Source organism: Pithys albifrons, chromosome 7 (genome assembly GCF_047495875.1).
Source record: "Pithys albifrons albifrons isolate INPA30051 chromosome 7, PitAlb_v1, whole genome shotgun sequence".
NCBI classification, from domain to species: Eukaryota; Metazoa; Chordata; class Aves; order Passeriformes; family Thamnophilidae; genus Pithys; species Pithys albifrons.
The window spans coordinates 12539256-12683434 of record NC_092464.1 but is presented as its reverse complement, the minus strand read 5'-3'; the positions used below and the strand labels follow the sequence as shown (position 1 = coordinate 12683434).

The 144179-nt window shown below is 37.6% G+C and overlaps 2 protein-coding genes across 4 annotated transcripts; one reads left to right on the top strand and one right to left on the bottom strand.

Moving 5' to 3' along the window:
• The first annotated feature begins 43038 nt into the window (after positions 1-43038).
• Positions 43039-70587, top strand: PITRM1 (pitrilysin metallopeptidase 1). Its single transcript, XM_071559862.1, has 27 exons — positions 43039-43180; positions 43353-43455; positions 44262-44368; positions 44875-45026; positions 45442-45556; positions 45660-45756; positions 46160-46320; positions 47565-47691; positions 48449-48537; positions 49096-49224; positions 50994-51107; positions 51518-51614; positions 55637-55771; positions 57726-57864; positions 59111-59227; positions 60245-60377; positions 61064-61184; positions 61981-62057; positions 62356-62521; positions 62635-62735; positions 63680-63800; positions 64574-64645; positions 65713-65825; positions 66341-66466; positions 67700-67845; positions 69496-69598; positions 70094-70587. The coding sequence occupies exons 1-27, from the start codon at positions 43143-43145 to the stop codon at positions 70185-70187; spliced, it is 3093 nt and encodes a 1030-aa protein (XP_071415963.1). The 5' UTR covers positions 43039-43142; the 3' UTR covers positions 70188-70587.
• Positions 70588-71265: 678 nt separating this feature from the next.
• PFKP (phosphofructokinase, platelet) lies at positions 71266-113880 on the bottom strand. Of its 3 annotated transcripts, XM_071559865.1 has the most exons (23): positions 113506-113880; positions 105732-105805; positions 98976-99053; positions 96534-96723; positions 93904-94069; positions 93189-93233; positions 92980-93088; positions 92443-92538; positions 90964-91056; positions 90490-90615; positions 89863-89927; positions 89140-89209; positions 87868-88014; positions 86938-87008; positions 86327-86414; positions 85231-85383; positions 79731-79883; positions 76032-76196; positions 74884-74945; positions 73761-73872; positions 73021-73120; positions 72293-72398; positions 71266-71795 (listed from the first exon to the last, which is right to left on the bottom strand). In XM_071559865.1, exons 1-23 carry the CDS (start codon positions 113588-113590, stop codon positions 71645-71647), a joined length of 2505 nt encoding a protein of 834 aa, XP_071415966.1. In that variant the 5' UTR covers positions 113591-113880; the 3' UTR covers positions 71266-71644. The 3 variants fall into 3 exon arrangements, with proteins under 3 accessions (XP_071415966.1, XP_071415964.1, XP_071415965.1); XM_071559863.1 differs by lacking the exon at positions 79731-79883; XM_071559864.1 differs by lacking the exon at positions 85231-85383.
• Between the last annotated feature and the right edge of the window lie 30299 nt (positions 113881-144179).

The following is a 144179-nucleotide window of genomic DNA, read 5'->3' as shown; positions in this document are numbered from 1 at the left end:
TCAAACCTTGAAGTCAATAGAATTATATACATGAGAACATCAGGCAGCATATAGTGTTAGTGAGGCAGAGGAATATAATCTGACCAGTATCTTCCCTCTTAACAGTCAGGATTTATGTTTTATTTAAATAGAAAAATCAGCACAGGATGATCTCTAAACTAAAGAACTGCCTTGGCCTTTAGGAATTCAAAGTCCAAATATTCTTATTTCATATGAACTCTCTCAAAAGTTGTATAAAGGGTAAGTATTTTAAGAAGTATTAGTCAGCTAATGCTAAACCAGGTATCTCATTAATTTTTAAAGTCTCTCCCCTGTTAAATTTTGTCAAAGTACCTGCTCTGCTGGAGTAGGTCTTTTCTGTCTTAGGTTACATTTAAAACAAGGATTACGAAATTTATGGGAAACAGTTTATTAACAAGAATATTAACTGAAAGAGGCTCTCAAAGTTCACAGATTAAAAAATTTAGGAGAAATTTATATAGGCTTCCACTGCTGCCTATTTTTTGATATGATTTTCCTAGTTTTTCTCTCCAAAAAACCAGTCTTGATGAGGAGTGGTTGCCTCACATGCATATTTTTCACTCTCATATTCACTGCAAGATTCAGTCAACCACTTGGCAAATGCATTGACTGATGCAATAGCAGATTAAGACCATTAATAAAATCTGCTACACAACCAACTGTCCAATGATAGTGTGCCCTGTGGTAATGGGGAAACTGTCAGTAGTAACTAAAAAGGAACAGCAAATCTACAAAAGGAAACTCATAACCATCTAACCTATCTAGCCTGCAGTAATGACCTAACTAAAATGATTTAACTAAATAATACAATATTTAACTTTCCTTAGTGAGAAGAGGAAAGCAGAAAGTAGACATGCTAAGAATTTCATTTTAGGAAGCTTGCTCAAGAGAATATGAATGTTTGTTATTGCTGTTTATTCTATATTCATAGAATTACCTGTGGGATGGGTAACTTTGTCTTTAACACTTTTACCATATCACACATCAAGCTATTTTATTTGGAGAGGGAAACAAATAAATATGGAATAGGAATATAGACCTCCTTATTTTTCTATTTGTTTACTAACAGCATAGTCCTTTCATGCTGTGTACACAGCCAGAACTGATATTTCACTTTCTATCAGGCAAATGGGAATGGAAAGATGGAACCCATGTGACAATAGTTTCTGTCAGGGGACATTTAATGGACATCAGGCAAAGAAAAGTTTTAAAGAGAGATTTGAAAGAAGAAAGGAGATTGAACTAGTGAGGAGGAAGCACAAAGGTTTATTTGCCATACAGCCCTTATTACATTAGCAGTGGAAAGCCTGGACCACAAAAGCTTGAACAACCAAAATAAAATCAATGGGACCATTTGTATGAATTAAGCTTACATTACACTGCATGGCTACTGTACACAGCTGTACATTCTTCATGTAAGTAATCTACCTTGGTTTAAATTAATGTCTGAGGGATAAGGGATACTCAATCAGTAGTAAAACAGAGATCAACTCAGTGGCTATTACCATGAAATACCAGGACATGTAGTAGGAAAAAAAGGAAAAGGTGATGGGACAAAACATTCTTTTAGATCCCAGTTTTAAGCCATTAGACAACAGTGTTTTCCCATTGGCCTTAGCAAGCACCAAATCAGGCCGAGGTGTGACTGAAGAGTAAGAAGGGATGGGGAGGGGTAAGTGGGCCTCTTTCTCAAAATAATGTTGATTTCTGTACCTGGGGTTTTTTACCATCATTATTGTACCTGAGTCGGGCAAAGTGAAAGGACATAGGTAAAACAAGCATTTTTTCACAATAATACTCTATCTCCAGTTTCCTGTGATGGACAGCTCTGTGACATGAAGAAAGTTCCCTGCACAGAAGGTGCTAACCTTTTGCAGTGACCCAAAATGGGGAAATGACTAAGAAAGACAACAGATCTTCTCAGAAATTATTAATGTCACTCTGTAAGGCACACAAAGAATCTCTTTATTTACTTTATTCTGCCTTTCATGATCCATTTTAGCAGCGGGTGATACTGAATTTTTTGAAAAGCAAAGGACTGCAAGCAGAGAGATGTAACAGTAAGAAAAATGGCAGATAAAGCTGTGAGTCACATTTTCTGTTGATTTAAATCACTGTCGTTCCAGCTGCCTTCATCAGAGATTCCCTGATTTACACAGGCTGAGGACTTTGCCCTGTATTTTCAGGAATTAACAGACAGTGGATGATTCAAAAATTTATATTATAGTTCTTATGTTGTAACTCGATTGTGTTTTCCTAGGAGCAGGACTATGGCTTTATGTACAGTCTGTATGTTGATACATGGTTATCATTAATCGTCTTTTGGTACATGATACCTCTCATTAAAAGATGAACTTCCCAGCTGTAAATGTCAAGATAAATTGATTGACCAGCTGGTACTTTGGAGATATGGTATTTCTCTAAAGTATCCAAAGCTTGAAGTGGGGGAAGGGAATCATCTTGTTTTAACCAGGATTTAACATTTCTTCATACAAACAGGACTGAGAACAAATCTGATTAACACATCTAGGTTATGAAGAAAAAAAAACATTTTCCTTTAATTGTAGATTTTGACATGCAAAACATTTCCTCTCCTCCTCCCCCCTCAGCACACACACAGTAGATGTACCTTTGGTTTACTTTCCCATATTTGATGAAAAATGCATGATGTGGAGCAGCAGCGGGCAGCTGCCATCTGCCGGCTGCTGCCCCGTGTGGAACCTGCGCCTGCCAAGGCAATTCCTGGACTGGGAGAAGGGGCTGTGTGCTGAAACTGATCCAGGCATTTCAGAGATTACTACTGCAAATCAAAGTACATTTAGAAAAACAGAACAATAAATCAAAATTATCAGAATCTAATCTGGATACAGGCTTTAGGATACACCCCTATTCACACTGCAATTCCCTGTCAGACTGACTGTAGTCTCAGTGATCCTGATCAAAGAACTTTGGTTAGGCACAGGAAAACAGAACTGAACCTGACACCATGTGCTCCAAGCAGGAATCCTTCTAAAACGGTTTCTTGTTATTTAAAAGCTGGGAGGAGAAGTAATGGGGGAAGGAGAGAGGCTGGATTTCTGAAATTCTTTCTTTGTGAATCAGCAGATAGCGCTTCTGAAGCTGGGAATGTTTCCTCTTGGACTGACTCCATCTCCTTTTTTGGTCTGCAAACCCTTGAGGTTAATGGTTGGGGTTGAAGAAGTTGAAGCACATGGTAGTGCTTTGAATATGAAAAGAGGATTTTGCACAATATGGGTGCATTAGTCATTTGCAGTTCACTAATTATCTGTTTTATGTTAATGCTAATGCTCTGTGTAAGTAAAGTAAATTAACACGATAACATAAGAGAAGCAATTAATGGAATATATAACATTTGTAGCTTTAATAAAACCGATTTCATTTTACACATAGAGAAAGTGGCTATTTAGGTCTCTGAAATACATGAAGAGCTTGCTGAAACCTTGCTGCTCTAAGTAACACCAAGGACAGACTCACATGACATAATATTGTTGCCATAGTAACAGGGATGTGCACCAGCGGAATCATGCCCATATATCATTAATTTAGTGCTCTGCTAAACACAAAATAATACCTCTCCTAATTATATTGTGCCTTTGATTCCTATGAATGTAACACCACTATTACCTAGAGTCAACAGTATGAAATTTGAGGCATGATGGTTATCAGAACATATATCTTAACCAGAACATATGGCTTGTTGTACACTTTCTTGGATACATAAAAAAAAAGGAAAAAGAAAAAACCCATAAGGATCCACATCTACAAGTCTCCCATATCCACAAGTCTCCCCTAATTCTCCTGTATATGCCACAGAGGAAGATAATTGGATGTGTGCCATTTGGCAACATCCTTCTTTACAGTCTTCCTGAGGCTCTGTGATATCAGCCACTTCCCAAAGCCTGGAGGCTCAGCTTGATTTAGAAGCGCATCTGGTGCTTTTGGGAAGCATGCTTGATATCAGCAATCACACTGCACACACACAACTTCCCGAATATCGCATCCATACCCAGAATACTCATATCAGAAGCCAAAAAAGGGGAAGAAAAAAAACCAGCATAAAAAGCAGTGACTAAATTTACTGATGAAAAAATGCTGATGTTGGTGAAGCCACAGGATGATTTGAAACATTAGTAATGTCATTAAGTCACCTTAGAGGAAATCACCCTGCACACTAATGTAAAGAAAGGCTGTTTTATGACACTGAGTATTTCATTCAGGTGATGAATAGTTTCCAGAGGATCCACAAGCTTCAGGAGGTTGCAGAATCTCAGGCTCCTTTCAGTCCTGTTACTTTACTTCTGTCACTCACTCTAATTCAGTCAGGTATTTCAGTGCATATAGTGGAAACACACCATGTGGTCTTGCTGAAGGCAAGAGCACAACTCATCTCCATCAACATGTCAGTGTGAAAATGCTTTCCATATTTGGAATCACAGTGTTTTATTTTCCTATACCTTGATCCTCAAGCACATCACATTGCTTCCTCCTAACTGGGTTTGCATGATCAGCTTGCTCATTTTGAATCTCAGCTTCCTTCTGATTTGAAGAAGAAGGCAGGAGAACTGTGTTGAATGACTGACTAATTTCACATCTCCTTTCACTGTATGGAAGGGAAGTCTCCGAGAATCTGCATCTCCCCAGTAGGCTTTCTTACTCTTCTGTCTGGCTGACCCATGTTGCAGGACAGCAGTAGGCTGTATCTCTCCTGTAGCCATTTTCTGATATTCCTCAAGAAACATGTATTTACATTTTGTGTAATTTTCTTCTTCCACCATGAAAGGTGGAAGGATTTTCCTCTCACACTCCACCTTAATTTCAAACATCTTACCCATCAAAAATTTAAATTAAAAAAGAAAGGAAATACTTGGGGTGTGGGGGCCGGGAGGTGTTAATATTTTTTTCTGATATTAATTCAGTTCTTAACCCCAGTTAACTGCCTGGTTCTCTTGAGGTGAGGACATAATAAACACTGTGTTCCTTGTATGTATTCAACTTCTATTTTTAGCACATCTTAAACTCATAGGGGATTTTTTTTTTCCTGAAAAGACAATGTAATTTCTTTGCAGTTTTCTAGTGATTATACTGGGGGTCATTTTTCTTCACATGATGATTACAGTCGGAACAAGTTTCAATACCTCCCATCATTTCACAGCACGGATTCCGAGGACCATACTGTCACCTAGTGGAACACTGCTGCAGCCAGCCCAGTACCTATTAAAGGGGCTCCCCCGGAGCTCAAGTCTCTGCTGCTCTGCTGTGGTCTGTATAAGCAAAAACCTCCAAATATATGTATAAATGAATGAATGAATAAATAAATAAATAAATAAATACATAGATAGATAAATAAATAACACAGACAAGCTGAAGAAAGCCAGGAGGCAAAGTCTGGGACTATCTGTTGCTGTTGTTATCTCTAAGCAACCAAAAGCATAATTTCTACAGTTTTGTTTGGAAAAATATGTTCTCTTACACAGAGACTCATGTCACTCCCAGCACTGTAAATAAGAGCTATATGCATGAATGGGTAGGAGTCTATCTCTACATCACTAAATGAAAATCCACTGCAGGCAAATGTTAAATAATATTTAATGACATGTACTTCTACTTTCAATGCCTGCTTCCATTGTATATGGTATAGAAACAGCATGTGACAGAGGTAAGGAACAAGCTTTGCTTTCATCCTATTTTAAATCTTATTACTCCAGCTTTTATGTTACTGAGGCATAGCAGGAACCTGATTTATAATATGATATTTAAAAGGAAATTGCTCCTACCAGGAGTTTTAAGTAGCACTTACTTCTAGCCTCTGCTTCTTCCAGACAGGAGCCTTCTGACAGATCTGGGATTACAAGATGGATTTGCCTAAAATAACCTCTGATTTAATTAATCAGCAACAAGAAAATCAGCAGCAAGATGAGGACTCTGTGCTTTGGACCAGACTGTCCAATATCTGTCTAGATCCAGTGCTGTCAGTGGTTCCTTTGTCTAAGGATCTGGTTGCATATTTCTTGAGATGGATCTTGGTAACTTTTGGCAAGGGGGGAGCCTGCAACTTTATTTCAACTGCCCAAATGCAGGGGTTGTACAAGAGTCTGCCCAGCTATTAAGAGAAGACAGATGTACTATCTTTAATGCCCAAAGGCCACAGAACAGTTGCATTATTCAGTGTTCATCAGTGTTACTGAAACACCCTAAAATTTCCACAAAGTGGTCAACCAGGCTGTAAAGACTTCTTGTGGCCAACCTCTCATAAAGTATCCTCTGGGGACCACTTTTGTCTTCCTTAAAACCCTTTTATACCTTAAGGATGGCACAGAAAAGCACTGTTATGACTGGTTATCTGTCCTTTGTCAGCCTATGCTGAGGTCCACCCACTTAAGGTGACCTGAGCCCTGGGTCACTTGTGTTTTCTGGAGTCTGGTATGTGCAATTCCCCTACAGCAAATAAGAAATTCAGACACTGATGAAGGACAAAATATTGTAAACAGAACTAAGCAGAATTTTATGCACTCTTTTTCACATTTGAGCATTGTTTTATAGAGTAGTGATTAATAATGGTGTTTATTGCAATTGTTTAGATAAAGGTGACAGAACTAAGCTCTTAGAAACAGCTCATCCATAGCATGGAGCAGTTAAAGATGTTATTTTTCTGGAAGAATGAAACTACATAAAATTAAGGGATACAAAGTGACACATTCCATAAGCTTGAATATTTTCAAATTATGCCATCTTGCACAAATTTCACCTTGGTCTGTGTAATAGCCAAAGTTTTCCTCTCTTTCAGTATGCAGCAAGACCCTAACCAGGGGTCACTAGGTAAAGACACCTTTTATTTTAGAGTCCAAAATAGCTTCCACATCCTATGTACCAGAATACAAAAATGAAAAGAAGTAAGGAGTTAGAGGTGGCTTTTTGCCACCTCCTTGTAACATGATCATCTAGGATCGGCAGTTGTAGTAGGGGAATGGAGAGTGTGTGTCCCTGACCATTTTGTCACTGGGCAGAAACCAAGTGTTATCATCTGCACTGCTGCTAACTAGGTAACATTTCCATTCAGGGAACCCCCAGACAAAGCCTGGAAGCACCTGGAACAGAGATTCACCAAGTGAACTTCAGAGCAGACACTGGAGGACATCATCATCTTCCACTTGCAAATATTTCTGTCAACAGAAAGAAAAGCTCTATTTTTCAAATTGCATACCCTCTACAAATTACTCCCTCAACTGTAATTAGGAACATGCCCCCAAGTATAAATAAAGCATACTGTAAAAAGAATTTCACTCTGACATTTGACAGGGGCACTTTGTGAGAGGCTGATTATGTTTCTTTGTGCTTTAACTAAAAATTTGGATCCACACTAATACTGACTCACTGTAGCAAATTAGCCATTGAGACCTGAAGGTTTCCTATCATAACTAGCTGAATTACACCATCATATGCATGTGCATAATTCCATATGAAAATTAATTGTGCATCTCACACAACTTAGAGGAGATAATTTTATTTCATTCTACCTTTATCCCACCTACAGAAAAATATTCTTTAGTTGCCATTAAAAACTGAGTATCACTGTCTCAGGACTGATAGTGCATCTCTCATGCATTGTGAAACAAGATGGTGCTGCATGAATGCCTTGTAATGGCTGTGGTTCTCAAATATTCTTTTTAGGCCAGTTCCAGCACCCTGTAAAATCAATGGAAGTACTTCCTCTGATTTCAGTGGGAGTTGGAGGAAATCTGTAATTTATAAATTACAAAAGCAGCTGGAATTTGAGACAAGCCCTTGGATTCAAATCTACAGACGTCTGGGATAACTTAGAACTACAGTATCTGAGGGAGGGTAACATGGGAATTTTTGCATAGCATGTCCCCTAGGAACTTACAGTGAATTACTGAAATAAGACATATGGTTTTGAACAGTGATACATTCAGCATTTCATATTCTGAACATTTCTGGGTTTCAAATAAAACAGTGTGACATTAAACAGACATGATATTTTTTATCAAAGGGTCTTACAATGCTTTAGAAGCAACAATTAAGCTGGCAAGGTATTTAAGTGGTGCTACAGATGGTCACTAAGGCACAAAGACATTTCCAAGGTCACTCAATAAATCAGTGACAGCAATAGAGCTAAACCCCAGGCATCTCTCTTTCTCCACTACAGCCACATGCAGGGCCAGCCTGTGCCTCTGCTCCGTGGCCTCACTGTCCCACACTTTTTTTTCAATTTCTTGGAGGTTTTTATGAATGTTGGATGTTTGGTTATCTGAATCAGGCAAGCTGATCTGCTGATGTAAATTGGCTTGATTTGATTGACTCCTGTGCACTGTATCATGTGCAAGAGCAGCATTTGCATTTCACTTTGATACAGAATGATGTGAAGTATGACAGTTTGATGCAGTTGGTCACTGTCATCCTTGGGTCCTGCAGGTCAGATTTAAAAGACATTGTCATTGACTTCATCAGAGCTATGACAGTTGAAACCAGCTGAAGATCTGACCCAGAAATCTGTTAAAACCTTTGAAAATTACAGAAGACAGAATTTGATACAACAGGAATGACTGATATATCAAAAATCATAGTTGGGCTCTTTATACATTCAACAGGCTGTTTAACTATTTAATTGCAGCTTAAGATTTGGTATGCAAATACAAAAAATTGCTGCTGCCTTTAATTTGATGTAAATATATGAATAAACAGAAATTGAGATTCATTGACCTCAAAGAAACCAGGAGTAAATGGCTATTTGATACTAAATATTCCCTTTTGAACTGTGAAAGAACACTGAAACCTGCACAATGTCCTGCTATCAGACAATTTTCATTATCCATAAAAAAGGCTTAGTTTAGATGAGTAGAGAATATTTGCAAGGAGGAAACTGAGTCTAAGTGTTGACAACCTTGCTTCTGGCCACCAAGCAGGTCAGCAGCAGAGCAGATTTAGGACTTTAACATTCCTCAAAGCCCCATCCCATATTCATTCCTCCCGAGCTCAGGCTCCTAATTTAGGAGGCATGTATTTAGCGACACACTGTCAAAACAAGTCATCATTTTTCAGGAAGAGATGTGCATGTCTGTGTCTGTGTGCGCGTGTGTGTGCGTGCGCGCGCGTGTGTGTGTGTGTGTGTGTGTGTGGCTCAACTTCGCGAGCGAAGATTTGGGAAGGGCTCTCCCCACGTGGGTGGGCCCTTCCAGCCTGCGCAGTGGATTTTTTAGGTGAGGCACAGCGTGCGCAGAACTGGCCCCACCGTTTAAGTCCTGAGGTTCATCTGCCATGGCCGAGCAAGCTTGGACGGTGACAGTGAAGTCCTCAGGACTAGAACCTACAGCACTTGGCATTTCCCAGGAGGTCTCCCATCCAAGTACTAATCCGGGGCTGACCCTGCTTAGCTTCCGAGATCTGACAGGATCGGATGTCAGGGAGTCATAATGTGACCAGAATTTACAAGAACCAGAACCTCTGCCATGTTTGAGTATCATCATAAAACTCTGTCTGTCTCCTACTGCCAGATTTCCTCAAACTTGAAACTTTTCCACTAAGTATGCTCACACTTACCCAGCAAGTCACCATTTCCTAGGTCAGCTCCTCTGAGACACTGACTAACCCTCACGCATCTTCCATTAACAAAGAAGAAAGGGAATGTCTTTCTGAGGTTTTTTTACAAACAGTACCCAGACATACAAGTTTGCCTTTAAAATCAAACTAAAAACTATATAGATTGCTGTTACAAAGAGAACTATTGTGTAAAGATTATGGCCTTTCACAGAAGCTATAAAAATACCTTTTGTTTCTGACTCATGACCAGTATACAACATTTGGCCATATTCTGAAGGGTAAGAGAATGTCTGGATGACAACTAAATATTATCTCATTCTCTGACTATTTTAAAACATTCATCAATGTGAACCCAAGCTTGTAAATTTGAATAATTATTTTAGTACCTTTATCATCACTTATAGCATAGCAATTGCATGCTAATGATCAAGAAATAGCCTTATTGCTGTAAAATATATGAGGAAAACTACGGTAAGTTGGAACTGACTCATTTCAATGAAATCATGTAAGGCAGACTGGAATAAATCAGCAGCCATGTGATAGTTATGTAAAAACCACTCCCTTGTTGAAGATTTATATTCTGTTAAAGTCGTAGTTATGTTCTTAGCATCTCATTCAGACGAAAAAGGGTAAGTTCTTCCACTCCAAAGCTCCTTGATCTCATTAAGATAGGATTTTTTTTTATGTTAGAAAAATCATAAATATCTGCTGCTAAGTACGTCCGAGCTTCTAGCATCTATATCTGTAAGGCAGTAGACTGCAACTAAATCCAGGAGTATGTGTAGGGTTAAAAATGAAGAGGTCATTCACTGGAATAGAATTATTCTTATGATTATTATCATTTTAGTTGAAATGCATTGGCACATTTGTAGACATGGTATGTTTTCCCAGGTTAGACGTTTTCTGAAACCAAACGCCCCTTTTAATTTTTACTTTTAATTCAGATTGTTGATTCTAGATGCTGTGGGAAAGGAATTCTTGCAGCAATTTAAGCAAACACCCAGCACCCATGTAAACATTTATTCTCTTATAAAGTCTGATGCAATTTTTTTACCAAACATTTCTATCTCTTTTATGTTCCTTGGTGCCAGGTTATTCAGTCCCATATGATTTTTCGCATTTCCTTTCAGGCTGCAGTCACTTTTTTTTTTGCAGTCAGCAGTTTCATTTGATTTGTAGGACAAATGCTCTTAGCATTTGGGGTATCATTCTTGGATTTAGATTTCACAGAATATACAGTGAAGCAGGCTTATTTCATTGTCTCTGGCACAGAATTTCCCACAGTCTTAAAGGACATAATGTATTGGAGCCCCAAAACTCCAGACTTGAAATTCTCTCTGGAGAATTGATCTGTAAGAACTGGTTAAACAACAATTTTTTTGAATAATTAAGGAAAGTTCTCCACTTAACTCCCAGAAACTGAACTGAGAGGCTCAGAAAGGATTCTGCATATGCTTAGGATTCTGCATATTATCATGGCAGAAATGAAAGGTTTGAAGACTAATTTTGTTATTTGTAAGATACATGTTCTTCTATAGGATGACCATCACTTTAAAAGGGAAGAAGGTTTTTGCTAGGTTCTCAAGTTTTATTTTTGAATTGTGTCTTTTTGATAGACATCAATGGCTTTTCAAAATCAAGGGAAGTTGAGAAAAATCCTGAACACGGAGGACAGAAGAAAAGTTTTAAATAATAATTTTTCTGTGTATAATGTCAGGCCTGACCTTGTTTGCTTTCAGGTTAGTCAAACAAGGGAGTAATAAATGACAACTAATCCATACCTGTAATGTGAACCGTGACCAACTATGTCTGAAGTACCTCACTATATACAACTTGATACCAGGGATTTTTCACTATGTCATGCCAAATGTGATGCTTGTTTACCATGCCCGCTCCCTTTCACTCTATATTGACTTCACTCCACTGGAAGAAAACTTTGCATCTGGCAGATGGATAATAATGAATGGTCATTAAACCTTAATTATCATCTGAATCTTAATTATCGTCTGTTTACAATAAACACTTTGGGACAAGACAGTGCCTACAGATCAGGATGTGCCAATATTTCAACTCTGAAGACTTGGCTAGGGTGAACAAGTGGTGCTATGTACTGCTTAGGAAATCACTACAACAAAGTGAGTTGTAATCCTTTATAAAGCACAAGTGGGGAGGAAAAGGGCAGGGGCAGGAGGCAGGGGGCAGGACAGGGAAAGGGAAAGGGAAAGGGAAAGGGAAAGGGAAAGGGAAAGGGAAAGGGAAAGGGAAAGGGAAAGGGAAAGGGAAAGGGAAAGGGAAAGGGAAAAGGAAAGGGAAAGGGAAAGGGGGAAGAAGAAAAGAAAAAGGAAAAACATTTTGGAAGGCAAATTTGTATTTCAGTATTTAGTAAAGAGGAAGGGACAAAGAGGAAGATACCACAGTGTGGAGAAGAGACATATTAGAAGTGATTCATGAGGTACTTTGTCTATTGTTCAAAAGCTTAAAGAAATTTCAGAGCAATAAGGCAAGAAAATGCTTTGATGTGTTTCATTGCCCTAAGCAAAAGTTGTGAATGACTGGTTTGGGAATGGTGCTTGTTCCTAGGGGAGAATTAGGAGACAATGAGCACTTGACAAAAATGTGTGTCGAAAAGGCAGAGTACAAGAGCAGTGTCTGACTGAGGACTAGGCCTTACGTCTTCACTCATCAATATCCATACTCTTTATGTCCAATGTAGATCTAGTTATATAAATTCCATCCAAGGTGCTGTATATGAGGCCCCAACACAGCAGTCAGTCAAGTGCCTAGAGGCAAGGGGAATGCTGCCATGGCTGGAATAGTATAAACTGTCCATTTATATGTCATCTAAGTCTTAGTGCTGATAATTAAAATTAATAGGATCTGACTAATCCATCTGTATTTCTTTGCAATTCCAAGCCTCAACTTCCTCCCACTGTTAAATGCTTATAGTTTTATAAATCTATAAATCATGTTCCTTGATTTTTACATATATATATATTAACACTGAGGCTGGATTTTTTAACTTGGTCCTACCCCAGTTGTTGCTTTATATTTGTCTTGGGTTGAGCTGGCAAAACACCAACTGTCCAAGACAGAGAGAAAGTGTTCCTCCCTCCCCGCAACCAGCCAAGGGACAAAGAAGAGGGAGAGAGGAAAAAACCCTTCGAACTAGGTTTATGCTGAAACTAGCTACATGTATTTATAGAGAAAAGAGAAAATTAAGAGAAAACTACAATATAACACACACTTACACAAGTTATGTGTATATATAACAAGAAATAACTTCCCACTCCCCAATTAATACAAAGTCTATCACTCTAAATCTATAAGTATTCTAAAAGACACCTAGCAAGAAACAGAAAGAGTAACAACAAAAATGTTTCTACTTCCCTGAATTCAAACAAACTGCAAGCAGAGGCAGCAGGGGCAGAGCAAGGCCTACTCCAAGACAGAATCTGGATCACGTCCGGCTTGTACCTCAACCATGGCAGAACTGACCAAGCCCCCCCACACACACTGAATTTTACACCCTTTGAGATGATGTAGTATGGTATGGAATACAATATTATTGGCTAGAAGAAGTCAGCTGTTAGCTAGCTCAGCCCAGCTCAAGTTAGCTGACAATTTCAGGCCTAGTCTGAACTTTAAAACCTAAATTTAGGCCCACTTGGTCAAACCCGTAACAACATTTCATTCTTGCTCCTTCAAAGATGACCAAGTAAATCTATGCTTCTCCTGCCCACAAGTCTCCAAGCTCTCAGCTGCACCACAGGGCTCATGATCATGAGTCGGGTTATATCTTCTAGGATCACCTCCCTGGAAAAAGGGACAAGTGAAGGCTCAGCTCTTGAAGGTTCTACTTCACTGCCCACCCAGCTCCTCGGTGATGAGGAACAAGCATTGGGAGTAGAGGGTCTCAGCCAATGAGTTCTTTACACAGTTCTGTTTAAAACTTTACATTTCTATACTAAATCCTCTAAGGAATACAAGTAACCTGAATATCAATACTATAAGACCACTTCTTCTTGTAGGAGCATAAGCCTTACTTGCAGCTCTTTCCCAGGGAATCACTGAAAGTAGGTGATCACATAACATCCAAGAAACATGATGCCTGCCAGGCAGAGTCCACAGCTACAAAGGTTGTAACAAACCTGTCACATGAAGCTTATTAAATCTTTCAGAATTTATATTATCATTCAATATTGTAGGTAGGGATATTCTTGGGAACTCTATAAATATCCACCTACCTTTTAATCTTACTAAGTCTTCTGCATCAACAGCATTCTTTGCAAGAAGTTTTAATATTTACCTGCTCTGTGCAACAATGTATTTCTTTTTATCTGTTTTGATTTTACCATCTTTTAATTTCATAAAAGTCCCCATGTTCTTGTGTTATGAGACAGGGAGAACAGATGCTCCTGATCTACCTCTTCTACACTTTTTATTATTCTGCATTTTTTATCGCATTCCCTTATTCATCTTTTTTTATTTCAGTGCTTTCAATTTCTGTTATGAGTTTCTCCACTGCTCTATTCATTGTATGAACAAAGATGCAAAAAGAAACAATTTTAAAATACTTAAATCAGATAAAATGGACAAAGCTTACAAAAATATAAAATGATAAATATTTGTGTTTGTGAATTTTTTAAAAACAACCTCTCCAATGAGCCTGAGGATAGACAATATTAGTAACAAAATATTTTGTTTGAGGCAAAGGCTTTAGAAAATAAAATTAATAGCTTAAAAATTAATATTGTTGTTATTAAAATATGAATACAGATGACTATACAAACCCACTCACTCACATACAGAGATCTAAATATATAAATGTACACATGCCCATACAATATGTTTGACTTTCATGGGGGTATTATGAGTTTATGGCTCTGGGTCAATGAAATGGTTGAATTATAATTGTGGGTACAAAGATTTGACAGTCCATGATACACCTCAGCATGTTCTGGACACTGGAATATATTCGCCAGATGGTTTTAATAGAATATATTAATACAACAGAATTAAATTTAAAATACAATGTTCATGGTGTTCTAGAGCAAGGAACACAGTGCCTGTAGACCTGTACTGTTAATAGAAAAATTAAGGATGTGTCTTACACCGGCTGCTGAACCCCATCTTGCAAATAACGCAAATAAGTAACTTTACTCAAATGCATTTATCTTGGCTATGTTAGCTTTCTCATCTTTAATCCAGGCCCCAGCTTCATTTGATTTATTGCAATCATTTCCCTCTTAAATCACAGCCAGAGACACCTTTTCGAGCTGAAATAGATAAATATTCTGCTTTCTTACAAGTAATCTCATATATTTATTTATTTTCTTATTCTGCAGTTGCCCTTTTGCATTATAAATGACAATGAATGCACCATATTTGAACAGTAAAACTGTAATTCAGTCCAGAATTTCAGCTTCCATATGAAACATGGATTATAATATGGTTTACAGCACAATTCTTGGCCACATTAGTGTCTTAAATCACCACCAGCTCCCATCTGTCTGTATTTGATCAACACACACAGAAAATGAGAGCTGAGATATAACAAGCTTTTGCTGAAAGTTTTTATGAACATGTCCAGTTTATTTTACACTTCAAATAGATAGAATAAAAATCAGGAGTGAGAAACACAATCTCACGTGATGTAATCTCAGTTCCCATCACCATTCAGCAGCACACTTTGTCAGACTGCATCAGGTTCGTATTTGCTGAAGCAGAAATGAGCTCAGGAACCACTGTGAATACACAGCCTAGCATTGATCCTGGTCGTTCCACACAACCCTGTGTGAATTCAGGAGGAGGAAAGTTCCCTTAAAGGAGACAAGAGAAGGCCATATTTACATTTACTCACCATGTTGTCTAAATCAAAGGATACATCAATGGCTTCTGCTGTCCCTTCTCCCTTATGAGTCATTTGGGCATGCCCCCCTTGACCTGGGCATCAATACTTATGGAACCTGCTGAAGTCAGGGCATCAGTTGCCAGAGAAGGAAAAATCTTTTCTCTCCTGCTTTGTTCACCTGTACCACAGTCAGCACAGCTGGATTAGTATCTATCCAGCATCTGCACTACAATAGCTTGGACTGGGAAAAGACAAACATAATCTTTTCATGCCAATGGCAGTGGGGACAAGACCAATTACTTAAAACTGCTAACAAAGAACAGTGGAAAAGTCACAATTTTCTGCACTGCAGTGGCACGTCCTTGACATATATTGTCCTGCTTTCAGCTGGTTTAATGTAATGCATACTGAGTTTCACTTCATTATTATAAAATAGCTAAAAAGCAATAATATATGAATTCTGAAGATTTCCGAATGAGACCTGAACATTTTTCTTTCTATGACAGAACATAAAGCAAAATTTCGGCAATTTTTCAGTCAAGCAGCTGCATAAATTTCATTCTCCACTTAAACAACTGAAAACAGTTTGTTTTATTTTGTTTTATAAATATTATAATAGGATGTTTTTATTTTTGAATTTTTTTCAAAATAGAATATACCCTAAAAGTGAATTCTTCTGCAGTTTCAGTTTTCATTTTTTTAAAAATATTGAAAAAATCAAGTCTTGTTCTGGAGATGGGCAGTCTGATTTATTCCTTAGAGACAATGGTCATGTTACCAAAATCAAGTGCTGTGTTTCAAGTATACCTTTGCATCATGTCAACTTTAATAGACTTGAATTCTTGAAATTACAGGTCAAGCCTATATTTATCATATCCACTGTTCTTGTAAGGCCAACGGCTTCTGCTTGTGCAAGGAAACAGCGTATGCACATCCTGCAAAGATCAGTTTTCTTTCAAAGCCAAGTTCTGTCAAGAAGTGTTTGGACAATACTCTCTGGCATTTGGTGTGACTTTTGGGGGTGGTCCTGTGAAAGGCTGAGTGTTGGACTCAATGATCCTTATGGGTCCCTTTCAGCTCAGCCTGTTCTGTGATGCTGTGATTCCGTGATTCTATGAATATACTTCAGTACAGGTGAAGTTGAAGATAGGCAGAAGTGTCCTTGCTTGCAGATTTCGGAACTGAAAATTCAAGTCCTGTTTGGATCCACTGACAAGGGTCTTTCCAGCTGTAACAGAACAGCAAGAAAGCATTCTTTTTTTGCACACATGATATAACAAAGAAAGTTTGACTATAAAGAGCCAGTACTTGTGTAGCCATTGCAGATGATTTTTAATTTCACATGAACAACCTGCAGTGAAATTCCCCCATAGCAAGGAGTTAATTCTAATTTAACTAATCCACTCCCTTTTACAGATGCTCAGCAGAAGGGATAACTGAATGTCTGCTGGAAGCTCAGTATCTGAGCCAAAACCCACTAAAATCAGGAGGCTGCTGCCCCAAAAAAGAATGAATCACCTATTCTGCAGCATTTTCACAATAAGAGTTTGCTCAGTTGGTATCAACAGATCAAGGCAAGGTATCCAAATATTTATCAAACGTAACTTTACCCAGCCTGACCACCTGGTCACATAATGTGCCTGTGTTACATAAACAAAATACTAAAGCCTGAGAAGATACTCAAATTCAGGTTTCTGCTAACTCTGAGCTAAAACTGCTGGCAACTGTGGTTTTACACAAAGACCTGTACAAATTCAAGAAAACAAATATTGATACCACACGTTTATGAGGTAGCAATGAAGACTGACTTGATAATTAAAAGAAATTCTTCAACTGAACAAATTATATCACTTTGAGCTTCATTCTCAGCTGTTAAAATTCCTTTGAGGGACATTTTCATCCATGAATTTTAGCGTTTTCTGTAAGTAGCACAGCTGGGTACACAGGAGGCCAACACAAGAGATATCAGAGCTGGCTGCTTCTCATGTCCTGCTCCCTCTTGACCAGGCAGACAGATGACCATTAGGGACGAATGGCTCCATGCCTATCCCACTCCTGGTCTCTCTGTCTGCTGACATTGCCAGAGGGTCGTTTTCAGATGGAGACAAGAGTGCATTACAAATGCATAAACATGTCAAAACGAGACTGTTTAAAACTCTGTTTTATTACATTGGAGCTTGCAGCAGTGATCAGGAATGAGTGATGAGTCTGGGTTTTGGGTTTGAGGATGGCCAAGTTTTCATTAAGTTACATCATTTTTGGCCTTGACCATTCACTTTTATGTTTTTTAACTTTTTTGCTGGCACAGACCTTATTGATCCCCATCCAGCTATGCATCTTAAAATAGGTTTACCTCACGCTTTTCAAGAGAGGTTTTATTAGCATAGTCTAGTGGTGTGAGGAAAGCTCAAAGAGCCCAGTTTAGCTTTTTGTCAGAAAATGCCATGACACTGATGTATTAAAAACACTGCAGTAAGTCAATAGAACAAAAATGGGAGGAAAATAAGAAATAATAGTGATAAAAATAAGAAATGAAAGAGTAGATTCTTCCATTATTAATAGAATGTGGAGCTCTTCACTATCAATATAAATTCAGGTCAGCTACCTTTGTGTTCTGGACCTTCTTATTCTGCACATGTAACTGTTTTTCATTATTAGCTGTTCCATCAAGTCCTTATATAAATGTTTTCTGTCATGGACCCATCTTACTCTGTATCCTATATGAAACATTTGATCATTCTAGGTGCTGAATGGATAATGAAGTCATCCATTACAGGCTTCTGGTCTACTCTGTCATAGAGTTACTCAGTTTATTTAGCAGATAAGTGGCTCACAGATACATGCACGGTCTTGCAGTCCTTCCAGCAGCAGATACAATCCTGGCTGACTATATGTTTGATGATAAACTCCACTGTAGGTGCCTTTGCATGCTGCCTCCAGGCTGCACCTGCTACCTCCCAGCTCAGGCAAAGAATTGCACAGGCACTCCAGGAATCACTTCCCAGTGCAGAAACCTGTGTATTTCCCCAGGCTGGATGGCAGTGCTTCCCAGAGAGTTTGGAATTAATGGTTCTACTCTGCCAATCTCTTTGCAAGGTATTTTTCCAGAGTGCTATGCCCCTAACGCTTTCCCTTCCCCTGCTCCTTGCCTGAATCCTACTTAAGCAAATAGCTGGAAATTCTGTCTTGTAATAGGGAAGAGCCTTTGACTCTCCAGAGTCCTTAAAAATTACATATTCTATATTACATATCCAGACAGAGATTCCAGCTATGGAGGGAATTCCTATAAAATACTCACCCTGCTTTGGTAGATGCAGTTTAATGCTTAACATCAAAACAAATCTGAAGGGACCTATTTTCACATGGAAATGTCAAAAATGTCTATTTAGAAGCTTTTTATTTTGTGGAAAGTTTTAACTACAATAATGACCAAAAATTCAGATTAAAAAAAAAAAAAAGATTGGAATGAAAGAGCTTCTCAAAAGAAGGAAGATCCAGTTATCATTTTGTTCCAATTTCAAAATTCACAATTAAATCCTAAGTGATTCCTATCTGGCATAAAAATCTCCACACTGTCTTAGTGCAGGATGATGTATCATTGTTTTTTGACTAGTTACAAGCATTTAGAATAGTTGACAAATTCAAAGAGCTTCATAACAGAAACAGTTTCTATCACTGTAAGTTGAGCGGATGATTGAAGAGAGCAAGCAAATGCATTTAGAATTTCAATTCATGTTCAGAAAAACACTTAAGTACGTGCTTAGCTTTCAGCAGGGCCAAGCATGAGTGTTAAGTTAAATGTGGTTAATATGCTTTCCTGAGCAGAGATAATTTTCTGCATCAGGTTGTTAATGAACAAATGGTAAGTGAGACTTTTTTTTCCCCACACGTACAAATGTATCACAGTAATTTCTGACCAGCAAGTAATAAAACTATATTGTGAGGAATACCTTGCTAAGAAAATCTACTATGAAATGTTATATAAAAATAACAGATTGTTCTGCATTTGATTTCTCCAAATGATCTCATTTAAATGTAAATTTTAACTAAGTTATGCTTCCCTTGGTGGTATTACTGTTTAAACTAATTGCTGGCTGTTAGAACTCAAAATCGTGTGTATGCAGCTGTGAATAATAAATTTTCTATCATCTCACTAAAGAGCTCAGGTTTTTCTCTCTTGATATCTCTTTGTCTTCACGGTATTATCAGAACTAGTTTTTACACCAAATGAAGCTCAAGAAAAGTAACATAAGAAATCTTAAAATAGAGTTTTTAAGAAATAGGTAGACCTCTTCTGAGAGAAACATCTGTAAGCTGCAACAATTTTACCTAGCAGTCACAGTAAGATCATTCACATCCCTCAGCACAAAATGACCTCCTGCAAATCTTTTCTGCCTTGTTTTTAGTTTCCATATATTTTGGTTTTTTCCTCTCATTGGAGCAATTTGATTTTTGGCAAAATTTACAGTATAAGGCGTAGAATTATCTGGACAGATTATTAAGAAATGGTATTACTATGTTATTTCTCATTACAGCTTTGTTGGGTTTTTGGGTTTTGCTTTTTTTTTTTTTCTTTTTTTTTCCCAGCAGATTCTCTTCAATTAATTTCTGGTTGGGAATGCTGAACACCTACGGCCTTAGTTGGATCCACAGGTTTGTTTGTGCCTTACAAGGGGTGATCATATGCAAAGACCAAGATTTGCCCCAGACAAATACAGATGCAAACACACTCCCTTTTGAGGCTTTGCAGAACTGTACCCAGTGCTTACTTTGCTCTCCCAAGCAACACAGCAGTTAGTGGCTGCCATTTGTGCCTCCTCTCCTCTCTCCTTCCTTAATCATCTATATGGTCAGGTGAGCACATCACCTGAGTCATCTGGGTCACACCAGAGTCACACATATCAATGCATCAGATCAGCTGGATGCCCAGTGTGCTGCAAAAGGGGAAAGCATGAACACACATGGTGCAAAATGTTTCCTGCAGGCAGTCTCAATGGATTGGGCAGAGATGGGGCTAAGTATGCTGAAGAAACTGGAGAATAGCACACTGATTTGTTCCCAAAAGATAGTAGTATCTACTACCAGCATGAAGAGTTGACTAGACAGAGTGTATATTTGTAACAGCAGTTTGGATCTACTCTTGCCATCCAAAGTTCAGGCCTTCAGCCCATACTCATCCTTCTGTATGCCAAAAGCACACTGCTAATTAAGTGGACCTTGGAAGCTCTCCTGAGCATATGAGTTGTTTCCCCATTGTCTGACTTCTCGTCCTTCCCTTTTTACTGTGCATCTGAAACTTGCCTTGATCTTCAAGTTCTCCAAGCTTATGAAGTTTGCCAGTGATCTTTGCCTCTCTGCCCTCTGTTCTCTCTTCTGCTTTTAAGTAATAGAGCAGAAAAGAGAAGCTGTTGGTTCATCACTAATTTCTAAAAGGTTTTTAATGTTGGAGAGGGGGAAAAATAATCACAACCTATAAATGGTTTAGTCTAGTAATGACATATTCAAGAAATGACAGGTGACATAATATTTTTCAAATTTGTATTTCTCCAAGGGTGACTGACCTTGGAGAATTTTCATTCTGTATTGTGATAATGTATTTGCAAAATTCTGAAAAAACCCTAATATGAATGCTTTAAGTGCAAAATCAAATCTTGTGAGGTGCTTAGGTAGTACGGTCACAAAAACCCAAACCAAATGAAACCAAATGCAACCACCAAAAAATCCCCAAAAACTAAAGCTCAAACAGATAAACAAAAAAAAAATCAGAAAAAAAAGTAGATAAATAAAACTTCAATGAGAGTACAAACAGAAGACAAAGAAGTGTGAATTCCAGCTACTTCAGAGAAATAGGAGATATTCCAAAAAACCCTTGTTACTTGAAAAATGAGGTGACCTGACTGGAACCTGATGTATACTTTACATGCACTACGTAAAACCCAAAGTACCAGTCTTCTTTTATGAATCTCTTGCCAGCAAAGATGAAATATTTTACTTTGCCCAGTTTTCATTTTTCTGCCAATGCTACAAAGCAAATCAATTCACTCATCCTGCTGTCACTTTGTTTTAAATTAAATTTCCAAATATCCATTTAACTTAAAATATGAGCTGAAGATGATAAGTTTTGCCCTGAGGTGGGAGTTTTAACGATTTAGGAAACCAGCAATTGAGCAGAATCTTTCAATTCTGATTACTGGTTGAACCTAATCAAGGTATAACCTCTCAGGGGCTGGCTATAAAATTCATTGACACCTTGCACCTCATTCCTTGAGAAGGAAAACCACTTTGTAACTCACACTTACTAGGTAACTTGTTGGCAATCAAAGCACAAGTTAAACTTTAAGAGGTTTGGAAATTGAATCTTTTTCCAAGTGTTGAAGAGTGTGCAAGGTCCTTCCGCTGCTGTAGGTGATGGGGTGGGCTCTTGAGCTGGAATTGCTGGGACTCCTTCCACTTCTCACATGGGTTTAAGTTCATAAATCAAAGCCTAACTTTAACTTTTCTTGACACTTGCTCTGGGACTCCTAGCAACAATAATGGCATTACTTTCTTTTTGTAGCTCATTAGCTGGTGTTGGGTGTGTTTCAAGGTTCCTGCACGCAGTGCCAGGAAAACATTAACGTGTCATAAAGAAATGGATCCTCTGTCCAATAGTATAAGCTTTATGGTTGCCAAACTTAACACATCCAATACTTAACACACCATAAACTGTTAAATTACACCATAATACTTACCAAGTCAACAAATAGCATCAAAAAATTTAAAGTATTGCACCCCTTTTTATATAAGTTCATGATCCCTCACATTTAGAGAAAAAAAGGATAGGGTTTTACATCAGCATTCCTGAAATGTTCATTTCTCATAGTTGCCACTGGAACATAAACTGTGATCACTGTAGTCAATAAAGTTACATTTTATTTAAAGAATGATTCTATGCTCAAAATAAATTGGAACACTTCAATAACCATACATTTTGCTCTGCTTCTAGTCTCCTAAAACAAATGGGAATTACATGAAAGTATATCCCAAAGATAGAATGATTGTTTGGAAATGAATCAGAGAACACAAAACTATGGTTGTGACAACAGCCATTATATTTTCCACATTGCACAATGTAGTTGCCACATAACTTATTTTACTCACTTTAAATCAGGGTTAAGGCAGCTTAGACTGAAATTCTATTAATGTTAACTTAAAAGGTACCTAGAAAATCTTCAGTAGGCTTGGGATAAACCTAAAAGAGATTTTTGTTTTATTTGCTCTTGTTCTTTGGAAGTAAAATTAGAGAATTATGAGAAGAAATATAGACTTTGTCAAAGGAGACAGATAGCATTTTTCACTTTGTAATATTGTCTTCATCAAATCAAATTTATCAGGAGAGTCAGCAATTTTTATATTATAAAATCAGAAAAAAGAATGTAGAAAATTTCAACACCATAAAGCAGGATCTGCAGTGTGGAAACAGTAAACCTCAGCCCTCCTTTTGGAGAGTTGCTTGAACACTCTCCATAAATTCTAGCTGAATATCATATTATTTGCTTTCATGGATTGCCTATGCAGCTATGGAACATTAGTCAAATTGAACCAATATAGATATATCATTTTGTACTATTGAAGGCAATTTTCTTTAATTAGAATAATAAGAAGAAAATTACATATCTTAGTAAGGGCCACTTGTGTCATTTCCCTGTGTATACAGGTCTTTTCAACTGATTGTTTTCAATCAACCCAGAAGGCAGTGTGAGCAAAGCTGCTGGAGTGCAGCAGCGTCACTTCCAACATAATTCATTTCATACATGACATTTGCTAACATGTTTTCAGAGATCTAGACCACATGAAAGGATTTCTTTTGACTGTTTCAAAAAGTTTGCGGTCTATCTGTTCGCTTACAGTCATCATGGAAAGACTTACTCGATGACTGCATGTTTTTAGTGGTTTGGAGTTTTTTCCCCCTTTTCCGTCTTGTGAGAGAAGATGAAAGAAGAACCTAATTACTCTAGGATTAAACTTCTTTATATGAAGGACACTTTGCTGTGACTTTGAACATTAATATCGCTGGAAAACACAGAGACAGTAATTCTCATTTACCATGCAGGTTCAGATGATGCAATGTACTGAAAGAAAGGATGTAAAACTATAATTATATATACATATATGGCTTGTCAGAAAGTAAAAGGAATGTTATAATAGCTGCTAATTAACTTTTACAGCATGAGTAAAGTTGGTTAGGTACTTTGAATTATGAGAAGGTGAAAAGCCATATTGCTTCTGAACTATGAAAAGCAGTGATATGAGCGCTTTTGCCCCCCAAGAAAGCTCCCTAAAAAAACGAGATAAATTTGTATTTGAAACCTGGCATGTCAGTAATGACTAGTGATCCTGTTCTTTGATGCACTGTAAAAGATTTGGTTGTCAGATAACACAGGTCAAAGAGCAGTGAAGGTATAGCTCTGAACTTTTCAAAATATATTTTCATATGTGCACATTAAAAGTAAGTCTAAGGATCTGTCTCTGAAAATGTCGTGTAGAATTATTGCTTTTCATTTATCATGGAGGTTTTCTCATTTTCAACAGAAAACTTACTTTTTGTTGAACATAAGAAAGGGAACAATTTAAAAAAAATAAAATATTCCAGATATTATAGAAATTTAAGGTTTTGCTGATATTTTATGATTAGACTATATAAAAAAGGCAAAGTGACTTTTTTCATTTCAGAGTTTATTTTTGTGTAGATGAAAATGTTACTTTTCTTAAACAATATAGTAGAAAACAAAGGAATTTCTGACATATACTTTTAATATATATATATGTGCAGCCATGACTCACAAACTTGTAACAGTAGAAAACTAGGACATGCACACTAGTGCAAGGAGCTAAACTCCAGCTAAATGTTCTCATGTAGATAAGTCCTAATTACTCACCTAGAGCTGGTCTGATAACTTTATCTATAGTGACCAACACCCAGCTCCACCAGGAATCTGACAGACACTGGAGGAATGCTGACTGAAAAGAAAATTATGAAAATCTGTCTTGCAATATGAATTCAATCAAAACCTGTGTGTACCACAGCCTGCATTCCTTTTGAGAAATCTAAATTAGAAAAAAACTGAAGTCCTATCCATGTCACAAAGTATTGCCCAGTGCTTGTGAGCAAAATGCAGTTTTATTTTAAAATAGCCTTTCTGTAAAAAGCCAGACTGCCATAAAAAACCAAAGAAAACAAAACCACCAGTGAATATTCCATTTGCAAAGAAATTTTGCAGTTGAAGTTTTCTTCTATTCAAGCCAAATTTTCAAATCTCCCCATCCCTTTTTGATTTTTAGATGCTTCCTGGTTTCACATGAAGGACATCACTCATGGACAGTGGGAACATCTAGTTTTCCACATTTCAAGCAAATCATTTTTCTTTTTGGCACAAAGCATGAAGGATTATTGCAGCTTTGCCCAATACCAAAGCAGTCATGCCATGAAGCCCAGTGTTCCATGTGTCACTCACACTGCTTATGTGCCTGCAATCCTGAGGTATGTTTACAGGCACTTCACAAGCCTTTGAGCCAAAACTTTCTGACATTCATTACCTGGCTTTCCATTCTCTCCAGTGCATGTTCAAGAATGTAGTATTTGAGGAAACATGCTACTTGCTTTCTATAATAATCAACATCCCGTCCAGACTGCATCCTTCTCAAGTAAGAGACTTACAAGGAACAATTAAATATGACTTTTTGCTCCATTAATTAGCATTTCTTTTGCAATGACCAAAGGCAAGGGCATAGGGAGTTGGAAAGAAGATGGTATTGTAAACTTATACAAATTTAGTGTTCATGCTTCTCTGAGAAAATCAAGCCCAAACTGCTTTTTACCTAGAATTTCAAAATGTGAATTACTCACAAAAAGCTTCTCTGGCTTTGATTCTCCATTTGGATTACCTGCAATTGCTTGCAAGCACTTAGATGCAAATAAGCACCATTTCCTTTCAAGATCAAAGACTTGTTGGATGTCAGATTTTATCTCTGACAATCACAACTCTATATGCATAAGCCTAATGCTGTATGTTCGTACAGTCAGAGTCCCACGTTCACTGTGTTAAACAGAAAGTAGGTCATTGCCACATAGTAAGTGAATGAGCATAACAGTGTAAGAAATCTATAATTCTCTCTTGAGGGTTCAATAAGGGAAGTAGGGAAAGAGATTGGATTAATTCTACTGAAACAGTGTGGTTGGTCATTATTCTTTATGTGGATCAATATGAATTGAGTCTGAGCTATTCTAAAACGTACTGTAACTTTCCAGAAGGCAGGGTGCTATTTTGGTGATGTGTTCAAACCATAATAGTTACATTTGTCAGATTATCCATTACACCTCACATCTCCATAGAAATTGTCAGTGCTCTGATGTGCTGATGGAATCATCTTGGGTACTTCTACTCAGAGGTGAGATAATATAGCTGGGGCTATTTTAGGCAATTTTTTAATCATCTTTATTATCTTCATGATTCTTTAAAAAAATACTGAGGACAATTTGGTTGTAATTATTCCTAGCCATCTTGGCTATTTTAAAAATTCATTTACTGTCTAATCTGAGAACATCAAAATATGACAGGATTAGACCTTCAAATATCAGATGCCACCTTAATATTAGTAACAAAGTAGTTACTGCTCAGGTTTTACTGCCTCTTTGAATTATGCTTGCTTTCTTAGCACCAGAATTATGACAGATGCCCAAGATGTATGAAATCGCAGCTGTGCCTTGGGAATATATTTTGTGGTCCTGTTGATGTTTGCTCATGTGATCCTGTAACAAATGAACAACTTCTGGATTGTTAAATTCTTTCTTCTAAGGACGAGGATTATTGCTGGGCTAAACTGTTACTGAAACAAGGACAAATACTACAATGGATCTACAAGAATTTAAATCAGCTAATATTTTGCCACAACGTTTATGATTTCAGAAGGAGTTGCAGCCTTTCAACACAACATTGCAGGATGAAGCCCTGAGGAATAAAAGTTAAAAATCCCCTTACAACCTCTATCATAGGGACTATGTGCTCAGAATGTAAATCCAAGAAAGTGTTTAGAGCTGCATAATAAATGCAGTGCAAATGCCCTTCCTCCTTTTGACATTGACACAGATTGCCTCAACTTGCCACAGAATTCTTCCCACTTATAGCTACCTTCTTTTTTTCCTTTATTATCTTCACTGTATCTAAAGGTAGTGGGTGCAATCTGCAGTCACTTGGACCAAAGCAGTGTTCTCACATGCATTCCCAGTGAATGGGAATGAAACAAGTATGTCCAGGAGCAAAGAAGGACTGCATGGAGCATCTTGAGGGCAGTGAAAAGTCAGGTTTTTGCAGGGAATACATAAGGAGATTATTGTAATCATCTTTATATTAAGATAAAGCACTTGACCTTTATTTTCACTGCAGATTTAAAGTATGGGTGAAGTGTTTTAGTTTTTAATTCAGAAGACAAATTCAAATATGTAAAAAGCACTCATTTTCAGTGTTAGCTACATAAAAAAGTAAAACCTATTTTCTCATATAGTGTTTACTAGACACTGCTGCTCAGTAGATGTCACTCAAAATGAGTGAAAAGAGTTATGAACAGTGGCTAAAAATCCTTTCTTCTCTTATTTGTTCAGATTTCAGTCTCTTTGATCCTGAGATGTCATAATTTCATTGTATCTCCAGTTACTATAGAGTTTTTCAGGATGGACAAGAGCTGAAAGCACATTAAAGAAGAACAAATGAGTAAGCAAACAGAAGAAAAAATTCTTTTTTCTTTTTCAAGATTACTAATAAATGAGATTTTTGTTCCTGAGATAATAAATACAGTGGATTGAATTAAAGCAAAGCTGACATTGTGACTTGAAAATGCAAGGGGCATTATTCACTTATTACATCTCACTGAGTCATAGAATTTAGAGAATGCTCAGTATTTCATAGTGTATTATTTAAGGTCCTTGATCTTGCTAACATGCACTTTAAACGTGGAAGTAATTTCATGTGATTTTAGTAGAAAAATTAGCTTGCTTAAAGTGAAGAAGCAGCATATGTCTTTATGGAATGGAGACACCCAAAGCAGCTGATATGAGTAAAGATATTAATCCAAAATTCTGCATATTAGCTATGGAGAAATAAATATTAAGTTTACTTCTGCTGGAAATTATAGCTTAATTTTACCTTGTGGATATCACTACACCGTAGGAATACATGGAGATTAAAACAATATATTAAATTAGACAACTGAACCCCTTTAAAGTATAGAAATTCCAGGAACAGTGTTGCCTAGATGTAATATCACATACTTCCTCAACATATTTGGTTTAAATAAACAGGGAGTCCATCATGCAAAACCCCTAGGAACTAGGTCAGTGAGGCAAGTGACTGAATGTGAATTTGGGATTAGAATTTTCAAACAAGTTAAATCCCTCCTCTGCAACACTGTCTTCACAGCTAAGTGACTAAATTATTTAAATGCCTGAATCTTATTGTCCTTTCTTTATATCTCCTGAAAGTCTCAGCCTAGCACTGAAATGCAGGTCCCATTAAAGTTCATAGCAAACCATTCACTTGATTTCAACAATGTCAGGGTTTCACCCGGAATGTCTGACTTCACCCACTCTGGAACAAGCACTCTCTAGGAGCTTATTTCCTTGCCCAGTAATGACTTCATTTAGCACTAGACAGAGCCTGAGTAGATTACCTTGACTTCAATCCAACTTGAGGTGAACAATCTTTAAGGAAAACAATCATATGGTGGCAATAAGGCATGAACAAAATAGCCCCCCCAAAAAAATCACAAATTTCTGAACAGAGGACATGGGGACTTATTATTCTTTCAATGGGCAGAAGGCATTATTGTTGATCTGTGCTGCCACCCTGTGTCATTCTGCACTCTGCCTTGCAATTTCAGTTGCTAACATAAGGAGCATTTTCTGTGCAGTCCAAAATCCCTTGAAATATTGGCCCCTTTTCCATTTCCTTTCTATTGAACTTCGCCCACATAAAACACCCCACACTAGAATCCATCAGTGAGTGGGATGTATATTCCAGTTGGACATATTTGGTAACAGCCTAGTTCCAAAAATGTGAGTACATGAACATTGAAAAAATAAAAGCTTTCATCATGCCAAAGTCAAATTGATATTTATTTACCACTGGGGACAGACATCATTGCATGCTAACTGTCAAATAGGTTATGCCCTGATTTAAAAGGAAAACTGCAATTGAAAGTGATGAATAATGTTTTCATTACATTTTTTTCAAGGCATTGTTTAATCATAGTTCATGATGGGGAAATATTTTAATTGGGTTTCCCTCAGCCAGTCTAGGGACAAAAACTGTCCTTTATTTTCATATGAAGTCCTTTAAGCAAGAAGATTTTGATCTTTAATCATGGCCATTAAATACAACTAAAATTAATAAATACATAATTTACATACATATACCTATTTAGCTGTAAATTATAACTTTTAATTCTGTGCAGATGTGTAACAGCTTGAGTGGCCATGGGAAAACCTAGCTGGCTGTTTCCTCATGAACAATTAGTGTTTCCCTCTGTTCAAGAGTGCAAAGGGCATTCCTTTCAACCACAGTCTTCCAGTTCTTCAAGAAAATATTGTAGGATAAAGAATCCTACAATCTATTCGTTAAAGTTAGCTGCCAGCAAAACCACACAGTGCCCTCTTCCTTGGCAGACAGGAAGACTTTTAATTAAGGAATGATGTTTTGCAGTATTCATTGATCAGTGAGTGTCCAAACTTTGTTTTCTTACATGTGAGGTTGAGAGGCCTCCGCTCTTTTCTTGTTTGTCATTCCCTTTGGAGCTGTAACAGCCAGGAAGTTTTACAGAGCCTCTTGCAGTCTTGGCTTTAACTCTTCAGGTTGTTTCTTCTTCTTCAGTTATCTTCCTTCTGGATTACCTCTTGCCTAGACTGATGAGTAGGGGAATTTTCATAGGTCCTGTCTCCTTTAGAGAAATATTCATTAGATACCAATCTTTGCATTTTATTTCACAAACCTGAGGTAAGAGCCTTTATCTGGTATACAAAATCAAACATACAGAAAATATAAGACTGAAGATTGTTAACTAATTGGTAATTAATGAATCCTGTCTTTGATCACACACTATTTTTTCCACAGTGTTATTTAGTGCCAAGAATAGATAGTACACTGTAAACTGATATTCCTGATAATCCTTGGGACAGAAAGCACTGAGATTTTATTTACTGGATGCTATTTAAAGCCATAAGTGCACATAGGATGCTTCATCTCTTCATAGCCTTTGCATGCTGTACTCAAAGCTCCTTTTTTCACAGGAATTCATTAGGTATGTTCACACCGAGCAGTGGAGAGTTAGACAGGCTAGTCACAAAACTGAATACATTATAAATGCATCAGTGTCACACTGAACCTTGTCTTAAGGAAATGCTTATGTCATAGTAGGAGAATCACACTGTTTCTGTAACTCAGACAAGTATCTCTGCATGGGATTGTGCTTTGCTTTTTAGCCATACCAAACAACTTGAAGTTAGCAGAGGGATCTGGAATACAGTGTTGTCTTGTATCACACAAACATGGCCTCATCTTCACCATGCTGTAAAAAAACTTGATATTGTTCTTCTTGGTTTAGGAAAAAGACTATGCAATTTTGCTCCTACTATGAAATACCTTCAGCTTAATTTTTCAGTGATGGCAGCACTTTCATAGCACTTTAAAGTATATTTTCTTTTGCAAACCCACTAGATTTTGTTTTCACTTTCAAGTTAAAATAATCACATTTCAAAACTTTGCCATAACATGGACAGTTTTCTAGAAAGGTAAACAATGAAAACCTAGCCTGGACCACATATTAGAAATTTTGCATAATTTCAGTGGAAATCCACATCTTGACAGGAATAATTTAGAAAGAAAATCATAAATTGCACATGCAACAACTGCCTTCAATTTTCAAAGAAGAGTGTGAATAGCATTTAAGGAGTTTTATCAGTTTGCTGCAGTGTCAGATTTTAGCTTCAGAATCTAATCCCACCCACCTAATGAGCTCTAAGTGCTCAGCTTGTCTCACTGCCAACTGTGTCAACTGAAAGCTCCTTCTGGAGGCAGCCCAATCGATAATTCAATTGGAGCAGCAAAAGGAAGGAAGGGAAAACCAGCAGAGTGACCGACAAGAAAGCAGGGGTTAAGCCCAGGCTTTGCCATAAGAAAGGGTGATAACATCAGCTTTAATTAAGACTGGGGTAGAAGCAATACTATGAAACAGGACTCAATTCTGCTTCCAGGAGGTTTTAAGATATGAGAAGGAGCCCTCACCCTCCAGAGGCCTAGTGACCAACAGCCAGTCCTGGCTCTCTTGAGCTCACAGATCTTTTACTGAAGATCATGGATAGTTGGAATGGCTCAGGTGACCACAATTCCTGTGCTGCAGGGGTGACAGGCTGGAGGGGGCAGTGTGTGGTCCCAGAAGCTGTCTGTGCTGGTTTGGGCTTGTGCAGAGTTCATTTTTTTTTTGTGACAGGTACCATGGTCCTATGCTTTGAATTTGAGCTGAAAACAGCGTTGATAACACACTGATGTTTTAGCTGTTGCTGAGCAGTGCTCATAGACAAGGCATTTTCTGCTTCTTGCATTGCCCCACCAGTAAGGGCTAGGAGTGCAGAGGAAGTTGGGAGGTGACACAGCCGGGACAGCTGACCCCAAGTGACCCAAAGGATGTCCCACACTACATGGTGTCATGATCAGTGTACAAAGCTGGGGGAGGAAGGTGGCTGGAGATGTTCAGAGCAATGGAGTTTGTCATGCCAAGTCACCATTATGCATGATGGAACCCTGCTTTCCTGGGGATGGCTGAATACCTGCCTCCCCATGGGAAGCAGAGAATTAATTCCTTGTTTTGCTTTGCTAGCACATGCAGATTTTTCCTTCTCTATTAAACTGTCTTTATCTTAACCCCTGAGTTTCCACACTTTTACCCTTCCACTGAGGGAGTGTGTGCAAGCAGCTGTCTGGGGCTTTGTTGCTGGCTGGGGTTAAACCACGAAACCGTCACAGCAAAAACTACAGTCAATCTAAACACTAAAACTAACTGTAAGATGATTCAGGAGTTTCTGGAGCTATAAACTTGCAGATTGTGACTTTACTGGCACAAGTTGAAGCAGGTGTCACTTTCCAATATCGTTTCTTGAGCATTAACTCTGCCATGATCCTCAATCATGGAACCTAAAATTGATATTATCACCCCTTCCCATGAAAAAGCCTCAGCTTTCCTCTCCTTCCCTTATCCTTTCCCTGGCCAGCTCTAATTTCCCCATGGGTGGCACAAGTCTCCACCAGCTTCCTGTTGCACTCTATAGTTTTCCTTCTACCTTCTCCACAGTCTCAAAAGGTGTGGAAGGTAGGGCAGCTCTTTAACTTTTCACTAATTCAACACCTACCATAACACTAATTTAAAATTTTTGACTGCCAATATCAACTCCTTTAAAAATGAGCCATTAATATGTGTGAAGTAAGCAAAATTGCCATCCAAGGAATAGTTTGGGTGTAACTAAACCTCTCTGGTTGTGGAGGACAAAGCATTTTTTCATAGTTCTAAAGTCACCAAACTAAAAGAGTATTCCCAAGATTGTTTAAGCAATGCTAAATGGATCATGTAACAGAAAACTCTTAAATATGCATGGCATGTAATGGCACTTTGGAAGCAGTTTGTACTTTTATTTTTGAAAGATGTGTAAATTTGACCACCATTCCCTAAGGTGTAAATTTTAAGGCTCTGTTGAATTTTAATTGCTTACTAACAACATTATGTAATTCTCCAATTAATCTTCTCTCAAAACAAGCTTACCCATGAGATATTATTTCAAAGCCTATTTGCATAAAATTGTTATTTTTGAAAATGAAAATGTATTTGATTTCCTAGCTGTACTTAATATCTTCTATTTTTGAACAATGTGTTAAGCAGGGTCAGAAACTGTAACTCTTTAGTTTTGCAAATAAATGCAGCCCTTCTTGTGAGTTAATTACTTCAAACCTTCCTCTGAAAATTGTTGATATACCAGAAGAAGGTTTTGGGCCAATGTTAGGACAGTAGAATCTATAATCCCCAACTAGATGTATTCTTTGCATGTTTGCTATTTTTAAATTTTTTTCACATGCATGACATATACATAAGTGTTTTACAGATTACATAGCACACAGTTAAACAGTTTATTTTAGCCAAACACAGTTACCTGAAGGCAAAATGTGAATTAGGTGAGCTCTATAAGCAATAGATAAATTATTGAAAGGAAGGTATCTGTAAGCAGGCCTGGGGGTGTATATTCAATGATTTTTGCATGCACAGTCATTTTTCTAATGGTTGATGTTGTATCTGACATTCAGGGTGTACATTATTTCATTTATTGAAAGATCTGTTGGTTCTGTTTTGAATGGCAAACTACATGTGCTTGAGTTAACCACAATAGAAAAGCTTATCATAATAATGGCACACAAACTGCAAGAGGGCAAAAGCTTTGGTGCACAGCAGCACTTCTGTATGCCAAGGTTAGACATTGCCTCATCTGAATGCCCCCTAAGTTCTGTTTAAGAGTTGAGTAAGTCAACGTTATTATCATGTTCACTTTTGTGCTCAGCTGTCACTCTAGAGACAGCCTTCAGACGCTTACATGCTGCCTGGTCTTAATGTTTTTATTAGGCATTTATTTTACAGGGCAAACTGGAAAATGGTATTTCATACTCCAGAAACAGAATACCTTTTTTCAGTTTTGCTAAATACAGAAATGTGAAGTATATAGAATGGGTAAAATGAAGAATATTATATATATTTTATTGAGAGTAAGTGTGGGCTGTTTTAATATTCAGAGCTACACATTTTTTATTAGAGTCTTCCAATTTCTTTTTAATTTTCTTTTGTCATAGCCTCACAGCTACATGCTGGAATTTTTTCTGTTTGTGACTACACACCCCACAGTCCCAGGGTAGTGCAGTTCTGGGTATCATTTCCCTTGATAAAATGAAGGGTCAAACCCGTAACTGAAAACTTGCTGTACTGACCCTATTTGCAAAGTGCTCCTTGAGTTGATTAGCATTTTTTCACATCCTCTTCATTCTCCATTGTTTGTGAAAGACATGGGAGATGACCTCCCAAACAGATAAAAAGCTTAGCAACATATACATTCCACATACATATGGATGCAATCCACACGGAAATACTATTTGTTTGTTTGCTTTTTAGTTTTAACAGTGCAGGAGACTGTAGCTACATTGCTAATACCATGAGTTCTCCTTGTGCTGGTCTTGCACTGGCTTTGGTCAACAAAACCAAGCTTTAGAGAATTTGATGGTCTTGTGCAAGATTCATCCTGAATTAGCTATCAAGTTGCCAAGAAAACTAACATAAAAGAAACCCCATAGAAATACATAAAACCACCACAAAGTGGACTGATAAGTCTTTGTTCAAACTAGATCCATTTGCTGAGGAAATCCATTTATGCAAAATAAATATTTCAGAAAATTGCCTTGTTTTGAAGTTCATACTGAAGGATTAAGATCAACACATATTTGAATTTCAAATGTATACAAATTTGCATATCTGTTAAAAGTATGCCAACTTTACAGGAACTCCAGAAGAAGTTTCACCCATATATGTCAACACATAGGTGCTACATGATTCTGACAAAGAAATTAATATTGTTACTTAGTCCTATTGATTAATAATGTAATTCTATTATCTATAAAGCAGATAAGAGTAACAATCTTAACTCATGATTCCTTTGAGAAACAGTGAAACAGGACTTGATGACTGGAGTAGAGATTATAGTGATGCAGAAGTCACCATTAATCTTAGTAAGGCCAGGATTTCTTTTTGTAAGTCAGTGGCAGAGCTAAAAGATACTCCGAGTCATGACATTCAGTCTTCAGTTTTAATAACTACTAAAGCCATCAAAAATACTAACTTGACTCTTTTTCATATTATTGGTGCAGGCAGTCATCCAACAGTAAGCTTCTGTAGTAGGCTGCCTTCAATTATTAAGCAGTAAAAGGTGGCAGGTCTGTATCAGGAACACAGATGAAAGAGAATACTTTGCTTTAATACACGAAGGGAGACATGTTGCTGAACATAATGAACTGTATACTATGTGGAGTACATCATAATGGGCTCTTTATTTGGGTTACATGTGAAAGATGAAACAAATATGTTCATACATTCCAGAGACATCTTTTCAAAACTTCAAACCATTTCATTTCATTCACTTTGAATAATATTTTACATCTGACAAAGCATGAGATCATTCAGCAGATTAGATCATGTTGCCTATTTGAAGACTTTATGGATTATTCAAAGGAGAGAGACTTATATGTCCTGAAAACTGTAAGTAAAAATGAAACGTGCATGATAAAAATCCTGGCTCAGTTCTGCAACCTTACTTAGGTAAATGTCTCAGGAGATTTACAGGAATGACTTTACACTGGCTGAAATGTAAGGATTACAGAAGCTGCAGCTGTCTGCCAGCAGGATGCTTTTCTGGTGGTAGCAGCACTTTCACCTCCTCTCCCAGATGGCTGCCATTACAACTAGAGATACAGAGAAAGCACAATAAAATAAAAAAGCCATGAGGCAATCCTGCACTGGTGTTTGCTTCATGAAATGTTATTTACTTTAGTACAACTGACTACACCATATGCAAGTTAGCAGAAATTGTTTGACCGTGAGCCCTAAAGATTAATTGAAAACAAGCTTGTTGAGCAAATTAAAAAGTTATGCACAGTCTTCAACATTTTTGAAGTGTTTTGACTCCAAATCTTCAAAACAATGACCTGTATTTTTAGTTTAACTTCAATAGTACAAACTGATGACACAAAAAAAGACATTTAACAAGGCTTAAAATTGTGTCTCATGTCTAGAATGTGATTACAGGAGTTGGACAACTGCAGCTCCATGTAGACATTAACAGTAGGAGACACAGACGGTTTCTGTTTAGCATTTACTTGCAATAATAAAGTGTAAGTCAAGTTGCATTTTGTGCTGCATTTTAAACAGCTGTGTAAGAGCCAGTACAAAATCTAAAACCAAGTACAACTTAAAATATAACACAGCTTTGCTTTTCTCAGAAACTGTCAGTGACCTGGGGAATGTTTTGATTACTTTAACTTGATATCATTTGTACATCTTGGTTAGCTAAGAAAATTTGACATGCAGCTCATGCTTTTCCTGCCTATCATTGAGTTCCCTCCTTCTCTGACAACTAATTGCAATGGAATCTGAAGAGAGCAGAAGTCCCAGGGATATTAAATTCCATGTTTTGTTAAAAGAGACAGTTGAGCACTGGAAAAGTTCAAGTGTTCTGGTGAGAGAAAAGAGGAAAGAGCCTATACACCATATGTTCAGTTTGCTGAGCAACATGCTTGTCTATCACTCCAAATCCAACTACAGCATGATTACCCAGGTGGCCTATGTAGCATTCAGGTGGCCACGAAGGCCAATGATTTCATGGCTTGTATCAGGAATAGCATGGCCAGCAGGACCAGGGAAACAATTCTTCCTCTGCACCTCGAATCCATGTTCAGTTCTGAGTCCCTCAGTTCAGGAGGATATTGAGGTGCTGGAGTGTGTCCAGAGAAGGACAACAGAGCTGGTGAAGGGTCTGTAGCTGAGGGAGCTGGGGATGCTTAGCCTGGAGAAAGGGAAGTTGAAGGGAGACCTTATTGCTTTCTATGATTACCTGTGAGGAGGTTGTAGTGAGGTTGGGATGGGTCTCTTCTCCCATGTAACAAGAGACAGGATAAGAGGAAATGGCTATAAGTTGCACCAGGGGAAGTTTAGATTGGGTATCAGGGAAAATGTTGTCATGGAAAGAGTTGTCATTCATTGGAACAGAGAAATGGTTGAGTCACCAGCCCTGGAGGAATTTAAAAGATGTGTAGATGTGCTGCTTATGGACATGGCTTAGTGATGGACTTGGCAGTGTCAGGTTAATGGTTGAACTTGATGATCTTAAAAGTCTTTTTTCAAACTAAATGATTCTATGATTTCACACTGTTAGTACAGGAAATAAATAGTCACAGTAGGGATAAGAGGCTCTTGGGAACATTTCAATATGGGGACAGGTAATGAGGAATGGGTTTACTTCGATATAATGGGTGTAGCCAACAAGAAACAATATTTGTTATGCCTGCTGGTTGTGGAACAATTCTGTAAACACCTATCTCTTCACAGAGCAAACTTCTGATACCTAAAGTAGTCACAGATGCAAATATGGCAGTTTTATTGTCACTGCTACCTCAAAATGTCACAATACACCCCGCTAAATACGCTATGTGTTCAAATAAGCATTCAGAGAAGAAAAGATGAATATTAGCAGAGAATTGCTGCTCTGGCTATTGGAGTACAGCCCCTGACTATACCATCCCCTCATGGTTCAGTTCATATAAAAATTAATTTGCTCTCAGGCATTTAGAGTGAATAAACCAGTCCTGAAATGAAATCTGGTTAAGATCATGGAGATTACTCAAAAATCTCTTCTAAAAGGCAACTGGAACAAGACTTTTCTGGGTTAGGGTGTCATCACCTTACACAACCCTCCACAACTTAATCCTGGGGCTTTGCACATCAGATTTCTTCAAGGCCCCTTTTCCACACAGGGAGGGACGTGGCACAGTTTTGTATTATAAAAACACTACTCCAGTAAACTGTATTGCAGCTCTCTCACTATTTCAGGTAATTTAAACTGAAATTTTCCTCTCCTCAGGGCCACATGAGGACCACAGGAGACCAAGGGCTAAATGTGGACATTAATTTATATGAACCTTTTCTGGCTTTGCAGTTATAAGTTGGTTTTTATCATGAGGATGCCATGCCACCTTGACACTAAAGCATGCAAAAAATTGCAAGAAATATGAAGGTTAAATACTTTTTCTCTCCTTTCACTCCTCCTCCAAAAATAAAAGGTAAGAGATAACATGAAAAACTTATTTCCAAAGTGTAGCAGTTGAAATGTAAAGAGATGCAGAGTAATTTTCCAACAACTCTGCACAGCATGTCACATGGACTAGATACTACCTTTTGTCAAAATATGTTTCACTTATACTGAACCAAGATATGCATTTCATGTTTTTACCCATTACTGCCTCTCCCCAGTATCTGGCATGTGGTTTTGCAGATATGGGCAGTGAGCTTCCTTTGAAAATTAAATCTTTAACTCTCCATAAACTCCTCAACTCCTTTACACAGACATTGCAAACTGTTTTGACCTGTGTCTGTGCTATATATCTGCACTGTTAAGGACTTTCAATAGACACTCTCTTCAGCAGGGTGACAGAAGCAAGAAGGACGACACTTGTTAGAGCTATGTGGGAGACCACATCTGCACAGCATTAATCTCTACTCTGGCTTGTCTCACTCTGGTTCAAAAAAGAAGTTGAGAAATGAAACATAATCCAACTCAAGTTAGCCAACAAAGGTTAAAAGAAAATTCATAAAATCTAGATCATTCTGCAGTACCAAGAACATGTTTACCCACTTCTTGGTGTTGTGGGCTATAGTTTATGAATGGGTCTGTAACAGCAACAGTGAAATTTCTCAGCAGTGAGGTTTTTGATTTTTTTCCACTTACAAAATGGACTTTGATGTAACTCATGATGATCTATGTTATGGCTATCTTCCTACAGCAAGTAACATTACTAATGGTTAAAGTGGAGATATCGCCAAGGAGTTTGTAAAAGAATGAATGAAAAGACTGATAAGAGTAGGTGAGCCACATTGCTGAATATTTCCAGGTATTATAAGCAACCAGCAAAGGAGGATCATTCCAAACAAAATCATAATTTTTCAGCTGCCATTGTTAACAAGTGACTTGCACATTTTGAATATAGCATTAAATTGCAATTTGGAGGCAGTGAAGCAGAGCAACATACACCAAGTTGTGCATTAAGTTCTGCTTAATCCCTGAGAAACTGAGGTGTTGAGCAACTTTCAACTTCTATATTTGTGATATTCTATAGCAACATTTTTCAGTTAGTGATAATCCTTTGTAATACTCTCTTTTATGCAAATAATATGGATGAGACTTTATGTGACCTCACTTATGTGTATGTATAATATTACAGGACCATGTAATTTTTGTCAACCTTGACCCAATCATCACTTTCCCTTTACTTTCCTGTTCCTAAATTACTCAATGTCACACTATTTGTTAGCAGAAGAAGCAATCAAAATACTAATATTTTAAGATTTTTAAAGAGGGTAGTAAAATTATTTTAAATGTAAATTATCAAATAAGGTTTTCATCTTGACTTTAACCAGATATTCTGGTATGCTTAAGATCATCCTAAGACACAGAAGCACTTTTGATACACTACGTCACCCAAGCTTTTAGCAAGGCACATGAGTTTCCTTCTTTTCTTCTCTCAAATCTTTGGGAACAAAACTGCTCCTGGCACTGTGGCAATGGCAGGTATCCTGTTGTCTGACAGGACAGTACAAAGCAGGGTCTGCACATGACAGCTGCAGTCCTGTATGGGGTCACACAGCCCCAGCCTATTTCCGCCTTGGCCAAAAGTCACCATCCTAAACATGGTGCTTGGGCTTCATTCTGCTTTCTACTGTAAAATCTTTGTGGGTAACATTCCCCTCTCTTTCACACTACCATGTATTCATTTCATAATCTTCTCTCTCTGCCTCTTACTTGTAATCTTGCTTGGAAAAAATATAGGCAGGGTAAATGAGAAGATATGCTGAGGCCTGGGGAACATTACTCTCCATGTGGCTTTGTAAAATAAAATACTCATTTCAGTGCCACACCAAATGTTGTCTGACAACTGGAGTGCAAAATCCTTGGCTTGCTGATGTTTTGTTATTGAAGAGAATGTATTTAAAGATAGGAATGAACACTCCTAAAGGGAGCCTACAAGAAAGATGGAAAAGGACTTTTTACAAAGGCACGTGGGGTAGGATAAGGAGTAATGGCCTAAAACTGAAAGAGGGCAGGCTTAGATTAGATATTGAGAAAAAGTTATTTACTGTGAGGGTAGTGTGCCACTGGAACAGGTCACCTAGTGAAGCTGTGGATGCCCCATCTCTGGCAATTCAAGACCAGAGTGGATGGAGATTTGAGCAACCTGGGCTAGTGGGAGGTGTCCCTACCCATGGCAGGGGGGTTGGAACAAGATGATCTTTAAAGTCCCTTCCCACCCAAACTGTTCTATGATTCTATGATACATTTTGGAAACAAAATTTATACATAAACAAAGGGTTCAGTGATGCTCAGGATACAGTTGAAGCTGAGGTCATGTTCTCTCTGAGGAAGATGATGGGTGGTGATTTCAGGGAACTAGGGTAGAGAAGGGCAGGCACCTGGGATGCCTAAATTTTCCTCAGTTCACCAGTTGCCTCACCATTGTCCTGAAATCCCTCATGAGAGCCTTTACTCATGGCCTTCAGAAAACGGCTGTCAGGTAGTCTCTTCATTAGTTTGTCCACTGATATGGGAGGGTTCACCCATGGGAGGGTGAAGCAGTCACAGAGGGACTAATTTTAACTTTAGCCCTGAGAAAATCCTAGAAGAAAAGTGGAGACAGTTTATGCTTTATGCAGGGAGAATTGTTAAGAGCTAACTATACTTGGTGGTAGGAGACATTATAGCAAATATATATTTTTCCTGCTGTAACAACCATCTAATAAGTATTTTTTCAGATATTTTAACTTGGCAAAATTTGGTCCTTACTGTCCATGAAGATAAGACACACTTGTCAATGGGGAGGGGCCAACCTCTGCTGCAGAGGATAAAGAACAGAACTTATTAGTTAAACACAAAATAGCATTCCAATTCCTAAACAGATTCAGTTGATTTGTTTGAAAGAAACAGCTTATGCACACATGGGACTCTCTAGACTAAATATCTAATTAAATAAAATTGTGATTGAAAACAAAACCTTTTGAAGGAAAACACTAAGTAAAATTATGTCTTTAGTCAAACACTGAGAATGAAATTGTCATTTTATTTTACCCTTTGGAAAAGCTCACTTGAAGCAACTGCAGTTACATAGAATTTGTTGCTAAATAACTGAAAGCAAAATCTGGTCATGGTAATCCAAATGGTTTGTTGTCATTTATCAAGACAAGTCCACCAAGATAATTTTATATCTGTTATGCTACTATGTACCAGTAAGATTTTTCTGAATTACCCTTTTCTTAAGATGCAGAAGTCATGTTACAAATATATAATATATATGCATATGACTATTCACAAAGAATATTCACAAAGAATATAAAGTACTACTCTTAGATTACTGCAAAGCAGCAATCTTACAAAGCAAGAAAATTTAAAAAAAGGAGTGTACCATACCAATTTCTGTTCTGTTCCACAGAAGAAAAGCTTTAATGTACAAAACACATCAAAGACAATAGCAGAATTAAAAAAAATAAAATCACTAAAGTATAGTATAAAAAATTTCCATATTATGATTAAGTTTAGGAATGATGTTTGATGTGTTTTGAAATTCTGCCTGCTTGCTCGATTGGTTAAGTTTGTGAAAGGTTGCCTGTCAAACACTATGTCAGTGATATGAAAACAGACAGCCAGAAAATCATCCTTCCAATATAAACATCAAAAATAAATAAATGTCTGCAGCAGAATGCCTGATGTTCCACTAGGATGAATATTATGAACCATGAAGCAAACTAAATACTGATGACAAGGAATCTGTAAAAAGAGACAATAGCTCATGGTCAGATTAGGAAACTCTTAGCAAAACTAAGGAACGAAACAATCAACAGAAACAACAACATAACCTTTAACACAAAAATTGCTGCAAGTTACCTTGTGACCAATAATAAACAATAAGCATATGAAAAAATATTTAAAACTATTTGAAAATTGAACTATGCAGCATAACTTATGGTTCTACATGAGTCACAGAAACACTTTTTTAATATGTTTATTCTTTTGAGAACATAAGTCATTGTATGTTTATGGCATGGTTTGTTCTTAGCTTGAAAAAATAGAGAAGAACCATGACTGGTTCTTCATGGTGTTAGAAATATAGATTCTGGAAATTGAAAAGAAACTAATACTGGAAACAGCTCCTATCAAAGTGGTGCAAAATCTGAAACAAATACAGAAGAAAAGGACAAACAGAAGAGGTGACAGGGTAGAAGGCAGGGAGGAAATCAGGTATGATGAAAATAGGGAGCAAATTGCATTTGCTAGTACCCAGGGTCTATCTTTAGGTGAGTTACTGGGCATTTTCAGTACCCTTAAAAAAGAATGAGATAGGTATGTAATTAAGGTAGTTGGCAGGTTATATAGGTTAATGCACAATACCTAGACTTTAACTATGGCAAATTATTGATGCTTTTTGAAATTTAATTGAAAAATTAATGAAATGGGAAAATTACATGGAAAACACAAATGAAGAACCAGATAAAGTGAAGGGTGCTGGAGTGATCAGGAGCCATGATGCTTGCAAGGAGGTGGTGGACGCACCATAGGGCAGCAAGCCCAGCACTGGGTACGATGAGGGCAGGAGGGCAGTGAGGGTGATGAAATCCCAGGCAATTGCATGCCACACAGAGAAGGGGAGAAAAATGTCAGAGATCGGGTAGACAAAAATTCCCAGGATACTTTAAATTCCTTAAAAAAAAATTAACCTCATAGCCAAAGAATTGAGGACAAGTCAGGTGAGATGTGCCTATCACTGGCCATTTACTGTGATTTTGTTAAAAATCCCACGTAGTCCCTTTTGACATCAGGCTTCTTATGTCTAAATAGATAACCGGACTCTTACATCCAGGAACGAGGGATGGGTAATTTCGTGGCCGTACTTCACAGGTGCTGCCCCTTGGGGCCACCTCACGAACTTGTGATGTGAAACCAAATTTCAAGTTACTGTCTCAATATCCTATTCATTTGCAAAACGGAAGGAATAAAAGCCTAAGCCCGTACAAGCACTCTCCTGGTTGGGTACGAAGACATCTTGTGAAGATTTTCTGAGATGCCTCTTCCATGGGAGAAGCGCATCGACGTCCCTGCGCTTACCCGGACCGTGCAGTCCTTGTGCGGCCGAAGGGGCTCCGCACACTCAGGCACCGCCCCAGGGTTGGACTCCACCATTTCAGAGGTCTTTCCCAGCCCAGCTGATTCTGTGATTCTCTGACAGCCCAGTTCAGTTACCCCCTTACTGCCCTTGACTTTGCCTATTTTCCTCACCAAGTCTTTGCACGAACATATGAACGCACCGGCAAGACACGGGCAGGAAGCAATGCGACCTTTGGAACGCACTGATCACGAGTGTTGTGTTGTATGTTTTTCTTTTTTTAGTTTGTTGTTTGTTCCTTTTTTTTTTTTTTTTTTAGTTTTGAAAAGCAAACAGTAAGCACTGCTCAAAGGCCCTTCCTCTCACAACCACAACGGCGCTTTCGATTTTCCTGCGAACTTCCATTAAATGTTATTTTTCCTCCCATCCAAGGCCTATCCCCACCAAAACGGCAAATACGATAAAGACAACTCTGGGGTCCGCTCCGTACCGCTTGGGCGGGACCCGCCGGCTCTGGCGCAGCGCGGGGCGGGAGGGGCTGCGGGGCCGCCAATGCGGGCGGGGCGCCGGCGCCTGCGCCGGGCCCGCAGAGCCGTGCCGGGCAGTACCGTGCCGTGGTGTGCTGGGCCGTGCCGGGCACGTCGGTCCCTTCGCTGATCCCCGCAGCCATGTGGAGCCGCTCCCGGGGGCTGCTGGGCCGCGGCCGGTGAGGGAGCGGGATGGGGCCGCCGGCAGTGCCGTGCCCGCCCCGCCTGCCCCGGGCCCGCTCGGCCGGGGACGGGCAGCGCCTTGCTGGAGGCCGCCGGGACCCCCGGGAGTGACGGTGTGGGTCGCGGCTGTAGCAGCGCGTTTGTTTACAGGGAATTGCGTTGTTGCAGGTCCCTGAGTCGGAAGTCGTGGAGGTGGAGGAGCATTCCCGCGAATGAGAGGGCGCTGGAGTACAGAGTGGGCGAGCACATCCACGGTTTCACGGTAAAGCAGGTGAGCGTCGCCCGCCGCTTGCGCCTGCTCTGTGTGTAAACAAGCTTTCCCGTGGTTTTAAGTCACCTTGGTGAGGCCAAGGGTGTGCGCACTAAGTATTTACAAGGATGCTTTGGGTGGTCAGTCGGAAAAATGATACAGGAGTTACTTGAATTTACCTCTGCAGTCAAGTTCTTTAGGTGCCATTAGCACGTGTTCCTATATGTAGGTAATTCTAGAGTAAATAATGCACCCCTGGAGCTTGTGTGTCTGCTGCAGATGTGACCATTCGGTGTGGCCTCCTAAAAGCTCTGACAGATATCTGGACTTCACTGTGGGCTGTTCTATGAAACACATTCAAGTAATATTTTATCTCCTAAGCTGCTTTTAATGCCTCTGTTGAAAACCTGCTATGGAAACAATATGTTGAATTTCTTTTCACTTTTGAAAGTAAAGGTTATTTGTGAGATGTGATTGCTAGTGTCAGAATAAGTGGTGGAACAGGGTTCTTTGGTTTTTCTTTTGCTGACCTACCCACTGCCATTTTGAATCTATACCTTTTCTTTGTGTTTCTGATTGAATTTCTATCTGTACCATAAGATTACAGTTCTTTGGCTGTAGTATACTGTCTTTGGGTTGTTTAAATTTTAATTTTCATTTGCATAATTCTTTTTCCTCCTCAAACCGTAGGAACAAACATTTATTTACTTCTCTATAAGACAGTATTACACTGACAGGGTCATCAAACTGAACATTCCTGTATCATCCATGAAGTATTTCACCTAATTTCAGTCATAGTGCAATACAGATGTTTTCTTCCAATGCAGGTGACAGCTGTTCCTGAGCTGTTCTTGACTGCGGTGAAGCTTAATCATGATGGTACAGGAGCCAGGTATTTACATGTGGCCCGGGAGGATTCCAATAATCTGTTCAGGTAAAACATTAATATATGTATAACACATTCAATCTCAGCATTATCTTCTGGTTTCTGAATTGTAATCTAGCTTCATGACTAGATTGTTCTTTGAAAACAGAGAGGATAGTACTTCCTTTGTGGGACTTCCTGTAGTTTTTCAGGTTGGAACAGATGTCATGAGGTCTGTTGCTCCAAACATGGTCAGTACTTAATTCAGGTACAGTTTTTCAGACACGTATGCAAATGGGCCGTGAAACCTTCCAGTGACAGAGATTATGCAACCATTGCCTTGCATGATTTTTTTTTCTAAGCCTTTTGGGTAAAAAGAAATAGTTTACTCATGTGCTGAAAACTTCTCTACTGCCTCCCAAAGCTGAAGTGCAGAAAGAGATGGCTGAGCGCTTAAAGAGTCCGAAGAACTCAGTAACTCTGCATCCTGGAGTGTGTCATACTAGCTTTTTAGCCAGTGATGGTGTTCACATAAATCTCAGCCTCTATTCCTCTCTGTGCTCTCTCTTTTGCAGTATACAATTCCGAACCACTCCAATGGACAGCACTGGGGTCCCACATATTCTTGAGCACACGGTGTTATGTGGTTCTCAAAAGTATCCTTGCAGAGATCCATTCTTTAAAATGTTAAACAGGTCACTGTCCACTTTTATGAATGCATTCACAGGTAAGCCAAAAGTAAATAATACCCCTTAAAATGCATGAGGTTTTACTGCATTAGAGCTGTCTGTTGGCTCTTGTGAATTTCACTTTGGAGAGTCATTATTATTAGATGAGAATATTGTGAGTGAGATGTTAACTAACAAGGCAAAACAACAAACTAGATCTTGTTCATTTTGCAGTTACCAAGTCCCAGTAGAGCTGGAGTTTTATAGTATACAAAAATAATTCTTTGTATGTATATATGGCTAAAGCAAAGTTCTTGGATAAAATAGCTGCAGTGTTAAATGTCCCTGTATTCCTCAGCAAAAATACGTAGTGTTTCCTCTCTCCCAATTATTTATATGGATGAAAAGTTAAAAATAAATGAGGGAAAAATGCATCATAGACTTTTGAAAATTCTGATCCTTTTTTATATGCAGCTAGTGATTACACACTGTATCCATTTTCAACGCAAAATCCCAAGGACTTTCAGAATCTCCTGTCTGTGTACTTGGATGCAGCATTCTTTCCATGTTTACGGCAATTAGATTTCTGGTAAGACAGCTTGAGTTGTATGGCAACCTTGAAGTAAAAAAAAGAGCCCCCAAAAATCAACAAAACCTTCAAATTCCCAATGCTTCTGTTATTAATTTTTCAGGCAAGAAGGTTGGAGGTTAGAACATGAGAACCCAGCTGATCCTCAGACACCTCTAGTCTTCAAAGGAGTTGTTTTTAATGAAATGAAAGGGGCATTTGTAAGTTTTGTGAATGCTTGGTTTAAGATCCTACACATAGTGAAGTGTCTTCAGCTGTAGGCTATCAGTTATTGCACCAGAGACTCTCATTCCTCCTTTTGAAAATTTAGATCCTCACTAAAGTCAGCAGACTGTTCCATAAGTTTACTTTTTTAAAGCTAGCCTGTCAAAAGTTGGTTTACATATAAAAGAGCACCTTGTTAATGGATTTTATTGTAGAATTTTCTCTGAAGTTCACGATAGAATAACTAGTTTTATTAAAGTATGTGGGACTGCAGAACTAAATGCTTATGTGAGGAGATGGTTCTTGTGTAAATTGGAGCTCTAAGATGTAATTGAGCACCTTTTATGTTTAAAATGCGTTTTGATGACTTTCACTGAAATGTGGTGTTTTCCTCTTAAGACAGATAATGAGAGGATATTTGCACAGCACGTGCAGAACAAAATCCTTCCTGATCACACTTATGGTGTAGTATCTGGTGGAGATCCATTATGTATTCCTGATCTTACATGGGAGCAGCTTAAACAGTTCCATGCCACACATTATCATCCAAGCAATTCCAGGTATCTGAAATTGGGGATTAACTTTCTGCATTATGTAGTGATTTAGCACTTTGCTCATATTTTTTGAGCAGAAGACCAGCAATAGTACAGCATTTCCACCCACGTGGACAGCAACATAGATAACTTGTGCCCTACTGAAGCAAAGAATTTCTTCTAGGAAGAGCAGCCAGGATGAATTGGAGGCAGGAAAAAGAGATGCCTGATTTTCAAGGGTGTGTCAGTCTGCTTGATCATGAGGATTTGTTTTGGGTGTTTTTATTTGGAGACATTTCATCCTGAACTCACATGAGCTGGGGGGAAAGGGCACAAACTAACAAGTATTTAGCAGTAATGTTAAGGAGTGATGATACAAGTAGCTTAGATGAATCTAAAGGTTCCTATCCTCTTGGAAATCAGCATAAGTTAGAAGTTACAAATGAATGGCTGTTAATTTGCTCCTGGATCACACATCACTGTGCGAGTTTGAAATAATGGATCTTCAGTTAAGTCAGATACTAATTTGGTTGGTACTACTAGTAAGGTATTCAAGCTAAAAGTCAGTTTGCAAGTTATATGGAGGGAAATAATTGTTTCTTATGTTTAATTTTGTGTTCAATCTGTTACTCCGATGAATTCACTTAGAGAACATCAGCTTGTGTCACGACAGTGAATTTACCATCAGTTGTTTTTCTCATCATCCTAAGTATTCTACTGTACCTGTGTTTAGATTTTTTTAATTAAGATCTATCTGACACATACTTCATCCTCATACAGTTCCCTGGAAGTCTTGTAGGTATGGGAATGTATTTGGTAGACTGACCCATGGAACCCAGCTGTGTTTTATAGAGCACAGACATAGATCATTGTATTTCATACTGTATGTGTGAGGACTATAAGAATTTTGTCCTCTGAAACTGGAGAGCATGAGTTTCTGGCTTCAATTACCAATTTTTTTTTAACTTTGTATATTGCTGCAATGAACAAATTTAAAACTAAAAAACTAAACATAGGGAAAATTATAAGTTGTTTTGTGGCCTCCAAAGCATGAAATCAGATGAAAAATGTGGAATTTTATCAGGAGATCTGTGAGTTTTACTTATGATCCAAATTGGTGGACGTTTACCCTGGGGGCCCTACAAACAGTGTTCCACTCCAGATGTAACTGAATTACTGGAAAATGTGAAATTCAGAGTGTAATATGAACTGCTGCTGTAAATTCCTTGTGAAATCTGATGCTTCATCCCAATCTCTTATTTGAAATGCAGATTTTTCACTTATGGTAATTTTCCACTGGAGCAACATTTGAAGCAAATACATGAGGAAGCACTGATAAAGTTTGAAAGAATTGAATCAAAAACTGACATCCCAAAACAGAAGCTCTGGGAAAAGCCTGTAAGTAAAAAAATCAAACAAAACCAACCAAACACCCCCCGCCCAAACAAAATGAAAGTCCCCAGAGAACTGAACAAACAAATAAAGAGTACACATCCTGTTTTGGAATTACAGAAACTGAATATAAGAGGTTAATATTTTAGCCCAACCTGCTGCAGTTACTCTTTTGTTTAGAATTATGTAAATGAGCTAAAGTGTTTATATTTTTGATTACAGTAGGGACAAACTATGGTTATTTTTAGTTTCTGTAATGATTGCATGCAGTTGTTTGTTATTTCTAGTTTAAGTCCCTTGTCATTTGAAGCACTGAAACACTTACTAATAGAAAGCAGTTAGTGCTACTGATAAAAATACTGATAGTCAGTGTCAGGAAATATTCCTTCTAATAGTACCTGATTCTCCAAAATTTGATGTCAGAAATAATTTTTTCCATTCTGTGCCTCCCACTTCCTTCTTTTCCTTCCTGGCTTGCCCAGAAGTGTAAGCATTTGTTTGAAACCCAGCACAGAATGTTAATTGTGGCCAGGTTTTCTTCAACCTGTCCTCTGTTGTGCATTTTTAAAAAATGGGATACCTGCTCATATTTTTCAAGGTATCCTGTGCTTGTGTATGTGCTCATGAATATATTGAAGTTATTCTTGAGTATCTGTAAAATTACATCTTTAGAAAAAAGATGCTATGAAGATGTAAGCAATCGCTTTTTGTTTGTAACTTCTGCTCTTTAAGTTTAGTCTCTATCATTTATTTTACTTTACAGAGAGAACACAGTGTGACCTGTGGCTTAGATTCATTTGCTGCCGATCCTTCCAAGCAGACAACTGTCAGTGTCAGCTACTTGTTGACGGAGTAAGTATATCAAAATGAAATTCTGAATCAAAGGCTCATTTTAGAACTTTAAGCAAAATCACACATCACTGTTTCATGTCCTCAGTTCCTCTTGATAAACGTCATCTTTAAAGGAAGTAATGCCATGGGAAAGTCAGACAAATCCTGCTTTAGTAAGTGGAAGTTTAATTGCTAAGTAGAATTTGTCTTGAGCAGATAGACACAAGGAAAATTAGGTATTATTTTACAGAACTTTTCAGTGGATGAGATGTTTGAGAACACTGTCTTGTTTGAATTTCCTGCCCCTTACAACCTTTTTCTGTATGTGTATGACTTACTACTAATTTATTTCCCCTTGCAGCCCAATTTAACTTGCTTTACTGGTAGTTATAACAAGTGAAAGACACAGCAGTTTTTTATTTGCCTAAGGTCTGGTACAGTGTTCATAACTGACAATTATTTCTCCATGGCTCCCTGTACATTGTTTTGTAGAAGCAATTCTCCTGAACTGGATTTGATGATGCTGAGTGTCACATACTTTTATCTTTAAGGTTTTAAGAACTATTAATTTTTCTTCAGTATTACAGACACTTTTGAAACATTCACACTAAGCCTGTTGTCTTCACTGTTGGTTGATGGGCCAAATTCTCCATTTTACAAAGCCTTAATTGAGTCTGGTGTTGGTACAGATTTTTCTCCTGATGTCGGGTAAGTGTTGCACTTTACATTTCATCACTATAAGCAATATTAGAAAAATTTAAAACCACTATGAAGTTGGGAGAACTCTTCTCTCAGACAGGTAGTTTATATCAGAATAATCTTATTTTAATATTGAAACATCTTTCTTAAAACAGTTTCTTCTGGTAAACTGTATACCATTCTCAAGTGTAATTTTTGGATCATCAAAATAATTTGATAGAATCTAAGTTAGTTTGAACAAAGTTGTGTTGTTTAAAGCTTGTGAATGATAAAAATGGATAGATGGTATGAAACCTAGTATACTTTCAGTGCCCTAATTTACTTGGGTTTTTCATCCTGGTCATTTGGTATTACTGAGAAGAGTTTGCTAGCTCTTCTCTTTACTGTGTTGCTTTTTTTGCTTTAATTCTGTGATTCAGTAGTAGGTAGATTTGTCACAAATGGGCTTTCATGCAATTAGATGCCATCAACTTGCCTTCACCTCAGTAAAAAGGGTATTTCAGCCAACACTTAATTAAACTGTAGCTCTTGCTGCCTGTCTTGTGAGCAGCTTTGCACTGCAGCCTGAGGGTAGGTGGATTGTCTTGACTGAGCTACAGGCTCAGCTGCTCATCATGTTTTGCCTGTACTGTCTGCATAAAGAAAGAAGCACTTTCAAGGCATGATTCATCTGACTGATTTTCAGACTTGAGGATGACAAAAATCATGCCTCAGTGCACTAACTCTCACAGGCATTTGAGTGGGAAACCTTAATATGCTCATCTATGATCTTAATGTCTTACTCTGCCTGGCTTGAGCCGACTCTGTGTGAAGTCATTGGCTTCCTGGAAGTCCTGTGTCATGCATTGCAGTGCTGTGCAGACATCTTGCTATTCCAGATCATGGCAGTAGAAATCTGTCTTTAGACATTGAAGTGTAGTGGTTAAGTTGTGGTTTTGGTCAGCTGAGCCTTTTCCAGGTTGACTCTGTTGATACGAGGTTGAACTGTACAGTGAGCTGGGTTTAATTTGCCTAAGTGACTATGCTGAGGAATCAGTCTACAAGAATAAGTTTGAGGGCAGAGATCTGTATCGCAGAATTCAGTGCCAGGCACGTGCCATTGAATTCCTTCTGTGTTTTTTAAACATAGTAGTGGCTGTATACGAACTGATAAGCACCTATTGCTTTTTTGTGTCTTGGCTTTAGTTTAAACTGCTAGGTGTTCCATGTTTCTGCAACTGTCAGTTGGTCTTTCTAAAGAGGAGCTCTTCTGATTAACCCTGTCTGACAACTTGTACAAAATTACTGTTGAGATTTTTTTTAAACACTGTTGATAACAATTGTAGCGAACATGGAATACTTCACTTTGACCACTTACTTTACAAATACTGCTTTAAAACTACCATTCCACTCACTTGTTGAAGTAGACTGTATGTGATTGGTGTTATATGCAGCTGGAATGTTCACCTCAAAAAGAGAGACTTCTTTAGCTGATAAAAATTACAGATGAATGTGAAGATGAACAACAAATATCAGCTTTTATTCTGTTTTTTTTTTCCTCTAATATCATGTGCCATATGTTTTCTTAACAGTGGCTACTACTACTGAAATTGAACCAAATAATGCTTTTAAGTTCCATTTCTTGCCTCTTTGGTAATTATTTTTCATTCTATCTAGATTTTAATTCTTGTGTGTGTATGTGGAAATGATGGGTGTTTTTCCCCTTCTCCTGCCTTTGTTGGCAGGTTTAACATTTAAGTTCTAGTACTCGTCACTGAGTTGAAAATGTTTTATTCCAGGTTTAATGGCTCAACGAGAGAAGCTTATTTCAGTGTGGGTCTACAGGGTATTGCTGAAAGAGACATTGATACTGTGAAACAGATAATTGCTAGAACAATTGATGAAGTTATTGTGTGAGTAATGCTAAGTTTTTTAGAATATTGTTCTTACAGTCTTTGAGATATTAATATAATAATATTTAGGCATATAACAATACATATATATATAAAATAACATGCCTTAAAAATTCAGTTACATTACAATAAAGGCATCAAAAAGTGAGTAATATTGTTCAGTACTCTTAAAACTTGTATCTACTACTTCATTTTCATCATTGTAACCTTCAGGAGTTTAATGATAGTAGTGCGTTTTCACTAAATAACACAATGTGTTACTGTTACTTCATACCAGTTTTAATTTAGTGTGGAAAATGTGTTGTAATGCTTCCTTTACTGATATTATAATACTGATATTTTCATAACTTCATTTAAAATGTTCAGTGTTAATGGATATGGTTTCCTTCTCTGATCACCCCTTCCCAAAGGAAAGGATTTGAGGAAGATAGGATTGAAGCTCTACTACACAAAATTGAAATCCAGCTGAAGCATCAGTCTACGAGTTTTGGACTTGCCCTGACATCTGTAAGTCCATGTGTGTGTGTTTTTTTTCGAGAATAAAAAAAAAAATCTCTTGCCTGTATGTTTATAAAATGTGTGATCATTTTGTAGGCACTTGATGTGTAAAACTTTTTACTTAAGGGCTTTTCCTTTGTCATCTTGTGTACATCTTTTTTTTAGTAGCCATCAAACTATCTCTGGACTTCTCAGTGTATGACTTAATTGGGTAGTGAGCCTGTTGTCTTTGCCTGAATAGTAGCTTTGATTGCAGTAGCACTGATTACTTCTGTGAGGGGCATGCCATACTGGCTCTGGGAACTGTATGTTTTGGCTGGATTCCTGTGTGTTTTTAAAAGCCAAATAGGAGGAGTGTACTTTTCTATGGAATTTAGGATTGTACTGCTATAATTCAATTTCAGGATTCACAAGTGAAAATGTACACTAATTTAATTCCTGGCCTCAAATTTTGACACCAAAACTATTATGGAAAACGTTCCACAGCAGAATGTGTTGTCTTCAAGAAATCGGCTAGTTGTCTTATACTTGGGAATGAGTTAGCTGCAGTATTTGCAGTCAGTGTGGTAATCAGGATCTCCTGCAGCCATTCATTCTCTAGTGTCCTCTGTTTTGTTCTGCTCTTGCAGCAACTTCAGTTGCTCAGTGACTCTTTTGCTTTCTATCTCTCAAGTGATATATATTCTTCAACATAAACACTCCTTTGGCATGTACAGTTATGTAAAGAAACAGAGCCCTGGATTAACATGGAACCTGTAAATGGGAAACCGCGACGAAAAGCTATTCCAGATCAGGTTGCCATGCAGCCAAACAGACAAATTGTGGATATTTAAGTGCCTGCCATGTTTCGTAGTAGATCTGGCAAATGTGCCTGACTTTGATAGCCAGTAGTTTGTAGCATGTCTGATGAAATGTTTATGCATATACTTTATCTATCAACATTTTTAAGTCTTGAAGTTGATTCAACTGTTAGGCCTTAATTCTAGAACAGAAAGCTCTTTAAAATGTCTTGCTTTTAAAGACCAGTCTTGCAACACTTAGTAATACTCCCTTAGAGGAGGATTATATTTCAGTTTCTTTCTCTGCGATCGTATTTTAGAAGTTGACTTTGAAGAGGGCCTGAAAGGGACCTAGTTAAACTAAACTGACCATAGAATCATAGGATGAATTCGGTTTGAAGTGACCTTTAAAGATCATCCAGTAACAACCTCCCTGTTGTGAGCCAGGCCATCGTTAACTAGATCCAGTTACTCAAAGCCCCTTCCAATTTGGACACTTTCAGAGATGGGGCATCCACAGCTTCTGTGGACAACCTGTTGCACTGTCTCACCACCCTCATAGTAAGAATTTCTTCTTTATATTCAGTCTAAATCTAACCTCTTTCAGTGTAAAATTGTTGCCTCTTGTCCTGTCAATACAGGATGTGGTAAAAACTCTCTTCATGTATAAGCCACCTTCATATATTGAAAAGCAACAATAAGGTCTCTCCAAAGCCTCCTCTTCTGCAGGCTGAACAACTCTGTCTTAGCCTGCCTTTGTAGGAGAGGTGTTCCAGTCCTCTGATCATTTTCGAGTCCCTCCTCTGGACCTACTCTATCAGGTCAGTGTCTATCTTGTACTGCAGGTCGCAGAGCTGGATGTAGTACTTCAGCTGGGGTCTAGTGGGAGTGCAGTAGAGTGGTAAAAATCACCTCCCTTGACCTTCTGTTCACACTGCTTGTGATGTAACCAGGGCACAATTGGCTCTCTGGGCTCTATGGTCACACTGCTGTCTTATTTTCAATTTCTCAGCTACCAATATCCCCAAGCCCTTCTCTGCAGGTCTGCTTTCAAACCATTCATCACCCAACTTGTCCTAATTATTGGTCTTTGCCCCAGTCCAGGTAAAGGACTTTGCACTTGGCCTTGTTGAACTTTGTAAGGTTCACGTGAGTTCACTCCTTCAGCCTGTCTGGGTCCTTCTGGGTGGCATCCCTTCCCTCCAGCATGTTGACCAGTTCACACAGCTTGGTGTCATCTGCAAACCTGCTGAGTGTGCGCTCAGTGCCACTGGCTACGTCATTTATAAGGGTGTTGAATAGTATCAGAACCAATACAGACCCCTGGGCAACAGACAGCACTTGTTACTGATCTCCCTTTGGATGTTGAGCATTGGAATGCAACTGCTTTCATGTGGCCATCCAGCTGATTTCTTATCCATTGAATAGTCCATCCATCAAACCCGTATGTCTCTAGTCTAGCAACTAAGGATATTGTATGGGACTGTCAAAGTTTTTAGGAACATGAAGATAGTTGATATCAGTTCAGGAAAAAGCTCTTCACAGAGAGGCTGGTAAAGCGATGGAACAGGTGTACTGGTTTTGGCTGGGAATAGAGTTAAATCTCTTCCCAGTAGCTGGTATGGGGCAGTGTTTTGGGTTTATGCTGAAAACTGCTGATAACACAGGGATGTTTTCGTTACTGCTGAGCAGTGCTGGCACAGTGTCAAGGCTGCCTCTGCTTCTCACCCCACCCCACCAGTGAGGTGGCTGTCAGTGGCCAAGGAGCTGGGAGGGGACACAGCTGGGACAGGTGACTCCAGCTGACCCAAGGGATGGCCCAGACCATATGACACCATGCTTGGCAATAACAGCTGGGGGAAAAAGGAAAAATGAGTGAACATTTGGAGTGATGGAGTTTGTTTTTCAAAGTCACCATTATGTGTGATGGAGCCCCACTGTCCTGGAAAGGGCTAAACACCTGCCTGCCCAGGGGAAGCAGGGAATTAATTCCTTGTTTTGCTTTGCTCATGCAAAGCTTTTGCTATACCTGTTAAACTGTTTATATCTCAACCCACAAGTGTCCTCACTTTGACTCTCTGACTCTCTGTGCTGGCAGTGAGCGAGTGGATGTGTGGGGCAGAGCTGCCAGCCAGGGATGAACTGTGACATTAAGGAAGTGCTGATGGTCCCAAGCCCGTCAGTGCTCAAAAACTTTGTACAATGCTCTTAGATAGATGGTTAAACTTTTAGGTTGCCTACTGCGAACCAGCACTGAATTGCTGTAATGACTTGCAGAAGCATCAATAAAGAGTGACCACTTTTATTTCAAGAGCACTAAATCAAGCATATTCTAAAAGAATACTATTCTTTAAATCACATTAGGGAACTTCCACAGAATAGATAAAAGTAGTTGTTACTGAAAAAAGCTGAAGGCTTATGATACTTGCTTGTAATTAAATGAGTAAGAGAGGAAAAGATGGTTTTGACAGTTACAATGCTTTTGTTCTCTGTATGCTTTTAAGGGCTTTTTCTTTCATATGTCTTGGATTTTTATATTTTTCTTTATTTCATTATTTCCCCAGTCATAGAGGGTAGAAATACAGAAGCTCTTGGTATCTTGCTCTGTGGTATATCTGAAGAACTTTCAATAGCAACTGGAGCAAACTTAATAGTATCAAATTAGAGAATAGAACTAGGATAAAAACTTTGCGAGAGAAATGTCGTTGTGGTATTTCTGGTTACTTAGTATCTTCTTGCTCCAAAGTCCTATCTATTTTACATATTTGACTTACCTTATTATAAATAGTTTTATCTGACAGATACAATAAGTGGATAGACTGTAGTATGTATGTACTACATTGTCCCTACTACCCGTTTCTTTTTTCCTGCTTTCTTGAGCTGAAAAGTTAATTTATTTTAAATGTGAGGGGAGGAAGGAATATTACAATGTATTTCCAGAATACAGATATACACACCTTTGCAAAAAACACAAACAAACAAGCAAAAAAACCCAGATAATAATTAAAATGTAGTTTGATATGATAAAATTATAGGCAAGAAAGGAGAGAGCAGGAGACAGATGACAATGGAATAGTTCCTTAATGTGAACAAAGATTTCAGCTTTTTTCTCCCCCTCCAAATGCATTAAAACTACTCATTATACTTCTGCTATTCAATTATAAACAATAAGATGGTTTTGGAACACAGATGCTTTCAGTTAAAGAAATGCAATGAATTGTCCTGCTTACCTAATTATTCTTTCCAATTCAGCATATAGCATCGTGCTGGAATCAAGATGGGGATCCAGTGGAGCTTCTGAAGATTGCAGATAAAGTCTCTCGGTTCAGGCAGTGTATTAAGGAAAATCCCACATTTCTTCAGGAGAAAGTTAAAACATATTTTAAGGTAGGCAGAATTTTGGAAAGTTATCTTTAGTATTAATTTTTAAATCAAAATTTTGTATTTAAAATTAAACATAAGGCTAATATTTTACCAGCATGTTGACTGTTTCTAGGTGCAGATTGAACAGCAGCATTTTTGAAAAAAGCCTGTTAATTTTAAATGGTTAAAGTGAAAGCTTTTCAAAATGGAAAAAAATCTGGTTGGACATTTGGAACTACGCTTAATAGAACATTGATAAAATGCTAATATTTTACCAAACTGTAATGCCTAATGCTATAGGACACATGAGTGTTTCCTGATGAGAAGTTCAGAGAACTACAGACTTAGTTATGTGTTCCTTAATATTGGCATGGCAAAGTGTGTCTTCTTCCATGATAGGGATTACAAATAAGATTGTTTTGCTGCTCCTCATATTCATTGAACTGCTGTCTAAATTTTGCTATCAGTGCCAGTTACTTTCTGCTCTTTTTCTTGTTTTCCTGTCCATATATTCTACTGAAGTTCTTGAAGAAATAAAACCAGTAAACGCATTGTAACACTGAATAGTTCTGAAGCCCCGAATTACCTAATGCCAAAAATGAAAAAAAATCAGTGATAATATGCAAAAGTGGTTTGGCTTTGGTTTTGCTTTGTTGTAGTTTGGGGGGGTTTATTGGGTTGGTTTTTTATTGTTTTGTTGGTGAAGTTTTATTTTTGTTTGTGTTTTTTTTCCTTAATTGACTTGTTTTGATTGTTTTGTAAGACAGATCTATTATAAGTAACTGCTAATAAGTAACCTGCTTGGAGTAAGTGTGGATTCTCATATACTCAAAGGCAACAAGAGACAGTGGCCTCAAATGAGATTGGTTTTCCTAAAGGCATTACAGTGTCTGGAGGCAATAGGGAGCTGTTAAAGTTTTGGCTCTTGTAGAGGAGAAATATAGGTGCAGCATTTTTGTGAATGTCCTTTACTGTACAGGTCTACTGAGGGGGGTGAGGCAAAAACATAACTCAGTAGGAAATGAGAATAGTTGGATGTTCTTAAATCAGAAGATTTTGCACTGTAGTGCCTTGTGCCAGGAAGTTAATACAGCAGGTAAGGAGCAAAGCAGAGAATGCCATTCATCCTTTCCATTTTACTACAGCTGGTTAATTTTCCATTTCCCTCTTCAACTCTGTGCTCAGATGGGTTTCCATAGTCTTTCCACCGTAGGCACAGAGGAGAGAAACTCATAGAACAGAATCTGATTACATTGTCTCAACTTATTGGCTGTGTCTCTCAGTGACAGATGTTGCTGTTTGATTCCTACATTGAAATGGGCAGTTTTTGAGGTCACTGCCTTTTGACTAGCCTCCCAGTATTGCGGCAAATGGAAAGCTGCTTCAGTAATTCTGATACTAAAATTCTGCAGTCTAGTGTAACCAGAGAAGGATTCAAATGCAGTTGTGGCACTTGCATAATGGCTGGAGTTCTGTGGCAGCAAGGCTGATGTCAGGCATTTGTGAGCAGGATAAGGCATGCACATTTTACATCATATGGGATTGCTGTGCACTCAAGCTTGGGCAGGTTGAAAGAGGTGTTTAATGAAACGCTCCTGCATTCAACGAAATTCCCTATCTTAAAACACTCTCCAGATAAAACTTTGTGGCACGCCGCTGTGTAGCGTTATGTACGTTGCTTAACCTTTTTTAATTAAAGTAATGAGTACTGTGTGCTGCTGAGGGATTATGAGTCTGTACTGAAATTTCACAGGTGGTTTGTGCTTGTTCTTGTGGTGAGCTGCATCTCCTCTCCACCTGCGCAGCAGATTGTTCTGTATGAAATCGAGAGTTCACACTGCCTGTGTGTGATGCTTTCGATAACATACAAGCCAAATGATGCAGACTGTTTTTATCTACTGCTGCTGAAGGAATAATCTGAGGCAGAAAAGCTGCCCTCAGAATTAATAATGCTGTGATTTTGGATGTATTTCTGCAGGATAATCCACACAGATTGACTCTGTCAATGAGTCCAGAGGAAGACTACCATGATAAACAAGCTAAAATGGAAGCAGAAAAGCTGGAAAAGAAGGTCAATGCGCTTTCTGAAGAAGAAAAAACCCAAATCTTTGAAAAAGGTTAACTTGCTTTCCACATTTTTATTTGTGTAACTGCTTAAAAACATAGTTTTTCAGATGGTGTTGTGTAGAATATCTTAAATTCTCAAGCACTCTGCAGCATTCACTCTGAAAGGGATTTTTTTTTGTTGGAGGTTCATGTATGTGTATTACAGGGCTGTGCAGTACAATGCTTACACTACAATATATGGTTGGTATATTCCATTAGCTTTAACACTTAAAAATAGAACGATCAATGTATCTGTTAGGGCAGAAGAAAATTATTTCAAAATACTAATCTACTTATTCTTTCCGATGTTAACTTGCACTAAATGGGAGATGAATTCACAGAATCAGAGGTTGGTTCAGGTTGGAAGGGACCACAGAGGTCCAGCCTCTCTGCTCAAGCAGGGTCACCCCAGAGCACATGGCACAGGATTATATCTGGACGGTTCTGGAATATCTCCAGTAAAGGAGACTCCACAGCTTCTATGGGCAATCTGTTCAAGTGTCCAGTCACCCCCATAGTAAAGAAGTTCTTTCTCATATTCAGGAAGAACTTCTGTTCATCAGTTTCTGCCTGTTGCCTCCTTTCCTATTGCCTGGTACCACTGAGAAGTGCCTGGCTCCATCCTCCTGACACCTTCCCTTCAGATGATTATGTACTATCATGTACCTTGAAGTTTGTGAAGGCAGTGACCTAGTCACAGAAACCCTCAAAAAATGTGGCGTTGACCTGCTGAAGCTTCAGTGTGAGGCAGGAGATAGGGGAACACAGAAGAGGCTTTCTACTTAAAAAAGTTGGAGACTACTTTGAGTAAACCAGCTAGGATCTGAAAGGCTGAAATTTGAAACTAATCACAATGAATTACTTGCATCAGTGTACTGACAAAGCACTTGGGGAAGAACCGGGCGGGGGGGGGGGGGGGGGGGGAATGGGGTTTCTAGAAGCTTCCTAACTTGCCACATCTGCATTGATGTTCTTAGAGGTGGGTGACAGGAGAGACTGGCAGATGTCTCTTCTTCAGGGATTTAATTGCATGTTACTGTAAGCAGGAAGTGGAGAGGGGATTGGAAAGATCATTTACAAAGAGTGTTCTGTTTGCTGTTGTTGCATGATAATCTGCAGAATTCGTTTTAATAAAATATTTGAAAGAATTGCATATAGAAGATACCAACCTTCAGACTCTGATCTGCATCACCTCAGGTTTTGACAGCACTTTGTCTAAACGCTGAAAATGACAAACTGATATTCTCTCCTTACTAGGTTTGGAATTAATTGCTCTTCAAAGCAAACCTCAGGACACCTCTTGTCTCCCAGCTTTAAAAGTGTCGGACATCGAGCCCAAAATCCCATTCACTGTGTTGGAGACAGCACTCACAGGTTGGTGGCACCACCATTTCGTGCTCAGAAGAGCAACACTGTTGGGTTGTTCTGTTTGCTTGCCCAGCTGTTGCTCTTTGCGAAGCACATGGGCTCACTTTGCTGTCCATAGTTGTGCTCCTTTCCTTCCAACCCACCACCTCTGAGCAGACAGATTGCAGTGGATCTGCAGTGTGGGCAGAACTGCCTTCAGCTGCTCCCAGGAGCTGCTGGGAGCACTCCTGATACCAGCTCCTTGCTGTGGGTGTACTATCCCCTTGCCCTGCAGTCAGAGTCGACTCTGGGTGGCATATTCAGTGCTCTTGATCAATCTCCCCCCTTTCCAAAGACTTATCATGTTGCAGCAGCATTGGTAGCTGGTGCATCAAGCCTTTCTTATTGCACTCCTTCCCTGCCCATTTCTTACAGAATACGATGTGTCATTCTGCATAACTTCAGTGCAAGTTTCTCCCTGCTTTGCCAGTGGCTACCCCATGGATTGACAGAAAATGCTAGATCTCAATTTTGTTTTAAGTTCTGTCAAATTATTGGAGGTAAATAGTGTTCTGTAGTATATTTCTGATAGACGCTTCCTTGCAAAAATCATCAGCAAGTGCCAAGACTGTATAATTTTGATGCTAAAAAATACCTGGGTTTGCCAAAATGCTAATGTGTATATTCTAATGTCTTAGCTTAGAGTAGAGTGCAGGGACCTGCTTTCTTCGACTTTTGAGGTGATGGAGGCAAAAATAAGAAGGAAAAACTTCTTGACTTGTTCAGAAACAAATTACTGTTTCCTTTATCAGCAGATTTCTGTCTCCAAGTTGTCCAGGTATCTCTTATCTTACCATGGACAAAAACAATAAAACCTTTCAGTCCAATGTTCAGTATAATGTGCAAAATTTAAACAAGTGGTGGCTCCTCAGAGCTACTGGAAACTTATGCTTAATGGGAAGTTCTTGTAAGAAATTGTTCTGCTTCTGTGTTTTTATAGTAGGAAGTTGTTGGTCATTCTTTGCTTTTGTTTTTTATACCTAGCTGACGAAGTTCCTGTCCAGTACTGTGCTCAGCCAACCAATGGGGTGGTTTATTTCCGAGCTGTTTCCAGCTTGAACACGCTTCCCGAGGAGCTCAAACCATATGTGCCACTCTTCTGCAACGTCATCACAAAGTGAGAGATTTACTTTCTTAGAAACTGAAGCAACAGGCTGTAATACAGCTTGTCAAAATAATACTGCCATTAATAATTTCAGCATTTGTAGAAGGAAAAAACGGAGAGGTTGATTTCCTGCAGAAAGTGGTCTTCTCTCTTCCCCACAGAGCTGCCAGCTCATTTTCCCTTTTCCATCATTCTCTGCATTGCCTTGTTGCCCAGTGTCAACACAAGCATTCCCTGAACAGATTGGAAAATTCCTATAAATGAAAAATAGACTAGCAGAAATTAAAGTTTTCACTTGAATAGACTTCTGGTCTGATTTCAACATGTGGTCAGAGAAACAGCGACCCCATCACAGAGGAAAGAGGAGCACAGAGCAGAACAAGAGACCTGGGCTGGGAGGAATATGTTCTTTTTATTGGTGATAGCAGCTTATGTGATAGTTATTAATGTAGTTCATATGGAAGCTTGCACATACAGGACACTTTATAAAATACCATTTAAAATTAATAGGATGCTTTCATTGAAAAGCTGGTTGTGAAGGTTTTGTAAGGTGTGAAATACTATATTTGCTTGATAATACCCCAAATTGTTTAGTTGCTAAATTAGTGTTATCCTAAACAGAGTACTTTGCAAATGCCTTCTGGATCCTGGTTTGGGCATATACTGAAAATGGAAACAAATCTTTCTTGTTTTTACAGGATGGGATGTGGAGCCCTTGATTACAGGGAACAAGCCCAGCAAATGGAACTAAAAACAGGTGGGATGTCTGTCAGCCCACATATCATTCCAGATGATTCACACCTGGATGTGTATGAACAGGTAAATTAATCATAGACTTGCAGGTGTTACACTTGCAATAGCAGCTGTGTAGGTAAGGGTCAGTCAGGGCTTCCAGAGAGAGACTCAGCTAATGTGCACTGAGAACTTCATATATAAAAGGACTTGAGCCTTTTTGTGTAAGATGCAAATTACTGTAATTGTCAAATTTATTGTTTTGTCTTAAGGGGAGTGCTTGATCTGGGTATCCTGTCTAAGGCAGTACTTCATTAGCATCTGTTGCCATATTTTTGAGTGCTGCAAGACGTTCTGGAAGCAGAGGGTAGAGGACAGAATAGTGTACTGTTATACATAGAGACTGCTGTTAACATGTTATGCCACTGTTTGCAGGATCAGTAGACCCAAGTATTGAGCATAACAGTTCTAGCAATCTTTCTTAAGATGTTTTTCAAACATCCTGGGGATTTGCTGTTTTCTGTTCCTCATGTATCCTGGAGTTGAACTAGGGGGACTCCTTTGCAGAAAGGTGCACCCCAGAACAGTTCTACTTGTACTTTCTGCAAAAGAATGAGAAATTTTGTTTCTGAACTGCTGCTTACTGTTGAGAAGGAGGAATTGAGGAATCGCCAGGCTTGTGTTGTGAGAAGAACAATCATTTCATGTCTTCTTGAATTTAGTAGCACAGCCTGCATTAGAGTGATTTTTGTGATGTTATCATTAGGTTAGTATCATTACATAGCTTTCATAAAATGTTATTGTGCATTTCTCAGGCCATTGCTTTGGTTGTCTTGTGTGAAGGGGTATTTTTTGTCTTTTTTTTTTTTATTTTTTCCTTCAGGGTGTGCTCTTTTCATCTCTGTGCTTGGATAGAAATCTGCCAGACATGATGCATTTATGGAGTGAAATATTTAACAAGTACAGTACATTGTGTTTTGTTTGTTTATGGGTTTGCATGTGTTTTGGGGTTCTCTTTTCACTCTTCCCTCAATCATTATCCTTTTCCTGAGAGATCCTATATTGGGATTTCTTTCATAATTACATTTTTATTGTCTTTCTAAACTTAAGTATTGCATTGATTGCATGACTATATAGTGGACTAAATGGACAACCAACAATTTAAAAGGTCTTTATTGAACTTGGGATGGTAAATGTTTCAGTATAATAAATTCCGTTGGTGTCCTTTTGCATGAGATCTGCTTGTATTCTTTTTCAGCCCAAGATTTGAGGAGGAAGAACATTTCAGAGTGCTGGTTAAGAAGACTGCCCAGGAGCTGTCAAATGGCATTCCAGATTGTGGGCATTTATATGCCTCTATTAGAGCCAGCAAAAACCTTACACCTTCTGGAGAACTGCAGGAAATGTTCAGTGGGATGGATCAGGTGAAAAGTTAATAATGCCCTTCAGCAAGGCCCAAATCCTCAACTTTGGAATTACAGTGCTGGCATTTTGCTAATTCTTTGACTTAATCTTTTTGCCTTCCTTTCCTGCACAGGTGAAGTTGATGAAGAGAATAGCAGAAATGTCTGATATTAAACCAGTACTGCGCAAACTACCTCGCATTAAAAAATATTTGTTAAATAGTGACAACATCAGGTGAGCTCCATCGAAAAAGAAAAGGGGCATTTTGGTTAAAGAGAGCCTATGAATATACATTTCTCAGTGTGTCTCATTGCATACTGGGGTCTTGTGAAACAAGAGGTTTGTGGAAACACTGTAAGAATGTTGTTAATTTAAATTCTCCCTGCTTACAGAGTGGCAGCTATAGTGCCTATGGTAGCTCATTTTATCAATTTTTAGTTGTTCTGAGAAAAAACAAATTTCGTATATAACTGTTGTACCCAGAGTTTGTAAGTGGCCTGTGGGAATTTACAGAAATACTCAAAATTCTGCCTTTTTAAAGTTTTCCTCTTAAAGACACCCATTAGACAAATACTGGTATATTGGAGCATAACAGCTGAATGCAGTTTGGTTTAGATTTTTTTTCTCCTGAAATCTGCTTTATGCTTATATTGGATAAAGTAAAAAGGGCACCTTAAGATGTTTAGTGTCAGATTCATCAGCTCCAAAAATGGGTTAATTTGAAGTGACATAAGTTGCAAAGTTTTATTTTGCAAAGCATGAAATAATAAATGAAATTGTGTAAATATCTGTATTGTTCAAAACCATGGTAGGGCTGCCTGTAAAGAGAGGATATACTGAGGGCATTAATTTCTTTCAGGGACATTATATTTGCATAACTGAGGTAGTCCTGTTGTCCTGCACAGAAGTGGTTTGACTGCTACTGCTCAACTTTTGTTTTAAAGGAGTTTTAGGTCAAGCAGAAGAAAAGCAATTGGACTGTGGCTTTTTTCTTTTCTGCGTCAGATGCTGGATTATCATTATTTTTCCTTTTTCTGTGTTTAAATTACCAGAGACTGCTGATTAAACATTCTGATGATTTAATAGAAAATGTTTAGAAAGACAAAGTGATACAAACTATACAGGACTGTCTGAAAACACAAAACTGTATTTAAAAACTGGATATATATTTTTGACAGATGTTCAGTGAATGCAGCACCTCAGCAGATATCAGAAGCATCTAAAGAAGTGGAGAAGTTTATAAAGGGCATAGCTAGAAGTAAAAAAGAGAGAAAACCTGTTCGTCCCCATGTGATTGAGGTGAGAAATGTTACATCATTTGTAACTAGGGCATCAAATACAGTTGACTTGATCGTGTCATGACCACCGGGCGATCAGGAGAAGATTGTTTGAATTCAGATACTATGTATGTCCATACAAAGACGTTCAAAGAAATTTGCAAGAGTCAGCTCTGTGATCAGCTGCTCGGTTTTTTGCCACACAGACTGTCTTTGCTGCAATAAAGCAGACAATAGAAATCCTGTAGATCAGCTGTTAAGCTTTACCCTGAGGTTACTGCCTTGGCGTGGGATGTGGAAGAAGAATTTCTTCCCTTCCCTGTTGCATAAAACTAATTTCTTTTTTAGCTGAGCTTTACTAGAAATGTTGGCCAAAAGCAAATGGGGCATGATGTGCAGTTCCTCAGTTGCAAAGGAATTTGTTTTGTTATCAGGATGTTCAGGACATTTGGCAGAAAATATGCTTGATTCAGTGGAGTTGACAAAGGATCTGCTCTGTCAATATGCAGATCTGTCTTAATATCTGATGAGACGAAGAAGTTCCCTACCCGTGAGTAAAATGATAGTCTGAAACTTTATAGACCTCATTCAATCTTTGTCTTGGTGTCTCTCAGTGCCAAATTACTCTTGGAAGGAAATTCATTTGGCATTTGCTTAGTAAATCTAAAGTCATTGAGTATCTTGCTTATGTTTGATGATTGTCTTAAAGAGGTTTGGGTGGAAGGAGTTGCATTTGTAGAATCTTGGTATAAATTGCCAAATTATCTTTTAATATGAGGAGTGGGTCTTTTGCAGAAATCTTCAGAAGTGAAACCTATGGGAAATGAAATGGTTACTGGTTTGCAGATCACAAGGAAACTAGTTAATGTAAGTACATTGTTGCTTGGGGATATTGGCTGTTACTGTCAATCCTAAGCTGTTACAGAAGTACAGCACTGTAACCCTTCAGTTCCTCAATCCTCTAGATTGTTTCCTGAAATGAGCCATCAGACTTCTTAATCACTTCCAGTTAGTCCCTTTCTTTCCTTTATCTTCTCCCTAAATGTTTCTGAATGTGAATGTCACCTGACAGAGTATTTGTGACTATTAAATGAAAATGAAAATCTCTATTTGGCTACAGGAGAAAAAAGCAGCTTGGCATACCCTGACCTCTCCTTTGAGAAGGGGGCAGGGTAAACTCAGCCCACGGTTTTGCCTGCTGAGCAGTGCTGTAAATACACAGCCAGCCAGGGTTGTGTGAGGGGCTGGGAATGGGGTTTCTGGAGTTAGGAAAGGACAGGGGAGTACTGAAATAGTGGCATTAAAGCTACTGGAGGTGTGTAAGGGTCTGCTTATGCTTAAGTGAGCACAGAAGTGTGTCTGTGAAAGAGGCAAAGAAGCAAGTTCTTCAGACACCTGGAGACATGGAGAGAACTGGAATTCTTGAAATGGGGTGGTAAGAATTGAGTTTATTGCAGGGGTTGTTGGAACAGAAATTCATACTTTAGCTGCTGTCATGTTAGTGTTTCTGAACCTGTTTTCAATGTCTAGAATTCAGTGATTGAAATGCCATGTGGTGACCGTGTCACACAGAATTTGAGAACAGAATATGAACACTTGTCTTAATAGGAAGTAAATCCATGGCCAAGTTCAAACTCCTTGGTAGAGATAAAAGATCTGCAAAACTGAGAAGCTGGGATGCAAGGATGGCTCGCTGATGGACGGTGTCCCTATACTTAGTTTCCCAAGGGAATTCTGTGTACTGGATATGGGCACAAGCAAAATGTCACTGGTTGCAATGTGGCATAAGTGGCAACTTTAGCATTTGTGTGTCTGTATGTTTGGCAAAACTTCCTAGTTCTCAAAAAAGTCAAGAGTTCTCAATTAGATAAATTACATTAATTAGTTAAATTGTCTCATCTGCTAACTGTGACAATAATGCATCCTTTTCTTAGGATCCTACTTTCAAACCATGCCAGATGAAGACCCATTTTGTACTTTCCTTCCCAGTGAACTATATTGGGGAATGCATTCGGACAGTTCCCTACACGGCTGCAGACTATGCAAGGTGGGAAGCAGAACATCAGGGAGTTTCTCTGTGTGCTGCATGGCACAAAACAAAATGGGAAGTATCAATAGAAAATGACTGGCAGTGCATTTGTCACAAAATCTGTATGAAGCAACCGTTGCATGGCTGGGTCCAGAGATGCCCTGCAAATGCTGAGATGAAGTACTGAGGGGCAGCTATCCCCTAACTTTCAAGTAAAGAGCCCTGCCTGCTTTGATGTGTCCTAAGTTTACAATCCTATTGCATGTAACAAAGCTTAGGACACTGCTCTTATATTTCATAAAAGTGAAATAAATGAAAATAGTCAAGGAATATTCCAAAGCAGTGCCACTCTTACAGTGATGTCACATTATTCAGCTTTTATTAAATACTGAGCATTGCTGTTGTTACTGTTGTAAATTACAAGATGCAATGCATTGCAAATGGGGATCCTGGGGAACTTTAGAGGAAGTTGAGGATATTGCTGTTATCCAGTTCACTGACCATCTTTGCTGTTGCTCTTTCTCTCCTTCCAGCCTTCGAATTCTTGCACGGTTGATGACAGCTAAATTTCTACATACAGAAATCAGAGAGAAAGGAGGGGCTTATGGTGGGGGTGCTAAACTTAGTCACAATGGCATATTCACTTTCTACTCCTACAGGTAAAAGTGGGTTTGTTCTTTCTTGTTCATGGCTGAAGGGACCACTGACTGCACTTGGGTGTATCTTATTTTTAACTTAATTGTAGCTCTCTTTCAAGATGAAGTGAAATAGAAGGAATGAAATATCAAGAAAGTGATTCAATGTTAGTGAAGTGAGATTAATTGCTTAATAAACCCCTCCTTGCTTGGTGTCCTTGGGAAAGCCTAATATATCTCCGCTGGTAGCAACCACTATTGCATCTCTGTACTTCCATGTTTGCTGTCTCGGTACCAGATTTATGTAAAACTGGATTTTGCTTGTTTCATCCTGGGATCAGGAGACCCTAAAAAAGGGAATTTCATGACTATTCTAAATTTGAGACCAAGAAGTAGGATGATCACATTCCATACAGTTATGTAGCATCCTTCAGTGTCTGGCTGGAATCATATTGGAGGTTCAGCAGAAAGCATTGCTGATGGTGAGCTAGAACTGCTTTCCTCTTTTCCCTTTTGCTAGTCCAGAGCAATTACCTTGCATTGGGCTCATCAAACCACTTTCAGACGGAAATTGAACTGGAGGTGTTAAAAAGTAGTTGTAATCCCCACTAGAAATGTCTTGTGGCTGGAGTCCTGGGTTAAATGATTTTCCTAGCCCAAAGGCAGCCTAGCACAGTGCTTGGTCAAGATTCCTAAGTGAAGTTTGAGCAGCCTTGCCTCTCTGTGAAGCTTCAGCATGATAGGACTTGTCCTGGCAGTAGTCCTTAACTTGCCAGTAGTTGTTAACCTGTGGCACTTGTTTTACAGAGAGCAAAAACAGGTGTAGCAGGAAGAACAACATAGAGAAGATACAACAGATCATAAATATTACTGATGTGGGTAGTAATGGCAGGTGTGCTTACTGAGCTGCTGCAACAGATTGATAGTGCAGTGTGAACAGTGCTGGCTTACCTGAACCTCTCTTATTAGACCAGTTCTCTGCACACTGTCTTGGAACTACTTTTAGGCAACTGAACTGCAGCTGTGTATTTCAAATTCTAAATCTGTCTTGTTTGTACCAATAGTTTCTTCTGCAAAAAAACCTAAAACCCAAGCAACCCCAAAACGTCTCATGTACATAAAAAGTTTATAATTTATTTTTCCCTGTGCATGCTTGTGTGATGCATAGTAAATTAAGAATGAAATGAGAACATAGTAATTTTGGTTTTTCATTTGTAAGACTGAAGTAATTGATTTTTTTTTATTTTTTCTTGTTAGAGATCCAAATTCCTTAGCCACCTTGAAAGCATTTGAAAAAGCAGTTGAATGGGCCAAATCTGGAGAATTCACACAACAAGATATTGATGAAGCTAAGCTAGCAGTGTTTGCTGCTGTGGATGCACCAATAGCTCCTTCAGATAAAGGTATATTCTCACCAGCCTCCCAGCACTGCCAGTGTTTATTTATTTTTTTAAATTTAAAGAGAAGAAAATAGTTAATTTTGCTAAACTGTGTCAGATGATAACATTTGTACTTGGCATATGTAAGATAACTGGAGTTTCAACAAAGCAGTCAGTTCCTGTTGGTCCTTTTCAGAAACACCACATGCACTTAGGGTTCTCTGCTGAACTTTTCTTATTCATACTGCTCCTTGATGTCAGGTGGAGGTGGAGGGAGATTGGGGAAATGGCTTTAGCTTTGGAAAGGACATGAAATGCAAACAAGAAGAAATGCTGTCATCTGATTCAAGGAAAGCGGAAGGATTATTTTCCTGAGACAGGCAGGCATATTGACTGTGACTGTAACTAGCCTTTTGTAAACATTTTCTGAAGAAGTTAAAGCATAGAAGTCTGTACTGGGGTGGAGGGTGTTACCTTCTTTCTGTATCTGCACATTCATGATGCCTTGGTAGTATCTGCACATCTTTTCGGTTTATAGACACATTGTTTTGCTTTCCTCATTCTTCCCTCCCTCCATCATTCTCAGATGAATTTCAATCCAAAACTTGTGGAATTAAAACACATTCCTTTCCTATACATAAAGGAATTACAAGGTTAAGATTTGTGTTCTTTTAAAATGCTCTCATATTAAAAATAACTTATTAAACAAGAAAAGTTCAAATGAAGCAAACTTTTAGCTTGCAGAATCTGTTTTTGGTCTGGGCAGTTAAAAAGTAATCGGTATGAAGTGCACAGGAGCACAGTGCCTGCACTTGGGTGTTGGTGTTAGTGAGGGATGACAAACATTCTTTGGCATTCAAACACAGATCTTAACAGAATGATGGCAAACTCCATGGAACACTGAATAGGAGAGCACTGTTCCATAGGTCTGGGAACTGGTGCAGAGAGAATGCGTGTCCCTTCATGTTACTACTTCATTTCAGTCACCAGGCCCTGCCCAAGCACTTGAACAGCCTTACCTGGCTGGGAAGTCAGCCCTGCCTTGGGCACGAGCTTGGACTAGTTGACAGAAGTCCTTTCAATACACCTTTTTTCCCATATGCTTATTTGCCTGACAAAAAGCTTTTCTATGATTATTTTGGAGATCGCAGGTTGTTTAAGGAGCTATAATATTAATTTTAAAATACTGTAGGCAGGTATTCCAACAAAAGCATTAAACATTTGTATGCAGATTTGTGTGTGTAGTACAAAAAGGTGATCAAACTTTCATGTTGCACATGTATCACAATTGATTGCAAATTTTAAAGAGTTTTGAAAATAGAAGCTTTATAAAATGCAGCTTGTAGCTACTTGGAAAGTACTGAGACTCTTCAAAATGAATTACATCTAAGTTTGCCAGACCATTATGTTCAGATTTTTTACAAACTAAAATCACTTGCCAGAATAGAATATGTTTGTTTTAGTTTTTACTAAATAGGAGACTTAATACATCACCCCAGTTCTAACCTTCAGTGTGTGATTCACTTTATACTCTGTCAGAGCAACGGGCTGATGGTAGTCTCTGTTCCTTTTCAGGACACATTCTGCTTGTAATTTGCACTGATTCCTGCACTTGGTTGTGACTGAGATTCCAGTGCACCAGTGCATTGTATGGTCTTGTTTTCTTGTCCCTAGGAATGGGTCAGTTCTTGTATGGGATTTCAGATGAAATGAAGCAGTTGCACAGAGAACAACTTTTTGCTGTCAACAGAGACAACTTGGTTGATGTATCAAACAAGTAAGCCTGTGCTTAATTTAGGAAAATGTTTACTTGAAAAATAGAACAAAAAGCTGATATTAAGCAGAGTTTGTGAAAGTTGTCATACTTAAGTTACTGGATTTTTTCCCCTGGCCCTTCATCCTACTTTCACTACTTTCTTTTGTAACCTAGAAAGAGACATGTTAATTATATCCTGCTTGTGGTATTCTGCATTGTAGCAGACGTAACTCCCTCCTGGGGGAGATTGTTTCACTTTTGAAAAGGCCAGAAATTAACTGGTTTGTCAGTACACTCACTATATGAGCTGTCTCCACTGGACTTTGTCCCATTTTGTGTCTGACTTCTGAATTCCACTGCAGACGTAAGAATTCCATTCCTATGGAGTAAACACTAACAAGTTCTACATATCAAAGGAAACCTTTTCCTGAGATGAAAATATTTTTAACTTGTGTAGTAGAGCTATGGATAACTGAAGGCACCAGCTTCTCACTTGTTTATGGGGTTTTTTTGCAGGTATCTTGCAGCTGGGAAGAGCACTCGGGGTCAAGCTGTACTCGGCCCAGAGAATGCGGATATCACCAAAGATCCCTCATGGGTCAAACGATGACTTGCTGCTAGAACATCGTAACACAAAACAAGCTAACCTGTGTGACTGCATCATTAGGGTTTTCTTAGTAACTTTTAATAGTGCTATGGTCCCCCTGAAAGGTTCATTGCTGGGTATTTTAACAGTTTTCACAAAACCAGTTAGAAGCTGCCCTTATTGAAATAACTACGTGAAAAACATTTCTAACCATACAGTATTTGAGAGCAAGAATTACATGCTCTGCATGGCAAAGACAGACATTAATCTTCTACTGAAGCCTCACTCCTCCAATTGCATATGAATACTATAAAAATGAAATATTTTTGTATTTGTAAAACTCTATAGTTTTAAATGGTGTCTGTTTGAAATCATGTTTGCTGTTGGATATATAAAGAACTGTCTCTCATACTGACAGATTTTATTCTGTTGTGTGGTAATGCCAGCTTCCTTTGCATAAGCCACCTACAGCCAGAGGAGTCTGTACCAATATCTTCCCTGTCGTGTCAAGCTGAGTGGGTATTGATGGGTATTGAACTGCAGTGCAGTGGGCGAATGCCTAATGCATCAGGGGATGGTCTATTTTATGTTCAATTTTATGCCACTTTGAGCAACATTTAGTCATATTTTGTGATGACAGTGCTTAGTATTTAACTTGTTGTCAGGGTCCAGTTAACGTAAGTTGGCATGAGGAAACATTTTGGGCTGTTTGTCAGCCTAATTTCAAAAATCACATTTCCCTTCTAGATCACTATGGTGGGTTTTTTAATAGTCCTGAAGAAGCTCTGAGAAAAAGGAAAAATTAAGCAAGGACCAGGTTACACCCTTCTGAATCTCAAGCTTTTAAGCTTCTCATCCCTACTCCTATCCCCAAGCCAAAGTTTTATCACTGTACAAGGAAAAAGGAGTCCAAGTCCTAGCCTAATTCAGAAGAAGCAGTGAGAAATATTTGCCCTGCTGTGACTACTTCCTGCACAGTTAGGGAAGGAAAAGGGCAGTTTGTTTTTTCTTTCACTGGTATGTATAGAGAATCCTTCACCAAGTGTCATTTCCTCATTTTTTAAGAGCTGGTGAATACAATTTGTGACACATCACACATTGTTTGCAACAGTACTTTATTTCACTTCAGGAACATGAACACATCCTGTAACTCAACACAAAGCTAGCCATCTACACTTAGTTTTGGGGTGTAAGTACTCTGAAACAAAGTGCAGTAGATGAGTAACTTACGGAGTGCATAGAACGGTGTTGCACTTGCTTGTTAAAGGGCAGTATCAGTAACTGGTGCTTTTCCATTAGATGCAAGGGTTTGTTTCAAACATAACACACATATAGGACAAAATCTGTGTGACAGCTGAACATCTTGTTTTCACATAAAGTGCTGGAACAATAATTTAAATGTTACAAAACAAAGCTGTAACAATTCTAAAGCATTGTTACTCACAATGTGCATCTATGACAACAATCTAAATGTGATGTGTTTAGATGGGTGCGGGTACTGCTTCCTTGGGGAGCATGGCCACATGCTCCAGCTGGCCTGAGTCTGACACATCATAACTAGTCTTGTACTTGGCCAAGATCTTCATCAGTGGTCGCAGCTTCAGCCACCACTGCTCCTTGGGAATCCTGTGCCTGGTGGGGAAAACAGGGATTATACACAGAGAGTAAGGCAAACACCTCCCTTATAAACAGGATCAGACATTGACCTTTTATGATGAGATGTAAACACTGACCCAAAATGAGAATCAAGGACAAAATCCTGGAAGATGTTATTTATAATAGGTAAGTGTAATGCCAAATCTGGCACAAAAACTGCTGCACTGAACAGAACCAGAAGTAAAGTAATTCTATGCATTAGAGCAAAGGCACTTAGGAGAAAGTCACTTAAAAGGACAACAGAGTCCCAGAATTCACAACGAGAGACTTGCAAGTATAAGGACAAGGAAGAGAATGCATGAAGGGAAAAGACAAGTGAACAAATCAGAGTGAATCAGTGGGTGACTGCAGGCCCAAGCCAAAAGCACCAAGAGGTGGGGCAAACAGTGTCAGCACTGCAGGGAAGTGTTTGTTTGAAGTGGTGAAAGGAAGGCTGTGCTGAGGTGTTTAACATGTAAGCAGCGTATACTTACACAAAGTCTGTTTCAGTCTTGAGCTCTGCCACGGGTTGGAAAACAAGGTTGCGTCTGCGCATTCCCAGCAAACACACTGAGTCATCAGTATTGGCAAATACTTTTCCTAAAAAGAATGAAGTAATTCAGGATCTTGCTCACATGTAAAAGGGCAAATACCATTTTTTTGGTAATTAAACGGAATCAAAAGCTGACAGTTAGCTGAATTTCAGCTACTGATTACTTAATAGAATGATCATCAATTAGTGCTTTAATAGGGTTAGATCACTTTTTTAGCTTAGCTTTGGTAATTAGCAATGAAATTACAGTGCAATTAAGCAACAATAAGACTGAATTTTAGCATCCAGTTTTAAATTACATTTTAGGAAATAGTGCTTTACAAAAATTCCCAAAGAAGACACATTACCTCCTTCTGTCTCCCATACAGGCAGCATGAAACAAAAAGAACAGATGTAACTATGTAAGCATCAATTCCTTCATGCATGAAAATGCTAGCATTTTTTTTAAAGAAAGATGATAACTATCTGAATTATTGTCCTTGCTTAGGTGGTAGTCTTCGTACAGCAGGAAGCACAGCAAGGCACTGCTGTGTAATAAAAACATCACCAAGAGGGGAAGAAGTAAGTTGACAAGCAAACATTGGTATGTTTGCATAATGGAGTGGTCTTATATATACTGACAGAAAATCACATACAGTAACAAAGAGATTGCACCAAACATTTCTGCACCTTTCCGGTAGGTTTCTTTCAGTTTTTTGGAGATCCATTGCATAGCTTTTGCTGCAATTTTTGTCCCAAAATTTCTATCAAACGGTGAAGGTGCTCCACCCTGTGTGGAAGTTTTAAGTGTGAGTTAGTTTAGTTATCAAACCAGGATCTGTGTCTGTTTTATCAGGCATCTCTGGTAATGGTCTGCTCAACTTCTTATTTACATTTCCCCCACTTAGCAATACAAATAAAAACCCCACCACATAAATTAATCTAAGGCATTTAAAAATTTGTGCTCAGCACCTGCAGAATTCTCATGAAATCAGTGCTACTTCTCATTTAAATGAATGAAGGGCACTGTTGACCCTTTCCTCCATCTCAGCCTCAGTGATCAGTGCAGCCAAATCAGAAACTCCCTCTTTGCCCACTAACAAGCTGTACTGCGATACAAAGCAATGCAGACACATTATGGAGGGGCAGATAAGTGTGCTATAAGAATGTATTACAATAAAGAAAAAAGTGCAGCTGTTGATTAATATAGACAGGAGAGGCAAAAAAATGAAAATCATTCAGAATCTAAGGTGTATTCTCCCTAGATTTTTAAACAGGGATTACAATCAAATCTAAAAAAAGCCCCAAGGTTCTACCTAGAAACCCACACTTCTTTAATACCGAGTCAGACTTGTTTGAAATGCTTGAATAGTGTATGCTCTTAGTCCATACAAAGTTAGTCTTGTCTGCAACTTTAAGGTCATATTCACCTGCTGCATGTGGCCCAATACATTCTTTCGACAGTCAAACACTCCTTTTCCTTCTTCAGAATACAGCTGATAAATGAAGTCAGTTGTGTAGTTCTCATTGCAGTTCTCATTTCTGTAACAATTAAGGCCAGTGACACTTAGCAAATTTACTATAAAGTATTGGATGTCTTTACAGCTGTTGAATGACAAGTGGTTTCCCATCTTCTTGATACCAGTAAATCTAGCTTTAACATTTTCATATAATCACATATGCTCACTCCCCTGTAACACCCTCATAATTTTGCTGTCTGCATTACTGTTACTACACAGACCTCACTGGCAGGTCACTCAGAATCCACTGTTAAATAAAGCAGTGAAACATAATTGGTTTAAGTCTGACAAATTCATTATGCAGGGAAAAAACTGCATTACATCAAAAACTCATCGACATCCAGTGTCATCATTTTGCCCTTTTTCAAAATATGGATAATGACTAGCTTCTTAGGCTTTTCCTTACTAATACTGTAAATACAGGATAATTTTCACCCCAGTCATCGAACTAGTAGAACCTGAACAAATATAGTGGTACCCTCATACAGCTTATGGTTGTATAAATTTTCAGCCCTCCACTATCTGGCAAACTGAAAATAAATGCTGAAGAGAGAAACTACAGGCTGTCGACAGAAGTATACTTTTAAAACATAATAATCAATATATTTAAAATATTTTCATTTCTGAAAGGTATTTTATTTGCATTATCTCCTAAAGTCTAGGCAGGATTTTTATAGTGAAAGCCATATTGTTTGTGTCCACATTTATGGTACACACTACCTGTAATAAGAAAATCTAGAATAAAAGAAAAACCAGTGAGAAAATAGACTGAAAGTAGGGTAAAATAATAGACTTCAGAGCAAATATATTTACATAGAAAGAAGAAAGTTTCAGACTTGAGCTTTCAAACAAGTCCCAGAATTACCTTCTTGAGCAACAGCTTTACTAAAAATCTCATGCTAAAGGAATAATTACGGAATAATCACAGGAATAATCAAAGACTTGGGAGTGTCATTCCAAGTGGCCAAGGAGCCAACCTGGCTAGAAATGCTCAGTATCCCTGATGCCACCCATTACAATTACTTTTACCTACCTCAGCACTAGACCACGCTGGATACTGGTTTTCATTTTTTCAGTCAAATGTTCCACATTAGCCTAAAAACAATGAAAGTATTTTCAAAGAGCCATACAGAACTCGAAATCAACTTTTAAGATCCTACATTCCCCTGAGAAGTTTTGTCAAGTATTCCACAAAGAGTATGTGCAAATTCAAATAACTGAACTTTTTGGAGATCAAGATAACATACTGTGTGTGGCTATTCATCTTGGGCTAGAATTGACATCTTCCTCTACATCACAAGTAACTGATTTTAATAAGAAAGGTGTTTTTATATGCTATACTGGTACAGTATCAAGCTTGATATACATAAAAATACAGAAATGGTCACAGAAGACCACAGCTGGCCCTTACTGCCAGTCCTGCCAACAGTCCTGTTATGGATACAGTGCTGTCCTGATACTCCCCTATAGGATATGGTGAGTACATGCCACTGAGAAATGGATGGGGTTAAGTTATGATTATCATTTCACAGCTCTGTGCCCTTCAGGAAATTCCTAACCGTTTAGCTTTGTATTTGTCCATGACTGCAGCTCACACCAAGTGCAGCAGAAGTCTGAAGTCCTCACAGTAGTTAAATTCCATGTCAGCTGGTATATGTAATACACTCTAATCCATAATCCTTAAAGCCTGAGGTCTTTATTTTAGTAACACCTCCAGACATGCTCTGAATAGCTGTGGTAACAGAGTCACTATCTAAGAAACCTGACAAACTGGTCAGTTCCTGGCCTGAACAGCCTTTTAACACAATTCTACAATTCTTTCATAATGAAAGAATATTCTATTTTACTTTTAGCTCTATTTTTTGGTTTTTTTTAAGACTACCCAGATCTGTTCATTTTACCTGAATTTCAATTAGAAGACTAAAAATTCAACAATTTATTCAGTAGTGTTTAATGGCTAATACAATTATTTTTGTCATTTACCTGAACTTGGTGACAAGAATAACTGGGTCTACAGTACTTTATGGCATAAGAACTGGCATGACAAGCACAGATTTAAGATACAATATAAACTGGGTTTTTTTTTTTACATGAGCCATCTAATTTAAATATACACATTATGATGTACAACAATTTTAGGGGCTACTTAAAAACAAGCAAAATGTTTCTAATGCTGTGTACCTGGAGCTCTCGAATATCAAACTGTTCTTCAAAGATATAAGCAGCATCAGCTCCTGCTGCCAGGGCCCCCATGTTGGCCAGGTAACCACAATAACCACCCATGGTCTCGATGATGAACACACGGCGCTTCGTGCCACTGGCTGACTGTTTGATGCGGTCACATGTCTGGTCAGAGACAAGATAGTCTAAGTATACATTTAAAAAGACTGATTTTTAAATGTTTTTAATATGTCATGCAACTTTGCATCACTTACTGGTAAAAAAAAAAAAGCATTTATAAAAAATAAGTATTTAAAAATTCCAAAATAGCATAACTGAACACAAAAGCCAAAATAAAATGCTTTTCTATCAACACTTACTTTCTTCCTGCAAATACTAAAACAAGAATTCATTTTAGTTTGTACATGGAATAAACAGTTGCGTATCTGTGTTTTCTAACAGAGACACAAATACATATAATGAAACTTTTTAAGAAATTCTGGTATGAATATGTTTCTCTTCTTTTAACTCTATTCATTACTGAAATTTCTTTCTTTTATGTTAAAATTCACTGCATTCCCAATCATAGTGACACTTTGCAAGTACTGAGCATGTACTGTCTGGTTACTTTTCAATAACAATATCCACACAAAGATCTTTATTTCAAGCACTGCTAGTGCATGTTTTAAAATGGTTTTGTTTATTTTTTTCTCCACTTGCGTCTTACTTAGACCAGCATAAGGAATGTTCTCTTCAAGGAGATCTGCTGCTTACATGAAACCAACTGACACCAACATTTACTGGAGCTACCTAAGAGACTTTGAAAGTAACAGAGACAATCTCCAGTCTGGCCAGATTTAGGAAACTTAGGAAAATGCAGAAACCTAGGAAGAAGGTTACTATATACTTCTAGGTTTTAATAATGCTCAAAAATCTACTTGACAAAATCACCTCCTAGAATTAATTTTTCTGCCATTCAAAGGTATTTTGAAGTGGTTGAGTCTTTCAGAGAGTAAGGAAGAGAAATAAAAATATCCTATTTCCTTCTTTGCCTTAGAAATAAATAAAAAGAATGTACCCACATTTTGTGACAGGGAGACTTTTGTGAAACTGATGTACTGTCTCAATACCAGTTCTGTTTAGTAAAAAATGAAATTGAAGCACCTGGGAAGTTTGTCATCTTGAAAACTGAATTATGCTAACGTTTAAAAATCCCCATGTGTTACTGACATTGTCAATGAGTAACTGTAGATGCTGAAATATTTGAGGTATTTGTTTCACAAATTTTTAAAACCAAGACCTCTATTCAGCTAACTGAAAATACTTCAAGCTGAAATTCAGATTGTGAGCAATATGGTCTTTTAAACGCACACCTAACAGAACAAATAATTAATTGATATGTAAGAAAACTTAAAATAATAAACAAACCCTATAACTTCTAACATAATACAGCTTAATGCATTGAAAGACTATGACCAGTGAATGCATTTATTTAGGTCCAGCTAGCAAAAGATACATGTAGTTTTATGTATTCAATTTTTATAATAGCATACATGCATTTTATGTCTATACACAAACAAATGTAGACTTCACATAAATTCATTCAGAATACAGATGGATTTTTTTTTATCCTAAGCAGAAAGTATCTCCATAACAAACTATGTCAAAGAAGCCTACATTGAAATTTGATCAGTTTTTCAAAAAGACACTTTCTTTCACCTGTCCAGGATTTTACAGCGTCCTCAACCACTTTACTCTCCCATTCTACATTGTTGTTTCATGAGAATTTTTGCAGAATACTGCAGAACTGAACAAGTTTTATTTAATTCATTTTTCAAAAGCTGCCTGAAACTGGATAGGTACTGTATGTTTAGCTTACTATATAAAAAAAACAAAAACAAAAACCTGGTTTTTGACACTAAGTAAATAAATACATGTGAAGATTTTCACCATTTTGAGAGAACTAAAACATTTGTAAACCCAAGATTTCTGAAACACTTCCCAAGCTGCTCGTAGCAGAATGCAATTTTTTGCCCTTAGAGACTCTCCAGTTTTTAAGCAAGGATGTAAATCATTAGCTGCTTACAGGACTAACCACTTGAGATCTACTTAGAAGGGTTTCTATCCTTGACTGTACAAAAGACATAGTAGAAACTTTCCATTATTCCTGCTTTCTCAGAATGACTATTACAGAAATACCCCACGCCAAAAATGGCACAAATCGATTTTAAGGAATCATTAATTCTGACACTACTCTACAGGCTGGAAAGGCCAAGCCTCAAACGCCTGGTGTAGGTTTCAGACATCCTAAACATGAAGGAATGTGGACTCTTTTTAGAGCACTCTCTGGAATTTCATTGCCAATTGAGCTTTCATATGAACTGATCCAGTTTAACAAAAAATCCAAAACTTCACCAACAATGTTTCATTGTTACCATAAACAATATTAAACGAATCATAATAAAATTAAATAGATACTATTTTTGTTTTCACTGAGAGGCTTTACTGAAAGCTGTACAAATTGTAATTAATAATGAAAACAAAAAGAGGAAGCAGGACTATATGCAACTATTTGTTGCCCCATTGTGTTTTCATGCCTTCACTTTTAAAGGTGCATCATTATTAGTAGACTTACTTGCTTCTGAGAATGTCAGGCTAAGGGGGGGGGGGGGGGGGGGGGGCGTGCAGCAAATGGAGTGGTAAAGTACTCACGTTCTGCCTACAGATGTATTGCCACAATGTGCCCACAATACACCTTAGGACACCTTCACCCCAGGGATGCTGTACTGCAGCTCCCACAAACCAGCCCATCTGTGTTCTGACACTGCTCTCTCAGTTATCTACTGGAGCTTTTTCTTTGTATATAAAGAAGTAACACTGTATTAAAGGAGGAAAACAAACCTGCATTTCTCAGCCCCCTGGATCTCTAGACTGCCTTTCTTGGTCAATTACTTCATAATTAATTATAGTTATTGCTAATGAGGGATTGGATAAACCACCCAGAGCTATTCAGAGGTTTGCTTGTTTGCTTGCATTAGACCTCATCTCGGTTCCCTGTGCTGTGTCACCAGCAGAGTCAACAGAACAGTGAAGAACTGGGAGAGTTCAAAGAGCTCTTGCACCCAAGGGAAAAAGCGTGGGTATACTAAAACTGGAAAACTAATTGTTCTGACCAAAATTAAAAACTCATTTATAGCAAGTTCTGGGCTTGCACTTTCAGTTAAACACCAGGGACAGACTTAACTGCTTAAGCTATGCATGTGCTTAATATATGTTAAGCCTAATGGATCTATGTAATTATTCATGTGTTTAGGGCTAATCATGTACTTAAAGTGCTCTACTGCACTGAGGTTGGTCAGTAGTCCATACAATAAATGGGGCATTTATTTATAAAATATGTGCACTCTTCTCTTACCTGTGTAAGATGTAAGATAAAAATTAATTCAAATCAAGCATCATATTTTAGTCTCAGTAAAAACAAACACCCTAAACACTAATGCAACAGTTTCAAAGAACAGAAGAAAGTATCCAAAAGTTAAATATACAACATAATACTTTGCGTAAGTTAATCTTTAATCAGTCTTGGAAAACTTCTTAAACATAAACCTTAAAAAAACGCAGTAACTGAGTTACTTTAGACAATTAGACATTTCAAGGTCTTTAGGCATCCTTCTCTGTCACATTTTATCATCTTAACTTGTAAAAGATACATATTCTTACCTCCACAATAGCATTCAAGGCAGTGTCAGCACCAATGCTAAAGTCTGTGCCTGGCACATTGTTGCTAATAGTAGCAGGCAACACACAGATAGGGACGCTAAACTCCTCAAAGCGGGAACGTGCCTCGTGGAGCTGCAGACAACTTTCATAGGCCTGAAGCAGTGGTACAAGTGTGAGTGATACATTTCTTGTCTTTGGATTGCTCTGCTAGTGACTCCTGGCATGTGATGGTAAATCTGGCTGTCCATTGGCCCAAGCAAATACAACTGGTGAGATTGTTTGGGGAAGGGAGGAATATCCTGTTCATACCACAACAGTGCACTGGGGTTGCATTGGCACAATGCTCTTGGAGGAAATGCAGAGAATTAGTAGAAGTTAGCACAGACTGAATGTGAAGTGTGCACTGCAGAGAGAACTGAAGCAGCTGGGCAGAAAAGGATGGCATAAGGCTACACTGGAAATCATGCCACAAAAAAGCACTTGATACATGTTAAGGAGCTTAGAAAGTTCACCAGTAAAACCCTCGCCACTTGAAGAAAATACTTAAAGACTTTTTTTAAAAAAAAGAAAACTATGTTATCCTAATCAAGACACACATCTATTTCCACTAAGAAAAAGGAAAAAAAGTTTGCCCATGCCTTCCAGGATTCTATCAACATCACACATCTGCCTCTATGCACATAGACTGGATACAGGCCCAGAAAAATCCAGAAACATGCGCACATGGATGAGTTAAGTATAGTTAAAGGATTCTTTGAAAAGCAGCTGTAGTTCCTTGGAAAGATTTTACAAAGTAAATAATCACGTCAAACGTTAAGATTTTGCAGCTGTTTCAAGTCAGTAAATGCATTTTCTTAGTTACATTGTTCCAGTTTTACTCATCTGATCAGCATCTCTCATGATGTGTGGCAGTTTTTTTTCAAACTGACTATGTAACCACTCTCCACAAGGAAGTCTGATTACATAGTACATTACTTTTTCTTCATCTCTTTCTCTCTGAAAGGTCTGATGTTCACAGAAGTCTCATTTTCTCAACTCCTCAAATCAGTTCAAATAAGCAAACTATTGCAGATCAAAATTAGGTAACTGCTAAGGTATCTCCAGGCATAATCTATACAGTGACTGATTCAAGCAATAACTTAAAAGAAAATCATGGGGAAAAAATCACCTTTGAGAGTTCTGCTCTCTAGGACTTTGTCATAGATATAGAACAGTGAGAGGACAGGAGAATTTTGGCCAGAGCTGCACAAGTGTGAACTCACTTCCTAAAATCTCTTCTTGCATTTCTTGTAAATGCAACCTTCAGTTAAGCTCAGTGCTAAGATGGACCTTCAGTTTAAGCCTGAAAGACAGCCTAAAAGACTGTACTTTCAAATTCATAGAGCTGAGAAGCAGTACAGTCACAGGACCAATAAACATGGGGGTTTTGTTTAGGGTTTGTTTTTTCGGATGGATGAGATCTCACTGAGGACATTTCAGCAACGGCCTGGTGCAACTCAACTCACTCAGGCTGCTTTGAATTTTTATTTCTACTAAAAAAATAAAGACACAGTGGTTTGGTAAAACTGCATGGTGTCCTGGAGATCTGCAAAGCATCAGTTTCTCTAAAAGGTTTTATGTTGAGACTTCTGGAGAACCAAGTCAAAGGGAGATCTGGAGCAATAACTAACATAATTTGTTAGTCTGCATTTATGAAATGTTAAGATGCAGATATGTTTTACTTGCATTAAATATTGACATTTTATTTGATGCAAGTGGTTTCAGGCAACATATCCAAAGACTACCATCACCAAGCATGAGCATTAGATGATTGTATGCAACATCTTCAAATGACTGTGGCAAAATATGAAAATGCTTTCAACACAGGGTCAGTATAGGGTCACTTAATTATAATGGGTAAACAAATAATTAATGGCTTTAGTAACTGCCATACAAATATTTTTAAAAGAATTACTACAGTAACATCATAGAGGGATAATATTAATAAAATGATTTAATCATTTTCCACCCTTTTAACTGGATTTGTGTTACTAAAAGGTTATTGCCATAACCGAGGATGCTTATAAAAATATATGCAGTCAAGAAAGGACTGTAGTTTAACTTATCTAAATTCAAACTCTGGTTGAAGGGAATGGAGTTAGTGCCATTGCACCACATCAGCTGTTGCAAGGGCTGAAGGAGATGAAAAAGTAACTGGTTAGCCAGCGTAGGCAGGCTCATCTTAAACTTCCAAGTTTGGAGTAATGTGGAGCCACATATAGTACTGGGAGGGTACAGGAGTGTGTATTTTTCAAGGGAAATGTGTGGAGACTGCCTTAAGGCAGTCTAAGTGTACCTTTCTTTACTCCTCAGGGGCTGTTTGCTACCTTTTTTCCCCAAAAAAGCAATTCATCAGCCTCCCCCCTTTGATAAAAGGAAAAGACAGATTGTTAAAGAAACACATTGAGCAAGCTTTGGCTTCTTCATTTTTCAGGCGCCATTTTTCTCCATCTCTATAGCTGATACCTTTCTCATTTTCCCCTTCATTTCTACATCTCCTCAATCAAATGAATTTTCTTCCAAACATTGTTATGGTTTATCCTTCTTTCCAGCCATTTCCTCTAGCCTATCAGTAGGTTTTGATTTCAAATTAAATTTTCGCCCTTTTCATTCTCTTTCCACGGTCAGCTGCTGAAAGAGTCTAACTTTTAACTCATTCTGCTTAATTAATTACAAGCTAGGTTGGTACTCTTCAGTTCCACCTGCAAAATGTATTACCATTAACTAATTCAACTTGCATTAAAAAAAAAAATCCATCCTTTGCAGTTTTATAACAAAAAAACCTAACACTTCTTGATGGTTACATTCCTGAGGTCTAACATCCATAACAGTATTTTATTCATTTCACTGAATTAGCAATATGAAGTTGAAAATACAGGTATTTTTATTATGGTAGTTATTTTAGTGAAGCCCCATTTCATAGAAAACTCAAAATTCATGTTCTTATCCTACAATCCTAAAAAATTTATTTTGTATGCCTATAGGTATACAAGCCTTAAGCATACTCTCTTCAGGTACAGAAACATCCAGCCTTTCCCAGGTATTTCATACTGAAGTTTTCACTAGCAGTTGTTCTCACTAATACTCAAAACTGAAGTGAAAAATGCAGCTTATCATAAATTAAAAACACTATTCAAAAGACAGACCAAATTCAACTGATTACAGGCTCATATTTTAAAACAGGGAAAAAATGGAACACTTCAAAAGGGTCACATAATCTGTTATAGAATCTAAACTCTAGTTAATGAGAAATGTACCATCCACTATCTATGCCTTTATGAACAGCATACTCTTGCCTAGTTTCTCATTCAGAAGTTATGTATCTGTTGGTCTGGTTTTTATTCTTTGGGGTTTTTTTAAATGCATAATCTTAAAGCATTTTATCAGCAAATGTCTCAAGGTATCATTTACATGCCTTGACAAGTTTAAACAGCTGCCAGATATCTAATAATGCCACACACTAACAAGGCCTTATTACCCAGTACAATTTTACTTACCTTAACTACAAACTGTCAAGATTTAACAAGTATGAACAGTACCACAGAAAAACTAAGTGTGATGACATTTGGGTGTAAAGAAGAGGTACTACTACTCTGAGAACATTGAAAACTATGATGCATTTTTTGACCTAATAGTAGTCATAGAAATGAAGAACTATGTATAAACTATATATAATGGACAATTATCCATCTCCTACTTTCCTTTACCACAGTCCATTCTATGATGTGTATTGAGCCTATCGCTCACATTTAACACAGGGTATGGTTCCTACTGAACCTCATCTGAGCATGACATGGGAATGAAAGGATGGATTTCTTACTGGCAGTTTTAGTTAACCATGTTCAAGCAATAGAGCAGAAAACTGAAAAGATGCCAAGCAGAAATGTCTCTCCGATGCAAAATTCTGCTTCTTCACAGAAAAAAACCTGAATTTAATTTTCCATTCAACTGAATCTAAATCTTGCAAAGCCATTACTTTTCATATTTCAGAGAAAAATCTAGGCAAAATAAAGTGCACAAACCACCAAGACTGAAGCTATTAGCAAATAACAATACAATTTTGAAAAGTTTTCAACGACTTCATTGAAAATATGGAAATAACGTAATATCTAATTAAAGCAAATGATATCTAGAAACCTAAATATAAAGCAAACCAAAGCAATAAGGCGAGGCTGACTTCAATATATCCCTCTCTAGATGAAATAACCTATAAAAAGAAGTCAGTTAAGTTAACGAAGCTTATGAAGACAAGAGAAGAAGAAAAGCAGATGTTATGCACAATCATTTTACTCACCTTCATTCATTCATTTTGGAGAGATATTTTTATTTACCAGAACATTTCTAACCTAAGTTACATTCAATAAACTTTAGTTAGCTTACAGTCTTGCTCAAGACAAGAGTTAAGGGAACTGATATTTCCTAACTGAAGGATTTCTTTTGCTAAAGCCAATATTGTTTATGTTAGCATGGTAAAAAAATGAAAACAAGAAAGTAAAAATTATGCGTTTGAAGTTGGTAGCATTTGAAGAATCCTTCAAATTTCTGGAAATACTACCCCGATTAACATTTTAAAATATCTCTAAATGATAGAAGAACTGTCACTTAATTTTCAAAAGCCACTTGAAACTCTTTTTGCCCAAGTGACTGTGCATTCTGCACAACTGAGTTTAGTATTAGAGAATCAGAGAACCACAGAATGGCTGGAGTTGGAAATGACCTCTGGAGATCTTCTTGTCCAACTTCTCTGCTCAAGCAGGCTCACCTAGAGCAGGTCACACAGGAACATATCCAGATGGGTTTACAGTATCTCCAGAGAAGGAGACTCCACATCCTCTCTGGGAAGCTTTCTCCAGCACTGTCACATTCAGAGTAAAGAAGTTTTGCTTTATAACAGATAAATAATTCAGTTTTTAATTTATATTCCATTACTGGATTTGATTTTTTAAAAATACTTAATAATGTCTCTTTTTGTTAAATCTACTATTAGTAGAATAAATGTAATTCCTATTATTAGAACAATATGAGTCTTACATATTCTCTTAGAGGAATAAAGATGTCACGTGACTAAGGATCTCTTTCTGAACAGAGCAATATTCCCTCAGTGTTTGTTGCAGCTGGGTAGACTGACACTACATACAATGGCTGGGGATGTTTTTCCTTCCACAGGGGACCATATGCACATCGAGTCTAAGCTTTAGTATACAACAGATGGATGTTATCTTATTTTGTAGTTTAAAATTTGACAGTTCATTGTAGTTTCAGAGGTAATCTAATGGAAGCATTTAGGATCCTAGACTTCCTCTTTTTCAAAGAGGTGTCATGAATATGGCTGTATCAAGTAACTAAAATTTTCCAGACTATATTTCCAAAGTTCTGGTCTACAAAAATATCCAGTTCTAGCCAATTGAGTCAGTTTTAAACAAAACTGCTTTGTTAGTGCACACACCAGGAGCAGACTTACATCAGTTATAGTGTTCAGAGCAGTATCTGCACCAATGCTGAAATCTGAACCCGGTACATTGTTGGATACAGTTGCAGGAACCATAACCATTGGAACACAGAATTCATCATATTTCTCCCGGGCAGCTGACAATTCCAGAAGTCCAAGGTAAGCCTGTTGGGCACAGGCATTGGGTGAAAAATTAGGATGAATGAAGGGCAGAGTTGGAGTGACAAAATGGGAAGGGCCACAGGGGAAGCCATTTCTACCACAGCACACTTCAGCAAGTCAGAGTACTAAGGAACTACTAAAATCTAACACAGGATACAAAAAAGAAAGTATTAAAAATGCATATACATTTGAAAACAAACAATAAATAGAACATTTATTTTCCAGAGAATATATAATGTACATGTAACAAAGTGCTTTTTACAATAAAAACTAGTTCCCCAAGCTCCAGTAATGGTTACTTTTCATTTTTAAACAGTTACTGTTACTCAGAATTTAAAATTTTTAACATTCCTGAATTAGGGTCATGGCTAACAGCTCACACAAAAATCATAATTCATTCTTTATCAAGAAGCAATAAGCATGTTCTTCTCTGCCAAGATACCTTCCTGAATCAAGATTTCAAAAACTATTTTTGTAAAACAAAGCAAACATGAAATACAGAAAGAAAAAGGAAATACCTCTCCAGATCAGTAACACATTTTGAAATGCCCTACGTAAGAAGAGTGGCTTAAATAAGGAAGCACAGTGCAATTACTACTAAAAGTCAATAATGCAAGTATTTTCTATGTCAATATGGTATAGACTGGAAATTGCACTACAGAAGTCACTGATTTATCACATTTTAATAGAAAAATAATATAATGCTATCTCACCTTATTTATGCATTTAGCACATCCTGTTTAGCAGTTCTAGTCACTGTTTTGAATGTCAGCTTTCCAAAGAATCACTGATTGACAGCATTGATACTAAACACTAGTTGTTTTGTATATTGAATATAGCTATAACCAAATGCATGTCACCTGAAGACTGGGGAAAATTTAAAACAATCTCTTTACTTTGTTAGGCATTCTACTGTACTTAGACATAATAAGGTATTTCAGTGTACCTCAAATCCACCAATAACCATAAGGGCGTTAATGTTGTTAGTGCGCATCTGTTCAGCAATCTTCTCCAAATATTTTGCAGGAAGAGTACTAAAAATCATTAAACCAAAAGAAAAATAAAAACAATTTACAGACTCTGCAGCAATAAGAACTAATTACTAAGCTGAAACCATAAACTGAGCAGGCAACACAATATTTTATGTCTGATACATTTATCATACAAATAACTTTTTCCAGACAACCAGTAAGGACTCATGTCAGCTGTAAAGAAACTGTAGGTTTGCAATCTTTTAAAGTGTAATGACTCCAAGAAATTGTTAAGCTGAGATTCCAGTTCCCATTTTCATTATCTTTTCAGAGCTAGTTCAGTACTATAAAGATACCCAAGCTGGAACATGATTGGAAAAAAAAAAACCAAACCAAAACCGAAACCCAATCAACCATCCCCCCACCCCCCTCCCAAAAAAAAGAGAACACCTCACCAAAAAAATCCCAGCAACCACAAAAATTAAGTATTTAAAACATTCTGTGGGAGGAAAAAAGCATGGAATTGTATACTAGTTATATGGAACACTAGAATTCATCATATCAATTGGAAAAATATTTCTATTACCGTTTTGTACCAAGAATTGATCCTCCTTGACCAGTCCAGCCTCCAACATCTCCCCAGCTGATTTCCTTTATCTTTGAATAGAAGTGAAAAAGACAATTCTGTTAAGCAGTTATTCAGTTACTTCTCCTGACCTCAGCAAACACCAAGTACTACTTCATGTAAGACTGTTTGAAGAAGTTGTTGGGCACAGATGACTAAAACTGAACTCAGCAAAAGAAAGAAAGCATCAAGAGGTTAACTTAATTTCACTTGAATTATTGCCAATCCCTTTCAATTTAATTTGATCTTTCTTCCTCCAGACCATCATGAACCATGTCCCCTTGTTTTGTATATTGATCCTAGTTTCACATTCTCTCTTACTGAATGTGAAACACAAAAACCTAAAACTAGGTGTCTGAAGTTAGTTTTGGGACCTGTGGCTCCAGCTGGGCATAGAAATCATTAGTCTTGTATTCAGTTTTTCTTCAGTATACCAACTGATGCTTAACACGTAAAATAGGGGAAGAGAAGAATCTACCTCAGCTAGGGGGGAAATAAACCCCTCTTCCCTCAAGAAGCACCATTGCAAAGTTTCTTATAGCAAAGGAACACAGATGCAACAACTCACTGGTCAGAATCAGATTATTCTGTTACTCTGTGGAAAACCTACAATATGCTAAATATTGACCAAAATTTGAACACAGGATTTATCTGAACTAATTCTGTAGCTCTGTAGCATGTGGTTAGTAATATTCAGGATAAACGACTTTATAGATTTGAGTAGTTGAGAAATAGTTACAATTTGGATTTTATACATCTTTATGAAACTAAGGAATTTACAGAATCAGTTCCTAGAGCAGTTATGACAGAAAATAGCTCCAAAGAACGTAAACTAGGGTAGTGGCGTGGGATGGGATACATATTAGTAGCTAATGCACTTGTGATACAGACCTTTCCTCTAGCAAAACCTTCAAAGCCATCAATGACAGCAAACATTTTGTGTCCTTCAGTTATGCCAACTCTCACTGCAGCCCTCACTGCGGCATTCATTCCAGCTGCAGGAGCACCCACATTTAAAACTGCCACATTAAAATTAGTCTGAAAGATAAAAGTAATACTTAATAAGCACTTGTTGCTAAATACTGGAATGCAGGAAATAAAGTTTCAAAGCCCCTAAAGCCACTGAAAATTTGAAGTTAACTAGAAGATATAGACACATATTTCCCCAGTTGCAGAGTATAACAGAGATACTTTTAAAAAGAATATTTGTTTTTAAATAAGACTATCATATTTTCGTTTGGTTTGCAAGTTATTTAAGTTTTTATATTGATCTCTTGAAGGTCAATCTTAGGTCCTTACTGTATTTTCAATGCAATTTTTCTCCTTGATAATATTGAGAAGATACTAGTAATCATTATTTAAATATTTCATTGGAAGAAAAAATCTAAAATAAATAACAGCAACATAATTATACAAATAAAGTTAACAAATGGTAACAAAACACAATTAAAAGACGAATTAACCAATGAAGAGTCATAGTCACTAAGGATTATCAAACTTGGAATTATTCAGTAGACATTTAATGAGAACAAAAAAAAAATCCCATCTAAAATTTGCACAAAAAATTTAGTGTCTGCTTCCTAATAAATGCAAATTTCTTCTTACACAAAACCTAGGAATTATGAAGAAAAGAACTAAGTGTCCACTACTGTATTATGCACAGTGACTTATTAAATCAGATAAAGGTGATTCATCTGTCTTCAATATTCCATCCCATGCATTCCTGGACCTGCCTTGCTAAAGTGATTTTGCCCTTCAAAAGGAACGGTTAAAATTCTTTTAATATCAAATCTTCCTTTATCTCAAGATTTTGATAATCATGATTACATCATCCTATCCTTCCTTCTCTCCAGGGTGAGGAACAGAGGGTAAAATAGTAACTATCAGCACCAGACCCTGTAACAACTGGGACCAGACATACAAGACAGAAACAAACTGTCTACACAGAAATTTTCTATTTATATTTCACTATGCAAAAATATTACTTATTATTAGAACAAAGCCGTGTGTTGCAGGCATTTTTTAATACTATTTAACTAATGTTACAAATGATCCTATGGCATAAGTTTGAAAGGAGTGTTAAGGCATAGAAGAAAAGAAAACAGTATTTGTTAAGATACCCCAAAAGCAGACATGCATTGCACACTCAAAAAACCCCCCTACCTTTGGAAGCTCCGCATCTGGTTTTTTGTGTGACAGCAATTTGTAAGTGTTTAGGTTGTTTTCAAAGCTCCTAAATAAATTAATAAGTAAGATAAGCAAATAAAATAATAAAATTTTCAACTCATTTTAAAGGAACACTTGATGAAATATTAACATCACCGTTATTACAAATGCACAATATGGTAGAAAGTGGAAATGAGAGACTACAGAAGAATACTCAGTCCTGTAAGATAATAGTGATAAAATACAAAATAACTTTATAGCTAGCAAACTAGTTTCCTAAATTGGGGATAAAGCATTTTATCAAATTCCTTGAAACAGAAAGTGCTCTCCTGAAGGGAGTAAAGAATGCCTCTCTCCAACACCACTGATGGAAAACTACCAGTTACTTACAAACAAGCTCACAGGATTGGCCTCAAAACCTCAAATAAACAAACATGTGGTTGCTACCAGTCAGCTCATACAGCACAGAAGCTCTTTAGTTCGTGACTAGTTAGTCTAGTATCAGTCACTACTCTGACACAGCAGTGAACCACGGTTGAGTTTTGCATGTTTGTATGCAGATAAAAATTTCAATGATTCTATTTAAGCAATTCTTCTGTCTCCTCTCTTATTCTCAAACACATAAAACCATATTGACAGTAAAATGTCACATTCTGGCAAAACAGCAAAGCAGTTCAGCTCTTCTAGAGTATATAACTTGATATAAACTGTAGGCCATACCTTCCACGAAGCCTCACAGCCTCAAGAAATCTTCCCTCATCCATGGCTTTCTGGACTTCTTGAGTCTTGAAAAAACAAGTTGATTGGTCAGTATGTTTAAAAAAACCTAGAAAGTTGTTTATTTAATATATTCTCACATATATTTCCATAGTGAAAAAAGAAATACTGACGTTTTCTCAGTTTATGAGTTATCCCCTATCACAGCATAAATTACAGTGTACAGGAAGAAAAGATGGTAAAAACAAACACCTAAATCCTTCCAAGACATCAATATATCTATTTTGCATTTTTTTTTCATTTTAAGCTGAACAGTTTTAGTGAGGAACCTGACAGGCATATGACATGTAAATGGATGCAAACATTTAAAGAATTTACTGTAGCAGTAAAAACAGAAGACTCAAGATGAAATTTTAAAACAAATTAAAAAAAATATTTCTTGTTTCTTAGCAGTTTGCAAATAAGTAATAACACACAGAGAACATACACGAACTTCATTATTCATTCCCAAATGTGGAAAAGTGCTGTACATGTTCTCATCAGTGCCCTAATGAAACAGACAATTATGGTACACAGTAGTCTGCTGTAGTAAATGAACAGCTACAAATTGGCTTTTTGCCAGATTCTCACCATCTGCACACACTCCATCAGAGGCAGACGGACAGCCTGGTTTCCAGACAGGGACACAACACAGGCAGGGGTAGCTGGAGTAGCTTCTAGGAGGGCAAGCACAGCTTCCACACCCATGCGACTTGCCTGGAAACAGATGATGTTTGAGTATTCAGGCAAGAACTTAAAAGCACAATGTTTCAAATCCCGATTTCTCTGTAAATCAAGCCGAAACCAATTTCTCAGTGGCAAGATGAAAATGTTGTGGCTTGCTTAATATCCTTAAGTATGGATGATGGTTCTTACAGCTTTGCATTTTAATCTTAACTTAGATTCCTCTACCCAAGTGCTCACTATTCTCAATTTGAGCTATTCAGAGAGGTAATGTGAGATAATAATTTTTCAAGTTAATCAGGTAAAAACCTCAGCCCCAACAAATAATCAAAATGCAGTTACAAAATGTGGTGCTCTGAGTAATTATTTTAGAACACTCACCAGAATTCTGTCAAAAGCTGAAGGGGTTCCACCCCTTTGCACATGACCCAAGATAGTTACTCGGGTGTCAAAACCAAGTCGCTGAACCACAAGCTGCAAAAAATTCCAAAATACAGCAGGTTTATCAGCATCATTTTATATACATGTGTTAGCCTACTCTGCTTTATGTGCAATTACAATAACAAAATTCTACATATGTTATATTAGTACATAAACAATAATGAAAGCTCTATAAAAGTTAAACCAGTCTTTAGTTTATTTCTAATCTAGAACTGAAGTCCAGCTTCCTAACTTAGAGGAACATTTTATAATGGCAAAACAGTGGCTTAGATGCAATGGTCAACTACAGTTATGGCTTCATTATGCAGTTACAAAAGCAGGTCTAAATATTCTAATACTTGAAATAAGTTCAGTTACAATGTTTTATTCACTTCATGTTTCATCTATGCACAAGATTACATGTCCCAAAAGATTTTGAGTAAAACTTCAACCAGGATGACTTTTAACCTTAACTGGTACGGCTTTTAAAACGCACAGTAAAAATTATGATAAAGCAACTATTTTATTCAGTCACTTTAGCTCTACTCTCTCTGTTACATATCAAATCTAAAGCTACCAAAAAGATAGGTTTTATTAATGTATCTTTACTGAGCCTGTAAGTTTATGGGTAAGTACTGAATACCATAAAGCAGAAAAAAATCGTACAAGTTGCACAATTTTCTATCCATGATATTTATAGTTTCAATATGTTTTAACTGGCTGAAAAAAACAAGGAAGTAATGCTTCTTCCATAAATGCACAATGGCTATCTGCTGTTATGTACACTTAAAACCACTTGGTGATAAATTTTACTTCATAAAACTGCAATTTTGAATAAAGTCCAAGATTTTACCCAAACTGACAGCTATGGAAAACAAAACTTTATATTCACAGTACTGATAAAATCCAGGTAAGGCCTAAATGTCACAGCTCCTTTCTACCAAAGACTATTTTGCAAGTTCTTAGGGGACCCTTTACAAAAAAAGCAGAGTAACTTCAGCTCGAAAGTTTTCTTAATCTTAGATACCAACAAAATTTTTAGCAAAGCAACCATTTAGAAGTGACAAGACTTTGTCCAGAGCACCCACTATTATTTCACTGTGAGACAGACCAATATTATAATTTTACAAGACAAAGTGAAATAAGATTAAAAATACTGATTTGAGCTGATTTCTAACTATATCAGTTAAGACACCCATGAATTAGGTGCTTTTGAACTGCTATGTTATATTACAAGGAGAAAAGTTTTCAATTAATAGCCCTCAAAAAAAGATCCCCTTTCAGTGGACTTTGGATTCAGAAAGTAAAGCACAAATATAAAATACAACTGTGTGATGAGCTACCTTACAGGAATGGATTTACTTTACAGAAACGTTGTTTACAGTAAGCCCCATCTTATGAGCAGGACAGACTGTGTATCATAGAAATGCTGACACTTACATCCTTAACCTTCTCTGACGTTATAGGTTTGTTGTGGCAATCAATAGCTCCTTCAGCTACAATAATAATATTCAGCCTTTTCTTTCGTGCACGATTCTATAATAAAAATAAAACCACAACAATATAATTAGAAAAAAATTACAGCACAATTTTATGATCAATTCCTTTACATTAAGCTTCTAGTATTTGAGGAAATACTTCTTCTATTTGACCATTTATGTTTGAAGGGATCTCACACAGTTTATTTTCATACACTTTTATTCATTGATGAAGCTGAAATGTTTTGCATCAAATTACTGAGGAAAGGTACACACTGCTTTATGTAATCCCCCAGAGCAGGTCATATATATTTAAAAAAATAAATAAATATTTTTTAAAAAAAAATCTCAGAATGTACTTATGTTCGAGATCACAGAGAACTTTGCATTTCACCAAAACTGAAGACTTGTTGAAAGTCCTGATCACGTTTTTTAAACACTATTTTGAAATAAACATCTACAAAGTCATCAAAGAATCTTGAACATATTAATAGATTACCTGTGAAAGCTTAACACACATTGTATCTTCCCAGCCTTCTTCTGGTGGGTATTCAGGAATAAACACCCAATCTGCACCACAGGCTAAGGCACTAACCAGGGCTAGATACCTAATAAACAGAACAAATTATTAGATATTTATGGTTCAAATTTCTTGGCCTTTCATAATTATACTGGTATGAGACACAAAATGCTGAAGACAATACATACCCACAGTGTCTCCCCATAACCTCCAGAACAAATGTCCTCTGATGGCTGCAAAGACAAGAAAATAGATTAACTGAACCTGATTATCAAGAAACACCTTGTGTTTACCACGCTAACCAAACACAGAATTCATTAGCAAAACAGAAGGTCACATTAAACAATGTATTTAAAATTATGTATTTTCCAGTGCATAATTTATTTTCGCTACTACTTTCTTCAAAAACATGTACAGGCAGTTACGAGATAAGATGTGAACATTTACTGGAAATGTGAAGTGATGCAGACCCATAGTTAAGAACTGCAATGATATAGCTGTATTAAAAAAATAGTAATTCAATTTCTTTAATTTTACTGAAACAATGCTTATATAGAAACATGCTGTGTGCCTGTATCTTTTCCAAGAGACTATGAAAGACTAAAAAAATACTAAAAACTAAAGTCTGCCCCTAAAGTTGATGTAGCCTCTACAATCACATGCTTAAAGGGCTGCCATGACAGCAATCATGAAGAAACAATTACTAAAAAAAAAGAAACCAAGATACTCGAAAGATGAAGTCAAAACTAACTTTTATTCCCACTCTAGAAATATTACAAATTCCACTTACCTAACTTCTATTCAAAATTAACTTAAATCCTTCACTATTGTATGGAAATAGCAAACTCTGAAGCATGAAAAACTGTGTATTTGTTATCAATCTCTGTAATATACACAATTTACCTCTGAGCAGTGGTCATGATGGCATCAACAACTTCAATTATTCTGTGCAAAGCTGAGTCAGTACCTATGGTCATATCAGTGCCACAGAAGTCATTGTCTATGGATCCAACCATTCCCACAATGTTAAGGTAAGCATATTTCTTAACAGCCTCTGCATCAATCTTTCCTGTAAAGAAGTATCCAGAGAAATAGTTGTAAGACTATTAAAAAAATTTCATTTGACATATTGCTTGTGAGCTCTACTTTTGTAAATTAAACATATCCAAACATTAAATTATGTTTAGATATTTTAGGTAACAAGGTTAGTCAAAACTACAAACAGAAGCCAATCAGACATCCAAATAAAAGAATCCTGCGTAGAACTCCTTACAGGAAGGAAATAAGAGCTTTTCAGTCTATCTTGAAGTGTCAACAAATTATCAAGTTTTTTAATTAACTTTAAAATTGATGGTTTTGACTTAAAACAGTAGTATTCGAATTGTAGTCTCAATGTATAATATGCAACAAAGAAATAAAAGGATGCAAACTGGAGGTGATTATGGGTTTACATAAATCATCAAAAACCAGCATCAAACTTTTGAGGACTTCTCTTCTGCAACACTGAAAGGCTCTTGATTTCATTATTAATAAGCAAACAGAACAGAAAAGCTCCTATTCTAAGCCTTAGCTGTGTCTCCGAAGACATCAATAAAAATGTGGCATGGCATCATCCAAGAGTTCTAAAGGATCTCAAGGATGAAGCTGCTTAAGCACTTAAAACTACCTTAGTATCTGTGGATGGGATGGTAGTAAATACAATGCCAAATTTTTAATATGGGACTCAAGAACCACGTATCAGTGTGTTTAATGTTTATATTAGAGAAAAACAGTAGAAACCATTAATGAAAAATACAACTAATGTCCATGAAGATAAACACAGCATTGTGAGAAGAAGAACCAAAATGTTTTCTATGAATGTATACCATGCATTACAAACCTTTTCTAGAGTTCCAAAGGTGACTTAGTACATGAATAAGGGCTATCTGGTTGACATGTTCCACTTAGATTTCCAAAAATCCATTGAGAAGGTCTTTTGCCAAAGGATTTTGAGGAAACTAAGCAGTCACCATATAAGAAAGAAGTATTTTCATAGAGTAAATAATAAAATGGAGGGTAAAAAATAAGAGACAGAGTGCCACAGTAAATTCAAATTCTTGTTTCTGAGGAAGGTAACTAATGAAGTTCTAAAAGGATCTGTGCTGATCAACACACTCAGCAATAACCTAGAAAAGGGAATGAGCAGCAAGGTGCCAAAGTTTACTAATAAAACTGAATTATTTGGGTTCTAAAGGTATGGAGTGTCTGCGAAGAAATGAAGAATACTAGCAAGACAAAGTGAGCAGTAAAGTATCAGATGAAATTCATCACAGATAAATGTAAACTATGACACACAAAAAATGCACCCTAACATTCCAAACAAAATAATGCTATTTTCAGCATAATACAATAATGTTGTTTTCATTAATAAATCAGCCTCAATGCTCAATAGCAGTCAAAAAAATCAAAATATTAGAAAATATTAGGAAAAGAATAGAGAACAAAGCAAAGATCATTATACTACTGTGTAGATCCATGGTTTGCCCTCATCTTGAATACTGGGTGCAGTTGTGGTCCTCCCCACCTCAAAACATGGTAGAACTGGAAAAGGTTCAAAGAAGGGCAACAAAGATGATCAAAGGTATAGAACTTACATATAGGGAACAAATAAGCAAACTAGGACTCTCCATCTAGAAAAAGAGATGACGAAGGGAAAATAAGACAGCTGTAAAATCTCAAGTGGCATGCAGAGAGGAAGGAGGATTGACCATTCACTGTTTGTTCTAATACAAAAATTATGGGACATCAAATGATACTAGAAGCCAGCAGGATCAAAGTAAGCAGAAGATTCTTCACAATCTTCATTATTCAGGCAGGCTGTAGAACTCCTTGATACACCATACTTTCAGCAACACTCTGTATGCTTTCAAGTAGACTGTATATATTCATGGAAGAGAAATTAATATGAAGGACAGCTAATAGCATCTGGTTCAGGAAGTCCTGAAGGCAGAAACGGATGGAATCTATCGGAGTATTTTTAGGTTAATATATAATATCAATACAGCACTATTTTACTCTTTTACTCTTCCCTATACTTTCTCTTAGATGCTATCAAAGACAACTACTGAGCTGGATGTACTTTTATCAACAGCCACTTAATATTCTTAAACAGTGACACACAGGCAGGAAAGCATCATAATTTAATAACAGCCAAGTGTGTAGCTGGTTATAGGAAGGAATTACCATCTCAGTTTGAATAGGAGGGCATATTGCTTTTTAAACAGGAAGTTCAGAGCTCAGATCCTAAAAATTATTCAGAAGAAAAAAAGGCACAGAGTGTTGCACAGTAACTTACTTGTCCTTTATGATACACATGAGAGGATGTACCAAAATCAAAAACTCTTATTTTATGAAGAATCATGTAGTCTCCTTGAATGAATGCATTTGACTTTTGAACTTTAGAATACCCTCTGGATATACTTTGCCTTAGTTAGGGTCTGTAGCTTCCCTGCAGGTTGGGACTGGAAGCCTAGACAGTCTAAAGGAAAACTTACCTGTCTGTGCCAGTTCTTCCAGAAGTCCACTCCACTCCTCCCGGAACAGATTGGCACCGGTTAAGCTGCCGTCTCCACCAATCACACAGAGATTAGTGATCCCCCTCTGGACCAAGTTGCAAGCTGCCTGCAGGCGGCCCTCACGTGTACGGAAGGACTTGCAGCGTGCACTGCCAATAACTGTCCCTCCCTAGGAGAAGGAAGTACAGCAATCCAGTACATCAGTATATATTTATAGGATTGATTAATGATGAATTTTGTAGCGTAACCTCCATCTTCAACTTTACAGTGAGTAAGAAGTAATGATGAACAAAGAATTAACAAACCTGCGGGAACTTATTGCATTCTTGAGAAAAGATACACAGGGGGAAAATGAAACAAGCACTCAAAAATTACTGATAAAGAGCTACTCTGGAAGGAATATGTTAAATGATTTGGGATTAATTTCAGCAGCATTCCAGTAAATAGGTTGTTACTTGTATGTAATTGCATTGGTAAGAGTAATATACTAAGTATTTAGAAAACATTGCCTCAGTTTAACATTTTTCCCCCAATATCATGAAATATATAAACAGAGAAAAAACATAACCCCAAAATTCAAAATTAGCATTTATTGTCCCCCCATAGAATTATGGTCATAACTGCCTTTAATGCCTTATAGATGAAACTAATGGTAAATTTTCTGTTTTATTAATTATCTGCTGCATTTATTAACTTCCTGAACTTCCTACAGAAATGGTAGCTAATATTTTAAAAAATAATTGACTGAAGCTCCCTGTTACTGAAAACTGCTGGGCATCTTGCTGAAAACGCACTGTTTACGTATCTTCTGTGTTTGTTGTTCAGTCACTCATGAAGTTGAATTTTTGCCTTATTTATTGTCACAGTAAAAGGTAGTATCAATTAAAACTGCAAAAACTTGATCTTTCCTGCAAACAAATCTGGAGATGATTAGCTCACTTTTGCATAAACATTTCCTTCACTTTAACTTATAATAAATCTGCTATGCCAATCTCAACTTGAGCTTCCAGTCTGCAGAGGCTGCACTGATATCATCTGCCCTATCAATATATGATTCAGGTTTCAACCTAGTCCTGGGCACTGCTTCACCATCTATGCTGCATAGCTGCTAATGGAAGAAAAACAAGGTGGAACAGAAGCGTTTCAGCCTTCTCCAGATAAAAAGTAGACGAGTACATGCAGAGATGTTCTTAAAAAAAATCAGGACCGAAAAAACATATTTAAACTAGGTACTTTCAAACTTATGAAAAACATAGTTGTAAAAGGAAAACAAATTATGTATTTGAATGATGTCCTACTTGTTCTGATTACATAGAAATATACGTTGGGCTGATAAACCTTTCCAATCAAAACAACTAAACACATTTTGTAAGGTACATCCTCAGCTTTCCAGCTGGACTGTTGAATTACTAGGAATCAAGCTCAGAAATCTGTTTTTGTTATGCTATGTATGCTATACATATATGGTACATCCTGCTCCTGCCTATACTCCTCTGTGACTTGGCCAAGATAACTCAATTTTCTCTTAACCATAAGATGCATCCGGATGATGCTCTTGGTCAAGAGTGTTTAGCTATAGGACTCAATGATCCTTATGGGTCCCTTTCAAAATTATGTATTCCATGCATCTGTTTACAGATTCTGCAAGAGAAATATGGGAAAAAGGAAAAAAAAAAAAAGAGGAAAAACAGAAAAAGAGAAAAACAATGAACACAGTGGGCAAAATATCTCACAGAATTCCAGGTCATTGGTTTGTTTAAAAACAAAAAAATTGTCTCTGCTAACTGCTTTGTTTATTAGCTTTACAGAAAACTCCAAAGGAACCCATTCTTCACCTGGAGGTAGTTTTCAGAAAGCTTGGCAAGCAGTAAGGCTCCTTGCCAAACACAGCACCTGCTCTGGAAGAGGTAACATTACCATGCTGAGCAAAGGCTGAGGAGATCCAAATGGCCACACTGAAGAAACGTTGTAATAAAAATGTACAAAGTCACTGGTATTATCTGAGCTCTGCAAAACTGCACTGTAATTATACCCATTACTGTAATTCTAAACCTACTTACAGAGAAAACCAACAGGGTTTTGTAAGAAAATATTTGCCTTACAAAACAGTCATGTTTTGGCCCTATAATATCTTTTTTATTAAATAATAGGCTTGTCAGTATGGCTTTAGGAGGTTTAACGTGTGATGTTGAAAATTTAGAACAAAGGTTTTGAACATTAGTTCTGTGCACCAAATACAAGACAACACCAAGATCTTTAGAAAGGGTCAGACATCCATAGTGTAGAAATCAGTCTGTAAAGAAAGTGCTCCATGCTGATCACTCTGTCATCACAGAGTTCCAAAACGTAATTACAGCGGTTGCCTGGATCTTTTGTTAAATAAAAAGAATTTGGGTCCCAATTCAACCACTCAATACTTACCACTTGCAGGATACTTGAGACGCTTTCCCATGAAACTTCTACAATATTATCACCTCCATCAACCATTCCCTGGTAACCCTGAAAGAGTATTTCAGAAATCTGAGTCAAAAAACTGCATAAAATTTCCACTGCAGTAATACTCACCTTGTGTATTTCAATGCAACTTTAGGTAATAAAAATGTCAAATAAAAAAATTACTCAATTTAAATGAAACAACATTCGAGCAGGTCTCACTGCTTTTTTTCAGTGGAGAGAGAAGGCAAAGCAAACTCTCTTCCTTCCTAAAAGATCAACATGAAGATAAGGTAATACTTTACACAGATTAAACAGCTAATAACTAGAATGGCATTCTGTTGCTCCTTTATTAGGAATAAATATTCAGAGTTTTTAAAAAATATGACAACTTTGAAACACATTATAAAATATGTTTCTTAAAAACAGAACCTTAGGCTGAGGTCATGATCTTAGGAATCTACCTTTGTAACACATATTTTTCCTCCACAGGTTGGTAAAAGCAAAACAAAATAAAATATAATGACTAAAAACTTTTTCATAAATGAAGACCAAATCAGGTTACATGAGCTTTTTTTTTCTTTTTTAGAGGCAGTTACACAAAAAATTGACAAAAGAAATTTTATTAAAAAATGACAGTTTTTAGTGATGCATTTAAGAAATTCTCAATACCTTAACTTAAATGGTCTTCAGAAAACACAGCATGATGCACTATGGAAAGAACTACACTTATTTGAAAGAAGGAAAACTATCCAGTGAACAGCTGAAGGGTTTTTTTTATGCCTGGCTTTACTACCTCTCTACAGAAATACAAGTAGAATGACAAATACAGATTCTTTTCCATTAGGTGAGACTGTGAATATTGATTTAAAAAAGAAAATAAACTATGTGTACATATTCCTCATGTCACGGAACAATTAGTTATTTTTTTAGATGCAGTTTTTGCAAGACTGTATATACTTAGTTTTAGGTTTCTCAATAATAAATCAGGTGGAACTAGAAAAAGAAAGGAGTTCAGAAAACAGCAAAACTGACATTATAAATTAGAGCAATGTAGATTTTATTCAGCAAGCACTAACATAGAAATGTACTAAGGCTTAAAAAGCCATATACATTATACAAACACTATGCTAAACTTTGAGTCCTTACTGTCATGAGAGGATAAGAATATAAAGATAACCTGGGCACAACAAAAGTACAAGTTACACAAATTAAGTTTTCTACATTTCTAGTACAGACTCCAAGACGAAAGCAGAAAAGTTTCTGCTCACTGATACCTGACTGATTCATTTACATATAAGATGATCAAGTAATAGCAAAGAAACATCCAGATGAAAAATTACCTATGTCTCTAATTTCTGTCATCCAACACACTTTTTCACTATATTGTACACTCTCCAGATAAAAACTTTGACATTTATACACAATGTATACACATTGAATGGTTTGGGTTGGAACGGACCTTAAAGATCATCTAGTTCCAACTCCCCACTCATGGGCAGGGACATCCCACTAGACCAGGTTGCTCAGGGCCCCATCCAACCTGGCCCTGAACACTTCCAGGGATGAGGAATCCACAGCTTCTCTGGGCAACCTGTTCCAGTGACTCAGCACTCTCGCAGTAAAGACCTTCTTCTATATATCTAACCTAAATTTTCCCGTTTTCAGCTTGAACCTATTACTCCTTTTCCTATCACTAAACCTCCTGATGAAGCATCTCTGCAGCTTTACTGTCCTGTATGCTAATGTATACACAGAGTGACTAGAAGCCAGGACAGTATCTACACAATTTCTTCAACATTGGAGCACGTTGGAAAAGGAGTAATTCTTAATCTACATATCAACTTTTAAAAAACCTTCTTCTGAGTTAGAAGGGATCCACAAGGATCATAAAGTCCAAATCTTTAGCCCTGCACAGGACCATCCTTAAGAGTGTCACCACGTGCCTGACAGTATTGTCCACCAAACGCCTCTTGAGCTCTGTCAGGCTTGGTGCTGTGACCACTTCCATGGGGAGCCTGTTCCAGTGTCCAACCACCTTCTGGGTGAAGAAGATCTTTCTCATATCCAACCTAAACCTTCCCTGACACAACTTCAGGCCATTCCCTTGGGTTCTGTCACTGCTCACCACACAGAAGAAACATTACAGTGGATCCAATTGAGCTTGGTGAAGACTGACAAATTACCAAATTCACCCATCACAGCTTTGCTAGTTTGTTTTTATGAAAAGTGAAAAATCCAATGTTCCTTATATCATTCATAAACAGAGTGAAAGCTTTTCCTATTGATATTGCTATTGAAAACTACAATAATACAAAGATCCATAAGCAACAAATCCTGAAAAAGTAGTGTGGTGTTGTAACACTGACTATAGTAAGCTGCACCACAAGCTAACTTGAGAGGAAAAATCAAAGAAATGCATCCCAGAAGCTATAATATACAGTAAATATATACACAAATATATGCATATCATGAGACTGGCAGATTAAAATCCCCAATTTGCATATTATCAAACCAAAAACACAGAAAAAAGCAAACTGATGAACTACTATTTGAAACTGTAAGATTTGAAACAGTTAGGCTAAGAAGGAGCTATCATCATTCCTACACTATGCAGCTTTAAAGTAGAAAGAATCCATTTTGATCAGGAATCCATATCTGTGTAGAAAACTGAGAACTGGGGATGCATTAACAATTCCTCCCCTTACAAGGTAGGGGAAAAGGGAGCCTCTCAAATACTGATCTGTTTCAACTGTTATACGAACTTTCCCTGGTGAGAACTGGCCAATCCATTTTAAAGGTAGAATTTAACTTGAATTAGGTTAACAAACAGTTCAACACCATGACAATTGTACAGTTACCAAAAATTACAAGCAGATGTAAATACAGACTTCAATAAAAAGAGGGTGGAAATCTGTCACTTTACACTAAAAAACCCCACCCTTACCTAGATTGTAAAAATAGCAGCTTCACTACTAAGATACTAAAACTATGAGGCAAGAATGGAAAAATTAAACTGTCAAAAATACAGAAGGAACAGTATGTGAAGACCTGCCCCATTTTTTTGTTTAGTCCTTCCTTTACCCAAAATCTGAATATTCAGAGATGAACAAGAGGAAATCTCTGTGGGTCAAATGTTCCCAGGGTACATACATACACACTGCAACTCTTGAAGAGAGTAGCAGGGGCAGCAAACGTTGCTTCCAGTCTAAACTCCAAAGACAAAAGCTTTCAAAAAAGAACAAACCATCTTCTGATATGTTACATGTGAGACATTTCGGGCTTTAACAGTGATTTGTGTTTTACTACTGTATGACAATGTAAAATACTAAAGTCACTGAGTGCACAGACCACCACATAAAAGACACGAAGTTTTCCTCACAGAAATCCATGACTGCCGTACCATTGCATTTCCAATGCTGGCCTCTGGAGAAAAAGACTCTTAATCAAGATGAAGAATCTAAAAGCTCCATAGCTTAGTAGTAAGAGCACGCATCCACTGGGAACTATGTGCTTCAATCCTGGAAAAAGGGCAGGATATTTGTATAAATATTTAAGACCTCAGTTTCTAAAATGAGTTGCCAGAAATGAGAGGCATTACTTTTTCTTCCCATTCTCAATTAAAAACCAGAAAACAAAAAAACCCCAAACTGGCTTTTCATAGTTTTTGATTAGTGAAAAAAATCCTAAACTAGCCTCCTAGAGCAGACTGGGACTCTACACATACTTCCATCTCCAAGATTTTCATTCTATGAGTGAAATTAAACCATGGATGTTCCAATTTTAATTTTCAGACTGGGGCAGATTTTAGGACTAATGTGATGCTAGTCAAGAAGGATGACTACAGACTGTTTAGGTACTTCAAGATGGTAATATGCATAAAATATGAAACTAAGGCAACTGTATAGAGTAAGCATTGTGTCTTCAAATAGCAAACTTTGAAATGTGCTAATTTTCATGAATTAAGATTTTTTTTAAAAAACAATTTATTGCATTTTATAGCTATAAATTTACAGGGGTTTATATTAAGTACATAAATTATATATAACCAATTATAGTTTTTATATAAATCATTTCATAATTTTATTTTCACTTCAGTTGTTTGGTTTTTTTTTCTTTTTGGGAAGTGAAGTATCCCCAAATAGCCCATGAACTCCAATATGTAACTATTTCTTTCTTTGGGCTTTAGTAAAACCGACTTTAAAAAGGCTAGAAAATTACTTATGTCAAATTCGTTATCAATTTTTATTTATCTCTGTAATCTCTCACCGCAAAATGAAGCAAAATGGAGTTAGGAAGCAGAAAGAAAACTGAGTTACTGTTTTACTTAGAATACAGAGCTAGTTCTGGCCACAGCTGTAGAAGACAGATGGTTTTACAGTGCAAAAGGTCTCAGGACAGACACAGTTACGGGAGAAAAAGAGCATATAATGGCTACAGCAAAGTAAGCTTGAAAAGTCTGAGACCTTTAACACAATTTTTGAATCCAAATAAGAAATTTATCTCCTTTTGGCTATTGTCACTTCGGGTTTTCCTTCACTTTTTCAGAGCAGCTTCAATACAACTATCCCTTTCCCCTGACCTATGAGTGTCTAGTTAAAATGCCTACTCAAAATGCAGGCTGAAAACCATACTATTCTCTTTACTTAACACATCTGTCTGCACTCAATAAACTGCAATTTAGAAGAAACACAATAATAGAAATATTAAGTAACAAGTATACACAAAAATGTATCTCCTCTGTATACATCATTCAAAGCCTTATAATAGTAAACATTAGTGGTAAGTCTCACTGGAAGATTTTTACCTTCTACTATACCTGTCACTTCATCTGTTTGCTATTTCAAAGAGGCGAAATTCAATAGCTGTTTCATTTCCAAGCTTGCAGCCTCTCTGAAGTACTTGGATGTATTGTGAAAGAAAACTGAATTCATATTTCAGTTACCACAAAGTCAAAGAAAAAAGCTTAGCATTCAGTACTTCCCAAAACACAGAACTGAACAGACTGAACTAGAAGGAAAGATCTTTTTCAGAGCCCAAACAGCGAAATGTGGATTTTTCTCCCAGACCACAATAAAGAATGACAATACATAATGGAAACTCAAAACTCCCAACATTGACTTGACTTTTACAATTTCTTTTCATTCAGAAATACATGTGACTTCACATTGGCAAGCTCTAGCAGTTCATAGAGGAACAAGCTACTTAATTACTGCTATTTTGTTAAGTTCAGAAAAAACAGAAATATTCAAATTTCTCTGGAAATTTATCATTGAACACACTCTATGATACAAAACAATTTTTAAAAAGTGACAAAAGATGGTAATTCTTGAGTCAAACTTAATTAAAAAATAAATTGAAATCTAAGTTCTGGCCTAAAGAAGGCCAAAACCTTCCCCTTACTTCCAGAGAAGTACCTGACCCATTTCAGCAAGCCTGCAAACCAGCTGAACACTGAGGGAACTCCAGAGAGTGGCCATGTAATTAGCACACACTGAAATGTTCAGAGCAACTTGGTGTAACACTGTAGTACAAAAGAGTCTTGGAGCACACTCCTCTGCTTATTAGCATTTCAATATACTTTGCATCTTATTAGTAAATGAGCTATAGCAATAAGGAGACATGGAAAAAAATGGGTAAATAGCTACTTTGAAAGATAAATTGTGTATTTCACATGCACAAAACTAAAACAAAAGTATTTTCCTAGCACTTCTATGAATTCTAGTACTCCTTATTTTTATACTAAACATTAAAGTTACAGTTTAAAGGGAATATTACCTACCAAGTTTTCCACCATATCAATTTTTGATTATGATTTGTAATGATCTTGAACTACTAGGGAGGAATTCCAGTGGGACCAGAATGACTTCTTACTGCAACTCATGTAAAAACTAAAAGCATCCTTTATACAGAGGTCTAACTATAATATAGTCATCCAGGAACACACATATATGAAGTATTACTTTCACATTAAACTTGTCTCATAATTTTTTTGCTTCATGCAATTGTTACAGAAATTAACAATCTTTGTGGGCGCATAGTCAGAAACTTCCACCACAAAACTCTGATGTCTGCACACACCACAAATGGTCAGGGTTTGATGGGGTGAATTTTTTCTTTTTCTGGGTGTGAGAACTATGTTGTTTTTTGATTTGTTTTGGGTTCTTTGTTTTGTTTTTGTTTTTTAGTTTTGTGGGATTTTGTTTGTTTTGGGTTTTGTTGGTTGAGGTTTTTTTTTCAGTTACAACTTTCCACCAGGACAGATGGCACCAGCCTGACAGTTCTCTTGATCAAAACCAACTCATACAAGTCGTGAAACATGGGTGATGACACATCCTTATCATACCCTAGGAAAACAGACTAGGCAAAGTCAAAGGGTTAAAAATCAGTAGTTTAACCAAGTTTGGGAAAGAAAGTACAATAAATGGGGCTAAACATCTAACAGGTGCACAGATACACAGCTCACCACTGGATGACAATCACCTCTGGTTTTCTCAGTATTTTCAAGTTTCTGGTAGCACATAAAGAATTCAATACATTTAAAAAATGACTTTTAAATTACATACTTTAAGAACACGTTGTGAAAAATAAATTTCCACAAAAATAAGAATTACTAATTAAAATACATGATGAAAGGGAACAGCATCTACATTTTTAATTTATGCTATTTATTTCCATGATGTTTCCACAAAAACTAAAGCGTACTCAGAAGACCAAATACAGAATGATAAAACAAAAACTAACCTCATAAACAAAATAGACTTTGGCTTTTACATAGATTCCCATGCGCACGACTGCGCGCACAGCAGCATTCATACCTGCAAAGAAAAAGCAAAATCACATTGTCACAGGTCATCCATATTTTCTGTATGATACAAATATTCAGTGTCTAAAAAAATAAAGAGAACATTAATTCCTTCCTAAAGAAAATAGCCAGCATCTATTAAAACAGAAATCTGCCTAATGACAGTGCAATCAGTCCATGAGCATGAAGGGTTCAGACATACTCTTTGTTACAATAATTATGTGGATGCCAGTATGTGTTCTAATCAGAGATTAAATTGCAGCTGACTGTAAAATAGCATTGTGAAAGTAACAGCTACAAGAAGGCAAATTAATTTTACAATAATGATTAGGTTTTTTATCTGAAATGCAAAACATTCAGTGAGTTAAAACTTAGCTTCTTCAAATGAGAAATTATGTTGTAACAGTCCTTTTTTTTTTCTCCCTGAGATTTTCAAAATAACAAAGGTGTTATATAATTCAGTATTTTGTGGGGAACAGAGTCGACCTGGACAGATGTTCATTTTAAAAGACAGAAATAGCAGGAAATTTACACAAAAAATGCTACACAGCCTCATTTGACAGGAAAGTGTCTAAATGCCACTTGGCTTCCAAAATGACAAGCTCAAGTTGGAATGCCCTGCTCACAGACATTTGACAATTATACTCCTGCAAATCTTCCATTTAAGTCCCAATGGTCAACGCTTTACCTCACCATCAACACTGGAAGTTCCACTGGTCTCCCTACAGGGGTCAAATCAATTTCTATTATAACCCAACCCTTCAGATACTGCATTACCTTACCCAGTATTCAGGAACTTTTCAAAAGTAATAAACTGTTTCTATACAACAGACATAAAAGATTATGCAAAACACAAAGACAGAAGTAGACAGGTTACAATACTGAAAGACACAGCCTTGGCACATCCGTTGAAAAGGGATGCAAGAAACATGACAATCCACTGGGCACCAGTTCTCCAAATCTGATGCACTTAAAATAGCAAAGTAGCAGGTCAGCTCTGCTCTGATATAGGTGTTAAGTGTTCACTCTTCTGGAAATTTTATAAAACCTTGCTAAGTAGAATACAGCACAGCAAGTCACAAAGATTTATTCCTACAGTAGCTACCATTATTAGAAAAAAATGTGAACTATAAAAGTCAGCCTGTCTAAATAAAGAAAGAGGCTGAGGTTTAGTTAGGAATACATAGTAAAGTCCCTGAAGCTTATCAATGTGAAACTAAAAGATTAACATTGTCAAAATCACAAAGTTGCTTTTGCTGTTTCTGTAGATGACACTTTAACTAAGTACAAAGTAACAAGTAACAGTGTTTTCAAATCAATTCTGTACCGGGAAAGAGCAGCAAGAATTCTTTCAGCCAGAGTCAGCCTTGTGGCAGAGCTGGAAAAAGTTCTCAAATGCCAAGACAGCTAAAAGCACAGCTTTAGACGAAGAACTGGATGATGCCGAAGAAAAGCAAAGACTTTCATCTGACAGCCTGTACTGAAAGGAAAGTCAGGATGCTACATCTCAGATGGAACAGATCTATTACAAAGGGCAAAGTTATTGCCCCAGGAAAAAGTTTTCCTAACAAAATTATCACCCCCACTCCCTTCACACATCGTGTGTCCCCTGAAAAACAGGGACAAAGACCTTTCACTTTACCAAACTGACAGTTCACCACAGCACTGCCATTTTCCACAAACAGGGAAGATGTCAGCACAAAGTACTCCTTTCACCAAAGCCACAGCTTGCTTCTATTAATGCACACGTTGTGTGGGAGGCTTTTTTGTTGTTGCTTGGGAAAGAGGTTTTTTCTGGTAGTTTGGGTTTTGGCTTTTCGGGGTTTTTTTTGGAGGAGGGTTGCTGTTGTTTGGTTTGGGTTTGGAGGGGTTTTATACATATATATATATATGTATATAAATGTATATTTTTATACACACATTTTTGTATATATATTCATAATACAGCCACATACTTTCTTAGTGAATACCTTCCAGTTTCTCATATGAAAATGGATAAAATTCACAATTTACCTACTGCAAGAAAGGACAAAAGCCCAGGAAAAAAAGCCCCACAAAGTAGAGACAAAAAGCATCTTCCCAGTACCACCACCCTAACTTTTAAGTTTATGCAACATACATTTTATTATTTGGTGATGTGTATTTTATCCACTTATACAGGAAAAGGACTTGGATGTCTCCTGGAAGGCTCCTACACAAATGGCTTACATTTCAGAATGGCTGAGGACTAAAGTATGTTACAATTTGCTACCTATAAAATACAGTTAACACACTGAAGCTTTCTTTAGACTTCTACAATTTGGCTGCCAAATCTAAATACAATGGTTGCAGTAATTCAGGTCTGTAAATACAGAAAATTTCATAAAGCCTCTGAAGAACTTGTGTATCAAAATATTGCCATATGTCATTATTTGTGAAGTCTTACAACAGTATTCATGAATTACCATAACTATGAAATTTAATTAAATGCTTATTATTCAAAAAGAGATTTACCGGGTCAAGGATGGATTTAGTCCTGAATGATAAACGTAGCCTGATAAACACAAAGGATTAGAATAGCAGCTTCAAAAGAAAGTCACAAGTAAAACCAGTATGTTTTTTTTATAACCTAAGAATTATTTAAAATCATTCAGAATTACCACTTGCTTTTCAATTGCAGTCTTAGAAAGAGGAAAAGATTTATTTTGCTCGTTTGGACTCAGCAAAGATTAACTGCAACTACTTGGAGGGCTTTATTTAGCATTTGAATTGATTTAAAAATTGATAATTTATTGTCCTTGATATTGTCTATTCACTTGTCTTAAAAGAAACAGTTAGTTTTCATAGCAGGGTTACAAACAGTACTGCAGAAATCTTTAAATTGCAGGCATTCTCTGCTTCCAACAGATTATTCCTCTCTCATTCCTGTATCTTGCTCCATGTACATATACACCACTACAACCATCAATTTTAAAGATAAACATTGGCTTTCATACAGGCTTAATGACTTAGCACATATGTTTAAGTACTACCCTTCAGACTTATATAGCAAAAAACACTACGGAAAATGTCTAAATATTGTCAAACAGAAAAGTTTATTCAAATATGTAAATGAATATGTCAGTAAGCAAGTAAGAGCCTATAATCATCAAAAGAGAAGTAGTCAAATACAAGAACTGAATAAAGCATTAAGAAACCAATTTGGGTTTTTTCCATTAACTTTTAATTACATCACAGATTTTATTGCATATAATCAAAGTAATTATTCTAGGTATCTGAAAAAAGTACTATAAAATTTTTCAGAACAGGAACACTGTAATAGATCAGAACATTCTACTGCATGAATATATACAATAGCAAAATATATAGACAACACGTTTACTTCCTTCTTAAATATTAAAATAAAAATCTTAAGAGACCAGCTTTAATCACAGAATCAACTTATTACAGAAGCTGTTCCTCAAAAATATTAAATACATTGAAATAGGTACACTTACCCATTAATAACTACATTCTTTATTTATCATACTATACCTATGGACACACATATATGGATTTCTTATACATGTCTATACACATGCACTATTCCTAGATGGACAAGGTGCTTTTTGTGGGGGCTGAACATAGACAAGAGTTCAAAAATTCCTTGTAACTATGTTCAAATCACGTAAGTGCTAATAAATAAACTCTGTAATTTGGATGACATAAGAGGAGTGTGGGTTGTTTGGGTTTGTGTGCTTCTGCCTTTTCAAAAAAAACCCCAGAAAATTTATTTATTTTATTGTATTAGTTCAGTGGCCTATGATGGGAAAAAAAACTTTGCCATCAGGACAAGATCAGTACAATATGTCTCATCATGTTCCTCAGAAGCCCGTAATGCTTCAAGAGCAAAAATATGTAGATCTTTGCTTCCACAGTTACAGCCTATGGTATTCCAAAAGTCCAGAATCCAAGAGGCTACAGGGTTCTTTTTAAGCTTCTCTAAACCCAGTATTTGATGAAGGAGTTGAGCTTTTTTACTTTTTCAGTGGCAAGATTTCTTCTTCCAGTCTCAGTCACCAGGACAGGAGCTATCCATCCAGACTACTAAATATGCCTTGAAATGTTGGGAAGCCTGTAATGCCTCAAACGTAGACATGTACTTCTTTACATCCTTAGTTCAGCAAGATGGGCTATGATATTGCAAATCATCATGTCCCTCAGTTATGCTGTCTTCCACAACACTGAATCTTTTATCTCAAAAATAACAAGGTCATATCAAAGACAATAACCTGGAGCCAGTAAATTGGGCAGCAGCTCAGCAGCCACACACACATCCTTCCCCAGCAGTGCACAGTCACTTTCTGTCGGCAGCTTTCAGATGACTCGTCCTGCTGCAGAGCTGTACCTACCACAGTCCCAGAACAAGCTGTCTGTTTGGGAGGCTGTGGAACACAGGTGACATACGGTTCCCAAAATTGTCTGTGGCAGCCACTGGTAATCCACATAAAGTACAACCAGTGTACTTCACGACCTGAAGCAGATCATGGCCAGAGAATCCCACAAAGCTAAAGCAGAAGCGTGACTTAAAACCCATTTATTAAACCACCTTTCTGAGCTTCAACCACTACAATTTAGAAAGAGTCCAGAAAACTAACCTAATATTTATATTGAGAATTGATTGTCCAAACTTCTTTTGCCTCTTAAGGCACTTATGATTATGATAGAAAGTATTTGTTTTAGTTCACAATTTAACAGCCAGCTGGCTAAAGTGATGGACTGTCAAGTTAGTACTTATACACACAATGTCCAAAATACCAATCTTTTTTTCCTGTGAAACAAATAATGGATAAATTCTTCAACACCACTGTATGACACATACACATTCTATAGTCCTTATTATTCTACGAGTAGAAAAAGGAAAAGATAAAAAACAACTTTCAAGGAAAGTTGTGGAAGTAATTGAAAACTTAACATGCCCTACAAATAGAAAGGCTTGTGCAGTTTACATAATGCTACTTCTAAAAGTACAGTAACAGCAAAGGCAGTAATGTCTATTTTAAAATAATTTCATGCATATTTTAATCTACTCTAAGATTTACAGCCCAATTTAAATCACGACAGCTACTGATATGATTATGTGTTTACTGCAACATTAATGGGTGCTTTTTTAACTCAATTTTTTGTTTAGTTTGGATTACAAATACTCTGAAGATTTCTAATGTCTAACAAACATAAAACAAAACAGGACACAGGAACTCTTATTTTAATACTAGAACTTTTTTGCCTACTTCAGAGTTAGTAGTTTTGCCTCACTTGAGTTCGCTTGAATATACTATTTTCAAACGGCAGTAACAGGAGCACATTTCCTTCTGTGTTAGACTTCAGGACTTCACTTCTCTCACACGTTTGCACTCTGTCCTACAGAGGGCAAATGACCTTGACAGGGCATGACTCATTCTGTCCCTTGTTTAACTCCTAATCTAGCCTGCAAACTGGCTTGAGGTTGCGTATTTTACACATCTATGCTGTTACCAAGATAATACAGGTTATGGAGCTCAACTATGTCGTGTGACTCAGTTGAAATGATCAAGTTCTAAAATGCTCGGGGTTTTATTTCCTTGTTCTTCTAAGTTAGGGCAATAATGCTGCCAACAAAACAGCTTGGAAGGCATCCAGTTTACTTTGTTCTGTCTTTGTCACAACCCCACTCCTCAGACAGCAACTTTCACAGGCTGTTACTTTGAAAACCTCTCTGTAAATATTCTTCAGTGGCAATCTGCCAGATAATAAAGTCTAGATGTTACCCGTGGACTCTGCAAGTCCTTTAGATGCCTTAATTCATATGGTGGCAATGGCAGATTAATACTTTATAAAAGATGTATCTGCTGCTGCATTATATAATGTCCAGCCACACGGAAGCAAGTTGAAGGGTTCAGCCTCTTGCTGAACACACTACTGCTGAATGAGGCAGTGCCCTGCCATACTTTTTAATTAAAATGGCGATTTTGTGACCAGACCACTGAAACAGAGATGTCCTGATCCTCAGTCTCTCCTGGAATCATTTAGCAGTTGAACTGATGTCTCTGAGAGCAAACCGTGGATAAAACTTGAACAAGTGTTAACACCACGCGCGGGCAAAAGAGAAGCCTTTTAAACGCATCAATTTGCTTTTTCTCCACAACTGAAACATTCCCCTCTCCGATGGAACCAAATCCCTTTCATCCCGATTAGAGTTTCGGATAATCCCAGGTAAACCCGGGGGCTCCCCGTTATTCCCGAGGGCAGGGGGAGGGAGGATGCTTCTCCCAGCCCAGCTGACGCAAAGAGGCGGAATCTGCAGCGACTCGCAGCGGATCACGTACACACCGGCGGTGGGAGGGAGCGCCGAGACGCTGGTCCATGCGAGCTACCACCACATGGACGCACTGGGAAGCGAGGGGAAAAGGAGAGGAGAGGCTGGTGCTGCCGCTCGGGCAGCCGGGCAGGACGTCCCGGCCCCGGCTGCAGGCTCGCCTCGACACCTCCTCGTGTAAAAGCTGGGGAGAGACCGGTCATTAAAACCACCGAGTCAGGCAGAAAGGAAAGGGAGGCTCCCACACCGCATGCCTTTCAGAAACGCGGATAAAGTGCCGCTTCTTCTCCAAGGGAAAGTACTTTCGAGACACTCCCGGCAAAAGGAATTTAAAAAAAACCCAAAACAAACGGTAAAATAACTGCGATTTAAGGGAAGGAGCTATAAACAATCGTCACTGAACAACTCTTCTGGCACGCGTTGAGTCCTCTCGAATCGCACAGTGTATTTCACGTTTGAAATCTTTAACTGAAACTTCAAAGTATTAATGAGGTTTTCTGGTAGGAAAAGGGAAACAAAAGTGTAATAAAACCTAAATTCTTGACTCAGTGTGTTGCGATGAAGCCTCTTTTTTCCCCTTCCCTCTTCATGTCTGCAGGTCTTTTGTTCGCCTTGTCCTGTAGTAGCTACGACTCCCTCTACACTGAAGAGATTTAAGGAGGTGAGACACGTTTCCAACACACTCCTACGAGAGGAAACTGCCATCTAAGCCTTCTAAACCATGGGTAGGCACATAAACGTGTCCCTGGTGCCAGATGAGGCGAGGGCTGGCAGAGCACCAGCAGCGCAGCCTCCCTCCCAACCCGCCGTGCAGGGCGGCACGACCTCCTCCTCCCCCGCTCGCATCAGCCATCCCTCCTTACCCTCCTCTCCCCACCACCTCCCGAGAGGACAAGACATCTTGGTAGTAAAAGTTACTGCAGTGTTTCCACCCTCTCCCCTGCCCAGGAAGGAAACGTGACGATAAGAGGGAGGGAGGAGGAAGGGGTGAGGGGATGTTCGCAGCTCAGGCACCCAGGCCCCACAGAAAATTAATTATCTTTTAAATTCTCTTAGTAGCAGAGCTGGCTCGAAGGCCAGCACATTAAGAGGAAACCGAGAGCGACGGCAATCCCGCGTGGCACACTGCCGGAGCCCTCTCTCCCCTCCATGTGCCGCACCGTGGCTCCCCGGGGCAGCCACGCTGCCGGAGGCACCCCCAGCCTCCCGCATGGGCGCCCTGCCAGCCGGGGAGGCCCTTCCTTCCTGCCCCTCTCATAGCATCCCCGAGGGGCTCCTCACCCTTTCCTTCCGCTGCCCCACGCCCCGTCGTGCCCTCAGCTCCCTCACATTCTTCTTCCCCCTCGGCTCCCTCTCCTCATCCTCCCGCTGCTCCCGGACTGAACGCCGTGAGCCGCTACCTTGGGCATCGCCGCCGCTGGTCAGCACCCCGATGGCCTTCCCAGCGCCCGAGAGGTTCTCGAAGAACTTGGGTTGGTGGTCCATGGCGCTGCGCGGGCGGCACCGGCGGGCGAGGCGAAGCGCGGTCGCTGAGTGAGCCCCTGGCCGCGGGGTCTGCCCGCGCTCCGCTGCACCGAGCGTTCGGCCTCTGCGGGAAAAGCCCGAGCAGCCCCGTGAGCGTATGCGGTCACCGACACGTATAGCTCTGCACAAAAACCGAGGGGAACGAGCAGCTGTGCGAGAAAGCCCGGGGAAAAAAAAATAAAACAAAAAGCAAAGACGAGCAACAACCGCACACCACCTCACGCCGCCGCCGCCCCCCCCGCCTCTGCCCCGGCGCCGCTCCCGCCCCGCCCTCCGCCAGCCCCGCGCGAGCCGCGCTGACGGACGGGGCCGGACGACCAATGAGCGACCGAGTTGCGGCCGCGAGCGCGGCGGGGCGGGGCGGGGCGGCGGCGCCCGGAGGGACCGGGCAGGTGGGGAGGCGGCGGCGCCGCCGTGGAGGGGCGGGAGAGCTCGCGCAGCCTTCGCTCCTTTTTCCTCCCTCCTTTTCCTTCCCCCTCCGCCTGGGGTGGGGGCGATGCGAGAACATGGCTGGCGCCTTGGCAAGGCGGCAGTGCGGGGGAGGGGGCGGTGTCGGCCAGAGTTGTCTCATCCTCCCCGCTGTAGCGGGCGGGGAGCGTCGCGTGTCTCCGCGCTGCCCCTCCCCGAGCAGCCCCTCCAGCGGGAGCTCCCCGGCGGCCGGGCCCGAGCTGGGGCTGCCGTCAGCGGCCGCCCAGCTCTGCCGCAGGCTCCAGAAGGGAATCCGCCACCAACATGTCTGTTCGTGGCCGCCCCATGCCTCTGAGGCGTCTGTGCCTCCTCCGCACGCCCGGCTGCGGCTTGGAAGGCTCCGGCAGGGAGCGGAGAGCGCAGCCCAGGCGGAGGGCAGGTCCGTGTTACAGGGGCTGTCTCTCGCCTGCCTCGGCAGGCAGGGAAATCCACAGGCCCGGAGCTCTGCTCATTCTCTTCTTGTTCCTCATCCCTCCTCAAGTCCGTCTTCCTGCTGAGGCATCTCACTAATACTGCAGGAGAAGTTCGGGCGCCTGTAGGAAAAGGAAGTTATTTCAGGGAGTATTTACAACTTAGAGATTGAGGTTAAGAGAGCAACAGGCAATGCAGTGCAGAGAAATTACTGCACGTAGGAATCGCAGTCTTTCTGCCTTCTTGTTCTCCCCTTGGGCACTGATTCCATTTCTTGGGAAGTGCTTAATACTCCTACAGAAGCGCTCTCTTAAACACCACACTGGGGTTCCACGGAATAGTTTTATTGATATAGCAGTGTGTGTAGTCAGAGAAACAGTTTAAGCCCCCGATTTTGGTAATTTAAGCAAATAAAGCTGTCTCATCCTATAGACAGCTCTTTGTGGTACTTCACGTAAATAAAAGTATTTGCAGAATCGGGCTAAGTGACTTGCCCAAAATCATAAGGCAGGTTAGGGAGAGAGTCAGAAACAGCATCAAAATGCTGACTCGAGTTTTATTGCTGTAATAATTACTGGGTTTATTCAACATCTTCATCACATCATAGACAACTCACATTGTAAAAATACACGTGCTCATCCTGTCAGCTTTCACACAGACACATGTGGAAGTAAAGTCATTTGAGTAGTTCAGTCAAAATTACTCATAGATAAATGTTTGAAGAAGCCATACCTACAAATAGATATCTATATCTAACGTGTGGGCAGCTCATGTTTGCAAATCTGCAGAGACTAAAATGAATATGATTTGACAGCAGGAAAGACCATTTGCCAACTAATTTCCGTACCATGAACAATAGTGATTTTTTAGGGAATTTACTATAACCTTTCCTGAATCTGAAGAGAGCTCTGAGTCATAGATTGTAATGAAGGTGAACTTTTGTTATAGAAGTATGTAAACATCCATCATGTAAACATCACACTATGTTTGAAGGGTTCTGGTTTGAGCTGGAGCCACATTGGTTTTTTGGAGAATAGGTCTGCAAAAGCTAAGTTAAGGTTTTTGAGTGTTTTAGGGCTTGATCCAAAACCTGTAAAATCAGTAGGAAGGTCTTTTGCTAATAAACTATTGTCATTACTTTAATGTCATGCACCAATGGCCATTGCCATCTCAGCAACACTTTAAGGAAGATTTTTATTTCTCTTTGGTTTGGTGCAGATACTTAGCCATTTTCTAAAGCTGGCTATTCACTGTAGCTAAAGCATTCACACATTGTCTGGAAGTAGACTTGTCCCTCTTGCTTCTGAAAAAACCTTGATGCTTATTTTCCGAAAGTATTTTTTTCCTCCATTGCTTAATGGTGCATCATTGTCGCAGGTTTGGCCTAGCTGTTGCCAACCCTGGACTGGCCCCCCTTCCTCCTCCCAGAACTTTCCAAGGAAAGAAAAAACCACTGAAAAGAAATGCACTCTAAAGAAACTGAACTGAATAAAAAGAATAAATTATATTTTCTAACATTCACAAACCACACTGTATACACAGAACATAGGATCCCACCCACAGGGGAAAGGGGAAGGGAAAAAAGGGGACTGATTAGCCAGAAAATAGGGAAGACATGAACCCAACGTAAAGAAACCGAATGAATCAAAACAAACACAATTAAAAACCTCAAGGAAGGGGAACAAGAATGAAACAATCTCACCCAGGACAGGAGAACCACCAACAACTGGAGGGACCAGACTCCAACCACCTCCCACCAGCTCCTCGGCCAAGAGAGAAGAAAACCAAAAACCACTCTCCCCCCTGCTAGGTGGAAGAAACGTCTGGAATACTTGTAACTTCCTTAGATAAAATGGTTACTGAGGAAGCCATGGGTCAAACCATTACAATTATAAACTTATAAATTATGTATTTTTTCACCCTTGTGTAGATAGGAATCTACCTCTGATTTCCTTGTTTTCATCATTTATTATACCTAATCCTTGTTCTTTCACAGAGCTTTTGGGGAAGAATTGTGTTTTGGCTGTGTCAGGTTATTAAAGAACAGGTGGGAGGAGAGGAAAGGATGTGGAACTGTTTGTTCCTGAGCCTGTCTTGATATATACTTAATTGTCTTCCAGCAATACAATTGCCTATAATCTTAAAAGGAGTGACTGCTTGGTTTCACTGATGAATATTGTTGGGGGAAACAGTCTTACTTTGTCTTGTGGGATATAGTTGGAATGCAGCTAGGTATATGTATATAAGTCATACTGACACTAAGAGAACTAGGTAAACAAGTATAAATCAGACTGACACTTAGAGAATAGACTCTTTTGAGATATGCAAACTGATAAAAAGAAACTGTGTCTGAATAAAACCTCAACAGGTAATTTACATGCTACATTACGTGCTATGATTGTCCTATTACTGTGATACTAAATAGAATCGGTTTACATGGGGTAAGGAGGGAACAGATGTGCTTTCAGTATTCTTTGATACTGACCATTGCAGGTGCTCTGGTGCCTCCTTTTCCCATTGCCGTTTGTTCCATGTCCCACAGAGATCAATCTTATCTGCCGATCTTTGAATCTTATCACTATAAAAAAATCATGACTGACCCTTTAAAATACTTGAGGTTGCTACCTACCTCCACTTACTGTGCCAGCATCATTACACATGCCTTTGAACTATAAACCAGTTCATATCCTGAATGTAATAACACAAATGCGTCCAGTACTACATTTGGCACATCATTTTCCATTGTAATTAGGTTAAACTAGGAAGAACAAGTTATGGCCAAAGAGAATGAGATTATTTCAGGAATAACAGAGCTGAATGAATGAATTTCCAGCCAACCAAAACTAGCTGTTTTCTACACCTAGGCATTTCTTGCATGTGTGGATTCTCTGACATCTAGTGAAGAAGGAGGCCACACTTCCAAGTTTGTCTGAGGTGCTGGAAGAAGCTGTCTTTTCTGACCAGTTGTTGTTTTTTCATGATAGTTATGAATCATAAAGGCAAATGATTTCTGTGTATTCAACTTTTTAATACTATTAAAAACCAGGCAGAAAACAGAAAATGAGATGGAAGGAGTTACGGAAATGCTGACATTTTAAAATTAAACAAACTAGTTATGCAATGCACAGATCAGCATAAAGAGAAGGAATGAATAAGTCATTGAGCTATCATTTCTGGGCAGATGGTGACAATTATTTCTTTAAGAGAACTGACTGCTTTCTTCCATAATACTTCCATACTTCCCATACTACAATATTCCATGGCCCTACAGGTCAGCTGTAGAGCATGTTTTATTGTTTTTTTCAGTAAGACATGACAATATATTCGTCAGGTAGAAAAATCATGTATTGAACATAAGGTGCAGCTTTTTCTTGAATGTCAAATGGCTGTTGCTTTGAATTTGCTGTACTTGACTCTTCGATTGAGAGTTTAGGTACAAATCTAAGGCATTGAAGAAATTCTCACTGAAATAAAAAGACAAGACTTTTTAATAGTATTTGAATGTTCTTCTATAAATGACAATTGCTACGTGTGCTTAAGTATAACTATGCCTAATTAAAATAAAAAAGTACAATGAATGAGCAGTATTTTTCTAGAAGTTATTTCCTTCACTGTGTTTTTATCTTAGAATCTTAATGTAAAACATGATAAATCAGTAGCAAATTATTTCCTAGCCAAAACATTTTGAATGGGAATGTTATTACATACCTTGAAAACCAAAAGCTATTGTTCAGCTCACAGTAGTTTTAAAGCCTTCGGGGTTTTATGGAAAATGTGCTATAAGTATTTATATGGAAAATGTGTCAGTGCGGTCTTTAGGCTTAATCATTATTTCTTCTCTGGTAAACTCATGTATGATTTCTTAAAAGACATGTACTACAATTTAAATTTGTGCTGATTAGGTTTAGTATATGGCATTGTTTTTTCTTCATCTTACCACCTGCTAAATTCAATGCTCGGTACTACTATCAAATAAATGCTAATCTAATAACATGCTATGTATTTCTAGGTTCTCTAACTTTCAAACTTTGATTCTTGTAAAAAAAACAAACAAGTTCTTAAACCTCTAAAAATGCATCTTTCTGTTATTTGATGTGATATGGAGTCTACTTCTTAATTTAAAATTGTGTTCTTTTTGTTTTATTGACTAGGAAAATTCACAACTGAGCTAAACACCATGCAAAATCATGGCAGAGAAAAGAGGATTTGTGTTACTATGGAAGATACTTTGTGTCAGATATACTCTCTTTGGAAAAATTGAGTCATGCTAGTCATACATGTATAATTGCTCAGAGGTTTTTAAAAAAAACCCCTCAGAAACAGGAAAAAAACCTGCCCAACGATTCAATGAAAGGAGACATCCTAATTAAACGATTAATGAATCATACAATTGACTAAGCTACTTCTCCTGGTTTGGAGGAGAAGAATACATAAGCCCTTCTCAGCCAAGAAACTTCCACAGTGAGCCATCATTTGGTGCCGCAGGATAATTTGTGGCTGACTGTCAGCAGCCAGCAACCAAAGCCCACATAGCCTCTCGCTCCCTCCTCCACTGGCAGGATCAGGAAGAGAAGTGGAAGCATAAAAGCTGGAAAACCCGTAGGCTGAGTTAAAGACAGTTTAATAAGGAAGCAAAAACTGCACACACAGGCAAAGCAGACCAAGGAATTAATTCACTGCTTCCCATGGGCATGCAGGTGTTCAGCCATCTCCAGGACAGCAAGGCTGCATCACATGCAACAGTGACTTGGGAAGGTAAACACCATCACTCCAAACCTTCCCTTCTTCCTTCTTCCCCTCAGTTTTACATAGTGAGCATCATGCCATGTGGTCTGGAATGTTCCTTTGGTCAGCTTGAGTCACCTCTCCTGTGTGTGTGCCCTCCCAGCCTCCCATGCATGCCCAACTTCCTCAGCAGCATGGCCATATGAAAAGCAGAAAAGGTCTTGGCTCTGTATAAACCCTGCTCAGCAATAACATCTCTGTCTTATCAACCCTGTGTTCAGCACAAATCTAAAACACAGCCCCATACTAGCCACTGTGAAGACAATTCTACTCCAGCCAAAACCAGCACACCATACTAATGAGCCACAAAAGGCATGTGTCTGGTTGGGTAGGGCCATGTATATGTGTTCACAGGCTGCTTCAAAAGGATATAGGCTACTGATGGCAGTCGCAGAAAGTGGTACTTCTGCAGCTTTCTCTTAAGTAGTGCAAATGATTTTAAAATGTCAAGGAGAATTCTTATTGTTTCTGGGATGTGAATTATGTTTGCTTAACACTCAGGGTAGAATAATAACCTTAGAACATTGTCTAGAATGCAGAACTTTCATATAGATGAGTGTCCTAACTAACTGATTATAGATGGTATTATCCTTTGTATAGTCCTTCTGAATTAGTGAATCCTTGGAACAGCTTCAGTGGGAGTGTTGGAATATCCTTGTTCAGAAAAGTGTCCTCATGACTGATAGGACAGATTATAGAGGAATCTTTTAATGTATATGGGCACAACTTATCTCAGAGAGTCATGTGAGTCATGTCTTTCTATGTCATGTGCTCTAATTGTTAGGCTATATATATAAAAAGGTGTGCACTGTGGAATTTTACATGGAAGTCACTTCTGTTGAAGAGAGGATGATATTAAGGAGTTCTCTGAAGATTTGTTATACCCTATTTCTCAACAGAGTTTGGTAGTGTTTAGCCATTTGATTCTGAAAAGATATGAACATAGGACCTATCAGCTAAGTGCTTATGTGGATTGGGGCCAAATGGATAATTTGGCCTGAAGCTTTGTCTGTTTTCTTCCTTCAGCACAACTGATGGAGGTAACTGCAAGGGAGAAAATTCTGAAAAAAGAGGTAAAGAATATATATGATTTGCGTGACTTAGGGCTGTTTAAGGAAACAGTAGTGTCTTCTCCTGTTTTATGACCTTGGGAATAATTTTTATGTAGAAAAGAAAAACCACCAAAAAGCTACAGAAATGTTTTTATACTTAAATGTATGTACTCATAAATGTATTTTAAAAAAATGGTACCATTAGTGATGATCTGATCTGACCTAATCTAATCTAATCTAATCTAATTTAATTGGTTTAGTAAGTGTAACTTCATTTCTAAGTGTAACCTCTAATGTTCTACGAACAACACAATGGTTGTCTCCTTTCACAAAGACTAGAATTTTATAATCTAGAATTAACATGGCATTATAGTTAAGGAAATATAGATGTAGTTACATGGTTACTGATATGATAAATTAAAAATGCAGTCTCCCAACTATTTGTATATGCAGCAGTTCCCTAAATATGCAGCAATTCTCTCAAATAGGCAACAGTTCTCATGATACTGCAGAATTTTTCTTAAATTAAACTGATTGAAACAGTGGTTTATGATTTGCAATATTTATACATTTTGTAATACACAAGAGTTAAATAGGTGAACTTGCTCTTCTCTGCAGTGTAAATACTCAACTTCCTACTTACCGAATGGTTTTGCATAAGTTACAGAATTTATATTACTTTTATTTGTACTGCTGAGCAATGGATTTGATATATATCTCTCACGGGATTCTTTTTCCTTGGAGGACAGATTATGCATGTTTTCTTTGCAGTTTTGTGGCTTGCTGGTAAATGGAAGCTCCAGCAATGCTTAAAATAACCTCGGTGGTTATGGAGACTTCAGGCAGCCATTAGTGATAGACTGCTCAGATGGACAGAATGATATATGACTGCACTTATTGTACCTGCTGTGACCCTACTCCTTCAAAGGCTCTTATTATTCAGTGTGGTGCTTTTTGATTGAAAGAGGATTCAAAATTGCCTGAATTTAATGGAGACATTGATTTGGGGGATTGTGAGGTAGAGAGAGAATATAACTGCTCTAAATGGAATGAGTTCCAGAGTGTACAGAACATCTTTGTCTCTTCCACAAACTATCTGAAGAGTACAGTGCCAAAAAGTTGTTTGAAGACTGAGGAGACTAGAAAAGCAATTTTAGTAGTAGGGCAGATAGTGGGGTTGTTGTTAAAGTTACGTATTTGCAGTCATCAGGCTCTGAGAGATTACAAGTACTTAGAGAAAGCAATAAAGTTAGGTGTTTGGTCCAAATAATTTGCAGTTCAAGAAGCAGTCTTCACCTTTTAGGGGTTTGGGGGTTTTTATTTGTTTATTTGGAGGTTTTTTTGGGTTCTGGTGGGTTTTTTGGTGGTGTTTTTTCTGTTCACAGTGTCATGAATAATGTATAACAGCAAAGGGTTTTTCTTCAAGGGGACATATTTATTTTTACTTATACTTCTCCCTGGTCTGTTAATAGCTCATTTCCTAGCATCTCTTTGCTCTCTTACTCCTCTTCTCCCCACTCTATCCTTCCTTTTCTTCCTTTCAAGTATTTCCCTTTTCTCCTCCTTGCTTTCACTGCTTTCAACTTCCTTCCCACCTCTTCCTAACACTGAAGTTCAGAATATCGGGAGTTTTTTCACTCTCTTTGTTAGTAGGTAGCTGATACAATTTTCATGTTCTTGCTTCTAAACATTTTTATGACACTGATTTGGTATCATGACCGATGATGAAATATATGTAATGTTTCTATTTATGGAATTTAAAACATAACCTTTAATGACTGTCAGAGTAATTTTCATTTGCAAGAAACCGGTCTAGATGCCTTATACAATGTTATCTGTTTTCTTCTAGTAAAGGGAATTGCTAAAATCTCATTTCTCCTTGTCTGCAAAATTTAATTCATTAGCAAAGATGTATTTCATATTGATTTCTGAGGAAAATGCATTTGTATGCATCCTATGCACAGCAACACAAAAAAAGTCTTATGTCACATTCTGTAGCACCAAACCCCCTCAAAACAAACAAATGTCAAGCAAAAAAACCATATTGCATACGCCAGAACCTACAGTTTAGAAATACTTTGACAGACATAGCTTAGAATATAAGTAACACATTTAAACTATGGAACAGAACTGAGGAAAAAACCCAACACAGGGCAGTTTTGTTTTTATTTACAGAATTAATGGTGTTGTAAAAACTTCTATGGAATGTAGAATTGAAGAGTTTGAACTAGCGCTAAGAACATACTAAATATCTGGCTTCTTACTTTTTTTCTTTATTTGCATTATAATTCTTGGAAATCCTTAGAATTACAATGAGGCAAAAGATTGATTTCTTTGATTGTTTTTGCAAGTGACCAAAGTCCTTGAATGGTGATTGTTGAGATCAGGCATAGATGGAGTGTGTTTAATGTTTAATGTTTACAGTAAATCATCTTAGGTTTATCATTTCCCTTCCAGAAAGGCACTGTTTCCTTGACATTGGATGCCTGTATTTGCTGCTGAGACCAAGCCCCATACACTATATAGTCTTTAGAATCTCGATGTTGTGTATTAAATAGTTGCACTTAAAAAAAAAGTAAACAACTGCTGAAAGAGCAGGGACAATAACAGCAAATCATAGGAGACATTGAAAACAAAATCCTTCTTGCTGCAAAGGAAAATGAGTATCCTGCATAGGTGAACATGATACAAGAGGTTATCTGTCAGTGTATTTACTATTCATTATTGCTTTTGTGAGTTCAGAACTTCATCAAATTAAATTTTACTATCAAAACCAAACGGACAAGTTAGCTCACAGCAACAGTTAGGTCAGTTTTGTGACTTCCTGGAATGAATTCTAAAGGAGTAGACAGGAATAGGAGGCATAATTGGGAGTTGGGGAAATAATTTGTGGTGAGCAAGAAGGGGATCAACTGAATTCCAGGACAGGATGAGCTCCATGAAGAGTTAGTATTTTAGCTCCTTCTGCAGTCTCATTTTTTTAGGCGTCCTCCCTCATGCACTTGTCCATAGCCAGTCTAATTTCTCCATGAGATTGAGGTCTGCTCCTGTGAAGCTTCTTTCCATTTTAGGAGCACAAGGTGGTGCTCACCACGCCTAACCAAACACCTGTGGCAAACTGCTTCCATTTTGCTACGTTACTGAGATGGAAAGAAATTCCCATCCCATCCCTGAAACAATTCTGCTGCAGTGCTACTGTCCTTAGCTTGGGATCCACAAGTCCTTGAGGGTCACATGTGTACCACATAAATCAAGCAACTTACTACTGTGGGAAACCCTTATGCTTACAAGTATGTAGGGCCAGACTGGGATCGATAATTGAAAGTTAACTAAGTAGAACAGAGAACAAAAGTAATCACATAAGGATACAGAAGACATGAACAGAGAAAATGTGTGCTAAGAAGAACATTTTAATGCCTTCCTAACCTTCATATTGACATCAATAAAAGCAATTTATCAAGAGTCATGAAAGAATGTGAACTGCTATAAAGAGTATTCCCTTTTCTTACAACATTGACCTTGGCAGTTTTCTAGACCTGAGTGGACAAAGCCTGGAATTCAGTGTTGACCCTTCTTTGAGCAGGAGGTTGAATTTAAATCTTGTGAGGTCCCTTTCAAAGTAAATTATTATGGTTCTATAACTATTACTCAATTTTGTAAATTACTGAGGATGAGTGTGTATAATGGCATCTTAAGTGTATGGATTAGAGGGCAAGTATTTATATATATCTAAGTGCATTTGCAAATAAGCAGATGATTGAAGGGAAATATTTCTTAACACTTTTTCTTTTATTTTGGTAAAATAAAAGTTTTGGTTGTTCAAAATATTCAGAAACTATTGTTTTCTTCTCGTTTCCAAAGTCCATTTTGTCCAAGTGCCAAGCAGGGTTGACACAGGTCTCACATTGCTTTCACATATGTGTACAGTACAGTTCTATTCAAGCTTCGTCCCCCAGGCAATCAGAAGGTCCATGTGACTGACCTCCTCCCCTGCGTCCCACTGTAGGATGTGACTGCACTTTAGGGTATGGTATAGCATCTTCCATGGAAGGGAAGAATGTCAGTTACAGGCTAAAATCTGATGCAGATTACACACATGGTTACACTGCCAACTGAGCTGCAGCTGCTTTGAAAGTAATTTTTAGAAAGAACCAGCAACCTGGGATCCTGAGAGAAAATTCTTACTGTGCAGCTGTCAGGGTGAGCAGCATGAGTCAGTGCAGGACTGTGATTAATGAGCAAGCAGGAAGCACTTCATAGCTTGCAGAGTGTTGAACCCAAAGGGATACCTAGTTATCCAGGAGAAAAAGTCATTAAAAGCATGAAAAGGCCAAGATAACTGAAATTGCAGCCATTTTTTTGCAGTTGTCAGGGCCAGAATGCCCCTGAAAGCTGTGAACACTAAGAGGCCACAGTCTCCGCTGCTGTAGATGATGTCATCAAGGGGTAGGATTTTTCTAGTTAGGGCAGTACTGAAAATGAAACTGAATATAACTTGTACAGTCTGGCAGTACAAAGCCAAGTGTGGAGCAGCAGCCCCTTCCTTGGCAACCTCAAGCAGCCATCAGTCAGTCAGCAAACACATGGACAAAGTAATAACCATCCTTAACAGGAAAGATGTGATAGGGGTGTTGCAGGGAGAGGCTGCTGAGCATGTGTCAAGCACAAGGATCACATTAAGAGGGCATGTGGGAGGAGATTTGCACTCTGTTCCTTTGTCATGGAGCTAATTCAGTTTTACAACCTTCCTAGCCTTGTAATGAGTTCATATGGTCATGTTTGCAGCACAGTTTCCGCTCTGCTGTGTGTTAGTTAAACTTCATTTCCATGAGATAACAGATGTTATAAACCAGTGTTGAAGTAGTTTCCAAAATAACTCTAAATAATTCATTAAACTAACTAGTTCAGGCTATAAGGAGAGCACCAGTAGACTTTTAATGTGGTATTGGTCATCTGATACAGACTGGGGAAGACTTTAAAATCAAATTGCATTGTGTAGTGTTGGGAAAAGCCTATGGAAATAAGAATGCAGGCATGAAAACCTTCAAAGTCATCATGGGTCTGCATGTGTGCTGGAAACAGTGACCACTCTCTCATCTCTTTCACAGGTTGGAATTAAAGACTTGTTACTAAATCTGGTCTCAGTAAAAATTAGTATTTAATACAATGTAGTATTGTCAGTCAGTTGCCACTATTGTCCCTTGAAATATGTTCTTTACTTGAAAGATTGTGTTTGCTACATCTCAGGATATACATACATCTTGTAATTATCAAGCCTATGACTCAGAATGAGGTTTTTACACAGATGGTTTTTCAGGTGAAATTTTGTGTATGAATACTCAACTGGTACAAGAAACTATTCTTAAATTTTGATATTACTAGTTGCTCTTGGCAGATAAAGTCATACTTGCTGGACTTATGTACTTGTGATGAAAAAATCTTTTTAAATTTGTGCATATTAATGACTTCATGTCAAGGAAGAAAATAAATCTAAATTCTGTTCTAAAGGTGCTGTTTCATAGTGTACTCAGTCTGCTTGCTTTATTTATGTTCTGGAATACTTTCATGTTGAAATACTTTCAAAAATATGCTAAATAAAAAACTGTAATCCTGTATCTACATCTTTCTGAGACAAAACATAGGCCATTTAACATGATCATTTATTCATATTTTTATTTTAAAAAAATGTTTCTTCCCCATCTTTCCTCTTTTTTTTAGTACACAACTAGTGTTTCAGAAGATGCTGAATAGCTTCTGTTTTTATTTTCCCAAAGCATAAAAACCTTTAGCAATTCTAGTGCTGTTTTCAGAGGTAAAAAAACCCTTGAATAAACCACTATGAGTTATGCATTGGTATTTTTGACTCATGTAGGGTTTGGTTTTTTTTATAAAATCAAGATTGTTGTCATTCTGCTCCTCACAGCCTAAGTCAAGAACTGATACTATTACCTCTAGCCTAAGTTTTGATCATGTTATAGCAAAGAGTTTTAAAGCCAGCTCAGGTACTTTTGTACTACCCTGTGCTGTGGAGAGATGCCCTTGGTGTGGTCCCTAATGAAGGCCTTATACCTGCTAGTCCAAATTTTTTATCACTATCTGGCATACAGAGTGAATTGTGATCATGATTTGTGATTGTTATCCCCCACACAGAAGATAAGAGATGTCTTAGTTTTATGTATAGCTTTAGTATTGCTTTGCCCATATATCTGTGAATACACAGAAAAATATATTCCTGTGAAGTGAGCACAGGTTGTTTTATTCATTGACCATAGGAGAAGATCAGAAATTGCCAAATTTTTCAAAAGGAATTAAAATGTCTGGCCTTCGTTTCTACTTAAAATGCACAGTATCACTGCTAGATGCCTAAAAACTTCCTAATATTGATCAATCTTACTCTGTGTCAGGACATGGGATAAATATTGTAAAAACGATGCATTCTTCAAATGTGTCACTGGCTGAAACTTGAAAGCCCAGTGCATCTCTTCACTGCTTTGTCTGCTTGTGTTTTCTGCATTGAATATTTAAAATAATTGGTGTGGTTTTTAATCTGATTAAAACAGGTTATGACCATTGTTAAAATAAGTGCTCAGACAGATGTATTAGCATAATAATCCTACCCAAACTAAGTTTACAAATGTCTACATGTTAAGGAATTAATATGTATCTATTTTAAATTGAACTATATTTTCGAGAACACATTGGAAAGGTAACTGTAAGACTTTTTTTAATTATTATTTTCTTTTTAGGTATTTAAGGCTCTCAGTATAGATAATATGCTTACACTGGCATTGTACTCTTTATGATTGAAAGGTCAGATCCATATCCAAACTCCACTTATATATATCAATATCTACCTTAGAATGCAGTGGATGCAAAAGCACTCCCTCATTTCAAAGATGTAGGAATTCTGTTCATTATTTTAATTTGGTTTAGTTGAAGTCATTCATTGAAGAACTTTGATTCTGGTACTGATTACTGTGAGACTTCAAAAGATTATTTTTTCAGCTGGAACACTGTCTGCACTCTCTGCACACTGATCAGGTCTCAGCTGAGGGAACAGTTTCCAATGCAGATGATGTATGAAAAAGGCATATAAGTAATATGCCATGAGAAAACACAGCTGTGTTTGTTCTTAAACTTGGTGAGAAAGTGACAGTTCTAAAAGGGTTAATATTGGTTAATTAGTTACTCTTATTTTTCATTGTAAAACCAAAAGGTTTGTTTGAAGGGTTTTTTCTCCCAAAGCCATTTTTGAAAGGGGAGCTGAAGGTATCTTGTGGGTTTGGAAAAGTCATACTGCAGTGAGGTGCTAGGCTGCCTGTAAAGAATGGTAAGAAAATGACACACATATGTATTACAAATATTATAACTCTTTTCATTCTTGTGCAATCTAAACTTAGTATGAATATTAGAATCTTTTCAAAATCCCCTGATTTGTTTTAACCTCTGTGTTTCTCTGAAGAGACAGGTTGAAAATCAGTGCCTAGAAATCAGGAACCACTGGAATAACACATCTCACTGATGAAAGATGTTATAAAACACTGTTCATTCACTGTACCCCTCCTTTCTCTCTTTCAAAACTGTCAGTTTCATAGATGTTATCTTCTTTTACAGGCTTTTCAATAATTAGTGAACTGTTTGGAAAAATTTACCAGTATCTAGTGCAGCCAGTGCCTATTAGATACCATGTGAGCATTTGAAGGTGTTGTGCTGTTTAGGGTCTTGTCTGTCCAATGGAATATAGAGATTTTGTTTATTTGTTTCTTTTGTTGTGTTTGTTTTTTAAAAAAATACATATACATGTATAAAATTTACATCTGGACAACCAAACTGAAATCTTGGGATTCCTGAATGGCTGTGGAAGCCCAGCAGCATGGCATTGTGGAAACAGGCCTATCTGTTCACACATGAATGGCCAGGGAGCCTTGTAGCTGCAGTGGTAAAAGTGCAAGAGTGCAAATGTGTAGTATGAGATGTGCATTGGAAAAGCATTAGGCTGTCAAAGGTTTGTAGTCCCATAGCTTGATGAATGTACTCTGAAATCAGATATGTAACTGATATGCTCACTTTTTAGCTTGAAACAAGATTTGGAGGGCCATAACTATAATGTCTATTTTATGAAATGTGTTCTCTTTTTTATAAAGCAAATAAACATAAACATATTTACATCCTCTTTACTTTTTATTAAAGCTTAAGTTTTTATAGTTTTGGAAATTATCTTGACAAAAATAAGTTAATTTATTTATAGTCAGAAATACAAACTATGTGTTCACTTCTTCCTTTAATTTTTAGATCTTGGCATGATAGTAGAAGATCCTTGAAGTATCTGGTGGGAACTGGCACTGCTAATGTGTTGCTCTTCTCTTGAATGAGTAGTTTTCAATTCTTTGGAGTATCTCTCTGGACTGTGCATGGATCTCTTGCCAAATGCAGTGGTCATTTGACTGAAAAAAAGATTATTAAGAAGTTCTTATTAGTTTTGTAAAAAATTACATCCAATATTATGGCAAGTAAAATGTGACTTGAGAGCAAGCATATAATTATTTCTTTAAAAGAAATTTGAGAAAAAAAGATTAATTTTAGGAAGTCAAGCTAAAGTACAAATGTTCTTTGGTATATATGATGATAATTTCTTTTCCATCATCAGATACATGGCTAATCTTGAACCACGTGAGGTGAAGTTTTCTAAAAAAAGACATAGATTTCAATGGGGTTTGGTGCTGAAGTAAGATTGAATGCTTTTTAAAATGTTACATTGTCCTTGAAATGGATGTGGACCAGAAGATTTTGTGTGAGTAAAGATCTACAATGTGTGGTAATGTGGCACAATCTCACAGGTTCGTACAACTTTGATCAGCAGTGGGACTGCTTCTATAAGAAGTGGCCCTTTATCTTTAAAATTCCTTAAATGAGCTGAAAGTAAAGAAACAGCCTACTTACCTTGGCCACAAAGTTTTCCATTTTTTTGAAGCAGTCTTTCACTGTAGATTCATGGATAATGTTAAGACTGGGGTTCAACTGTTATTTTAATGAAAAAGAAAAGAAACTCTTAGTATGAACAGTGACAAGTAAAATGGAAGTTCAAACACTGCCCTATGATAGATGTTGTCATTGACTGAGAGCATTGTAATTGTGCTGCCATATACAAGCCTGCTGAATGTGTTAATGCTAAAGGTAGCATAGCACATATTGCTGTGTCTACAGAGAGACCAGGAAATTAATATATCGCTGTTCAAGGCAAAGATAAGGGTCTATCAATCTTTTTGTTCTGTGACAGTACTGGTCTTGTTTATATGTGCTGCCTTTGAAGGAAACAGATTTCAGAATAACTGGAGGTCATTGACGTGTGATGTTATGGATGTACTTGTGGGGATAACAGTGTGTGTATGGATCTCTTCAGGTCTGAGGTGATTGACCCCAACACCAGGCTGGGGCTCTGGGCTGCGATTCTAGACTGCGTTTCTAGGCTGTGGTTTTGGGCTGCAGTTCTAGGCTGCGGTTCTAGGCTGTCTGGATCTGCTTTTTCACTCTGAGGGACTGCAAAAGTTTATTTACAGCTGTTTTGCAACTTTGCCAATATGAGAAAGTTTTGCTGCGCAATTTAAAGATTGTGGGCACCCCCTCTGAGGGGGAGGGGAGGGGGGGGGCAGGAAGCACGAGCCAAGAGCTCTGTAGCACATCATCAAACTTCCTGTCACATGCTTCAGTTCTCACAAAGCATCTCTGGGTATGGAAGTCTAAATGAACATTGGACCATCAGAAGGACTCAAAAGTTTATCAGTGTAGCAAAAGCAACAGCTGAACAGACTGACTTTAACACACAGCAGAATGTAGCCACCTCAAGCTCTGAGATGAAAGGTCTGAACTAAATCATGAAAAGCAAGACTGCAGCAACCCCGGAGAGCAATGCAGGGAGCAACAAAGAAGCCTAGAAGAAATCCCATTCTGAATCAATTCCTCTGTTAATTGGACTCTTGTTAAAAAGATTTAGAGTATTGTCAGCATTTAATAATTTGGAGAAAGGTTTCTATTTTTGTCTCCACAGGTTGAGATCAGCGATGGACATGAACAGCACCTCCTCTGACTGAATCGGATCAGTCAGTAGAACATTTGAGTAACATTTGCAAATGCAACAAGTTTTCCTAAAATTTCAATAGATCTCAAGAAATTAGGCTCTAAATTTGATCCCTGAGATTTAAATCTATAATACCAATGGGCAATTGATGTGTCTACATCAGATGCTATTAGGCATTTTAAAAGAGCTTTGCAGTTTTAGGAGTACCAAAGCAAATTAAAATAGATAATAGTCCTACTTATTTAGCAGAATGAACAAAAATTTTTTTAGACATGTGGGGTGTTACTCATATGACTAGAATCCCTCACTGTTAATACTGTGAACAACTGAGACCAAATCTATGCACAATTTACTGCAAGTAACACAAGAACTACAAGAGTTAGAATGGTTAAGGTCTGTTCTTTTAGATACAGAAGGTTAATGCAAAATAACTAGTTTATAGAAATAATATTGTTTGGCGTGGTTATATTCTGTTAAGATTTTTAAGTCTTTTGGTGCACCAATGACATTACTTACAGGAATGTCTTTAATTTCTTAAGAAAATTAAGATATTAAGTAAATAGAATAAGGTTTTTAATTTGTTAAAAAGTTAAGAAGTTAAATAAGCAGTTAAGAGTAAGTTAAGAGTTAAGTAAGAAGTTAAAAGTAATGTTACATTAGTAAAAATTTAAGATGTTAATTGAATTAGCAGAGTGATGTTAATTTGGTAGAAGGTTAAGGTAATAGTTAAGTAAAATAGAAAAATGCTGCAGCAATTAAGTTTCTGTCACTGGTTCAAGGTAATGAAGGTTGAGGATTTTTAAAGCATGTGTTGTATGAATTGAGAAAAAACAAAAACAAAAAAAGAGGAAAATTGAGACAGAGTGAATGAAAGAGTGAATGATGGATGAAGGTAGCTAAACAAATTCCTTCAAAGATGGACTATAGATGGAATATAACTGGAAGGTTTTTTATATATGGTGAAGACTGGATTGTAGATTTTTGTGATTGTGGCAATTGTGCAGCTGTTAACATCAGGTGCAGGTGGTCTTCTGCTAAGAGCCCCGCAGAAGACTGCTGCAGCCATTTTTGTGGCACAATTACAGAGAGGGGGAATTGTGGGGATGACAGTGTGTGTATGGATCTCTTAAGGTCTGAGGTGATTGACCCCAATGCCAGGCTGCAGTTCCAGGCTGCGGTTCTGGACTGGGGTTCTAGACTGCGGTACTGGGCTGCGGTTCTAGGCTGCAGTTCCAGGCTGTCTGGATATCTTAAGGGCTGAGGTGACTGATGAATGCATCCTTAAGGACCAGAGAGCCACCTGTATAATGTGGATACCTTGTAGCCAGTAGAATCTCTCCTTGTATGTGAGGTGAACTACTGACCACTAGTGTACTGGCATGTGTTATGTAGGAGTAGATAAAAGTGAAGCTGTTAATAAAAATAAAGTCCTTTGTCTTCAGTCAGCCTTCTGATCACGCTGCAGCCTGAGTGTCTCTGCCTCCTCGACCGCCGCAAAGCTGATCTACATTACCCCAAGAAAGGGTGACCCCAATATGTATTGATGTGATTACATTCAATTAGTGGAAAAAAAGGAATTACTGATGTGTATATATTGTGTGCATACATATACATACATATATATATATATATATATAAAGATTAAGCACTAGTTATTGCCTGTTGTACACATCTAGTCCTGGGGCCTGACCTGGTCAGAAGCAGCAATATGCGTTTTTTAGTTTGGTGCTTATATGATGCTTCTGCTCAGACAAATGTCCACTCATGGAAACCTCTCTCCCCTGTAGAACCACAGTGGGTTGCCTCCCCAGCAACACAGAAGGTTACAGTAGGGTGCACATTTATATGCCCAGGTTTATTCTCCTGCAGGTTTGTTAGCAAATCTGGTGCCCTGCACAGGCATTAGTTGCAAGGGAAGCTACAGTAAATCTGAGGCTTTGTCCTCTGTAAATAGTTCTTAAGCTGACCCCAACTGAATTAACTATTTGTGCATATGTTTAAGTAGTTTACTCAGCTGAAATAGGCTGAATGCAAAGCTAATATTTTCCTGTAGTGTTTTGCCTACAATTTGCATGTAATTTTTTATGTTAGCCTGTCTTGATGGAAGCTGTAAGTGCTTGAAAAAAAGCACATGAAATTGATATTTAGTGAGAATAGTAAGTACTTCTGTTTGGAACTAATGCAGTCTTTAGGAAATTAAGTTAAACACTGGATTTTTAGTCATCACGTCTCAAAATTATCCCAGAAATATAATGTGTGAATGTAAAATTTCCTGTATCATACAGATCAGTAAAATTGCTGAAAGATACATGTCATTACTTGCAGACAGATACTTTAGGTATCATTTTTGAAAGTCTAGTTTTCTACTGCATTTTCAGCATGCATACTATCAGTTTTACTCACCATGAAAATCTGATTTAAATATCATACAGTGTAAATAAAAAAATTGGACTTACACAAGTCTTGAGGTGAGCATGAGCCTCATACATTCCTCTTAGAAATAAGCTCTTATCTTGAGAAGGAGTGACTGCTCTCTTGAAAAATTCAGCAATTTCATGCACTATATGAACAATGGCTCCATTATCATATTTAACCTGTGATGACACAAACCAAAAAAAGTTTAGACAAGTTCAGTTTCTCAAATTTGCACTTAAACATCAGTTAATTTTTCAAGTGCCTGAATCTGCTTATCATAAGTTCTTAAACAATTTCCACCCCTTTCTTGTACTTTTCTGAATTTTTTTAGCCAAAAAATTTTAGCTAGTAATATGCATTGCAAAAATGGTATTTATTTAAAAATCAGGAATTGTGTGTTCAGTTTCAAGTTGCAATTCATAAGTTGGTTCAATTCCAATTGCTTTCATAAGGTAGGCCCCTATTTTGTAACATAAATGTACCTTGCATTTTTGGGCTGCATTTATATGCTTAGATATGTACAATGTATAAGTAATAGTCAATAAAGGGCCAAGAGCCAAACACAGATCTTTTGAATTCAAACCCAGGACAGCAAACTGTGTAGTCTTTTCTCCCAAGCACAGCCCATATCTGGTGAAGGGGAGCTCCCCCTACCTCAGTGAAGATGAAGTACAAGAGAGGCCAATATTGACGTCTGTCCTTTCTGTTCCCTGGGTACGTTTTAGAAGTACCATTACAGAGATGAGCTGGAATTGAGCTAAACTAATTGCTGGGGTGCAGAACCACACTCTCAACCAGTACCTTCTTATTTTGTGGCATTTCAGACTTTGACTGAAAGTGAACTGTGCACATGAAGTGCACATACGTGCTGAGTAGTACATAAAATTCCTCCTGCACTGCCTTTATGGGGTCTGCTTCTGCCTGAAACTGAGGTTGTCATGCTCTTCTGGTAGTTTTCAGGCCACCAGATCTCAAGTAATTTTCGTGTTTAAACAGCCAGACTAGCAAGAAAACATCTAACCTTTTTCTTCTAAAAGTGGTGTTATGACAAATCATAGGAAAAGGAAAAAAATGGTCATTTCCATAAAAAGCCTCTAAGGGAAAACAATTTGTACTGAAAAGTCAACAGTCAGATTTTTCATTTAAATCTGTACTATAGTATGGCATAATTCTAATGTAGATGTCTCATGAAATGCGGTATGACCTGTCTGAGGTAGAGCTGCTACAGTGAGATAATGTCAAGCCCATACATTTTTGTACTTACTGCTTTCAGCATCTTCTCTGGGGAACACAAATCTTCATTGCTCACTTCCTCACACTCCAAAGAAAAGCCTCTTTTGTTCTGAAAGAAAACATTGGTGTAGAAACTTTAAGCATGTGCAAAACCAATTTTACTATGGAAATAATTCACAGAAAACCCACTTTTCAGTTGGCCTCATAACAATGAAGTGTGTGACTACATTGAGAGAGGACACTAAATCTCATGAGTTTGTGTGAAGAAGATTCCTTTGCACATGTATTCTAAGCCTATCTAAAATGGAAAAAAAAAACAGCTGCTTGTTATCTGTTTCACCTTTTCTCAATTTTTCCAGGGATCTCAGTATGTACAGTGTTGAGGAAAGGGCAGGCCACAAAAGAAGCCAGATTCAGAAAGGAAACATGTTTTCTATATAGTTCATTTCAAAAACACCTTCAGAGAGTATTTGTACAAAAAAACTTGTGAGTGTGGATGTCCTTTCCTTTCAGTGGGATTATGGTATGGTAAAGGAAATTAGGGTGTTATGGCTTCAGTTGGTGCCATTTGGCAGGAATTCCAGATGACTCTCTGCTCTGAAACACGCGAGCTCTGTGTGAAGAATGTGGAGCTCTTCTTGGGAAGACACACAAATGTCATATATTTCACAAGATGAATGTAAATTTAAAAAATCTAAATTTAAGATTTTGCTCTTTGTAGAGAAGGGATACCTAACTAATAACTTTTTAATATGTAAAAAAGAAATTGTAATCAGGCAGTTATTACACATTTGAGAATTCCTTATACCTAAACTAAAGAAAGATGGAAAATGACATCTATGGATTGTGACAGTGTTTTACACTTTGACTTACCAGTTCCTCAAGCTCCTGTAGAAGCTCACTCCACTGCACACTTTCGAAGCACCAATGGCTGTTGCGTTGGTGGTTACCCAGAGATGTAGCAAAAAGGCAGATGGTTAAGATGAAGAAGCAGCTCTCGGGGCAATACATTGTCTAGTTATGGAACTAGAAAAAGAAGACAGAAGGCTTAGTTTTGTTAAGTGTCTCAAACATAGCTGGTCATTTGCTACAGCTTGTTCACTTATGTTCTGTATTTACTGATGTGCTGTGATGTCCTAATGAGTTCAGATTTTATTGTAGAGCATTTAAAACTTATATACATTTATACAATGTATGAAAAGAAAAAAGTTGTATGAGAAAACATTTCTTATACTATTCTTATAATATGTAAGGGGTTCCATATGTATTTTTCTTTTTGAAGTGCTATTCTGTTTTTCTGAAATATTTACTTTGTCTTATACTTCCATATGGATAAACACAAACAGTATCTAGAAAACTGGCATTTTTTGCAATAGGAATTTTGACTACATGCAAATGATTGTCTACTAACAATGAATTAAAAGTTAGATTTTTTTTGTTCCCGTGCAGCAGTTTGCCGTGTAGTAACTTGTAACCTTGTTAGCTGTATCTTGTAACATGATTTAAAGCAGTTGCTTCTAAATGTAAGGATGTATTTTAATCTGATTTTTTTCATAAACTCATTTTGTGTTGCAGTAGTAAAGCAAAAAGGAAAAAATGAAATCAGTAAATTGTTCTCATCTAGAAAAATCAGTAAGAAAAGCAAAGAAGCCTACCTTGTGGATAGTTCTTAGCTCCAGGCTGTGCACTTCTGCAGGGTTCCTGGGGTACCATTCTGTCTGCTCTCTGAGTCCTGTTTAAATACTCTTCTCCCACTTCTCTGACCACCTCCTCTCAGTAGATGATGCAGAATGAAACTATCTTCTTTCAGTATTCCATCCTTCCAGTTGTGTTGATTTCCAGGTAATAGAGAGGATGTATGTGGGTGGCATAGAGGCCACAGTTTGAAGTTTTTATTTAAACGGATAAAAACTAAATTTCTGACATCTGTAGAACCAAATGTTGTGTTTTAATTTTACTCAATTTTGCAACAATTTTATTGTTAACTGTAAATATTCACATGCAGGTGAAAAAATACAAAGCACACTGATCTTCAGTATGAACAGTATTGTCTTCTGTATTTACAGTATGAATGTAAAATTTCATGTAACTTACTCCATGTGATTTATACTTGTGTAAGTAATATTGAACAGTAAATTTTAATGGTACTCATTCTATGTGAACTTCTAACTTTATAGTCCTATAATTATTATATTTACTTTGAAATCTAAAAATTGAAACTCAAATGCACACACATATTTGTACATGTTGCACACATGTATTTAGACACATATGTTTATTCCACAAGTTGGACCAAGTACAATAAAGTAATCTGCATAAGTTTTTATTTAACTGTAGGTTGGAGGTACTAGAGAGAATTAAGTTCCAAGACAGCTAATCCCTATAAAATCAGAAAATGTAGTAGTAGAAGCAGCAGCAGCAGTAGTAGTAATAATAATAAAAACAGATTTTCATTACATTTTCTCCCTGGGGATTTTAAATCCCATTAACACTCAAAGCAGCTCTAGCATCCAACTGTATTGTTCTTGTTATTTCATACCTGTCTGAGCCCCTTCATCTTGCTGCCTAAAATTTCTCTGTTATAGTTTGACTGAATGCTAAGCACTATGTAACTTGCAGACAGAGGGGGTTTTGCAGCACGTTTTTAAAGCTCTTTTTATATGGATTGGCTTGTAAATTTGAAAGTCCTTAGATACCTAATATCCAGCTTTTGGAAAGCTCATTAATATCATATTTGTATCTTTCATTTGCAACATTTTGTCAGTTTGCCCCTTTACCGAATACCTGCCCATAGTTAATAATTTTACTTTATTAAAGCTAGTGGATGATAATTCTTTGTGCCATTCATAAATTTTCAGGAATTGTAATAAGAAATTTAACATATGAAATTTATGGCAATTTTTGCCACCTCTCTGAGAAAAAGTAGCTAGATGATTGTGGTAAAACAGGCCTCGTCTTGCCTTGGAGGTCTGTCATAAACATCTTTTCAGCCATAGATTTTGGATACAGGATTTGAATTTACCATAAAATACATGCAGCCAGGATAAAATTGAGGGTACCTCTGTCTTAGCATAATGCTCTGTCAAGATTGCATAGAGGGCAGTGGTAATAGGGCAAAGTGGACATAAATGGTGGAAGCTGGAACATTTTCAGACCTGATTGCCCATTTCAGACTGATCATACCTTTCAGTGTGAGCCACCTGTCTAACTGGATGCTACACATGTGGACCTAAATCTTAGGGATCAATTTATATTCAGATGTGTTGAGTAACAATTTACGTGATGCAGCATCACTAAAAATTGGAAAATATATGTTATATACCACCCTTCAATGGACTTTCAGTAGGAAAAATTCAAAGAAGCATCTTATGGGAGGACAAGAGTTTCATGAACAGTTCCTACCTTCCTTGTCTTTGTCTTCTCATTTCTTCCTTTCCTCATTGTGCCTTCTGGAGAGATCGGGAGTACAGAATAGATGATGTGCAATGATTGCTGCATAGTATCTTGTGACTAAATCACAATTATTCTTTCAATAATTTTATTGTACCTAGAATTTTTTGTACCTACAAAAATTTGGTTGGACCTCTTCAGAGAGTGTATTCAGGGAAGGGGTGCAGTGTGGCTACAGATAAAATACAACAGCTTTCAAAAATTTGTTTATGTTATAGTTGCTACTGGAGGTTCTTTCTCAGAACGCTGATCAAATAACCATATTTTGAGCCTCCAGTTCACCTTTGTGAATGTTTGTAATATTTTTTTTTTGATACAGCAATTCATATATGTTCTTTTGAAGAAAAACACAAAAAAAGAAGAGGAACATCCCAATTTTTTTTGTACCTGTGAAAATAATCTTATTTGAACCCACAAATCTTTTAGTACAAGATTTTTAAAAAGACATATTTTCCTTTAAATTTAGAATATCATAACAGCATAAGTTAGACTATCTTAGCATAAATACTACTTGGGTGTTGTTAAAGTGATAGACCTTCTTGGTCTGAAAGGTGACTGACAAATGTCTGTGTTTGAAAATTTTCCACTTCATTTTTTTCACCCTGCTTAGCTTTCAATATCTGGCTTCACACTTCAGGATAATTTCTTTTCCTTTCATGCACTGGCACTCTATGAGTGACCAGAACCGGCATCTGAAATGCTTTAGCTTCTTAGTTTATTGTTGCCTTCCTCTGTTGTGGTTTTCCTTTCATAAGATTCTCAGCAGAGATGTGGTAAAACTTTTGTTCTGCATTTGTTCTTTCCAACTAAAGCATTTGCAAACCAACAAAAAGACTTGTAAAAGGATTAACTAATGAAAAATATTTCACAGAATACTTATTGATCCTAAGAACCACAGTCTTTATTGTGTTTTGACCTTTTTCTGCTGGTTTGACAGAGGAAACAGCAGATCATTTTCTCAAAATGAAGTAATTGAATACTGTCAGTTTCTCTCTGGAACTATAAAAATTCCTTGTGCTAGAAGATTCCATTCTGTTTGTCCTGTGTGTGGGACAGATGTTTGCTCCACCCCACCCCCTTTTTTTCAGCTGTTTTTTGTAAAGGCTCACCTGGTTGTGTGAAACATATCTGCAGAAAGTGAAAGTGACATCTGAGAGAAAGTAATTTCCTGCTCTTCAGGAAAAGGAATCAAAAAAATCTTGGAAATTAAACATCTAACCTCTCTACCTGGAATTTCAAGGTAAAGTCCCCTAAATGGAATTATATCATCATAGCTCTCAAAAGAATTTGCTGTCACTAGCTCAAGAAGGTGAGTAGTAAGGAAATTATTAACCTTTGTTAAGCCTCATGTAAGTGTAGGTCATAAATCATCTTTAAGGCACCAAAAGGGTACTTGGAAGATCTAGAGGTCCAGACTTTTATTTTGGTTACCTTTGTGGAATCCCTTTTTCCTTTATTACTTCAATTTTTTCTCTAGAAGACTGTCCATTGAGATATTTAGGATTGTATTGAATTGGAACAGTTTAACAGAAGACTTACTGTTTGCAGAAAGCAACCTGAATATTGAGAGTAAAGCAGAAAAGTCTGGGCAAGAGATTGTGTTTATAGCTGAGCCAGGAACTGTCAGGTCTCCAGAGACTCAGGAGTGTGGACATGTATAGACTCTTTCCTGTCATAACTTAACCATTCATATCCTTCTTCATGTAGAAGGCTGCAGTATGATGCAAACTACATTTACATGATATACATTTTTGGGGTTGGTTTCCACAAGGCAGTTGTCCTGTAAATTCAACATATCTTAGAATGAAAAATCCTCAAATTAAAATATTTATCAGAAAGAGGAGAGAATACGGTGACTGCTGTAGGTACCTGATGCTTCATTGATAACAAACTCAGGTTGCTTAAAAAAGCCCCCACTATTTAATTGTCTCACTTTTTAACTTCAATGAAATTTTGTAACAGATTGTAGCACTTGTGACTATTATTACAGTAGACATATGAGACTACAGAGGGTGAATGTAGAAGACTAATGGTGACTTAATAACTTGACATGATTATGGAGTTTTAGTTCCTTTTTATTTGACTATCAGTGTTGTCTTGTTTTAGCATGCTACATTTTAGATGAAAAGGAAAATGTGATTAAATTTGAATTGCATACTAATGTTTTATTTGTTCTGACAGTAAGGTATTGTTTGAATTCTGAACCTCTGAGTATGTGGCATCACTGATAGGGGTAGGTTGTGAAGAGTGACAGTCATGGATAACATGGCCTGAAGACATCACTCCAGAGATTTCAGACTTTCATACTTGAAGGATGCTGAAGGAACCTCCCTGTATTTCAAGAAATAGTGCAGAGAATTGATGGCTTCCTGATTTCACCAGGGTAGCCTTGCAGGGTACTTAGCACAGATATTTTGAGAGATACTCTACTACAAAGGAACCATTTTAATTATGCCAATATTTAATTGCCATTCTGAAAGTTCCCAACCTCTTAGATTCTGAAACAATTTTCTAATTGAAGTAGTAATAAACTATATTTTGTATTATAAATTGATAAAAAGTATAATGCAATCCAGTGTGTGCCAGAGCTGGAAGCTGGATTAACTGATGTTAGAAGTTTCAGCATAGTTTTTTTTCAGAGCCAGAGTAAACATTCTTCAGAAAGTTTTAACTCAGCCAGATTAAATTGTGATCCAAAATCAGAAAATGACAGTAAAATAAAAGTTTCTTGTTTTTCAGATGTTCTCACAACCACCTAACAGCCTATTAAAATAATTATACTTGTGCAAACAATCAAACTGGTTAAACATTCTTGTGGGACCTGAAACTTATTTGTGAATGGTTAGTCCTTGCCACTTTTGGTATCATTTCCTTCCATAGCATTTAATAATCACTGCTTTCTATTCCTGAAATTTATACATCTCTTTTGGAATTCTCACTCATTTCTTTCAGTGTACAATTTTCAATGTACAGTGCAGTGATCTATCTCTATGTGCCAAATGTTCCTAAGTTCATGTTTGGAAGAACTTTGTGGTTTACATATTCTCTTTTACCAGTATTGTAATATGAGGCATTGTAGCTGTCATTATTTTGGTATCCAGACCAAGGCACTATCAAAAGGCCTGGCTTCCTGGAAGAGCCAATCGCTCAGTCTCTGAAAATGCTGCTTTTAATATTCAAAATACAAAAAATTATCAATTATTTTTAAAATCATGGCCATGGGTCTTATAACCTTGCATTAATCTCATATCTTTTGTTAAAACTTATTCTAAACTTACCCTGTTTCTGTGTGTGTGAATATAAGCCTTGCTAGCATTTAATTTTTAATTAACTCAAATCTGTCAGAATGTAATACAAAAATGTTTCTGGAAAATCTTTTCATTAGCTATACAGATCAACTCTTCAGAAAATTAATAAATTCAGTAAAGTTCATAATTCAAAATTTAAAATTAAGATTCTGTTCAATTAACTGTTTAATTCCCATCAAATTCCATAGTATTTCTCACTTGTTTAAGGTAAGTGTAATTAAAAACAACGTACTTCTATACTGAAAGCATAAATGACACAGTTATGACAAGATACACAAAAAAGTCTTTACTAACGTATGGGAGTATAAACATGGTGGAAACCCACTAAATTCTCATCAGAAAACCTTATGTTTTGTGATTGGCAGATGAAATTCCTCCTCCAGGAAAGAATTAATGAAAAATTAGAAAGGCCAATAAAATAATGGAAACAGATTTAAAACAAGAAGGAAACATAATTATAGCAAAACCGTCAATTTTCAAATCTCTGCAAACTTCTTCAACCTCATCCTACTCATCTTTACATGTTTCCTCATGTGGAGTCTGAGCTCCTAAGCTGGGCACAAAGATTCCAGAAAGAGTACCTGGAAAATTCAGTGGCCATAAATCACATCTGAAACACTAGGTGTACTAAGAGACTGAGCTAAAAGGAAGTTTTTGGTTCCTCTTCAAGATGGGTAGTGTCTGCTACTTACTGGCCTGGTGATCTCCAGAGATTCCCTTCCAATCTCAACCATTCTATGATTTAGTGATTGAATTCAAGGGCAAATTTTTGGGAAAGACCATTTATTTTGCTTAGCAGTGTGGGAGAAAAGCATAAAGGGCCTACATAGGCAGGCATTGTTGTCTTTTTCATCGTCTCTCCATTGTCATTGGTACTCTTGTATTATGTTGGTGCTTGGTCATGGAGATCTTCTGAGACCACCACGTCCACATGGAGAGAAGAGTAAAGATTTGTTCTGTGTTCTGTGTTGGGTGCTGACTGACGTGTTCATGTTAATTGGCATCTCTCATTCATTGTTGTTTTGTTATTATAAATGAGATGCTGTGTGCCAATTCAGTGAAGGCCCTGCAGAGGCATGTTGTATGTAGGACATGGGACAATGGGATTGGCAGTTGGTGTGCTGGGTTGGATCATCACATATCTCTGTGGGATGTGAGTTGGTGGATTAGAAGACCTAAGTCAACGCCCTCCATCAAGGGCTGTCAGCATTGCTAATGGGCTTCCTTTGCCAGATGCTGGAATGGCTCCGTCTTCCTGAACATTCCCTCGTAGTAGACCAACCCAGGACCCGTGATGGTTAGATGCTTAGAGAACTTGACCTAGAGTAAACTACTGGAGAGGCTGTAACAGAACTTCACCCTCATCAAAGTAGAACTGATGACCATTATGTTAAATTGACAACTCTATTAGGAAGAAATGTATATGTACAGAATAACAGCCATAAACATGAGTGATGTCCCATGATGGCTGATGTTTAGAATAAAGTATGACCTGGACACTGAGGTACCCTGTACCAACTAGGGATGAATATAATAACCATCCAACTTGTTTTAACTGCTATGTTTACTTAACTCTTGTGCCTGCCCCAACTGCATTTTGAGGCTGTAGAGGTGATGTGAGATCTGCACAGCCTTCCAGTCCAAGAACAAGAGTTTCATTTATTACACGGTGGGCAAGAGGCCCCACTGCTCTTCCCCAGATATGCTTTAAAAAGAAACTTTATTGACTTCTCTAGAGAGCTCATTCTTTTTTTTTCTTTCTACCAAAGTAGAGCTGACTCATTCTGTCTTCACAAAATATGGGACAGGCTTCTTTCAGATATTCAGGCACTGGATGCTTAAACTCCATGCTTAAACATGAGATAGATGCTGGTCAGGCTCAGTAGCATACAGGGGAAGAACATGACATGGCTGGAATAAATGAATTCAAAGGCCAGCAAATAAACCTGCAACCTAATGTAAGAGACCTAAGGTCAGAAGAGAGAGCTAAGGTCAGAAGTCTCCTCTGCTTAATATAGTGCAGCCTCATAATCCAGGGGGTGCCAGACTCATTAGTAATAAAATATTTTAGGATTATAGCACTTGTGTGCAGGTATGTTTAAATGAAGGTGTGATGCACACAAGTCAGGCCCATTAGTACAATAAAACAAATTTTTCACACTGTGATAAGTGGACCAAGGTAGTGTAAGAATTATTAATATAGGGCTTTGGACTACCTCCAACTACTGATTGTATAAAAACACTGAATTAAACTAATGGAAAATTGTTTGGTTGTTTTGGTTTTTTTTATTTTTCAGATGGCAAAGTTATAGAAGATGATTTTTAAATTGCTATTATATTAAGCACTCTGCAGTTTACGGTGCAAAATGAATGGGAAGAGGAGATAACACATGTGGAAAGAATGAAGCCAGTTAATTTTCAGTTCCCAGAAATGGACATTTAGTAGATATGTATTAAGTCACTCAATCGTTCAGATTTTCAGTAATAAAGAGCTCTGTCCTGACTTGCAGTAACAATCACAAGTTTGAGGCTTTTTTTTTTCTTTAAATAGAGTACTTATAGGAAAATGCATCATCAGTAAAAAGGCATTTTATGGAGTCTGGTCTTAGAAACCTATATCTGACTTTTCACACAACCTAGAAACTTGAAAGTATGAAACTTTTATTCTGTATAAAATATATGCAAATGTACTTTTAATTAGTTGAAATTTTTGGCACAAAATTTTTTGGTTTTTTTAGTAGAGGTATTTGAAATAATATTTATTTATCAGATTTTTTAAAGCTTTGTTTGATTTTTAATTGATTTTCATAGTTGGTTACAGGTACAATTTTTCCCAAATCTCAGAATATTTTACATCATAAAGTGGCAGATTTACCCATCATATAATCAAAGATAAAATTACATATGTTTATTCTTGCTCTTCCTGTTATCAGAATTCAGGAAGATATTTTAAATGGTGAATATATAATTGCAAGGTATTCTAAATTGATCTGTATGTATATGGATATATATCCATCCATAAAAATATTAATGGCACTGTTGATTTACTATACAGAAAAAATAAGTCATTTTCCAGAAGATCTGAGAGTGGTAGTTGAATTTTTTTAAACCAAACTTTTATTGACTGGTGTTTTTTGGATTACAGCAGAAAATGAGACCTTAAAATTGTGAAGTTGTAATTTGTTGATGAAAGAAAACCAACAAACAAACTTTGAAGGTTACCATTTTTTTAAACACTTCTGAGTAGAAAAACTTATGTCTGTGTAACAAATATTTTACCATGGGCTTCAAAAACAGTGTCAGTAGTGTGACATAGATAGTTATATACAATCTTCCTATTTTATATAGCCAAA

Bases quoted from the DNA above. Each gene is read 5' to 3' on its own strand.
- PITRM1 (XM_071559862.1), top strand. From the start codon at position 43,143: ATGTGGAGCCGCTCCCGGGGGCTGCTGGGCCGCGGCCG. The intron at 45,557-45,659 runs GTAAGACAGCTT...TTAATTTTTCAG, and splicing joins TTACGGCAATTAGATTTCTG to GCAAGAAGGTTGGAGGTTAG. The intron at 57,865-59,110 runs GTTAACTTGCTT...TCTCCTTACTAG, and splicing joins AACCCAAATCTTTGAAAAAG to GTTTGGAATTAATTGCTCTT.
- PFKP (XM_071559865.1), bottom strand. From the start codon at position 113,590: ATGGACCACCAACCCAAGTTCTTCGAGAACCTCTCGGGCGCTGGGAAG. The intron at 92,539-92,979 runs GTAATCTATTAA...TTTTTATTATAG, and splicing joins TGTGTGTTAAGCTTTCACAG to AATCGTGCACGAAAGAAAAG. The intron at 76,197-79,730 runs GTAAGAATATGT...GTCTCTGACCAG, and splicing joins CCTTGAATGCTATTGTGGAG to ACATGTGACCGCATCAAACA.